General features: G+C 40.4%; 5 protein-coding genes across 7 annotated transcripts; 2 read left to right on the forward strand and 3 right to left on the reverse strand.

Moving 5' to 3' along the window:
* Nucleotides 1–44,479: 44,479 nt before the first annotated feature.
* msrb3 (methionine sulfoxide reductase B3) lies at nucleotides 44,480–65,462 on the reverse strand. 3 transcript variants are annotated; one of them, XM_049567136.1, is made up of 8 exons: nucleotides 65,273–65,291; nucleotides 61,054–61,175; nucleotides 56,046–56,196; nucleotides 51,590–51,698; nucleotides 51,124–51,201; nucleotides 50,034–50,062; nucleotides 48,377–48,474; nucleotides 44,480–45,598 (listed from the first exon to the last, which is right to left on the reverse strand). In XM_049567136.1, the coding sequence occupies exons 3-8, from the start codon at nucleotides 56,119–56,121 to the stop codon at nucleotides 45,419–45,421; spliced, it is 570 nt and encodes a 189-aa protein (XP_049423093.1). In that variant the 5' UTR covers nucleotides 56,122–56,196; nucleotides 61,054–61,175; nucleotides 65,273–65,291; the 3' UTR covers nucleotides 44,480–45,418. The 3 variants fall into 3 exon arrangements, with proteins under 3 accessions (XP_049423093.1, XP_049423094.1, XP_049423092.1); XM_049567137.1 differs by lacking the exon at nucleotides 61,054–61,175 and having other exon boundaries at nucleotides 65,273–65,462; XM_049567135.1 differs by lacking the exon at nucleotides 56,046–56,196 and having other exon boundaries at nucleotides 65,273–65,462.
* Nucleotides 65,463–67,276: 1,814 nt separating this feature from the next.
* lemd3 (LEM domain containing 3) lies at nucleotides 67,277–88,742 on the reverse strand. Its single transcript, XM_049567070.1, has 13 exons — nucleotides 84,826–88,742; nucleotides 82,699–82,739; nucleotides 81,164–81,233; nucleotides 79,895–79,968; nucleotides 78,555–78,634; nucleotides 78,313–78,458; nucleotides 77,309–77,410; nucleotides 75,521–75,623; nucleotides 74,595–74,773; nucleotides 72,436–72,517; nucleotides 72,239–72,344; nucleotides 72,062–72,140; nucleotides 67,277–69,644 (listed from the first exon to the last, which is right to left on the reverse strand). Exons 1-13 carry the CDS (start codon nucleotides 86,165–86,167, stop codon nucleotides 69,466–69,468), a joined length of 2,583 nt encoding a protein of 860 aa, XP_049423027.1. The 5' UTR covers nucleotides 86,168–88,742; the 3' UTR covers nucleotides 67,277–69,465.
* Nucleotides 88,743–91,449: 2,707 nt separating this feature from the next.
* Nucleotides 91,450–104,912, reverse strand: tmbim4 (transmembrane BAX inhibitor motif containing 4). The gene is made up of 7 exons (XM_049567126.1): nucleotides 104,712–104,912; nucleotides 103,674–103,782; nucleotides 101,697–101,802; nucleotides 100,861–100,894; nucleotides 100,655–100,772; nucleotides 100,496–100,541; nucleotides 91,450–94,491 (listed from the first exon to the last, which is right to left on the reverse strand). Exons 1-7 carry the CDS (start codon nucleotides 104,800–104,802, stop codon nucleotides 94,285–94,287), a joined length of 711 nt encoding a protein of 236 aa, XP_049423083.1. The 5' UTR covers nucleotides 104,803–104,912; the 3' UTR covers nucleotides 91,450–94,284.
* Nucleotides 104,913–108,772: 3,860 nt separating this feature from the next.
* LOC125883031 (beta-2-microglobulin-like) lies at nucleotides 108,773–112,090 on the forward strand. Its single transcript, XM_049567147.1, has 4 exons — nucleotides 108,773–108,938; nucleotides 110,487–110,759; nucleotides 111,397–111,441; nucleotides 111,583–112,090. The coding sequence occupies exons 1-3, from the start codon at nucleotides 108,869–108,871 to the stop codon at nucleotides 111,408–111,410; spliced, it is 357 nt and encodes a 118-aa protein (XP_049423104.1). The 5' UTR covers nucleotides 108,773–108,868; the 3' UTR covers nucleotides 111,411–111,441; nucleotides 111,583–112,090.
* A 2,350-nt stretch (nucleotides 112,091–114,440) lies between these two features.
* LOC125883032 (beta-2-microglobulin-like) lies at nucleotides 114,441–119,347 on the forward strand. Its single transcript, XM_049567148.1, has 4 exons — nucleotides 114,441–114,643; nucleotides 115,537–115,809; nucleotides 117,828–117,865; nucleotides 117,967–119,347. Exons 1-3 carry the CDS (start codon nucleotides 114,577–114,579, stop codon nucleotides 117,839–117,841), a joined length of 354 nt encoding a protein of 117 aa, XP_049423105.1. The 5' UTR covers nucleotides 114,441–114,576; the 3' UTR covers nucleotides 117,842–117,865; nucleotides 117,967–119,347.
* Nucleotides 119,348–121,171: the final 1,824 nt, after the last annotated feature.

Genomic DNA, 121,171 nt, shown 5'->3' on the forward strand with positions numbered 1-121,171 from the left:
CATGGGGGCCCATGGAGTTTGACTCGCTCATGGAGCCAACTCAAGTGGCCATTAGAGTTTCAGTTTCTGGCACTGACACGGCTTAATTTTTCAGCCCCTGAAGGTTGCCACTTGGAGATGCATAACCAAACTGATTAAAACATAGACACAAACTTCTTTAGTCTGATATACAGCCTAGAAGAATTAACAAGTTACTAACTAGGATAGTCTTTGAAAAGTTTGATAATATATAATGATGTATTTTTGTTACTGACATCAAATCTCATTAAAAAAAGCCTGATATATGTTCTTCTTCTGTGCCACAGAGCTCCATTGTTGTCCAAAAACTATTAAAAACACATCAATGAGCCACACTGTGTGACTGTATGATGTGTTCCTTCATTACCATGAACACACACTGTGGTTTATTGTGATTCAATCCCACATACACTATCCTGCTGTCACTCAGAGCACCAAATGTGGATTAATCCACTGCTGAAAACAGTCCCCAACAAACGTACAATTTCAGTGACATTTCCTAAAAACTACAGTGACCAGCTGTTTTATGAAATCACTGAGCCTTTTTCCAAAATGAAACAATATTTTTGTGAGCTGTTTTTAAAGATTTACGCCTTTAACAAGAACCAATAAGCTTAGAGCTGAACGTAACAGACAGAGAAGGGAATTTAGAGAGTAGTGAGAGATCGACTAACATGTTGTTGTTGGTCTTTTCATGGGATTTGCTAACCATCAGAAAAATATAGAATTATGCCAGGCATATCCTTTAATTTTAGAATAATATGTTCTAATGCAGCTTTGATTTGAGATCAGAGCAGTTTTGACAGTGTGGTGGCTTGTGCATAATGGTTGCATAAATTCAAATACAGAGTTTCTTTGTGAGAGCTAATGGTAATTGAATTCTTGGTCCTTTTTCTTTTTTTTTTGGCAAAGCAGGAGGAATTGTCCACAGCACACTAAAATATCTGAGTTTGACCACAGCGTCTTTGCCACCCAAAGTCAGTTTTAACTGTTTCCCCTCCAGATATGTTCCTCCCAGACTCCGTCAAAGCGGCAGCACATATGTGATACATTTACAGTGCTGAGAGGCCGTCTGCCAAACACTTCAGACTGTTTAAGGATTTCTATTTCTATCTACTCTCAGATTACATTCTTTTCCAACAGATTTTCAGGGCATCGCACCACAATGGTGTCCTTAAACCAATTAAATACAGCAGACACAGTTCCCTTCTCCTCGTGCTCACTCTTTCCTGGACGGCATTTAGCTCGTGCAGCCGCCTCACAGCTCAGCTCTTGTGAGAGGTTACTGTAGCTGTGTCTTTGTGCTCATCCCCACTGTTAGAGAGGAAATGAATAAATTAAATATAGAAGCTGGGAGATAAAATAAGCCATCCACATGTCAGGCTGTCTGACAACAAGTGTGTTTGTGTGTGTGTGTGTGTGTGTGTGTGTGTGTGTGTGTGTGTGTGTGTGTCAGAGGTGACCATAAGCAGACAAATGATGATCCACGCCTGATGTCGTCTTCCTTTCTCTCTAGTGGACAGTTAAAACACAAACACATACAGAGGGTGAGTACAGGGGCCTCGTGAACTCCAGGGGACTCTGGGCTATTAATAGACTTTGAGATTTTATATTGCAGTGACTCCTACTGTAAACAGACCTGTCGCATGAGCTGTGTGTGCTGCAGATGAGACTCCTCACCTCCTCAAATGAACTTTCCTTCACCTCAGATCCAGAACTAAAAGGGTCTTCCAGGTGCCACGCCATGTTATATGAGATCTTCAACACTCATGACCCAGGTGCATCTGATAGCCATTGTTTAATGTGGGCAACGGGCAAAGATAAGCTGCAGGTCAACCACCCCTCCTCCCTCTTCTGCTGCCTCTCGTACCACCCAAGAATGTAGCAACTCTGATGTAGTGGACTGGAGGAGCTGATCCTGCTGGTCCGCTCTGACCAGCTTAGCCACATGCAGACCTCTCTGTGTCTACAAACACCCAACAGAAGGTGGCCATGATCAGACTGTGTGGTCCTGCCCAGTGAGGTGGACGCTGTAACTCTGACCAGAGCAGGTAGACCAGATCTGATGTCAGCAACAAAGACAGCCATCAATCTGTCTGTCAGGAGAGCTCTCTATGTGTGTCTGTCTGTGCGTGTGTGTCTGTGTGTAAACACTTACACATGCTACACAGTGAGGACCAAAAAACGTAAAGTGAGGACATTTTGGCCAGTCCTCATTTTTTCAAAGGCCTGTTTGAGGGTTAAGACTTGGTTTTGGGTTTCAGGTTAGAATTAGGTTTAGATTAGCATTAGGGTTAGGCATTTAGTTGTGATGGTTAAGGTTAGGGTAAGGGGCTCGAGAACGTTTTTTTCCACCTCCCATACTATGTACTGGGACATACTAAATCTTTTTCTGGGATATTATATAGTATGGTAGTATGGGGATTGGAATGTACAGATTGTCTCCATAACAAGCCTCTTGCTCCACAGGAAACACTGTGTGGACACTGTGTGGAGTTTTTTTTACAGCGAGGTGCGGACAGTCCTCAATTATTTGACTCAAACGTAACATATCCATGTCATGTGTCATGTGTTATGTATGAGAACAAATATTCCTGTGACCACTACAGAAGATTGCAGATGAACATTTAATTTCTAGGAATTCACAATATAGATACAAATGATGACCTGTGTGACAAATTGGCCACAATTGCACACACTGACCATCAGTCTAGTCACTAGAAGAAGATATTGGCATTGTAGGTTCCTGCAAACCAAGAATGTGTTATTTTTGTTTGTTTCATAAATGTCCTATCAGTGTTTCCAAAGTGATGTAGTCTATGAGCTGACTTTAACATCAAAGGTTGAGGGGATGGTGGATGGCCAGACATTGTGGTTTGCAGAAACTTACAATGCCAACATTTGTTCTGATGACTGGGTTAGGACCATAAACAGTCCGAGTATATACTAGGTTTCCACCTAGTGTTGTTGTGTCTTCAGGTTTCTGTTTATGTGTAACATTAACCTGCCCATGGACTGCAGATGGAAATTAGCCTCTTTTCAAAATCTTAACATTTTCATCATTTTGATGTTTATTAATGTGTTTTGTCTGGAATACGATAAACTATTTACACACAGACATTCTTGTACTTCTGTCTTTGTGAGGACCCTCATTGAGCAGCATAGTATCGTGCTATTTTTGTGTGGAATTATAGTAATATCACACTGTGCCAAGTATCAGTTTTTTTTATAATAGAAATTATCAATATGACAAATACAAATTAAATTTTGGGTAGCCTACTAGAATAATTTACTGAATTGTTTTTTCGGTCCACAGATACAGCTTCAGCTTTTTTACAGATGCTATGGTGTTTGCTTCCAGAATTTGCTGGAATTTAACTCAATCCATTTTTCCCTCTACCTGTGAAATGTTCCCTGTGCCACTGGCTGCAACACAAGCCCAAAGCATGATCGAACCACCCCTGTGTTTAACAGTTGGACAGGTGTTCTTTTCATGCAATTCTGCACCCATTTTTCTCCGACCATACCATTGCTCATTACGTCCATAAAGTTCTATTTTAACTTCATCAGTCCACAGGACTTGTTTCCAAAAAGCATCAAGCTCATTCAGATGTTCCTTTGCAAACTTCTGACACTGAATTTTGTGGTGAGGACACAGAAAGGGTTTTCTTCTGATGACTCTTCTATGACGGTCATATTTGTACAGGTGTCACTGCACAGTAGAACAGTGCACCACCACTCAAGAATCTGATCATTTTTCTGCAGGTCTTTTGCAGTCAAAGCAGAGTTTTGATTTGCCTTTCCAACAGTCCTACGAGCAGCTCTCTCGGACAGTTTTCATGGTCTTCCAGCCCTCAACTTGACCTTCACAATTCCTGTTAATTGCCATTTCTAAATTACATTACAAAGTGAGAAAACAGCAACCTGAAAACACATTGGTATCTTCCTATAGTCTTCTCCTGCTTTGTGGGCATCAGTTATTTTCAGAGTGCTTGGCAGCTGTTTAGCGGAGCCCATGGCTGCTGATTGTTGGGACAAGGTTTCAGGAGTCAGAGTATTTATAAAGCTTTGAAATTTGCATCACCTGGCCTTTCCTAAAGATGACTGTGAACAAGCCATAGCCCCAACAAGCTAATTAAGGTCTGAGACCCTGGTAAAAGTTGTCTGAGAGCTCAAATGTCTTGGGGTGCCAAAACTTTTGCATGGTGCTCCTTTCATTTTTTTTTCCTTTAATTTGTACAAAACAAAAATAATACACTGATCTTGCTTAAAATGTTGAAAAGTATGTTTTATCTTCACCTTCATGCCTTTTGGAGATCAGTTCATCAGTTCATCAGTAGTTGTTGAATTGAAATTATACTTATTTTAACATCATTTAACATGCCTTCAGTCATGGTAGAGATAAAGCAGTCAAAAGTTATGATTTTGCGTTTGCGCGTTCTTTAAAGACTTGCCACTTTGATTACTTTTTGCAGGAACAAGTAACCTAACGCGTTAGTTTGCTGTTTGAGTAATCACATACTTAAGTACATTTTCAAACAAGACATCAGTTAGCCTACTTCCGTTACTTTTAGAACGCTGGTCCTTCAGCTCCGAAACAGCAACGGCTGTCGTTTGGTTCTAATAACGGAGATAACGTTAAACCTATGAGTCTGAAAGAAGCCACGGAGCTTGTGGCTCGCTACGTGGACTCAGAACTTGCATTATGCCTGGTACACGCTACACGCTGGTACTCACCAATTATCCCCAGTTGTCTTTCACAGCGTGTGTGATGTCATCGGGTTATTCTTGTCCTATTTTTATCACTTTTACTATTATTTGAGTCACTGTGTCTATTCATGTGCCAGTCGACATGTTGTTGTCGTCACCTAAAAGCGTCAGCAGATGGCAGGAGCTGCATTTTAAGGGCCATATGTGAACGATCAAGCTACTGTATCTTCCACAGGAAGTTCTGACAAATGTTTCAGAATAAAAGCCTATTTAGAAAATGGAGGGATTCTAGCCGAGGTTATAAGGGGCTTTTAATTTGAAACAAATTCAGGAAGTGTTGAGTTTGAAATGACGGCGCAATGTGTTAACAATCAAGACAACAGAGCGGATAAAAAGTAAATATATAAACACACAGAGGGATTAATAAATAACAGACCGTCTATAATGTAGTTTGTTTCAAATGAAGCTGGGAGCCTCTGCAGTTGTGGTGAGTAAAAGCCCCGCCGCTATTTGTTAATGTTATTACTTTATGTCTGCCCGAGAGGATGTACCATTGTTTGCTAGCTTGATGCTAATGACAGTAACGTTAACTCAGCAGGTTGACAAAGTGCCTCTGCTGTTTCACACCATCATTTCCCCCTTTTACTCTGTGTGGTAACATCCCTAGAGGAAATATTAAAAATGCTGGGGTGTTGTTGTCATACAGTTGTCTACGGCAGCAGATCGTTCTGTGTTTCTACTGGTCAAAGTGACGGCTGTGATGGGAGAATTGGATCTCAGTGAAGGGCAAGTGGTCCATAACTTTAATTTTGGAGACAAAAAATGTAGGCTTAGCGCCCTGTGGTCCATTGCCCAATAGAAAATGTAGAATACTCAAAAGCACTTTAAAAGTGCTTGAGTTGCTTTTCACAGGGAGTAACATTGGAAGTACTTTTAAAGTATGAATGTTACTTTACTCAGGGAGTAACGCAGTAAAGTAACTGGTTACTTTTTTAAAAAGTAACGCAGTAACGTGCTTTGATTACTTTTAAAGTAACCCTTACCCAACACTGATAATGACATGAGGAGAGCATGTAAACACCACAAATAAAGCTCTAGGCTGCCAACCAAATCAAGGCTCCCATCTTTATTTCTATGAGGCGACGGTGCTAACAACTGAGCCAGTGCAGCCCAAGCCTACCTCCAACTGACTAACTACTTTCTTCTCATACATGCATGTACTTGTTTTGGTTTTGTGACATTCCACATTGGGCAGAATGCATAAAGATTAAATCTAGGAGAAAAAACCTGATGAGGAAGCACAGAGGATTTAGAAGTTGTTCTGGTGTTGTTATCCTTCAACAAGCTTGATTTTAATATAAATAGTATTATTAATTTTTTTCTGACAGACCTTAAAGAGGTCTAACAGAGTAGATCTTCTAAAGGTCTATCCTTTAATAGACTTCAAAGATTTCTGTCAGGAATCTGAACTGGTGTGACCCCAGTCCCGTGGACACACAGATCCCTCTCCAGACTGAACATGCCTTTTTCTGCTATTTACATGTCGTCCTCTATTAGAATTCATTACTTGGCCTGCCTTCATTGCTTCCATGTTATTCTAATTTGGCCTCACATAACCAGGCTGCTGTCTGGTGGCACAGAGCCGACCCGACTTAATTGCACTGTGACCTTTGACCAGAACTGTTGGTGTTCTGACCTCTGTTGGGTGGTGGATGAAGAGGGTGCTTTGACTGAAGCAGTGAGCTCAGTTTGACTGAGGCTACATCCACACTAATACGATTTCATTTTAAAACGTGTAACTATTGCTTCCTTTATGTCTAGAGTCCACCCTACTCTGGCATTTTGGAAACACAAAACAGACATTGGAAAAGGCTGCTGACCTTGTTTTAGTTTGAAAACTCCATTTTAGTGTGGACAGGTCGAAACGCAGACTTTTGAAAACGACTTTCTTCACTTCCAGACTGAGTCTTATCAGTCACAACATGTTAACAGAGAACTTTGATAACTGTCGCTGCTGACCCCGTTTTAGTTTGAAAACTCCATTTTAGTGTGGACAGGTCGAAACGCAGACTTTTGAAAACGACTTTCTTCACTTCCAGACTGAGTCTTATCAGTCACAACATGTTAACAGAGAACTTTGATAACTGTCGCTGCTGACCCCGTTTTAGTTTGAAAACTCCAGGGTTGCATTTTAGTGTGGATGGCGGTAACAGAGACTTTTGAAAACAGTGACTTCCTTCACTTCCAGACTGGGTCTTGTCAGTCATGGTGTGTTAAGCCAAAACATTTTAGCAAGTACGTACATTTTGTGATTTCATCCTTCTTGCGTGGGTACTCCTTTCCCATTGCCATGACGTCCTCCGGCAATGGATGCTGCTCCAGATACCGTTCTGATATGTCATCATATTTGTTTTGCAAATGACCATGACCATCTTCTTGACTGCCTTCTACTCATGTGTTACATTCAATAACAGTTCGATCTCCTGGTCGGTCAAAGCAAAGTGTAAGATTGTTCATGTGATATGCAATTTCAGGTGTGAGAGAGAATTTCTAAAACGGTGCTAAAACGCTTGTGTGAATGGAGATCGTTTTTGTTTTAAAATGAAAATGTATTAGTGTGGATGTGACCTTAAGTGTCTCATAGGGAAAGTTGGAAGTGTACACCAACACACTTATGTTTTGAACATCACAGCAGAGATTCTCTTCCACCCAGCAGTGCAGACACAAAGTGTGTTTTCTGTCACAAAGTGGTGTGTATACTTCCTGTGGGAGGTATGGAGGAAGCTGATGGCGAAAAAAAGAAGAAGAAAAAACAGTGACCTTTAAAGCAGAGCAGTTGACTCCATTGGATTTGCAGTGGAATCCAGCCACCACACCCACAGAGGTCAGAGGTCACATTGCAACATGGAAGTCTCTCCCGAGAGCCCTTTGTAAGCACAACAAAGAGATGACTGCTAAAAGGTGCACTTTGCAAAGATCTCATCATATTTAGATGATAACCACACCTTTAAACTTTGATATTTAGTATTCTTAATGTTACTGTGATGTGCTGACATGTACAACACTCTTACTTTCTTATGAGTTGTAAGATTTCAAAAAGGCACTGACTTTTCCTTATTATTTTTCTTTTGTTTACAGTCATACCCAGGATTAGGCACTCAGTACAGCAGCGTCACTGCTGGCAGGGAGAAGGCTCCATCTGCTGGTCTCCAGACTCCCAAAGCATCTCAGAGTTACTCCACAGCATACCAAATCTCTGCAAATCATATACATACATCACATATTTATGTACTATTCCTTTTTCATACTTTGTTATTGTTGCATTTTCTTGTATTTTAATTTCTATATTCCCCCATACATGTGACTGGGCAATGTGTACACTCTAACGTAAAACACATTGTGTTGACCTCTAATGCAATATGCTATATAACAGAGGTGGGACTACTGTAGTTATTGTTTTGCAAGTCACAATAAGCCTCAAGTCTTTGCACTCAAGTCTCAAGTTGAGTCCTTTGTCAAGGCTTGTAGTCCTAAAGTCCTAAATTTTAAGTTTCCAGTCCAAAACAAGTCATGATGCACTCTTCACCAAATGTAGTGCCTTTTTAACAACAGCAAATTAATACAAATTATTAAATTTACAAAATTATCACTGCTTTTTAAATTTTATATTTATTTGTTAAAACAGGTTTGTTGGAGGTTTTTGGGTCTCCATGTGTAATTTTTGACCTGCACATTTTACATTTTACTGCAATTTGTTGTAACTAAGCTAAATTATCCTTGGTATAATTTTTTTTCAACTGGGGCTTATTGACATAATGTTCTCCTGCAGCTTGATTGGATGCTGTCAGATTGGTTTAAACAAAGTAGATCTGAGGAATTAAGTACCGACTTGTATGGAATCAGTAACGTTAATGTTGTTAACTGATTCAGGAAATGAAATGATCCGTGGAACACCTTTTAAACAACATACTTTTTAATCTTTGAGCTTGGAGGAAGGCATCAAGTATTTTCAAGTCAAAATGCTCAAGTTCAAGTGAAGTCACAAGTCACTGGTGTTTAAGTCCAAGTGAAGTTGCAAGTTTTCTTGTGTTTTTGTTTTTTTATTTTGTTGTATCTAAAGTCATCAAATTTGTGACTCAAGTCTGTCTCAAGTCCACACCTCTGTTATATAACTAAAATTGCCTTGCCCTACATACTAAAAACACTGTATATGAAACTGTTAAATTTACCATCGCCATTGCCTTTTCGGCTGACACTAATAATGTGTAAAACAATGTTAATTTAGATGATGAAAACTATGATGAAAAGTTTTCATGAATGACCTTTTTTACATGATGGAAACAAGGCGATGATGAGCTAGAAATTGATCTTGATAATAAAAACTAAGACAAAATCTGTGTTTCGTGTTCGTTGAAGAGACATGATGAAAATGTTAGTACTGGACTGTCTGATATTGAAAGCTGAGAACGGCCGTGCTTGTAATTATCTTCAAATGCTGAATGAGCGACAGGCTGGTAAACTCCAGTAAAAAGTCTGCACCAAGATGTTTTGCTAGCCAGAAAAAAAAACTCACACAAAAACAGGCTCAGCTGTTATGAGCTCAAGTTCTGAGCTGTAATTCAGCAGTATAAAAGGAGCCATGGGTGTCTGACTGTGGATGGTGGAGCTGCTGTAATGGATTTGTGGAGTTTGCTACAGTTGCAGTCGTGGCTTTTACCAGTTAGCACTACTTGTTAGACACTTAATGGCAGCGGAGCAAGCAGTCACTGGCCGACAGATGTCACAGCCAATCCCCAGTTGACTCCTCTTAGATCCGGACTGTCTCAAGAAGGTTTATGGTATGATGCTGTTTGACAGGCAGGTAGGAGGCTCAGTTATCTGTGAGTGTTGTAAGTAAAAAGTCTGAACTCAGATCAGTTTTCTGACAGCGATGAAAATGTAGTTTTGATCACCAACTCTGTGAGAGGACACGAGTTTAAACCTCCAGACTAACATGTTGCAGATTAAGAAAGAATTCTGGCTTTAATTAAATTATTTCTCTGCTTCTTAACAGTGAGTTAGATAAGTCAGAGTTTACAATGAATCTGGGTACAAATCCTAGTCATCTCAGATTAGTTATCTGTAGTTTCAAAGTTTTTGAGAGCATAAATAGAGATATTGAGCTTTTCAAATGATGATCAGTAAGCATGTGCTCGTAAATCACCCAAATGACAGTTTGTAAGTGTGTAGAAATTTAAATTTCTGATACATGAATTAGTCTGGATTAGTTTCAAGATAAAAAAAACAAAGAAAACATAATGACTAAAAGTCGATTAAAATGTCAAATAAACTAACTAACTAAAACTAGACAAAAACTATGAAGGATAAAAATGACCAAAGCATTTTTGTCTCAAGACTAAGACAAAATCTAAAATAGCTGTCAAAATGAACACTGGTGTAAATTAAAATGCTGCCTCTTCATTCATGAAAATGAGATCACTGCATTAACACAGATGGCTTGCTGACACAGTCCCTTTTACACTCCAACTTTAAGGTGGGAATTTTCTGCCATCGTTCCCCCTCACTGCTCTGTATAATAAGTATGACCACAAAATGGGGGGACAGAGTTCTCTTACCTTTTAGCTGGCAGTGGAGATAGTAACAGTGCTGAAACAACATCTGTGTAAAAGGGACAGCGGGCAGGACGGGATCATGTGCGATCCACAGCAAGAGATTTTAAAAGTAGCTGTTAGCAGTTAGCGGCTAACTCAGTGAAGAAGAACAATGGCTGAAAATGTCCACATATGGGTAAACAATGACATCTGGGAGCTCACGCACTAATTGCTCACTGAGGTTGAACTAATGCCAGTGGTTTTCAAACTTTTTGTGTCATCCCTCACACTGGCTGCCAATCAGGTTCACCATTAAGATTTTTTAAATTCAGTTCAATTACTTTACTGTACGTAACTACGTACTTTACGTAGTTCCTGGATGGAACCTGCCACTGGAAAAAGGACTGTAGCCGAGACAACCTTCCAGTTGAAACTGTAATACAAACCTTGTTTTCTTGATTGATTTTCTGAATGCCCGTTAAAAATGGAAGTTACTCTGTCTATGTTAGAGCTGCAGAGGACTGGAGACCTGTCCAGGGTGTTTGCAGCATGCTGAGATAAACTCCAGCCCACCCACTTAGACAAGTAGTGACTGGGAAGTCAAAAAGAATCAGTGAAGATGCAGGAAATAAACGTTTACATAATAAGACCCAAAGAGACATTACAGCCTATATTTGTATATGCAGTCTTTTAAGTGACTGGGTTGTATAAGCTAGATGTGTCAAACCAAACAGTTCTCCAGACTTTCTTTCTTTCTTTCTTTTTCTTTCTTTCTTTTATCCACCAGACACAACATTTATCACACTTAGAACACACACACTTAGAACAAGAACACCTGTTATTATTTCTCCTCTCTGATTTGTTAAAAGTCTACATCCACTAATTCTCAAGGAAACGTTTTGAATCTCAAACTACCCTAAGCGCCCTACCCTTCTCCTCAATGTTTTTGTTCCTAAGGGGGATGGATACCTAAAGCAGGCAGGAAATGTTGCTTACTCTACAGGGCAGACACACAGAAGTGACAGCAGCAGCTGCTGGTAGAGCTGGTCACTTCAAAGCCAACAGGCTAGGTGTCTTTCTTTTCACATGCTCCAGACGTGTCTACACCAGCGGATGTTTAAATTTTCACTAATCCACATTAAGAGTGTTCAGGTCATTGGTATCACTCTGGAACGACGTCTCCATTCCCCCGCGTGCACACACACACACACACACACACACACACACACACACACACTCTCTCTCTCACACACACACACACATATAACTATACTCATGAGATCCCTTATAAACTGCATTAATTTCTCTAACCATAACCTTAACTATCAGACCATCAGCTCCACATGCCTCACCTCAAGTCTAACCATCACCTAGCAGTGATTTGCCTCCTGGTTAGGGTTTGTCTTGGTTAAGTTTAGGTAACTGAAGATTGTAGTCCTGGTCATGTCCAAAAAAGTGGCAACCTCCACGGCTGGAAAAAATAAAGCCAGCACAAAAGTGCCAAAAAATGCAGTACCTCTAATGGCCACTTGAGGCTGGCTCGCACAGCTAGTCAGTCCATGTACACCCCCATGATAAAATGGCCAACTTTACAGCAGAAATAAACATGTTTACAGCCTGGTACAAAAAGCAGTTTTGGTCTCTATAGCTAATTTCCCCATTCATGACATTTGTACAGGTGGCAAAATTTTATAGAACTTACCCATTTATGTTTTATTAAGGCTAAAAGTTACGTATTATTAAGGGCAGCCTGCTTGAGTGACAAGCTGTCGGCGAGGCGTGGCGTGGCCATAGTTTATGAGTCAGATCAACCCCTCGTTCCTCCACAGCTCTACCATCTCAACTGAATACAGTCACCTCTGGCTCCAAAAAACCAAGATGGCCACCGCTGAAATACCGAACTTGAGTCATCAAAACAGGGGTCCACAAACCAATGGATGACTTCACAGTGGCTACGTCCATTATTTTTATCCCCATAGGACAATTCCCATAGACCCCCTATGTTAAAGTGCCTAACTTTACAGCAGAAATAAATAAATGTTTACATCCAAAAACTGTTTTGGTCTCTATCACTAATCTCAACATTCATGACATGATCTGTACAGGGCTGAATTTTCATATAACCCACCAATGTTTTGAAGTTATGTATGATTAAGAGCATGGCAGCTTTGAGTTACAGGTGTGTGCCATCCAGGGGCGATTGCTCTGAGACAACAAGGGAGGCTGAACTTCCCCTAAAATTTCATAGAAGAAATGGTCAAATATTCATTCATTCATTCATCTTCTAACTGCTTCATCCTCTTGAGGGTCGCGGGGGGGCTGGAGCCTATCCCAGCTGACATCGGGCGAGAGGCAGGGTACACCCTGGACAGGTCGCCAGACTATCGCAGGGCTGACACATAGATATTTAGAGAATTTAGACAATTTAGAGTTATCAATTAACCTAGTCCCCAATCTGCATGTCTTTGGACTGTGGGAGGAAGCCGGACTGCCCGGAGAGAACCCACGCTGACACGGGGAGAACGAAATGGTCAAATATGCACTATTGAATTTACATTTAAATAAGAATTTACATTGCATTAAACGTGCGCTAGGATGCATTTAACATCATGACTGTGATGTTCAAATGCTGTTTATCACCAGTTTTCAAACGCGACCTCCCTGTCATACATTCTCGTGTCGGCACAGTGGATGTGGAGCCTCTAAGCATTCCTATGAGAGATTCCTGTGGCGTCAGAGTCTGCGCAGTAGCGATATCTGTGGTATTGATATCCTGCCCATATGCCCATCTGACCAATTGTGAGCAGTGCCATTGATTACGAGCACACCGATGGCACAAACACTTGTCAATCAAGATGTCAAACCCCCTTTTCATGGAATTGAATAACTAATTATAACCAAATTTATGGTTTTGGTTGCCTGTTTAGTCTCATTCAGTGTGTGGTTGTACTAAAAGACCCTCTAACGAGTCTGATGGTCACATTTTCTGTTAAGTACATTATGTTTTAATGGTTTCAAGCCTGTTTTTCACAAATAAAAATTAGCATTAGCATTATATTATCATAGTTAATCATGCAAATTTCCCATTCTAACTAAACTAGCAGCTAACATTAGGGTTATCTCCACCCTCTCACACATACATGGTAACTTCTGGCTCCAAAAAAAGATTGTGATGGGGCATTGGTGGCTTAGTGGTAGAGCAGGCGCCCCATGTACAAGGCTGTTGCCGCAGCGGCCCGGGTTCGACTCCAGCCTGTGGCCCTTTGCTGCATGTCACTCCCTCTCTCTCTCTCCCCTTTCACGCTTACCTGTCCTATCAAATAAAGGCTTAAAAATGCCCCAAAAAATATATCTAAAAAAAAAAAAAAGATTGTGATGGCCAAAATGCCATATATGAAGCCTTTAAAGAGACATTCCACCAATTTCTCCCTATCAAAGTCAATTCACTGGTTATTTGAGACAGTTGTATAATGTCGTCTGTGACTCTGGTGGAGCTTTGTCAAGTCTGAGCATGACATTGTATCTCGGTTTAGGGTTGAAGACATGCCTTGAAAGCTGTTGCCAAGTGTTGCAAGCTATGCACCAAAACCAGTGACCAGTAGCCTTCTAACAACAATGGCAAGCACTATAGAGAAGATAAACGCTGCTATCCAGGCTGTTCCAAATCAACATGTCTTCTTAATATTACGCTACATTGTAGTTTGTTTCACTTTGCTCCACTCCAGTCTTAAAACCACAGAAAAACAAGAATGCTGGCATGGCTACACATCAGTGTAAACTTGAAATTACTTTAGACTCGGGCAGATACGTTGGTTTCTAGTGATTGGTTAGGGGATTTGAATCTACCCTCTCCACATAAATCAGTTAGAGTAGACACAATGTCAGACATAGAAACAGGGTGTAACGAGTAGACAGTTATGTCTAATATCAGGTAAGCTGTAGACAGCAAAGGCACGGTGTTTGAAGGATGCAGATTTACCATGTAGGGTGGCTTTAAAGGTGGAGGCAGGTTTCAGACAAACTTGTTCATACAAACTGTGTTTAACCACATCCATAGGCTAAAGTATTTACACCTGTTCTGAATGGCCGTGCTGGACGATAAATCTACAGTAATCTCTGCAGTACTGGAACAATGAATTTTACAAATGGGGATACTGACTGACCCACACTGTTGGACCGTCTTTACTCAGAGGCATACACAATTTTACACTATATTGTTCTAATCTCAACTACGTTCACACTAGAGCCCTGCGCGGGACTGTTTTCTTCATCCCGCTCCTGCCCGCTCCCACTGAATTTCTGACCATTACCGCCCGCAACCACAACGTGTGTGTTACACTCCCACCCGCACCCGCAATGTGTATGTCCACTCCCGCCCAGTTCCGCAAAACTCTGAGAATTTATGCCCGCACAATAATAGAGATGCATTGATTTTGTGTCTTCTCCCTTCCCGCAGGAGAAAACACGTCATTTTATAGGCTATTAATAAAGAGATTCATGGGGTTGTTTGTTTCGTTTCGCTGGCCTGCATGTCTTTTGACGCACTGGTCAGGAATAGCGCTCCTATTTCATTGTTTTCATTTAGTTTTTAATTAAATAAAGGCTGTTTCATATTCTATTCTCCTCCTCTGTATTTCATTTATTTTTCTACCTTTATATAATCACGCCTCACAGCAAGAGGGTTGCCGGTTCGATCCCGGGCGTGGGAGCCCTTCTGTGCGGAGTTTACATGTTCTCCCTGTGTCAGCGTGGGTTCTCTCCGGGCACTCCGGCTTCCTCCCACAGTCCAAAGAGATGCAGATTGGGGGATTGGGGACTAGGTTAATTGATAACTCTAAATTGTCCATAGGTGTGAATGTGAGCATGAATGGTTGTTTGTCTCTATGTGTCAGCCCTGCGATAGTCTGGCGACCTGTCCAGGGTGTACCCTGCCTCTCGCCCGATGTCAGGATAGGCTGAATAGGCTCCAGCCCCCCCCCGCGACCCTCAAGAGGATGAAGCGGTTGGAAGATGAATGAATGAATGAATGCCCCCTGAAGTTGGAGGAACCTCACCAACCCTGGCTTCAACATCCAAGATCCCAGCTAGAATGTTCCTAAATTGTTCAGGGAGAAACATTTTGACTGCAATGTTCACAGAACGTTCTGAAGATGTTTACTATTTCAAAGAACATTTCTGCAACATTACACTTTAACAAATGTTGAACATTCTCACCGTAGCATTCCGAGAATGTTTTTTGAAAGCTGTCAAGAGCTTAGGTTAGAGAAGGTTTTTAAATAACATTTCTTCAACATTGCAAGTCAACAAAGCTGGAACATTCTGACAGCAATATTCTGAAAATGTTTTTAAAATGTTGTCTAGGGCAGTGGTTCCCAACTGGTGGGTCAGGGTCCAAAAGTGGGTCTGAATGGACTGCAGGTGACTTGCAAACATTCCAGGTTTGTAAAAAACACACTTTATTTTAGGTATAATGAATTTCCAGCACGAAGATTTTTATTTTATTAGAGTGATTAACTAATGGACAACTACTTGACAGACAGCAAACTAGCTTGATGACATGGCCAAACACAAGAATGACGCTTAATGTATCAAACTGTGTGGACTTTGACCTAATATACAAAGGAAAGATCTGGACCCTGTGGCCGGACCAGTTGGCAGCCACTGGTCTAGGGCATAGGTTACATAATGTTTTTTAAAAGAACATTTCTGCAATGTAATATATTAACAAAAGTAGAACTTTTCACAGCAGCCTCAGGGTTATTCCTGCATAGAGAATTATGGACTTTTATTTGAAATACAATGCACAACATGTAACATTAACAGTAACTGACGTTTCCAATGTTTGTCTCTGCCTTTTTCCTTCTTGTCTGTATTATATAATACAAACACATAAATAAAAATACACTTCAAAAAAGAAAAGTGCTTGAAATCTACAAAATAATAATAATAAATACACACAATAGGAGTTATAATGTTAATGGGCATCCAGTCAGTTAGCTAGTCAGTAGCACCTTGGCTTTAATATTAACACATGCACATGACACAACAGCTAGCTTCTCTCATTCCAACAGTGACCTATGATTAAATACAGCAAAAATAAGGACTGGTAATGATAATAATGTGTTAGTATTGAGTGGTAGAAGTTAAGAAATGTGCCACATATCCTGGTTTAAGCCAGGTACTTACACCACTACTGCATATCACCCACTCTAGAAGGCAGCGCATTGCTCTGTGCAGATAGAGCGCTCAGAGCCCGGGTGTATTTTTGTTGTTAAAATATTACGTTGCAACCAAGTACTGTATGGTTTTGACACTTTTCTGGCTTGTTAAAAAGGGACATACAGTAAAAAAAATAAATAAAAAAAATCTGCCAACTTTTAGGGGTGCTGGGATTCAATTTAGGGGTGAAACGCCTATGATGGAAAACACCACTTTCTAACAAGTGTTGCACATTTTTCTCATTTGGAAGTGCAATTTCGGCATTACGCCGATGCTGTGGTGATATCATAATACGCACAGTGCACCGAATAAAGGCGCTGCCAAAACTGGCAAAGAGGAGGAAAAGAGCTGTCTGTTTAGGACAAAGGCAAAGCGGAGGCCAGACCAATGCTCCACAGTGTTTCAGCCGTTAACATCTTTGCCACCACAAAAAAAAAATCACAAAAAAAAAAAAATAAAAAATCAAACACATTCAGCTGGGGTGCCTGCTCCATGTATCAACAGTAGTGAAAGCTGTAGTGATATACTGTTTATTAACACTCCTGTCTAATTTGAGTCTCATTAACACCTGCACATAGTGCAGTTCAACTTCTATCTGTGTTGCTACAGTGTTTGTATGAGCAAAATACAGTGTAACATGTTATGAACAGATATAGATAACAATGGCTAACCTGGCTAGAAGTGGTACTGCTAACAGCATCTTGGTGTTCCAACTTGTACTAGAACACAGTCAACTCAGGCATGACACCATTTTCGGCTCACACCTCCAAGGTAAACTGAACATAGTAATAATGACTCCCCAATGACTTTATCAAGTTCCATTATGGTAGATGTAGAATCCAGTTCTTCAGTAAGCTTTTGGAGAAATAATGACTGCCAAAATTGTTGTTCTGGGACTTCAAGAAGATGCAGAAAAAAATCATTTTTTGGAAGTACATATTCTGCTTTTGCTCTTGTACAAAAACTTCGTTATGATGGAAATAAGAGTCATTTATAGGGGAAATGAAACTTATCAAGATGTTGAGGCTGTACCACTGGGATTTATTATATAGAAACACTTAATTTGACAAGAGGAGGCCAGTTTGTTATCTTACAGTTGTTGTGAGGAACCTCTCCAGTCATTTAGAAATAGCAATTCCATCTATTTCCTGTATGACTCTTTGCCAGATACATAAAGCCAGTGAATGAATTGAGGTATGGGGTGTACAAAATCGCTGCTCTTATTTTGGCAGGGTCCACAGTAGCTGCAAGAAATAAAGCACAGGCTTGTGAGCTTTTCCTCGAAGGTGAGTGTTTTTCCAAGAAGAAATATTTCCAGAAAGGCTGAGATGTTCTTCTCATGCTCACACACAAGTGTTCTCTCTCTGTCTGTGTCACACACAAGCTCTCACAGTTTATCATAAACCAACATTCTGTGTGTCAGCCTGCAGAGAAGTCTGCTCTGTTCTTCGATTTAGCCTCAGTCACTGAGCGGCACATGAAGGCTGTCCCTCCGAATTGTCCACAAGAGCCTGAAGGCTTGTTGCACATTCCTGACCACCCCAAAACCTTCAAGCCTGCCCTGTCCGCCTGACAGAGAAAAATACACCTCCACTCAAGCAGACCCTCCTGGAAAAAACACAGTTTATTTGTCCAAGGGAAAATGACGAATTTCCTATTTTCCTAGAGGCCAATTTGTTGAAGGCATTGCTTATATCGTTCACCCTGTAACACAAATTACTTCACAAATTGACGGCATCCTTCAGAGTTTTAAAAAACGATTTATTTTCCAGGTGAATGTGTCATCTGTAAATCTGTACTTGTTTTTCACACTTATTGCCAAAGTTTTCAAAGACTACTGGCTGTATTCATGGAACATCTTAGGGCTAGTATCTCCTCAGTGGCTGAGGGTGTTAGTCCTGCCGTCAGCTCTCTTAAGTGTTTGGTCGTACAGTAATTCACTAAGTATTTTCAGCCTTAAGGTCAGAAAAAGAGAACTTAGAGGCAGTCCATAGGACTCCTGTCAGCTTACAATTATTTTAACACTGCAGGTAGCGCACCTCATCGTGTCTGTGTTTTGGAAAATACAACAATATCAAAATATGTCAACTGTTTGTGAGAATTATTCCTCAAACCAAAAATGCACTCTTCATCACCCACCTAAGTATCCTAATTGTATTTTTATTCAACATATTTACATTTAATTAAATATGTTTCTGAATTTTAATAACAGCCTGCAACAGTAGGTTTTAGAAGAATACTTAAACATTCTGGGAAATATGCCTAGATTATACCTGTCACGTGTGCCTCAAAGATGACGTTACAGCCAGCAGCCAGTTCATTTAGCTTAGCACTGAGACAGGAGATGGGGAGAAACAGTTTGACTGGCTCAGTTCATAGTAAAAAAAAAAACAAACAAAAAAAAAACACCTTCATCACTGATGAACATGTTTCATCTCATTTCTTTAATCTGTTCACAAAACAAAGTATAAAAAAGCAACACAGCCATTTTTTGGCCATTCGAACCCTGGTGAGGCAGCCAGTGAAGACATCATACATTTACACAAGGTTGAGGGCTGGGCTATACTGGAAAAGAAGCAGTTTATATGTCTGTTGTCGGACATGAAGAGTGTCAAGAATGAAAAAAGGACAGCTTGAGAGCAGCCCAGTTGCCAGAGGAAAATGTTGGCATTGTACATTTCTGCAAACCACAGATACATATCACATCAACGTTTTTAAAGTGATTTAGTATATAAGTTGAATTTGTTGTCGGGGAATGGAGGGGACGGTGGATGGCGTGTCACCTAGGTGACCAATGTTGGAAACCAATAAACCAACCAATCAAAACCAGCTGTTTTTTAGCAAGTCTTTGTTGTGTTTCCAGTGGCTTTTTTAAGTGACCTGCTGCTGTGTTTCTACCGAGGGTTGTGCCATAAAAAGCAACTGGTTTTTTTACTGAGATTTCACTGTGTCACTACCAGAGTTGGGTATAACGCGTTACAAAGTAACGCGTTAGAATACTTTGATTACTTTTTGCAGTAACGAGTAACCTAACACGTTAGTTTGCTGTTTGAGTAATCAAATACTTAAGTACATTTTCAAACAAGACATCAGTTACTTCCGTTACTTTTAGAACGCTGGTCCTTCAGCTCCGAAACAGCAACGGCTGTCATTTGGTTCTAATAACGGAGATAACGTTAAACCTATCAGTCTGAAAGAAGCCACGGAGCTTGTGGCTCGCTACAATATTGCACCATTATACTGCCTTGCTGTTATGTATAAATGGTACAATCACGGAATGGGGTACAGAGTTGTCTTGCCTGTAAGGCAGCACTGGCGATAGTAAGGGCACCGAAATGATGTCTGTATAAATGGGACAGCCAGCAGGGCAGGATCATGGGCAGCACACGTGTGAAATTTTGACGACATGTTATGCGTGTGATCCACTGCGGGAGATTTAAAAAGTAGCTGGTAATCCCAGTCACGACAGCAGTGTGGGAAACAGCATATGGCATATGGATGCCAATCAGCATTTTGGAGAAAAATATGTCCCATTATAAAAAAGATTTTGGGATATGAAATACCTATTGATGTCAAGGTCCTGTATTTTGGTGCAATAAGGGAAGATGTGATAAATAAAAAAAGATGGTATTTGTGTAAAATACTGTTTATTGCCAGTAAGAAAGCGATTATGAAGAAGTAGTACAAATCCGAACCTCCAAGCCTTTAACAATGGATGGATATAACCTAGGACATCTTTATGGAAAAAAATACTTTTCTTTGAAGTCTAGAGGAGCAATATTCCTCGGAAAATGGGAGAAATGGACTGTCTTTATTTTAGAGGACATTGACACAGCTTTACTGTGAATGTTTGTGGACAATAAAAGGACATATAACATGTGGACTCATAAATACTCAACTGGTGTGCCCCGAAACAGTGTTTTCTGTGGTGTCTTTTTTATAAATATACTATTTTATTTGACAAGGACAAATGCATAAGACATTACTTCATATGTAAAATACAAAGTAGATGCAATGCATACAGGTTTCTAGCCATGGCTAATTTGCAACCCCTGTCCTTGGTTAGGCTTTTAGAATTAAACCAGTAAGAGTGAAACTATTGAGCATGGAGTAATTCCACACAATAACACATATACAGTAAAATACGGACAAAGATTAAGTAAAAGAGAAGACCACAGTAAGAACAGAGACCAAAAAATACAGAGACAAATTTGGTCTTAACATCAAAAATATTTTAAATAAAGAGATAGGGGAAAAAGTAGCTGAAAGCAGTTAGCAGCTAACTGAAAGAAAAAGAACAGCAGCCAAAAATTGTGAAAACAATGAGGTGCAGGAGCTCCTTACCCGCCGAATAGGGGACAGGGTCATATAAGAGGGACAGTAAATAGTTGTTATTACCATGCTAATGCCATTAATATAATTTATAAGGCGCTGCTGACACACATGTTATCACAGAAGAGGCCTATGCAGTTGTGTTACATGTCATGCCCATCATGACAGTCACGCCAGTCATGCCCGTTTTGATTCCACGATGCTGGTATGTTGTCTAAAATCACACACTGAAGCAGCATGATGCCACCATTGTTTGGTTCCAGGGGTGTAAAGCAGTTAAGACCAGTGCACACTATTATGACGGGCCCTAGTACACGCTATCGTGCATGTATTGTTTTGGCACAATTAGAGACTTGATACTGGACAACATTTACATACATCATACCCAGCAATCAGCATTGCATAGCTGACAAAATATTTCTACAAAATGAATCATTTAAACTATCATCATACACTATAAAAACTAATTGAATGGATTTTATAGCTAATATAGAAAAAGCATGTAAATTTGTTTGTAGATGGTTACTATATAAGAAATAAAATGTTAAACCATGGCATTAATTAGTTTTCCCTTTTTTGAGGACATATATAGCAAATTGTACCATTATAATATTGGAAACATTCTTTTCTTATCATTCCTCTTTGAACACAGGTATATATTCAAGGTGGCAATCTGAATCACTTGCAAGGGCCGGCTCTCTGTATGGGCCCCTCCACCCCATGGACCCCCAGCACCAGTTCTGTATAAAAATGCAAAGGTGACGTAAAAAAGGGGCCTTGTAGCAGCTCTGAGTCCTTTCTGTCCTCCCCACAGTTGACCAATCTCAGTGCTAAGTGGGTTTAAATGTCAGGAAAATGAATGTGACACTGACCAGTTTATGTTTTGACCATCTCTTCAATGATGTGCTAAAATGTCTTATGTTGTATTTTCACTGACTGTGCTGGAATGGCAGTAAAGTATTTCATATTGGACCTTACATTGTGATATTGAACTGGGGCACGCACTAGTCTAGCAGCTTGCCTATAGCTGCTCATCTCCTGCTTAGCGATGATGGTGGCACCCCATGTTTTCATTCTTGTCAAACGAACTGATTTATACTCACCAACCATTTAATAATGTAGCAAGCATAGATTCCATTTTTATTTTTTTGTAACAAATACTTTAACTGTACTTTTTCTTTCCTTTTTTTAATGGAGCCAACAGCGTTTTGAGTCGATGAGATGATGTGTGTGTCCAGAGCACCTCTGACTCTGAGAAATGTTTGTAGAAGTATATCTTACTTGGTGAAAGGTTGTGCGGTGGGTAGACTAGTTTCTGAGGCTCTGGATGAAGCAGGGGGGTTGAGGATGCCTGTGGGGAATGTGAGGAATGTGAGAGCAGACTTCTCAGAGTCAACAAGGTCACTGCCCAAACAGCAGCAACACTCACCGATCCAGACTGACATTATCAATACGCTGCTCAGAGTCAGACGGAGAACAGCCTGTGTTGTCAAGGCAAAGATGTGTTATCAGTGTTTTTTTTTTCTTCTGTTAGCAGTGGGAGGAAAGAGGGGGAGGAAGAGGAAGCTGTAGTCACACTCAGTAGTCATAAAAACGGTGGTAGAGATAACAACCGTAGTGTTGCATTCTTCTTGGCAGATATGTAGATCTGACTGCACAAACTGAAGAAAGGACAGAGGCATAGAAAGGCTATGTATAACCAAACACTATATACGCCATTTCCCACACGTAAACTGGTATTTACAAAAGAAGAATGTGTGGAATGCATCTCACACCACAGTGCACACAATCTAATGTGAAGTCTTCATCTATAAGTCCTCCCTGCTCTCTTAAATGTCTTTTGCTAATTGTTCCCTCACTTGAATCCTGAACCTTCACCAGGCAGAGTGATGTATGTGCAGAGTTTAAGGCTATTTTTTACATTTGTCTTCTGAAGAGAGAACAACATTTTCTTTAAATCTGAGTTTCAGGAATGTACGTACAAACATAATTTTGAAACATCACAAAAACACTGAGGCCAACTGTACACTTTCTGCAAGAGACTAGGTTCTTCTATGATGGAGAAGGAGAAAATGACATTTATATAGAGCATTAGTAAACTAATATCTGCATATTGCATCCTGAGCAGACAACAAAGTCACACTCCCTCTGTGTGTGTTATAGTCTGAGCTTCTCTGTCAACACTGTTGCAGTTGTTCAGCACTGTTAATGGAGTTAGTACCATTAGCTGCTAGCTGCCAGCTTAGCCACCTCCATGTTGAGAACCATGTCCAGACAAGTTATACGCTTGAATTTCACACAGAGCCCCTTTAATGCAACATATGTATCATCATACATTCATATGATATCTTGTGAAAATGCACATGCAACTGTTTGTAAAATATCTAATGAACTAGCATGGCGTGACCCGCCCTACCCTCCCTCTGATTGGCTAGTACTCGTCTTCATTGGTTGGGTTGCATAAGTTTAGGCAAGAGGAGTACGGCTGTGTTTACACCAGGCGCAAATAAACTATGGCATTTAAATGGTTTCAGAGTTACCTCAGCAACAGGCAGCAGTGTGTTTGTATTGGTAATATTAAATCTGAATTTGTACAAATAGCAAAAGGTGTCCGGCAAGGCTCAATCCTGGAGCCTGTTCTGTTTTCACTTTATATTGATGATATTACCTCATATGGGTGTACTATTCATCTTTATGCAGATAACACCATTTTGTACTGCACTGCGAATGATGCACATTCAGCCATAAATTCAGTCCAACACTGCTTTTCTGTCATCCACGGTGCAAAAAATATTAACCTTGACAGTCTTATCATCTCTACCAAAAATGGTATAATTATTGAAATGGTCACAGAGTGTAAGTACCTTGGCATTAGTTAAGATAATAAGTTAACTTTTAAAAATCATGTTTCCAAGCTGGTGACTTCTTTGCGAATGAGCAGTTGTTGCGCCCTGAAACTCAGGAATCCGTGTCTGCCGTGATGGCGTTGCTCTGGCGTTCCAGCATACCTGCCACATGTCTACATTAAAAACAATGAATTTGAAAGCACAAAAACACATCATGTGTGCAGCTCCTACGTTTGGTTAGGGTTAGGGTAAGAATGTCAGCGTACACCAGTTAGGGTAAAACAAAGTAGGGCCAGTAATGCCTTTGCTATCTGAGGAAAATTCTCTACAGGTTAGATTAGGTTTAGGAAAAGAATCACATTTGGGCCTCCTTACATTCTTAATATAAAGTTCTGTACTTCTATCATCATCACTAGAGGGCATAGCCACAGTTGTGGCCTTATCACATAACAATAGGAATGTCCCGATCCAGCTTTTTCACTTCCGATCTGATACCAATATTACAGCCTTGAGTTTTGGCCAATACCGATTCCGATCCAAGCGCGTATTATACATATTCACTTATTTTGTTGTCAGTCATGTTAGAAAAGGTTTGATCAAGCGATATTACTCTAACAAGAACAACTACTTAATCGGGTTAGTTAGAATGATCCACAACAGTTGGTATGAGAAACTGACCCGTTTATTGTTAACAGGGTTAAATAAGCAAACTTTAAACTTGAACATTAACATTAAATAAAAAATATAGTTGGTTTGCTTTGGCTGCTTTGGCCCCTTAATAAATAGAAAATAAATCAACACAAGAAATCTTTAAAATGTCTAACACTGAAATTAAAATAGCAGCAAGACTCCACACACTTGTGCTTTGGCCCCCTAATAAATAAAAAATAGATTAACACCACAAAACATTGTTGACATTTAACAAACAATGCAGCCTTTCCTTTTCAGTTATTTTAGTAGTGTCAGTGCCAGCCTGGTGCTGCTGTTTCCTGGGACCAACAGAGGGGACAAAAAACCACACACAATATTGTACAACTGTTTAAACAAGGCTCCAATGGCTCCAATTTCAATAATTGTAAAACAATACCGTCAGTGCTCTTTACTTAAACAGTAAAAGTGTAAACCAAATAAAAATATCACTCAAAAAAACAGAGCAGAAAACAAAGTCAGTTAATTACATTGTCCGCTACTCTTCCTACCCTCCCTGTGTGTCTGCCGTCTGCATGCTGGCCTGGTGGATTGATAGTAAGTGCTGGAGCAGATCACTGGAATGGACTGCTTGAATCGCGGACCGCTGGGTTGGCCGGATTGGAGTGCATGAAAAACTGGATCGGAGATCTTGGATCGGCATTTTTCCATGCACTCTGATCCGATGCCAATGCACGTTTTTTGCTAATATCGGCAGCCGATACCGATCCGAATATCGGATCGGGACATCCCTACATAACAAAACTATTTTGAAGGTTCGGTTAGGTCTACGCACCAAAACTTCTCGTCAGGGTGTTGATTGATTTACTTCCTTACCAAGGTTAGTGGAGCTTCTTTGTCATGGTGATGATGGCAAACACTTAGTTAGGGTTAGGGAAAAATTGAGGTCACGCTCAAAAAACCCTTTGACTCTCAGTTTGAAACAGCAAACGAACAGCAGTTTCCTGTGTTAAAGTCTTATGTTTGTTGACAAATCCATCAACCCTGACTTCCTAATTCTCTTTAATACAGTCACCTGACTTCCTTCTTTGGTCCTGCATAATTACTGTAGCAGCTCAAGGGCACTGTCACTTGAACATAAAAACATGTCGTTTTGGGATACCTGCTGAAACAACTGATTGCTGTTGTTCTTATTTCAGTCAGAGTTTAGTCAGTCTTTTTAATTCCCCTCCTCGTGTTTCCATAGACAGTGACGTTGAGTTTTTTCCAGTGCGCATATGGGCAAGTAAGTAATAGGATAAACATGAAAAATTGTAAACTCATCTTTTAGAGGAATACTTCACCCTCATAATGATCCTTGGTGTATGAATTACTCCTCCTGTGTTAAGTTAAAATTGAGAAGAAAGCCTTGTTTTTCATACTTGCCTCCACGTTGAATGAAGAATCCAAACTACGGAGAAAATTCTTGATGAATTAAAGTAATGAAGGGCCACGCTGAACACCAGCAAAACTATATCAAAGGGTTAGTTCACCTGCAAAATTATCATCTGTGTATCAATTACTCGTCATGTGTTACTTTGAATTCCTGAAGAAAACATTTTTTCTGGCATGCCTCAGGTAAACAAAGAATCCAAAAAGAGACATTTCTTGATTAACTTAAGTTACAGGGGAGAACATGTAACAACAGCAAGACTGTATCAAAACACCTAGTTACAAATTCTCAGTTGTATGCTCAATACCTCTCAAATACATGCATTTATGCAAAAACCTTACCATTTTAAACCTTTCAGTTTAATGTTCTCACGCACGTATTTGCATGTATTTGAATACTGCTCAGTGGAATGCAACAGAGTTCCAGGTGCGCTACTTGTTTTAAATAGTAAGGATTTAGCAAAAATGCATGTATTTGGGTAGTGAGCATGTGACTGAGAGTTTGTAAATAGACGTTTTGACAGTCTTGCTGTTGTTGCACATGGTCCCCAATGACGTCAGTTCACCAAGAACTTTCTCCGTTTTTGGATTCTTCGTTTATCGGAGGCATGCCTGAAAAACGTTTTCTTCATGAATTCAAGGTAACATATGGTGAGAAATTGATAAACAGGGATCATTTTGGTGGTGAAGTACTCCTTTTAGATTAAACAACTTAATTTTGTTTGATGGACTTTGAATAAATGTTGCCTTAAGTTTAAGCTTTGTTAATCACAATCAGAGGTCTATCAGCATGACCAGGGTTCTGTACAATCTGGACCTGTGACGTTACATAAAAAATATTGTACATCATGTCCACTACTGCACATCTCTCTCTCACTAGCATTTGAATTATAACACTTCCTTGGTTTCCCACAGTCCTCCTGACTGAGAGCAGAACCCACTGGTCTGAGGACTTGCTGCCATACGGCTATTTCTATAAATAACTCTTGGGTGGCCTCATATCTCCTTTCTTCCCGATGGCTGGCTCATAGCCTTGATCTAGTCTTTTCCTCCAGATGTGAGTCTGGAGGGATAGGATTTGAGCACAGATGCCCCAGTAGCCCTGGTCAGTGTTACGGCATCACCATGTCTTAATAAAGACTAACTGTCATTCAGTCCCATTTTCTCAGAAGTCAACAGTGGGTACAAAGAGGAGGCTCCAGAGCCTCCAGGTTCATAATTGATCCCAGAGCTGCTTCTTCCGCTAAGTGCCCCCCAATTCCCACCCCCAACCCCCATTTCCGCCCCTGCAAGCCTCTTAATTAATCAAGAGTAACATGAGTAGGTAACGTATTCCAAACATCCTTGGCTTTAAGAATAACTTGCCTCTCACTTCTTCCTCCCTAAATCTGTTTCCACTCTGTCCCCCATCCCCAATTGTCATCAGTACTACCATTTCCTCTGACAGACAAACCCCTCCTTTGTGTCTCCTGTTTCTACTTCCAAAGAGGAGGACCTAGAGCTGTGGGTGTTGGCCAGCCCTTGCACTATCTACAACATGCAATAACACCATATAATGCAACCCTGCCTCTCAGTTTTTTTAAATGTCCATGCTTCTATGAGAGCTGCAAAGTGCTCCAGACTCATTCAGCAGCATTGGTATTTTTCCATGTGGCTGAAATACCAATTCAGAGCCATGCTGTGAGCATCTTGTAATGCAAACTGCATGAATAGGATAGGATGTCTTCTGCTGGTTTGTGTTCCCAGTTCAGATCCACTGACCTCACAATGTACAGACACCAGACATGCATGTGATGCTGGTCTACTCAAAGTCTAACTAGATTTTATCTGCTATGCATATAGATCAAGAAAAAGCACGTTGGCAGATTCTGACAGTTCATTTTAAAGCCAATATTAGCTGACCCAGATGAAGTGTCAATATTATCATACATACCTGCTTTAAATTAAAGCTGTCATTTTAAGGAAAAGGAGAACTCACCTATTTGAATAACCACAAATCACCTAACACATGAAGAGTCCTACATTAAAACTCCAAATTTTAACAGTATCAGCATTGGTCTATGCACATCAGATTATTAATTATATTAACTGTAAAATAAGAGACCAAAATATATCAGTATGTGATTCCTTAATTCTCATATCAACATAGTTTTCAACTAACCTATATACTTCAACAGCATTTTTCAGTTTGCCACCCCAAGATTTGCAGTTGCTCCATCTGGCCAACCCTGAAAAAATTGGGTGCACCACTGCACGCAAGTTTCCTGTACCTTGGATATCAACTGCTACTTAGCCAAAACAACGTCTACATCATAGGCTGTCTTAGGAAAGTCTTTTGGCACCTCATGCTTTGCTGCAATGGCAGCAAATTGTGAAATCTGATTGGCTGATGGAAACATTTGTCAATGGCAAGGAGACTTGGATGGAGCAGATCACATGATGACTTAATCAGTGTTTCAATTCAAAGTGCATATGCACAGGATAGAGATATCCAGTGTCTAAAGACCTATATCTGATGATCATCCAGAATCTAAAGAACAGCAGTTATATTGTCATCTTGCATTATAGTTTATTGCCATATGAGTACTGATTGTTAGAACCTAGGGCACTAAAATGTGCCAGTGCTTGATTTAGTTTCATAACTTGGCCAGTCGTTGAGCTACTTTTAATCTCATGATGTTTTGTGAATGCATGAATACAGGCGTTGTGCTTGTTTCTTTGACATTAAAGACAGCTATTGATGTTTTTGGCTGAACCGCAGCAAAGCGGGGCAAGCCCTGCAAACGGAAAAATCTGTCCCTGACTGAGTGAATGAGTGTTGGAGTTTCCACATTGGTTGCTGCTCTTTCAAAACTAGTAGGTTGTCGAAGGTAACGTTTTCCCGTTTACGGTTTATTTACCTCAACTGCAAAGTATATTTGGTGATATATTAGCTACCATCTTTTCTGATCTGCTCCTGTTTGCCTTTTTTGATACAGCAGTATGCCGGCAATACAAACTCAATACTTCCTGTATCTGTTTCAAATCAAAAGCCCTGTAGCATTTCATTGGACAGAATTCCAAAATTTCCTTACAAGGCTTTTATTGTAAAACATTTGCAAGAACGGGTAATTTAGTGACTTACATGGTTCCCATACAGTACTTCAAATGTAGCTAATGCCATCTTGTGATGCTTGTATGTTACTACAGAACTCAGTCTGACTGGGGTATTTACACAAAAACACCCTCAGGGACTGAATAGATGAGTAAATCCAGAACAACAAAGGATGAATATATTACTGAATTGACACAATTAACGTGATGGAAATGTACCTCATGCTTAGTTGACATGCACATTACATGACAGCTACTATGAGTTTACCCACTTTTGTTTTAACCTGTATCTCATTGTTGGCTTTTGTTCATGTCTGTTTACCTTGATAGAGTATGGATGGAACATAGGTTTGAAAGAGGACAGGAGACCTGGGCAGAGGAAAGAGGAAATGGTCCCAGCTGAGCACCAGTGCTATTAGATGTTTTTATTTGGTTGAATTTAGGTTATGATTGGTTAACCAAAAGTCAATGTCAGGACAATGTTTAATGCCAACTTTAATTTTATATAGAATACTGATGATAGATAATGTTGATATTTTGTTGGTTTTAAGTTGTGTTAGTTTTAAGTTGGTTTTAAGTTGTGTTGTTCAGCAACCAAAATCAAATGTCTTCCAAACCTCTCATGCCAACATCAACTTCTGACAGAATGACATTTAATCATGAGGTATGGAGAACAAAAACCCTGCAAAACATTATAATGTTAACACCAACTCAATGTGAAATTCTAACATCTTTAGACATTTAAAATATTGCCAACCCGATTGTCATTTGAACCAAAATTGAACATCTCTCTGACATAAGAGTCCAGCGTCTTTCTGATGTGATATTGTTGTTGGGTGCCAGTGAGATACAGTAAGCTTCCTTAAAACACAGGAAGTCTGAATGGGACCCGAACAGGGGCAGAAATCCCGGGGGGGACGGGGGGACATGACTCTCCTTTCAGTAAAGCTGTCCCCCCCTAGAATAATTTGAGACACAGTTAATAATTTTTGAACAATGCAGTAGTACATTGCGCATAGCAGGGTAAGATGTACACTCACACAGACACAGTTTAACTTACACAAGTTACAACACATCCCATTTACTGTTACAACAAGCCCCAGGTCCAGGCTGATAATATAAACTGTCTGCAACATTTCTCTTGCATTGTTCAAAAGCCTACTCAATTACGAGTGCTGCTAAGCTAAAAGCTAATGATTAAGCTCAGAGTTTAGTGATAGAGAGGACAGGAGAGAAAGAAGAGGAAGAGGACAGGACAAGAGCAGTCAGTGGCGGAGCGGCTCGTAGCTAATGGGTACCTGTCTGTAGGCTCTCCACCTGTCAGTGAGACAAACATGAAAGAAGTGCAGTTTAACCAACGAGGAGCGGTCAATACGCGTGACTATTACGTACGGTTGTGACGGAGTGGCTCGTAGCTAATGCGTACCTGTCTGTAGGCTCTCCACCTGTCAGTGAGACAAACATGAAAGACGTGCAGTTTAACCGAGGAGCGGTCATTACGCGCGACTATTACGCACGGTGTTGGCGGAGCATAGCTAATGGGTACCTGTCTGTAGGCTCTCCACCTGTCAGTGAGACAAACATGAAAGACGTGCAGTTTAACCGAGGAGCGGTCATTACGCGCGACTATTACGCACGGTTGTGAGGTGCGCAACGGCAGATCTCACAGCACACTGTTTATAAACCAGTTTACCAGTTTAATTGCAGGAAATGTTTAGTTGTTAAGCAGTTTCTCATAAGTATAGACATTCACTATGCCTGTTGGAGAGATAGAGAGAAGATTAAAGCGTCAAATTGTGGTAAAAGATGCTGTATAAAAGACAGGCTACAGTACTATATTCCTTTCAAAGGTCATGAAAAATGACTTTTTAAACTGTGTTTTATACAAATGTCCTTGTGCCCACATAAAATTGCCCCCACAACAAACCTCTCATTCCACAGGGAACATGAAAAGTCATTTTAAGAAAAAATAATACTTGGACCACCACAAAACAAAAAAAAAGTGCAAATGGACATTTATTATCCAAGAATTCGAATTATAGACACAGCAATTGACAGTCCCTGTAACAATATGGCCACAATTTAACATACTGACTTTACACAGTCCAGCTATAGGCCTATACAGTTTCCACCTCTTCTCGTTTCTGAAGGTTTTTCTGCAAACCTCTTGCTACCCTACACAGTGCTGTACACCCTCTTCATGTGGTTTCCGTCAAATTGCATCATTTGGACCAAAGCCAGGGCAGCCTCAGTCTGACCCACAGACTCTTTCAACGCAGCCCCTCGTCTGAAAGAAAAATTCTTGGCGAAAGTTTACAGAACAAAATGAGATCAGTGCCTTTCCTCCCAGAGGAGGAGTCCTGGCCAACTCATGGTCCTGCCAAGCCAACAAGTCTGTATGTCTCTCAGGTTAACAACAGGAACGTGAATGTTGTGGTCAATAGTTTTCTTATGGGCGCAGATGGTGGGCCCCAGTAAAGATGAGACTGTGATATCCATAGAGGCTAAGTCATTTCTACAATATATGGCTTTTTGAATTTAATTCTAGTGTTGTTTTCCCTGTTTTTCTCCCAGTTTGTCCAGTTTCCTCTGCACTACAGTCCTTCGGTGTGTCTCAAATCGCATACTTCTCTACTAAACACTTATTTTGGGTGCACAAGTGCGTTAAGTGCATTCACACTGCATTTGGTGCACTCAAAACAGTTCAAAAGTTGAGTGTGGAATGATGGACACTTCTCACCCTCAACGGTCGCCATCTTTGTGACGTAGCATCCATTATGTCCCAAACTTCTCTTTTGGCATGGTGGCTGGGGACAACAAGGAGCCTGAGCTGGCTACAGTGAACACCACCATGTTATACAGATGTAAGTTATACATGTTTTTTGCACTAAGTACCAACACAGTTGTCAAATAGAAGCTGTCAGTAATGTTTGTTGGGTCTGTAATGATTTGGTACTGCGAACAACAACGTTGGTTTGAAAGCCAAAATTAGCATTCACCTAGTCTGAGTGGGTGGAAGTCCACTGCATAGATCAGCCTCTCACTGGGCAGAACGAGCCACCCACTGAAGTCCCACCCTACCACCTCCGGTTGTGTAGCAGTTTTCAACCGTTTCCAACATGTCCTTTACTAACTTTTGTTGTGTTTGATCTTGCGGGGATGTAGCCATTTTTCTGCCATGGTTTGCGTCCTGTAGGCGATATTTTTGTGGGAGTGTTACACCAAAACTTTTTTGCAAGCGCACTGTTGCTGTGGCACCACCCAGAACAATTGTGATTGGTTAAAAGAAATACAAGCAGCCAGGGCAGTTTTTTTTTCTCCACTCTCAAAGTGAGAGTCGGCCCAGCCAGACCTTTCTTTTCTTGAGAAAGGTCTGGTGAGCGAGACTAGCATTTGCCAGCTAGTTAACCTACTCCAAGCAGCGGCAGCACATTTTAATCAGCACTGACATTGTGGCGTATGTTTGTTTTATGTGTAGGCAGAGATAACGGTCAAATGTAGGCGATAATACTCCACAGTCGGTTTGTGCTTCGCCATCTGAAAAGACGATAAAGAGGAAGAGGTGGCTAAAAAAAAGGCTGTTGTCACTTACAGTAAGTGCAAAACAACAGTCTGTGATATGAGACAACATGACCCTGTTGAAATCAGTGCACCATGGAATAAGTAGGTAGTGTGTACATAGTGTGGCACACTGAAGTGCGCTAACAGAAGTATGCAATTTGTGACACATTCTTTCTCACTGCTAAATCTCCTTTTGGTCTGAAAACAGTGTAGACAGACTTGACATGAGGACATATGCTGTTGGATGTGTTCAACTCCACATTGTGCAGGTGTCATGACCAAACAATGGGAGAACCCTCACCAGCCTCCTACTGTGCTGGGGCATATGACCAGTCTGTAGGTATGGCTACAAAAATGACTAAATGACTACAGTAATGAGCAGAAGTCTGCTCTCTGTTTGCTTTCCTGTATGTTTGCTTGTCTGATGCTGCACTACCTATGTACAACAGAAACATGTGGTTCAGCATAGGAGCCAATGAATGAGACAACTCTGAGCAAATACAGCTTCAGAGGTTGAGAGGCAACCTTTTACTTATTACTATTATTCTAGTCTTACTTGTATAGTAAGTCTGTACTCTGTACTGATTATCCGGCTAAGTAAGTTCAACAATCATCCAGACTGATTAAAGACACTCACTACAGATAATTCTGAATGAATGCGTCAGAGCAGAGGTAAGGGCACACACAGATACAGAAGTCCTATTTTGGCCACTAGCCTGCTGATGGCAGTGTGGAGGAAGGTTTGGGTTTGTAGTGCTGCTTGTCGGGCTCCTTTGTTTGCCTTTGGGCTTCCTCCAACAACAATACAGAAACACATAACACCAGCTCTGGATTACCTTAAATGCCAGTCTCCAGGTTCATTGGGTCAGACACTAAATGGCCCAAAGTGTGTTGACACCAAAGTTTTAGGATAGACGTTGGATATACATTGCAGTGAGGGGAGTATGTAAGTAGTTGAGATGTCTGCCTGAAGTCACTTGCTTTTGCTTTGTCTCTTGTCAAATATCTTTTTATGTTGCAAAGTTGATTTTTGGATCCCAGCATGCCAAATATAAAGCTTGCTGTAAAGCTGTAGAGATAACAGACTGACAGGACCAGCTTTGCACTCCAGAACCTGCAGGCAAAAGCATCAGCGACCCTCACAACTAAGCAGCAACTTCCAGGGCTAAAAATGAAGCCAGCGCAGAAGTGCTAGAAACTGCAGTTCCTCTAGTGACCACTTGAGGCTGGCTCCAAGAGTGAATCAATCCCCATAGACCCTGTGTTAAAATGCCCAAGTTTACAGCAAAAATAAACATGTTCACATCCATGTACCAAAAACAGTTTTGGTCTCTATATTTAATTTGCCTATTGATGACAATTGTAGGGCAGTCAAATTTCAGTGGCGGAGTAACATGAAATCACTGCATGTCATTACAAGTGAGAAGCACATCGTAGGCTAGCTTTTTAGCTATACATATGTAACAAATAGATTCACAGAGAAATGAAAATGACTGCTTAGTTTGTTTTGTTTGTCCCTCTACAATGTTCTTGAGTACAAATACAGACTACTGATCTGTTATTTCCCTCCACACAGCTGCAGAGCATGTGTGCATGCTAGCAGTCAGCTGGTGGTCAGCTGTTGGTTTGGGTGCAATGCAGAACGTTGTATATGGCTCGCTGTGTCAGGGTCTTCATTAGTCTATATCCCCAATGTGCACAGTCAAAATAATGAGCTTGTTTCAGTGCTTTTATGCTTTTACATGTGATGCATGTAATTGTCTTGTCCCTCACATGATCAGAAAATCAGATCAGAACTGCAGAAATCTGTGTCTAAATGTGAGCCCATGCTGCAGCCTTTCTTACTCATCTCGTCTGTAAATAGATCATTTCCTCCTACCGATGCCCTCCCTGTGTTTGTGTGACCTCAGGACGGAGATGACACGTTGTAAATGTAGGCGCTTTAGATTCTCCAGCTGAACCCCCACCCCTCCACCACCACCCCATCATCTCCCAGCTTTATACTGCCTCTCTGCAGTCTAAACACACCTCACTTGTAAATATTCCTTATTGCATCTAGAACATAAACGCTCTCACTGCTGAGGCTTAGCCACCAGGTTTTCCCACACTCAGACAGAGAGTTGCTCGCTGGGCTGATGTCACACTGCTTCATGCCACCCACACACTCCATACCTCCATCCTCTCGTGACTTCCAGTGTTTAGAAAGCACCTGAAGGCTTTTGGTCTGAAATCCAATAATAACTGTAAAATGTAGGTGTGGACAATCAAACAACTCTCTAAACATCCACTGTGGGGGCACCATTAAAACTGGGATAAGCTGTGTTTTTTTTGTTTTGTTTTGTTTTTTGGCATTGTTGGGCAAAAATCCCATAAAAAGTTTTATGCATATTGTAATTCAAGTGGTTTGAGAGAAAACTAGGGGAGGACTCACCAAGGGCACCTAGTGCTAGGGCTGCCACTGGGCTGTTCTGCAAATGCAGATGCACATGCACGTCTTCAATGAAAGCCTGAGTCAAAGGTAGAGAATCCTGCAGAGAGATGTGCTATTTCAGCATTCCAGCATTAGCAACAACTGCCTACACTGCAAAGCAAGCCAAAAAAGGAAAACAGACTTAACAAAAACAGAGTCCAGTGGTGTGCACAGGGGGGGCAAAGGGGGCGGTCGCCCCCCCCCCCCGTGGCCCAGTTGTTGAAAAAACGTTCGCTAAAGTGCCCTCTTGGGAGCCAAAATGCACGTTAAAGTGCCCTCCTGGGAGCCAAAATGTGCGCTAAAGTGCCCTCTTGGGAGCCAAAATGCACGCTAAAGTGCCCTTTTTTTTCTTTTCACCCCTGACAGAGTCTATAGAAGAGTCTGACAATAAACGAGAACAAAAACGTCAATATCGATGAAGCGCTTCAGCGATTGACAGAAAATGTTGTAGCCTTCAGCTAAACTGAGCTAACAGGCTGCTAACTAGCTAACAGGCAATTTCCTTCAGTTCAGTTGCCTATGTTGATTGATAGTTTGTTTGATTAAAAATAACTAGTTTATCTAGTTTTAACACAATGTGTTATTCTGCTAAAATATGGTTATACATTATACAGTATATAGTAGCGTAACTCTCATCCTATTTCATCCTTCCTGACCGCCAGAGGCAGTGCATAAGCACTGGATGACCCATACCAACAGAGTCACAAGGAATCCCAAGTACATACCTCATTGAGTGGAAGCAGAGGAACTTGGTAGGAGTACAACGCCCAGTGGGTGAGGAGCGGCAATATTCACTCAATAAAACCTGGTGAAGGTGCTTGGCACACCAGCGAGGGCGTAGCATATACAGTACAAGCCAAAAGTTTGGACACACCTTCTCATTCAATGCGTTTTCTTTATTTTCATGACTATTTACATTGTAGATTCTCACTGAAGGCATCAAAACTATGAATGAACACATGTGGAGTTATGTACTTAACAAAAAAAGGTGAAATAACTGAAAACATGTTTTATATTCTAGTTTCTTCAAAATAGCCACCCTTTGCTCTGATTACTGCTTTGCACACTCTTGGCATTCTCTCCATGAGCTTCAAGAGGTAGTCACCTGAAATGGTTTCCACTTCACAGGTGTGCCTTATCAGGGTTAATTAGTGGAATTTCTTGCTTTATCAATGGGGTTGGGACCATCAGTTGTGTTGTGCAGAAGTCAGGTTAATACACAGCCGACAGCCCTATTGGACAACTGTTAAAATTCATATTATGGCAAGAACCAATCAGCTAACTAAAGAAAAACGAGTGGCCATCATTACTTTAAGAAATGGTCAGGCAGTCCGGAAAATTGCAAAAACTTTAAATGTGTCCCCAAGTGGAGTCGCTAAAACCATCAAGCGCTACAACGAAACTGGCACACATGAGGACCGACCCAGGAAAGGAAGACCAAGAGTCACCTCTGCTTCTGAAGATAAGTTCATCCGAGTCACCAGCCTCAGAAATCGCAAGTTAACAGCAGCTCAGATCAGAGACCAGATGAATGCCACACAGAGTTCTAGCAGCAGACCCATCTCTAGAACAACTGTTAAGAGGAGACTGCGCGACTCAGGCCTTCATGGTCAAATAGCTGCTAGGAAACCACTGCTAAGGAGAGGCAACAAGCAGAAGAGATTTGTTTGGGCCAAGAAACACAAGGAATGGACATTAGACCAGTGGAAATCTGTGCTTTGGTCTGATGAGTCCAAATTTGAGATCTTTGGTTCCAACCGCCGTGTCTTTGTGAGGCGCAGAAAAGGTGAACGGATGGATTCCACATGCCTGGTTCCCACTGTGAAGCATGGAGGAGGAGGTGTGATGGTGTGGGGGTGTTTTGCTGGTGACACTGTTGGGGATTTATTCAAAATTGAAGGCACACTGAACCAGCATGGCTACCACAGCATCCTGCAGCGGCATGCCATCCCATCCGGTTTGCGTTTAGTTGGACGATCATTTATTTTTCAACAGGACAATGACCCCAAACACACCTCCAGGCTGTGTAAGGGCTATTTGACCAAGAAGGAGAGTGATGGAGTGCTGCGGCAGATGACCTGGCCTCCACAGTCACCGGACCTGAACCCAATCGAGATGGTTTGGGGTGAGCTGGACCGCAGAGTGAAGGCAAAGGGGCCAACAAGTGCTAAACACCTCTGGGAACTCCTTCAAGACTGTTGGAAAACCATTTCAGGTGACTACCTCTTGAAGCTCATCGAGAGAATGCCAAGAGTGTGCAAAGCAGTAATCAGAGCAAAGGGTGGCTATTTTGAAGAAACTATGTTTTCAGTTATTTCACCTTTTTTTGTTAAGTACATAACTCCACATGTGTTCATTCATAGTTTTGATGCCTTCAGTGAGAATCTACAATGTAAATAGTCATGAAAATAATAATAATTTAATAATAATAATTTTAGCCTGTACTGTATGGCCTCCAGGGGCACCCCTCTCAGCTCACAAAGTGGCACCTCACCCCAGATGGCAGGCAGCAACCACCTGCCTTACATGCGTAGATGATTACGTCCACTATCCAGTGAGACAAATGCTGTTCTGAGAGAGCACAACCTTTCTTAGGACCATCATAACACACAAAAAGCTGGTCCGAATGGTGTATACTCGCAGTACCATCCACATATTCTCTCAGAGCCCGCACAGGGCATAATCACTTGGACTTGTCATCCTCTTCCCCCTCTGATGGGTCAAACTGCACCAGCTGGAAATGCCGATTGAGGTGCAAGCTCGACAAAACCTTCGGGAGAATTGCAGTATTTGGCCATAAGGTGACCCCTTAGCTGCTGGAGTTCTATCTCAGACATGAATTACTGACTGACAAGGCATGACGCTCCCCTACAGGCTTTGCTGAAATGATGGCAAGGAGGAAGGCAGTCTTTGCCGACAATCATCTCACTTCTGCCTGTGCCAATGTGCCGTGGCTTTCAGCCTCGCCTGAAAAAAGCACTTGCCGGAGCTGGCTGGGCTTGTGGCACATCAATTTGCAGACCAGCCAGGGCCATACGAACGATGGTCCCCACGGAACTATCACCTGAGCCCTCACCTGAGCTGTGGGCCAAGGAACGGGAGCCCGCCTCGGAGCCATGGGAGGCCATGTCACAAGGGACCGTATCTGCCCCATATTCCCCAAATTCAGTGTTTGAGGCTGCTGTCGAGAGGATGCCATCCTCTGGACCCGACACGGTCACAGGAGGAGTAGGCGTAAGAGCACTCCCCATACCAGTCTCAGTCTGGAGGGCTAGAAAGATGGATTTCATCTGATTAAGCTCTGCCATCAGCTGGTCCACCCTGGATGAAAGCTTAGACTCCCTGGCCTTCTTCTTGCCTTCTTGGGGCCAACCTTTGAGTTGAGGTTAGCTCTTCTGTCGGAGTAACGCCACCCAGAAGCAGCTCCACCTCAGCCAGCCTAGCAGTCCTCACTGCCCGGGGCATGAAGCTGCAGTTCACGCATGGGTCCTCCGAGAGGCCCTCTGTCAGGTGTTCGAGGCCAAGACACGAGGGGCAAAGATCATGACAGTCCTCAGGCTGCAGTGGAGCCATGCAGGCAGTACAACAATGAGTGTTCATCATAATGGCAGCCACCAATTATGACAACAACACACAATGAACAACCTCTGTTGGGAGTGGGAGCAAAAACACTGACTTCACCAACAAATGGTGCAACAAGAAACCAGAACAACCAAAGTTTTTAAGTGGTGTAAGTAAATCAGCTCATGCAGGAACGCTGCAACACAGCGTCCCAGAGGGACAGCTTGCCGCAGCCCTTGGAGGGCGAGCACCTTGCAGCTCCGACCGACAACGTGCGGTCACAAGGCTACCAGCGACAAGCTGCTAGCACACTAGGTTCAGCTACAGCGGGCTATAGTGCGTAAAGGACAATTAGCTTAAGCCGATACTATGACCGTAGTATACCTGCGACAGCGAGAAGAAAAAAGGAACAGACCCTCTGACGACACGGGAAGATATAGCCTGTCCGGGTCATTAGGGGGTCACCGGTGACTTTGTCGGTATAGCTACTCGACCTGCGCATGTGCAACATGAAGACATTCAGTGCTTATGCACTGCCTCTGGCGGTAAGGAAGGATGAAATAGATCCCAAGATGGCAACAGCAGAAATACTGAACTTGAGGTTTTAAAAACAGCAGTCCACAAACCACTGGGTGACCTCACGGTAGCTACGGCGATTATTTTTACAGTCTATGTGCCTTCCTCAGCTTTAAGCTTGAAGCAAGGCATTTAAACTCTGTTGAAGCTGCTCAAAGGTCTCAAGTTGAAGACTTTGTTGGGCAGCTTTCACATAAATTTCTCTGGATAAATGTGTGGACAGCACACTTGGATGGCTTCAAAGCAATGGCGGCTGCTGGTCTTTCAAACAGGGGAAGCTCACTTTAAGTTTACATCATAAAATCTGTCATATTGTAGTGAGGCAGTAACCTATAGAAGGAACATTTCATTGAAGCCGTTCTTCAACCACACTCATGCCATAGAACCTGATGGACTGGGGGCTCATCCTACTCTCCAATGTGCTATGTGTGAGCTCAGTCCTGCATGTTCTTTAATGAAGCAATAGGAGAAGATATTCGGTCTCAGTTAATGTAGTTTATTAAGCAGTAAAGGAATAAAATTACAGAGCTCTGGGTCTCAACTTCAAGTCCCTGACGAACAACAAAGGTGTGTCAGTTCACGAAGTCTGACCTCCTGTCCTTTCCCTGACCCAGTATATTTGAGCGTAACAGAGTGTCATTGTGCACGCAAGGCGTTGTCCTCTTCTCATTGGCAGTTCCACTTCCTCCTTCACCACACCACGCCCCTGCCTCGTGTTAATCTGACTCCTTCCCGCTGACAGTGGGGGCGTGGTTCCTGTTTTGAAAGACAAGAGAACAACACAACTCCCTACACGTGCTGTACCTTACTATCTGTACATCACTTTCTATTATTTTTACCATATATGAAACTAATTATCTAAGCATTGCGGTATGTGCTCCTCAGATTTCATGTCTCTTCCTCTCCTGTACTTCTCCGCTTCTGCAAAGCAAACACATTCAGATCAGCTGAAATCATCTTAGTATTCTCATTGTTCACACATCTAAAACTTATATAGTGAAACACAACTGATAGTAAAATGCATAAAATCATTCTATTCCCAACAAACCACAGCAAAACACACCTCAAAGATTTTCAGATGGGTTTAAACACCTGAATTGTACTGTACAAACGATGAAAATGAGCTATATCGCTCATGGAAATAAGGAACTCCGGCCAGCACTCTGTCAGAACACTCCACTCACAAATATCCGTATGGGACCGAGCTTGAAATGCGACGATGCCACTATGTATTTCAAAAGCACTGTAATAACAAAATTCTAACTATTAGAGGCAAAATTCATGACCTCCTGTCCTCAGATAGTACCTATCTAACCTCAAACACAGCTGTAAGACCTAATATATATTTTGATTGCTTCTCCCCAATTTCTCTTCAAGAATTGACCGCAGTGATTTCTTCATCTAAATCATCAACGTATCTCTTAGACCCCATCCCAACTAGGCTACTTAAGGAGGTCTTACCTTTAGTTAACACTCATATATTAGATATGATCAATATATCCTTATTAACAGGCTATGTACCACAGTCTTTTAAGGTAGCTGTAATTAAACCTCTACTAAAAAAGCCCACCCTGGATCCAGAGGTGTTAGCCAACTATAGACCAATATCTAATCTTCCCTTTCTTTCAAAGATCCTTGAGAAAGTAGTCGCAGACCAACTGTGAGATTTTCTCCATGATAATAATTTGAGGAATTTCAGTCAGGATTTAGAGTGCATCATAGCACTGAGACAGCACTAGTTAAAATTACAAATGACCTTCTGATTGCTTCAGACAAAGGACTCGTCTCTGTACTTGTTTTATTAGATCTTAGTGCGGCGTTTGACACAATTGACCATCAAATTCTGCTACAGAGAGTTTGTTCATGTTCATAATGAATCATCCTTACGTACTAAAGTTTGTTTTGGAGTACCGCAAGGTTCTGTGGTCGGACCAATCCTATTTACTCTATATATGCTTCCTTTAGGTAACATCATTAGAAATCACTCTGTAAATTTCCATTGTTATGCGGATGATACAGTTATACAGTTGTACAGTTGTATTTATCTATGAAGCCAGAAGAAAGTAACAATTAACTAAACTTCAAAATTGCCTTAAAGACATAAAAACCTGGATGAGCACCAATTTCCTGATGTTAAATTCAGACAAAACTGAAGTTATTGTTCTTGGCCCGAAACAACTCAGAGACTCTTTATCTGTTGACATAGTTTCTCTAGATGGCATTGCTCTGGCCTCTAGCACTACCGTAAGAAACCTCGGAGTAATATTTGATCAAGATTTGTCTTTTAATTCTCATTTAAAACAAACCTCACGGACTACATTTTTTCATCTGTGTAATATTGTGAAAATTAGGCCTATCCTGACCCGAAAAGATGCAGAAAAATTGGTCCACACTTTTGTTACCTCAAGGCTGGATTACTGTAACTCTCTATTATCAGGTAGCTCTAGTAAGTCCTTAAAACTCTCCAGCTAATTCAGAATGCAGCAGCACGTGTACTAACAGGAAGTAAGAAACGAGATCATATTTCTCCTGTTTTAGCTTCTCTGCACTGGCTCCCTGTAAAATCCAGAATTGAATTTAAAATCCTACTGTTAACTTATAAAGCTCTAAATGGTCAAGCTCCATCATATCTTAGAGAGCTCATAGTGCCATATTATCTCACCAGAACACTGCGCTCTGAGAACGCAGGGTTACTCGTGGTCCCTAAAGTCTCCAAAAGTAGATCAGGAGCCAGAGCTTTCAGCTATCAGGCTCCTCTCCTGTGGAATCATCTTCCTTTTGCGGTCCGGGAGGCAGACACTGTCTCCACATTTAAGACTAGACTTAAGACTTTCCTCTTTGATAAAGCTTATAGTTTGGGCTGGCTCAGGCTTGCCTTGTACCAGCCCCTAGTTAGGCTGACTTAGGCCTAGTCTGCCAGAGGACCCCCTATAATACACCGGGCACACACACTCTCACTCTCACTCTCTCTCTCACTCTCTCTCTCTCTCTCTCTCTCTCTCTCTCTAACTCGGCCATTCTGGATGTCACTAACTCAGCTTCTTCTCCAGAGCCCTTGTGCTCCACTGTCTCTCAGGTTAACTCATATTGCGGCGGTGCCTGGATAATGTGACGTGTGTGGTTGTGCTGCTGCTGTGGTCCTGCCAGATGCCTCCTGCTGCTGCTGCTGCTGTTATCATTAGTCATACTTCTGCTGTTATTATACACATATGATTATTGTCACACATGTATACTATCAGATATTAATATGTTATTATTAATTATATTATTACTTTCATTAATGTTGTTGTAAGCTACTGTCAATACCATCTATCCTGCATCTCTCTCAGTCTCTGTCTCTGTCTCTCTCTCTCTTTCTGTCTCATTGTGTCATACGGTTTACTGTTAATTTATTATGTTGATCTGTTCTGTACGACATCTATTGCACGTCTGTCCATCCTGGAAGAGGGATCCCTCCTCAGTTGCTCTTCCTGAGGTTTCTACCGGTTCTTTTTTTCCCCGTTAAAGGTTTTTTTTTGTTTTTTTTTTAGGGTTTTTCCTTATCCGCTGTGAGGGTCCAAAGGACAGAGGGATGTTGTATGCTGTAAAGCCCTGTGAGGCAAATTGTGATTTGTGATATTGGGCTTTATAAATAAAATTGATTGATTGATTGAATCACAACGGGGTTCCGCCTTTTAGACAATTCCTCCAATCATCATGCATACACCAGCATCCTCTCCCGCCTACCGCTCCATTATGTCCCAGGGAAGCTGAGCCTCCCTGGAAGTGACGATTTTGTCGCATTTATCCAATGACCGTCTTGCTTTGCTGCATGAAAAAACCTACTTAGCACTGTCTCATAGGAATGCTTAGAAGCTCCGTGTCCACCGTGCTGACACGAGAATGTATGACAGGGAGGTCGCGTTTGAAAACTGGTGATAAACAGCTGACGTTTGAACATCATTGTCATGATGTTAAATGCATCCTAGCGCACGTTTAATGCAATTTAAATTCTTATGTAAATGTAAATTCAATAGTGCATATTTGACCATTTCTTCGATGAAATTTCAGGAGAAGTTCAGCCTCCCTTGTTGTCTCAGAGCAATCGCCCCTGCTTTAAAGATATAAAACTGAAGGGGACTAAGGCTTCATCCACACAGGTATTTTTGAAAACTGGGGGTTTTTTTCTCACACAAGCACTGTTATAAAAAAAATCTCTGACCAAATGAAAAGGGAAACACAACTGAAGTGCTCTTAAGGGAATGCCAAACCAACAGACAGTGATGTGACTGTAACCCTAAAGCCATGCATTGAAGAAGATGATGTTGGCCAATCAGAAACCTGCAAAAAAGCTATTCCATTCTATAGCTATTCAGCTGAATAATCAGAATTCTGCCTGTGACCTCTGTACTACATTCTGATGCCTCTGTTCCCTAGTATAGTGGAAGAGTACTATACATTTATGGGTGTAACATGTAAGAAGTCAAGATAGCAAATTTAGAGTACTATTTTGGTCATGTCTGCCATTGTCTTCATTACTTTATCCTATTAGACATTTGTGTGAAGTATTGTCATAATAATTAGAGTATGAATTCTTAAGTTATGAGCAAAAACAAGTTTTGTCACAGTAACCTTTGACCAGCAAAATCTAATCAGTTCATCAATGAGTCCAAGGGCACATTTGTGCTAAATGTTAAGCTATTCCCTCAAAGTGGTCCTATGTTATCACGTTCACGAGAGTGAGATTGCAACATCACAGCGGCCTTGAACTTTGACCAAAACCAAAATCTGATCAGTTTGTTGATTCCAGGTGGACATTTGTGCCAAATTTGAGGAAATTCACTTTAAGTGTTCTTGAGTTATAACATTTACAAGGATGAGACAAACGCAAGGTCACAGCAACCTTTGACCACCACACTCTAATCAGTTCATCCTTAAGTCCAAGTTTGTGCCACATTTGAAGAAATTCCCACAAAGTGTTCTTTATATATTGCCTTTACAAGAATAAGATAAACAAGGTCACAGTGACCTTGACCTTTGACCACCAAAGTCAAATCAGTTCATCGCTGAATGCAAATGGACATTTGTGCTAAAGTTAAGAAAATTTCCTTGAGGCATTTTTGAGATACTGTGTTCACAAGAATGGGACGGACCCACAGACAACCTGAAAACATAATGTGGCTGTGGCATTCGCTGGCACAGAGCTATAAAAAGTACAATTACACACAAAAAAACAAAACTTTGTAACAGTAACAAGAGGAAATGTAGTTTGTTACATCCATCCCCATTACCTCTGACGTTCAGGTTCCACGCTTAGGTCAGATCCAGTTCCATCCAGCGATGAAGACCATGAGATCAAAGTTTAGTAAAGTATAGTAAGCAGACCTTGAGCTGAAATTAGTTTGTAAATGCGTGTTAACAGTTTTCAAAAATAATTCATAAAGTCACAGTGTTTCTATATATTTTATTCAGCCAGTAATCGTTTCAATGCAAGCCGTGAACACGAACTGAAAATATTTTCAACTGCAAACAAACTAAAGGAACAAATACAGAAATTGACCTAAAGGCCACAGTACCATCTGTCACAGTATGCTCTGTCATTACCTGTGTCACTGCTGACAGTAGTGCTTACGTGGGCAATTTCATCAAATCCTCAAAACCTCTCAGTATCAAATATCACTTCAAAAATGTACTCTAATAAAATACTTTTTAGTTAGAATATAAAACAATCCTCTGTATATCATATACTTATATGTTTTGTCTACTACTACACAGCAATCCAAGTTTAAATTAGCAGACCAAATGCTACTACCCAGACATGGGAAATTAAAGGGAATTAAGGGAAAATGCTGGTATTTTTCAACATGGGTGTTTTTCTCTATTACCAGAATGATAACTGGTGCTTTCAGACCCTTCCCTTGCACTGACACAGCACTGCAGATAAAAGGTCAGGCTATGCAAGACTATACCAAATGTAAACAAGAGTCTTTGATGGAACTCCCTGTAACTATATTGGTAAGCTTCAGAGCTTTCCACGTTCTGTTCCAGCAGCTCCCTTGTCCCCCAAACTTTGCAAATATAATGTTATCATGACCAATAGCATCTGAGAATAACACCCTGGTTGGAAAATACTTCAAGTTCCCTTTAAGGCAAACAGCTGATAACAGTGTGTCTTGCAGATTTGACTGTGACTGTTTTGGAAGCGTGCACTTTCCCTCGTGATAGATTATACATTACAGTATTTCTCTGCTCTGTGTCTGAGCACCTTACTTTCTTTCGCAATATATTCACCTATTTTGTCTTTATATTGTGAATCAAGAATACGGAACCCACACTCTCCGTACACAGGCACAGTCGTCAGTCTGTTGTGGTTCCTGAGTCTTTCACAGCTCTGTCTTCCCATCGCTCACTGCACTGCTGGCAGCTCCACCCACAGCCTCGGAGCTAGTGGTGGAAGAGTCGGCGTCTTTGGGCTGGAAACCCAACGAAGCCGAGTTAATGCAGTAGCGTTTCCCTGTGGGTTTTGGTCCGTCATCAAACAGGTGTCCCAGGTGAGATCCACACTGAAACAAAATGGAGAAGATTGATTTGCAGCTTTTTTGAATGTAAGTATCAAGTTGTACATGTTCCACATTATCAGCCTGTCCACTTGTGATCCTATTAGTTGTTGCAAAAATTATTCCCTTGTCTTTTCTGTGACTGGTGGCAGTGTCCCCTGCTGTTTCCCAAAGTGTCTTTGTTGAGAATAATAAGAATAACTTTATTCATCCCCAAGGGGAAATTCAATTGTCTGTCAGCTCATCTATTATATGTCAAAGAATTATAAAGCCTGATGGCTGTTGGTATATACAGTAAGATCTTCTGTATTTCTCTGTCCTGCATCGAAGAGAGAGGTTTTTTTGGTCCATCAAGGTGTTGTGGATTGGATGATCTGGGTTGTTCATGATGGCCTCGAACATCTTCAGTGTGCATCTCTCCACCACCTCCTCCAGTGTGTCCAACCTGACTCCAATCACAGAGCCAGCTCTTTTGACTAGTTTGTCCAGCTGCCTTGCATCTTTGTGTCTGATGCTTCCTCCCTGGCAGACTGCAGCATAAAACAACACACTTGCCACCACAGACTTGTGGGTTCTGTATGTAACTCTAGAAATGTTTTATTAATGACAGCATTGGCTGTTAAGTGAACTGTAGTTAGCATCCTGTCACTCACGCTCATGCTCCGTAGGTGCAAGGAAGCACCTGGGCATCACCAAAACAGTTATGTAGGGTACACAAGACTCAAAGTGATTGACCGGCAAGACCTAGAACTACTAGCATCTGGTTGATAGAAGGTTAGACATAAATTGCAATCACATTACTATCTACAATGTTCCTGTATTTGATTTGGACCATTGGCTCCATGATACTAAGTAGCTAACTGTTTGCTAATTACTGTACATTATAAACTGATGTTACAGAACAACAGACAGCAGATCCATGCAGCAAGCTTACGTCAGGCAACTAGCTGTAATATAGCTATGCTGCATGGATCTGGCGTTGGTTACTTTGTAATGTTAACTGAAAACGTACTTTGCAAACCTGCCCCTGGAGTCTGGATAGATAAAGCTCCAGCAAAAGTTCAGTCAGGAAGACTATAATTTTACATGCTAGGTCTTTAAAATATTTCTCATAAACATCTACTATTCACTCCTTGCTCCATGCTCACTCATTTCTTTGTCATTTTTGGGAGCTATTAATTGAGACATAAGCTGTTCTGTCAGCTGATCACAGTCAACCAATAGCACAGTGACATACCTTCTCCGTTAGCCCATCATCTTACTGCTTCATGTTTTATATATGGTTGTCTTTCTTTTTTTACTTCTTTCATGCTGCAGTTGTACACACCCTCTAACTCCCCATCACTGCAGAATCTTCGCAGATTCATCAGCCTCATCAGCTTAATCAGCCTTCAGTCTCAGAGTCATCAACCATCACAACCACCAGTGTCTGGACTCCATGGGGGATTTATCTTGCTGCAACTTGATTGCAAATCTCCCTCGGGAGTTCAATCGCAAAAGACTTGCTGGTAATTCATATTCATCACATCATCTGTTAATCTTTTCACTGCCAATCTGTATTAAACAACCATCTATTCATTCACCTGGTGACAGGTAAAAAAGAGGAACCTATATGCTGTTAAAGGTCAGTAGAAAATGATGATATGGGGCACTTGATTGGATAAATGTGACATGAATTAGCTTGCTAGCACAGCCTGCAGTCCTTCACCTCAGAGCGGACAGCAGTTCCAGAGACAGACCTTCAGTCTCTGGCCGTAGCAACTCCAATTCAGCCAGTACACACCCCAGCATTGCTGGTCACAGCCAGCTGGTGGCCAGCAACAGCACTGGATCTAATCTGTGTACTGACAGGAATAAAAATAGTTTGCTGATGCTCTTGGGGGTCGGGGCTTTCCGGGATCAGACCCCTGACACTGGGTCCTGGTCTGACTGAAATGGAGTTGCTAACATTACAGCCGCTAAGTGAATTTCCGTGTGCGGGCCATCACTACAAAATGTATGAAATGGTAACACAGCATGTGTTGACTGGCGAATGCCAGTCGTTTGTTGATGTTAGCAGGCTCCTTTCAAAGATAACTTTAGCAAGTGTTGTACACTGTTGGCACCGTAGGGGAGGTGAAAGAGGCACGGCACTGGGGAGCGCCGTAAACCTCATATTCTTTGAAGTTTCCCACAAAATCTGTCCTGAGTCCTCTACACAGAAATCTGTCCAAAGGCCAGGAAGGGGAAGGTCCTAGTGTTTCAGTTATGTTACAATTGGTTCACCCATGGCAATCACAAATGATTACTATGTAAAAAGTTACATACAGAACCTTTAAACATCTAGTATGTAAGATTTTGTTGCATCTGGCAGTGAAATTGCAGAACTGTCACCTCTCCCATATGTCATACGTGTAGGAGAACTACAGTGGCTGACACGCAAACCCAAAACGTGAATGGCCATATCTCGAACCAGTGTTTGTTTTGTCCACTCTGGACTACTGTAGAACAACATGGCAGACTCCATGGAAGAGGACCCGCTCCTTATCTAGATGTAAATAGCTCATAAAGGCAAAGAAAATACAATAATGCTTATTTTGAGGTGATCATAAACTAATGACAACACAGTTTTGAATATTAAATACCATTTCAACCAATAGATGCCCCTATATCCCAGACACTGGACCTTTAAAGGGAGACACTACAGGTTATATTTCTGTGAAACGCTTTGATTTTATTCTCACAGTGAGTCAGTGGTACAAAAGTAAACAAAAACAGCGGTGTAATGCAATGTTTATAGTGTACCTGGCTGCAGGTTGTCTCCACTCGGTGCATCCCATAGGAGAAATCATCTGCCACAGAGATGGCCTCCTCCTTCACAAGGTCAAAGAAGGATGGCCAACCTGAACACATGACGGAATCATGTTAGGAAGGTGTCAGCATACAATTAATGTGTGGACTGGTCGGTCCACCACTTCAGTCCAGACTAAAATATTTCAACAGCTACAGGATGGATTGCCAGGAAATTCAGTGCAGGTATCCATGGTGCCCAGAGGATGGAGCCTGTCATCTTTGGTGATCCTCTGTCTTCTCCTCTATTGCCATCATCAAGTCAAACTTTCAGTGTGCCCAATACTTCCATTTATGACCTGCAAAACTAATCACATTCCCATCACTCTAAGCTGAACTTTTTGTCCTACAAAGCAATTGTTTACAAGTTAACATGTTTAACTAAGATGGTGAGCATGGTAAACATCATACCTGCTAAACGTCACTGTGATAGTATTGTCTTTGTGAGCATGTTAGCATACTGCAGCCTCGCAGAGCTGAAAACTTACATATATGCATACTTCTCCAGCATGACTTCAAGGTATTCCCTCTTTTCCAACTAGGAGTTTGGCCTTATTTCTGTCTGCCAAAGCATCTCTGCGCATTTTGGAATGTTTCCAGTTAGAGGCTTAACTTCACTTTCTCATCTTTAGGGGAGCCCGACCTCATCACTGAGGAGTGTGGAGTTACAGGCAGGGTTGGAAATTAGCACCAGCCAACAGCAAAATGCTGGTAGAATATTAATGTGGCTGCTAGATTTGCTTCACTCACCAGCCAAAAAAAACTATGGTAATCTATTGAGTGGCTGGCAGATCTTGTAATCAATGCAGGGTGGACAAAAAGGTTAATTTCCAACCCTGGTTGCAGGCACTGTTAAAAGGAAATCAGGGAGAGAGCCTGGAAACAGGACTGCTATATTTGTGTCTAGATGAGGAGCAGTGCCCCCTGCTGACTGGCTGTATATGCAACTGGTCTGTGATCACATCACAACTGGCAACTCCGAAGGTTTGTAGCATAAATTAAAGCATGGTCCATAACATTCACAACAAACTGGCCACAAGATCTAAATAACTTTCTGTTCTCTGCAAATCAAGCAAGGTAAATGTTCCCCTTCCTTATAGAAGTGCACTCTAATTTACACTGCAGGCCACCAGGGCCCAGATCTGATGGAGCTGTCATAACACAGAAAAGAAAATCACAGCAGATTAAATAATTTTGCAGCCATGAGTGTGATGGCTTTTACGTGCATTAGTAATCCAAATGAAACATGGCCACATATAATGGAAACACAGAAACGCCACTGGCTGTAAGAGGGGTTGCAATTCCAAATGACACAGCCACTGAAGCCTGCTGCCCATCACTGATCCATACATGCTGTAACTGCTGCATGCTGCAGACATCTGTTCACACTGACTGGTTATTGTGTCAGTGGACCAGCTACTCATTGACTCAATTTAACTGATGGAGAGTTTAACCCCAAACAAGAAAAAACAGTTTGTACATAAAGACAATGATTGTAGGTTAATGATTAGCAAATACCAGCATTTAGTACATTCACAAAAGAATGTCAGGCTTTAGAGATGCTTGTGCCTAGCCTACAGAGCTGCAGGTGAGAAACTGTGGTTCAACTTACCCGATCCTGAGTCGAATTTAGTTTTCGAGCTATAAAAGGAAACAAAAATGTCAATTAGAAAAAGTTTGTTAATTTCATTTACAGTTGAAAATGTTTAATTCCAAATGATTGCTTATTACAATTTACAGCTTATTCTCTACATGGGTGCTATCCGGCAACATTTCTTTCTGTAAACTTATGTCAGGCTTTCACACCCAAACATACACACTTTATAGTGACTTTATAGTGAGCTCATCTGCAACATGAAAAACACTTTCGGACACCACTTACGTCATCTTCTGTGCACCGTTAATGATGTCATTGCTGTGGCACAGTGAAAACATGCCATTTCAACAGTGACTGGTGGTAAATTCATAACAAATACCAGCATGCAAAATGTGATAAACACATGTTTTATGGAGTGTATTTCCCCTAATCTAATAACATTACGAAGTACTCTGTGGTTATTTGTTTTGGAATGCGCTGCTCTGCTCCCATTAAACACACTATCAATATTATACTGTCAGATGGACAGAAGAACAGAGGGCGATTGCAACTTGTCCTAAAAATGTAATTAGTTTTCAGTTTATCATTTGATGAGCTGACGTTTGTCTTTTACGATTAGTAAAGTGATAACTTGGGAATTTAAAGTGTAACATTAAACATTACACCATTACAGCACAAGTCACAGCTAGTAGTGACCCAGCTCGCTAGTGTTAGCTAGTGTTACAACTCTATTCTCTGTAATGTTAGTCGATTTATTTTGATATCTTCGGGGACCGACAACTACACATTAAATTCACCATCAACAGTTAAAAATGTAAACAAGCTGTAGTCAAGCTGCTCTCTCTCCTGTCGTCTGTCACTGCATGCAGTCTGTTAGTTACTTCAGTGTGATGCACGATGGGATATAGTGCTTGGTTACTGACCGCCAGTTGTACACTACTTTTTACAGTGCATTGTGGGATACTTTGAGTCCATTATATAAGTTACAATAATTCCCACTAAACATTCAGACAGCTCTACAAAATGGCAAAGTCGCTTTATAGTGGACTATATAGTGAGTGGTGAGTGATTTCGGACATAGCCATATAAACAACTCAGCTCCTACCTGAACAGCTGGGCCCCGCAGACAACACAAGTGTAGGTCCCCTCATCTTTATGATCTGTGAACTGTCCAGTGAAGGCACTGTGGAAAAAGGACTGTATTAGTGAATGGTTTATCAATATGATGAACAAATGAGTACGTGTTGTTTTTACACACCATGATCCTGTCAGCACACTTTTTGCCTTAAAACCCGAGAACACTGAATGAAACTAAATGAAACCTGACAAAACTAAATGAATCTTGACAACACTGCAATGACACTTCAGACAATGGAAGCAACCTTAAGAATGTTGATTGAAAGAATAAGGAATGAAACATGAGAAGTTTCCCGGGATATGTATGATAATCATGTCCCTGGTAATAACCTTGGTTTGAGGATTGCTATGATTTTTGCAATAAAGAGTGCATCAGGTTGCTATATGACTTGCAAATCTATGACAAAAAAAGTGGTTCCAGCAGTGTGTCCTACCTCTCAGTTCCTCTCTCCTGGGTGACATGGTACTGCATTGGTGTGAGGCGTTCCCTCAGCTCCTCCTGAGTAAAGCTCACTGGCCATGTCTTCTTAGTCCTACGTGCTCCTGGTAGGGGGAAGCAGGGAGGACAAAAACATATTAATTATGCAGGTCGTCTGATGGCACCATTACACTATCCCTTAGGTCTAGCTAACAACAAAACTGTATAACCTTCCTCCGTCTCGGTACAAATATAAAAAAAAAGCAGGTGGGCCATAAGAATGAGCTTACTGCAACGGCAATAAAAAATAAAGTCATTTCATCAGACTTCCAGCTGCAGCACACAAGCAGTTATTTTTGTCTGAAAAGATTTGACAGTTGAAAATATGTATGACCATGTGTTTACTCCACTATGTTTGACATCAACTCTAAAATTGCTGTCACATCCACAGAAGAGCTCCGTATGTAAGAATGAACTGTACGAGAGATGTGAGCTTTTAGTGCAGAAAATGTTTCCCCGAGGTGACGTTCAGTGTAGCAGTATGTGCGTGTATGTGTGTGTGTCACTGCCAGCTGTTCAGGATAAACTGCATAGAGGTAAGTTGTTCAGGGTTTTTTTTTTTTTACATGTGGTTCCAGGTCATTTTTCTGACATGATAAGTAGATCTTGAATAGATCTCAATTGCACAGCTCCAACATGGATGTGTGAACACCCTGCTCCGACACTTCTCCTCAGGCATCAGAGAATCATCACTGCTTCATCATGCAGACACAACTTGTGCAAGGATAAATGATGATTAGTGTGCTAAGCTAAAAATATATCTTATTTTCATCCAAAAACAAAACACAAAAAGAACCTATGTGCAATACAACCTTTCAAAAATAAGTGTTAAGTTAAACAAAACCACAACAATCAGTGCATGCAAGCTGCAAGAAAGCAAAGCGTGAATCATTTGATTATTCTGTTAGCACTTCAGCTGTGTGACAGTAGCATGTGAGTAGAGCTAAAAACTCAACAGATGCTGAACTCAGAGGAGATATGAACCATTCTAAAAGGTCTCCATTGGATTTTTTGACCACCCATGACTCTAATGTTTGTGTCTTAGACCGGGATGTTAAGGGTGTGTGGGTGATGATCCAGAAGAGCCCACCCTGACACAGCAAAGCAGTTTCAGGCCTTCAAAATTAATTAAGATTAATTCCACTGTGTACCTGGAGTCTCTTTAGATGTTGAATATCTGGAGCCTCTAACCTCTTACAAGGTGAGGTGTTTTTTTGTTTTTTATCTCTGTGAAATGACATCTGATAATACGCATACAGGCATGAATGTCAGCTGTGATTACAAGAAAAGCCCCAGTCATTTTTGTGCCCAAATGCGTCAAGACCCAGGTTTACTGAGTCATTTGGATAAGTTTGCTGAGTACCCAGAACAAGTCTTTTTACTGATTCCATGTTTCAGAACTCAGGGATTATTTGACACAAGTGGCCACAAAATGTGACTGCAAACGAATGCTAATGTTGCTCTATTAAAGATAAAAAAAAAAATTGTTTCCGTTTGTTTCTGTACAGTATGGAAATTAGTCAGCACAGTTATAAACTTTCACGCTGAATATCAAGTCTGCAATGTTTGTCTAAAATATGTTGTTGCTGTGTGATAATGTAGTTAGAATGCAGTTTGCCTTAAAAAACATTGCATATTAGTATGACTAGTTTATACAGACTTGATATTCACTGTGTTGGATTACATAACAACTACTTGGTTACTTGCTTACTCATACTCTAAAGAAGACAATAGAATTCAATGGACTCCTGGAGCAGTCAACAAAATATCCAAGTTTGTAAAACACAATAGCAGGGTTTAAAAAATGTGAGTCATTTGTAGTAAATGTGCTACAACACGCAAAACCACTGATATACTATGTCCCTTCAAAAAATACAGGCATATAACTATAAAAGATTAAAAACGCCTAGGTAAGAATAAATCAAACAGAAATTTAGTGAGATACAATACACTTTGTCCAATGTATTTGCTTTTTATATATTGCATTTATTGTGTCATATTTAAATGACAAACTCATGTTCATAAGTCTAATATTTAGGCTCTTGTCTTTAATAGCTGCATGAATTGTTTTTCATAGTGGCATGCCACATTAAAATGAAATCACAGAAAACAAAGAGGTGTATTACACGTACACGTTGTCCAGCAGAGAGCAGCATAGACCTGCCAATACTAATACCCCTTTTCAACAGTCGTGCTGACTTGGCTTGGCTTGGTTTGGTTTGGACTGTCAGCCCAGCACAGCAGGTATTTGCATTTCCATGACAACAGGGCTACCCACTTGAAGGTGTGTCTTAAACTGATGATGGCTTGTCTTGAGTGAGTTGAGTGAGTGGGCTGATCCACGGCTAAAGTTCCCTGTTATTTTTGCTGCATTTGCTTAAGCATTACAGGTAAGAGAAGTTTACCTGTTGGAGGTGAGCTGTTTGCAGAGGTGTAGTAAGACAGTAAGTGTCTGCAACTCTTCATTTTACATCTCACTGTGGCTGTTTCTGCTTATACTTTCCTCCCTGCCGCATTATTAGACTCTCCTTCATTGAAGAAAAGCCACTAACAAAGTTTCGCTAATTCAGTGATAAACACATTTTACTTCCTATAGATTCTTCACAAGAAAAGTCCTCTGTCCTTTTGTTATGTAAAAGCTTTCATTTGGAAGCAGCAAAATAAGGAAAGTTGAGTTTTCAAACAGCAACTTCACACAACTTCTAATACTGCTGATAGCAGACATGAAACGGTAAAATAAAACAGATATCTAAAGAAAAAACAGGATGCAGGAGAGAAACTAAACTCCAAACCACTGAGATTCAGTTAGAAGCTACAGAGGTACTGAGAGCTGAACACAGAAACTTATGAAAATGCCTTTCTCACTGGTATCCTGCAGACAGAGGGGAGTTAAGTCTCTCACACACTTGTTTAAGACGAAGAAGGGGTGTCAGCGGGGGTCAGCTGTGGTTAGCAAGACGTCACCTCAGCAGTATTGTCCTGTTATTTGATTATGTACATAATTTCAGTTCGTGTACTCCAATCAACCCGTTCTCATTCCCAGGTTGTCAAATACTGAAGTTTTATCATGCCTCTCAGCGTCTGATTGCGATGCACAGGGCATCCTTTAGTGTATCTACCCCGAAAACTTCAATTAATAGCCCGGGCCATTATTTGCTGAAATTACTGACCTCAACAGACTCATATTTGGGACAGACATCTTTATGGGACAGGCCTTTAATTCCTTTCACAAAAATTTGTTGCTCAGCATAGATGGGAAATTACAATTAAATTACTTATTTAAACCAGTATGAATAACACTTGTATAAGAATTAGGCTTCGAATAGCATATCAATTATGAATCATTCACTTGATCTAGTTCCGAGAGACAGTGCATCAAAGAGAGAGACTGATGGCACTCGAGGATTGTGGCACCTGGCATACCGACACACAACACTTTATCCTGGTAAAACAATACTCACAACTTGGATTAATTCTCTACCCACTTGAGGGCGGGTGGCCCAGCTTTTGGACCTACTCCAGAGAAGGCATGGCTTGACTCTGTGCAGCCCAAAAGTGACAGTGGAAAAGGCCGATAAATACTACACTGTCATTGGTTTTCATGAGCAAGTGTAGGGGAGCATTTTCTTTTTTGTCACTGCTACTGGCACATCAGTGACGATCAGCACAAGGCGTATGTGATATAAAAAAAAAAAAACACTTCAATATCTATTTTGATTATTTTTCATTTTGGCATGAGCAATGCCTTTCCATCTCAAGAAACAAACAGTTCTCCTGTACCTCCTCATGTAAACTAATGACAGTGCTTTGTGTTTGTTGTTGGCAGGTGTATGCTGCTCTCCGCTGAACACTGAAGTGTAATACACTTTTTTGTTTTCTGGGTTGTGATTTCATTTTAAAATGTGGCATGGAAAATGTATGTCACAATGAAAAACAATTAATTCCAAGGCAAAATAGTTGCCTTTTGAGACCTATTTTTCATTTAATTTCAACACTACATGAACACAAAATCTGACTTTAAAATCAGGCAATATCTGATCAAAGAACGAGAAAACAAGTCGACGAGTCAGACCAAGCATTCACTGCTATAAATTGCAGTACCTGGACGTTTTTGATACTCATTGCTACAATAACAAATACATATCACTTGTTAGTTAAAAAGTACTGAGGTCCAATAACCAGGCCTGTTCAGATTAGTACCAATTTGGGAGCTCTCAAGCATCGTTCACTGCAAAAAATTTGATCGATCTTCCCTGGGACGACCGATCAAATGTGAGAAAATAACTAAAAGCAGCTCACATCATTCTGAACACACGTAGACTGGGACAGTAAAGACATGCTGACACACCAGCCAGGTGTTAAGGCTTTAGAGAGGCAGAGCACAGCAGGCACACAGCACCCAGTCAGTGGACCTGAGGGAAGACTGCAGGACCTCAGAGCTACAGGCTGGCTCTTGGTTATTAGATGCAGCAGATTGAAGCCCGACATGGCTGCTGGAGAGAGGGTACTCCACCCACCAGTAGAACCAAACACCTCTCAGCAGGGCTACAACCAAGGACTAGGCTGGATGAAGGGGAGCAGACAAAGGGAGAGACAAAACAGGTCAAGATACTGAACAGTATTAAAGACAAGACATGAAATAAAAGCGCTGGTCATCAGGATCTGTTTGGGATTCCCACTGTTAATACAGAGTTTGAAGGACATTGGTTAACAGACATGAGGAACATGGAAACGCACCTAGAAAAACTAAAAACATTAATACCTTATCCTGCATGGAAGTCTAATCCTGAATAGCTTTCAGCTGCTGATGGCTAAAATTATCAGATTTTAAATGAAAGACAACTTGTGTTCTGAAAGTAAAATCCATATCCCTGACCAGATTACACACAGAAAAACTCAACCAAACAAACAATACCAAATTGTGCAAATAAGAACTGAAAATGCAAAGTCATTGTGGCTTTAAAATGCAACAACAAAAGACTCTTATCACAGCTCTGAGACAACAGATCCACTTGTTCATGATACTGGTGGTAATAAAGATGATTAATTACAACAGAAAGATTTTACAATTGAACATAACACCACATATATGCTCTGACCAGAGAACTTTATAATGAACTTTATACTGCAGTACTATGCAGTATACTATGCACTATGCAGTACTACAGCACATGCACACACACTCACACCTCCTTTAGATCATACACTGACCAAGGGTCTCTGGATGTCATTTAGATTCAAGATTGAGTCATACGAGGCAGCAGTATTGTCCTATTATTTGATGATGTACATGATTTCAGATTATGTAATTTAATCAAACTGTTCTCATTCCCAGGTTGTCAAACACTGATGTTTCATCATGCCCCTCAGCGTCTGATAGCGATGCACAGGGCATCCTTTGGTGTATACACCCTGTAAAACTTAATAGCCCAGGCTATTAGTAGCTTAAATCACTGACCTCAGCTGACTTATATTTGGGACCGACATCTGTATGAGACAGGCCTTTAGTTCCTTTCACACAAATTTTCTGTCTGTCTGTCTGTCTGTTTGTCCGTCCGTCCGTCCGTCCGTCCGTCGATGTGGGGGCGTGAACCATCAAATGCACAGCATTGGGCAATGTCCCTTACTTACACTATGTCAATTGCTCTCAGTGTCAAGCAGTGCCACTAATGGGTTTAAAAATCGAGTTAGCTAAAAGCTCTGTGTATCTTACAAAGACCCTAAAGGGTGCCTTTGCCATTGATATCAGGAGTGTGACAAAGCAGCCATATATATATATATATATATATATATATATATATATATACACATATATATATAAATAAAGCCTATATCCAGCCTGTCCACATTCTTATACACACATTTATACACTGCTCAAAAAAATGAAGGGAACACTTAAATCACACTTCCCAGATCTCGATGAATGAGATATCCCAGATGAAAATCTTTATTGACTACATAGTGTAATTCTTTGAGAACAAAATAATGTAAGAACAATCCATGGAAACCAAAATCATTAACTCATTTAGGACTGGATTCAGAATCATACCCAAAATCCCAAAAAAGTGGATTCAAAGTGAATTTCCTCAGGACAACTCATAATGTGGCTCAGTAGTGTATATGGCCTCCACGTGCCTGTATACATTCCCTACAACGTCTGGGCATGCTCCTGATGAGACGACGGATGGTCTCCTGGGGGATCTCCTGCTGGACAGCCTGTGGTGCGATGTGACGCAGGGGATAATACGATACATGATGTCCCAAAGGTGCTCGATTGGATTCAGGTGTGGGGAACAGACGGGCCAGTCGATAGCATCAGTGCTTTCGTCATCCAGGAACTGCTGACACACTCCAGCCACATAAGGCCAGGCAGTGTCATGCTTAAGAAGGAACCCAGGGCCCACTGCACCAGCATATGGTCTGATAATGGGTCTGAGGATCTCATCCTGGTACCTAACAGCAGTCAGGGTACCTCTGGCTAGCACATGGAGGTCCGTGTGGCCCACCATGGATATGCCTGACCCACCACCAAACCAGTCTTGCTGGAGGATGTTGCAGGCAGCAGAACATTCTCTATGGTGTCTCCAGACTCACGTCTGTCACATGTGCTCAGGGTGAACCTGCTCTCATCTGGGAAGAGAACAGGCAAACGTCAGTCGGGCTGCATGGTGCCGGGATGTGAGCACAGGCCCCACTTGTGGACCTCGGGCCCTCATGCCACCCTCATGGAGTCTGTTTCTGACAGTTTGGGCAGAAACATGCACACAAGTGGCCTGTTGGAGGTCATTTTGGAGGGCTCTGGCAGTGCTCCTCCTGTTCGTCTTTCCACAAAGAAGCAGATAGCGGTCCTGCTGCTGGGTTGTTGCCCTCCTACGGCCCCCTCCACCTCTCCTGGTGTACTGGCCTGTCTCCTAGTATCTCCTCCATGCTCTTGACATTGTGCTGGGAGACACAGCAAACCTTCTGGCCACTGTGCGTATGGATGTGCCATCCTGGAGTACTTGCACTACCTGAGTAACTTCTGTGGGCTGCAGATACTGCCTCATGATACTACTAGTGGTGAGGGCACTGGAAAAATGCAAAACTAGCCAAAAATCAACCAGAAAGGAAGCAGAGAGGGAAGTGGTCTGTGGCCACCACCTGCAAAGCCATTCCTAAATAGGGGTTGTCTTGGTAATTGCCTCTCCTTTCCGACTGTTGTCTGTCCAATGTGCACAACAGCAGGGGTCCGTCCCAAATCTCTTAAATTACTGCTAGTTATCTTACCTAGCCAACTTTGCTAGCTGTTTAGCCCCTCCCACCTAGGAAAAAATGCGAGGAGCCAGCGCTAGGAGCGATGAGCGAGCATTGTCGGTTTAAGAGACATGAGACGTCCATTCCACTGAAGCGTCACGTGAAGTGACGTCCATTCCTGATGATGGCGGCACCGCTGGATCTGCTCTGTCAAGCAGCCAGCGTCTGGCATTACTATGGGTACATCCCAAGCCTCATTATATTCACTGACCAAAACAGTAGCCCCCACCCCCCGCCGTCATGACTCTGGTCACACACTTTTGCATGTATTACCATTGTTAATGAGTCATTTGTCGAAGTTTGTGCAATTAAAGAATGGTCTGTAGCCCTGCCACTGTGATGAGCATCATTATCATTATTATTATTATCATCATCATTATTATCTCTATTATTAAATCCACTCGCCATCATTCAACAAGTCAGCTGCTGAGTGAATAAGACATCAGACCTGTCAGTCTGCCTCAATCAATCAGTTTTATTTATAAAGCCCAATATCACAAATGATAATTTGCCTCACAGGGCTTTACAGCACACGACATCCCTCTGTCCTTATGACCCTCACAGCGGATAAGGAAAAACTCCCCAAAAAAACCTTTAACAGGGAAAAAATGGTAGACACCTCAGGAAGAGCAACTGAGGAGGGATCCCTCTTCCAGGACGGACAGACGTGCAATAGATGTCGTACAGAACAGACCAACATGATAAATTAACAGTAATCCGTATGACACAATGAGACAGAGAGAGAGAGAGAGAGAGAGAGAGAGCGAGAGAGAGAGAGATGCAGGATAGACGGTAATAACAGTAGCTTACAACATTAATGAAAGTAATAATATTAATTAATATTAATATTAATAATTAATATTACCTACAGGCTATTAAACATTATTCTACTCACATGACATGCAGGACAATTAATGATGGGCAAATGTGTTTGTGTATTTGTGTGTGTGTGTGTGTGTGTGTGTGTGCGTGGTGTTATATCAACACGTGTGGTTCTGGACATGAGCAGTTGCACATTTAACAGCCACACATCACCGACAGTCCACTGAACAACGCAACGGGTTGTGAATGAAATAAACTTAACTACAACATGACAGTCTTGCACGAAATATCATTAACGTTACTCTTTGTAGTCATGTAGGCATGTGAATTACAGCGTTTCATTGCAAAGAATGCATGTAACGGGTACACTTGCACTGTTTCTCCGCCATCTCGTTCAAATGAGCCAGATGTAGAGGGCGGGTATTTATACGTCATGGCGTTCAGCTGAAAAACTTTTCCGGATAGGAAGCTCTCGACCATCCTAGCTCGTAGCTGCTTAAAGCTTGCTGCTAGCTCCTAGCGCTAGCTCCTTGCTGCACAAATAAGAGACACGGGACGGCCCAGAAGATGGCGGACCTCGAACGACTTCCGGTTCAAGCGAGGAGCTAGCAGTAGCACTATAAAAATATGAGACTTGGGATGGACCCCTGGTGAAATTGATTCACAATCAGTATTGCTTCCTAACTGGACAGGTTGATATCCCAGGAGTTTGACTGACTTTGAGTTACACTGCGATGATTATGTGTTCCTTTTATTTTTTTTTCAAGCAGTGTACATATATACATATAGATATTATAGCTATAGATATAATTGCATATCTTTAAATGTGGATTTTTAACGAGTGAGGAACATGTCTGGATATTGGCTGATAAGATCTGACTCAGTCTGCATTCCAGTTCATCCCAAAGGTGTTAGATGAAGTTGAGGTCAGGGCTCTGTTGGCTCTGTTGAGCTCCATTTTTTTTATGTTTTTTTTTTTGTTCTTTTGTCCTTATTAACTAAACAGCTGCACTAAGGTTTTGTGCAGATAGAATGAAAGAAAGGCCACACCACTGAAAACTGCATGTTTGGTCTTATGAAATATGTATATTTTTTCATCTATTAAGAGAATCTGACATATCACTGTGGACTAACCACTGCAGCACACAAAACCGAAACTGAAAATTAGACTTCTGAGACAAGCAAGTGTAAAAATCTGCAGCACTGTTGTAGCGGACACAGAGGGAGAGACTGATGACCACAGAGAGAAAAAGATGCAACAGTCACACCAGGACACTTTAACACCAAAGACAACAGTTACTCTACCTAGAAGAGGAGCAGGCAGTGCACGGTGGCAGACTGAGCTGCTGCTGACTTGCCCAAGGGCACGATGCACGGCAACAACAAGCCCACGTCTGAGGAGGACAGCCATGAGACACACAATCACACTGAAGAAAGAGAGACAGAGAGAGAGAGAGACCATAGAGAGAGAGAGAGAGAGAGAGAGAGAGAAGCTATTTACTGACTCTTAATTTGGCTGTTATTTATGAATTAATACATACATTAATACATCTGCCCAATACTGTAAATATATAGTTCTATTTTCATACAGCAGCAAATGATTCATAAAAACGATGACCAACAAACAAACCTATTTATGCTAATTAAATGAATGTTTTCAGTCCTTGCGAACAGCCTGATCATTGCATCATTAAGGTTGGACTACATTAAATCTCTGTGGAACCAATTCTTTGTGGCAGCATGAGAAAAAATAAAGTGGCACATATTCAAAGCCATACAGCCAAACTCTAAGAGGAAAATCTCACTCAGTTTGCGAGAGCTGCTTCTTGATAAACAGCTCTACCAAGATGGCCTTATATAGCAGTGTTTTCAGCGGTGTGTGACTAATGTTGACCTGCAGGAAAACAGGATTCTACCACAGGATGTATCAGCCGTACACAGCTCATACTAGAAAGGCTCTGACACACCAACCCAACCTCTAAAAATTCAGGCCAGCAAAGCCGCACTGATCAAATGCTTTGTATTATCTTAAATTACCACAATTTGTTTTGTTAAAGTCCTTCCATCCTAAAGCAACTAGAATTACCGCCCCACAGTTGTATGCCTCCACCCATCAGTCAAGTTTCACTTACAGTTTTATATATTTCTATTTGACTTCATAGTTTATATCACCTGGTCTGTTTGTTTTGGAGAGGAAAAGCTCTTGGTTAAAACCTCTTCAACTACCAGGAGATGTTTCATCTGGTCATAATCTGCAGTCCTCATCACTAGTTACCACTACATCCCTCTAAATCTTAAACGTTGGACCTCTCAACAATACAACTACTTAAATAAATGTAACCTGTTATGCATGTTGCAAGCAAATAAACTGCGCTTACTGGTAGACAAAGAACAGTGCCACCTCCACAGTGCTATAAATCCCCTGTCAGCTCTGTACACTAAGGAGAGGAAGCTCACCAGTATTTGGATGTTTTTGCTTTCTCCATTCAGCACTCATTGCACTGCCATGCCACTCTGCTGTCCAGAGCTCGGCTGCAGAATGAGGCCAGCCAAACAGCCTCATACCAAACAATGACAAAATATGCTGGTGCTGGCAGGAGCACAGCAACAAAAGCCAGGAGAGAAAATCCACAGCGCTTTGGTATTTTATCGCTGAACAGTTACAACGAACACTTTAACACTGTAATATTGTTTAGCTCATGTGAGATGCCACATACCAAACTGAAAGTCTCACAGGTAAAGGATGGATTTTCAATGTTTGCTCCTCTGCAGGGACAGAAATTATTGAACCCGGTTAGAGGCAACAGGCCCTTGGGGCAAGCAGCCCCCAGGTGCTCAGTAATGCTGCTCAGCCTTGCAACCAATTTGCCCCAGTGGCCACTGCAGCAGAAAATCCCCTGTGGCCCAAAAAGCATTTTCCCCATAGGCCACTACTGTAAAAGAAACCGTTGGCAGGACACCTCCAACTGCAAACAAGGTCAATTATAACTCTTTCTATTATGAATTTTTTATCCATGAAGGTTTTATGTTTGGAAAACTTTTCTCAAGCCAAGAAAAGCAATTTAAAAATCTGTGACTTTGGGGCGTCAGTGGCTTAGTGGATAGAGCAGGCGCCCCATGTACAAGGCTGTTGCCACAGTGGTCCAGGTTCAACTCCAGCCTGTGGCCCTTTGCTGCATGTGATTACCCCTCTCTCTGTCCCCTCCTCACATTTAACTGTCCTATCTATAAAGGCAAAAATGCCCAAAAAATATCTTTAAAAATCTGTGACTTCATCACATCATAAAGACCATGCCCAGATCAGGAAGTCATGGGCAGGGCCAGCAGGGGGAAATACTACTGCGCATATTCAGTAGGCTGCATGCCAGGGACATAAACTCGGAAGTTAAACTTTTTCAACTTATGTGCCAGGCGAGAAACTCCAGCAGATAGAATAGGAGCCATCTTGCCATCCCGTATCTAGATATTAATATAAACCTATGGTGGCCCCCCCAAGACCCACTTGCTGGCTGCAGAAGAAAGTGTGGTTATAGCAGTACTGACTTGGAAACTTATATAATTCTGCATTAATTCATAACATAAAAACCTTGGTTGCTGCTATTATTTATCATTATTCTACAATTTAAGGTCAGTGGCTGTTTAGTCTTAAAATGTTAAAATTGCCCCTAGTCTGAGAGGCCAACATGGGGATAGCCCCACACTGGCAATGTCAAGCTCCCTAAGCAAGGACGTAGGTTCAGTTTAAACACTGAGAAAGAAACATATGAAACAAGGGTTTGTGGGTCTTTCACCAGAACATTTTGAGCATAAAAGATTTAAGTTCCTGCATTCTGGTGAATCTTTATTCACCAATTAGTGCCTTTTCTGCACCCATTTATAGTGTAAATGTATTTCATTTTGTCAAAAATAAAAGTCCTCTGCTACTTCCATGTTTTTATTGACACAGAACTTAAATTGACCATGAAACCATGAAAACAGCCTAATTTTATGATCTCCAGAGGCGCGCAGCTGCTTGATTAAATAATGAGGATGGCAAAGGCCCTCTGATTGGCTTGTTGCCGGTTGCATTGGTGAGATTTAGGGACTGTTCTTTAGTTATCAGAGGAGGGGGTGGCCAGGGTGTGGCTGTTTATTTTTTTTGTGATCTTCCCCAAAGCTACAAATATTCTTCCTTGAGACTCCCTGAGTGACTTGGGGAAAGTGCATGACCCTCTCTCCACTATAAATTACGTGATTTTTAAAAACTCACCCATTAATGCTTGAGCTGAAAAAGCCACAGTTGCTGTGCATGCTAGTTAGCTGTGCAAACAGTTTATTTTTGGCAAAATGTTTAATGTAGAATAAAGTGATTTTGATGAAACGTCACTGTTTTAATGAAGGAAACATTCATCCAACTTAATGCATTCCGTCGTAAATTTGAAAATCCAATGATAATTTCTGTTTTTACAGTTTCTGGCTACGATAAATGTTGTAATTTTGGCGATTCTTAAAGAATACATTCTTTCTTAACCCAAAATTGTAAAAACAAAACAAAAAAAACCTCACTCACCAATCACTTAAAAAAAAATTTAATGGTGTCATAATGGCAATTAAAATGTAAATTAAAGAATAAAGTGATTTTGATTAAATATCACTATCTTAATCTCAGATTTAGTTGTGTTTGTATTTTCTGATGGAAGCGCTCATCCCATTTCAGTGTCCCGTTGGGAAATTGAAAATCTAACAAAAAGTTCTGTTTTTACATTTGAAGGGCATGTTGTCTTTAAAAATCTATTATTAAAGCCTATAACAAAATCAAAAAAGAAATATTTCTAATAATTGGTAATAAAATAAATAATCAATACAGCCATTCAAATTTGTATGCCAAAATCAATTTGTATGAAAAATGAAAACAAAAAAACTACTTGACATGCCTTCCCCATTTGCACTACACCCCCCCCTCCCCCAAGTAATGAACAGTCCCTTATAAAAGGGGCGTGAGATTGGCTAGGTTTAGGATAAGAATGTCACTATTAGCCAATCAGAGGCAGAGTAGGGCGGGTCCTTGCCTTCACATTCGAGAAAAAATTAATTTCGCATCCCAGACAGAAAACTCCGGTCTGTCCCGTGTCGAATCTACCCAGCTGATATTACCTTATAAAATGTCAGCGTTATAGTAACGTTACATAGTACGACATTGCGTCATATAGTGTTGCAGCACACTGCCGCCTGTTTGTAATTTGTGCTTGCCAACATGACAGCCTAAAAATAACAACGTTTACTGAGTAGGTAATTATCTTCGTGTTTTGTCTCCATTTGTGACAGGTTGCCAGTCTTTTCTGAACGCCGACTGTTAACAGTTACTCCAAATGCGTTTAATTCAATGTTTAGAGTTGCTTTATTCCTCAACATCCAGAAAACTCCAAAAATAGGTCTCTCCTTCAGCATTAAAATTCGCCCCGTCACGGTTTATGCTAACTGTGACTGCTGTAGTTACCCTTCGTAACCCGAAGTTAGTCCACCAAATGAAAAGACAGTGGCATACCTGAGGAAAGCAGCAGCAGTAGCAGGAAGGTGACGCTGGCAGTGAAGCGTTGTGTCGCCAGGGTTAATCTGTCGGAGTCAGGTCGGCACAGAAAATAGACCTGGAGGAGCCACAGGCTAAGAGGCTAACACCCTCCGTCCCTTCCACCGACAGGCTGCGTGTGTGTGTGTACGAGTACGGGTGGAATAACACAGTGCCTCCCTGCACATCACCAATTATGGCCAGGACCCCATCTTCGTCACAGCATGATGTAACCCGACTACAGACCAAACAGACAGCTCATTCTCATTTCATTCAGCCAGTTCAAAGTCCTCTACAACACAAACACAGCGACTAACACAACTTCAGACTGAACAGAATACTTCACTGACTGATGTAACTTAGCTTATGCATTTTGGCATCTTATTTACCCATAATACCATTTTCCCTGATAAATTACAAATTGTGATTTCAAAAATATTATTAATATTATTAAATATTAGTGGTTGTTAATAATTAGTATTGAGTAGAAATGTTTCTTCACGAATAGAATTTTAATGCACTAATGTGTGCCATCACTTTATGGTTTAAAGTCTTTCATTTTGTCAAAACAAAAGTCCTGTGCTACTTTAATGTTTTTATTAGTGGGGGGACAAAAATTGTAAAATAAAATATTCAGCTCAAGTGTAATTTCAAGTTTGGGTGGGAGAAGGGCCCTTTTGAAATAAAAACTGCTTAAAACTAAAATATGACTGACATGAAAGTTATTTCAGGCATCAACCAAAAACCCTGAAAATACCCACTTACTTCAAGACAAAGGAACCGGGTGTGCAGAAATGCTGACTCATTCCCATGTTTTAGAACTCATTCCCGGAGCACTCTATTGCAGCAGGGTAATGACTGTAACAGCACTGTAGCAACAGTTTCTACTTTTATATTGTATAGTTGTGACATCACAACTTCACAGGAGTCCTGACAGCTCGTTTTGAAGGCACAGTTTCTGAATATGAACTGTGTGCATTTCTCAGTCTACTGAGCATAAAACTAGAATTACCGCCACAAGGTTGTATGCCTCTGCACACCAGTCAAGTTGCAGTTATCGTTTACATCCATGTCTGTGAAAACATGAATGCTTCACGCACATCTTCCCCCTAACAGCACAGAAGATCTCTAGCAAAGTTTTAAGATGGGCACCCAAGATTAGTGTGGCCATTCAGTATCTGACCGAATGTCTCCTATTCTGTGCCTGAGCTATGATGTTATAGCCAGAAAAGTGGTTTTGCAAAGCATTATGATGTCACAGTGAAGTCAACCTTTGACCCTTTAGATATATAATGTCATTACTTCATCATTTTATATTAGACATTTGTGTCAAGTTTTGTCATAATTAGCTTATGAAATTAGATGAGTTACAGCCAAAAATATGGTTTTCGTGAGGTCACACTGACCTTGACCTTCGACCACCAAAATTTAGTCAGTTCAACGCTTAGCCCAAAGTGTTTGTGCCAAATTTTTAGAAATACCCTCAAGGTGTTCTTGTAATATCATGTTCACAAGAAAGAGTCGGACACAAGGTCACAGTCACACTGACCTTTGACCACTAAAGTCTAATTGGTTCACCCTTGATTGAATTGAAATTGAATATTTGTGCCAAAGTTGAAGAATTTCCCTTGAGGTGTTGTTAAAATACTGCATTCACAAGAATGAGATTGATGTAAGGTCACAGTGACCTTTGACCACCAAATATCTAATCAATTCATTGTTGAGTCCAAGTGGACATTTGTGCCAAATTTAAAGATAGTCCCTCAAGGCAGAAATCTGACTTTTTACAATATGGGACCTTTAACATCCATTACCTGGAACATGTTACTATACTTAACAATGAATTTGAAATAAAAACCTAAATTGACCTCAACATAGCTGAATAAAAGCTAAAAACCCAGACAACTGTGGAATGCTGTTTCTAAAATGTTTCTGCCCCATATGTGCATGACACAACAGCACAACAAGCACAGTTTAAAAACTCCTAATAAACCTTTAATTTGAGCTGTTTGTACAATTGACAAATTACATTAAAACGTTTGTATCTTCTTAAATGTCTGTAGTATTGTACACCTCCCCCCTCTGGCTAGCAGGTCAGGGATACTGGTAACTCCAAACAAACAACGCAATGGAAATAAAGCTGCATATAATAGTACATATTACAGTTATATCAATGTACAGTGTTTACATAAAATACATCAGAGGAAAAGAACACATCCGTGAGGATGCATTTAAAGGTGAAGCACGAGGCTGGAGAAGTGCCATCACATCAAACCAACATTTACATTCAGCCTTGTTACAGTCAGTGTGGGCTGAGACGCTGCGGGTGCACCATTCTGCTGGAGACGTACAAAAATAGATTACAGTGATGCACTATCGGCTGGCTTATTTCGGAAAGTGTTCACTTTATTTTTGTCATTTTTACACATCCTCACAACTGTTTGGAAGCGGATGTAAGGTCGATCCTCAATGGAAAAAAAAAGTTATGACACATATGTAACAGGTCTAGTGACATTAAAATAGTACATCAACACTGCGGATTTAAAAAATAATAATAAATAGAGAGAAGCATTTGGTTTAATATCAAAGGAAACTGCTACAAAATACCAAATCTGAAGATGTCAAACTCTACCAAAACTACATCTATGGCAGGCCTTACTCACCCTTGAAACATTTCTGAAATCCAGTACATTCTCCAGTAATGCAGTGCCAGTCTTAAAAAAGCACAAATTTAAGGCACAGGTGGGTTGCCTGCCGCAAAAACGTAGCTGCAGGTTTTGAACATTTTGAAATGTGCATCATTTGTACAATTTCACACCGCAAATACTGAATCCAACTTTCAATTCACTGCATTAAAAAAAATGAAATTATGTCTGGCAACTCCTGGATTTGTTTTTTTAGTGTTTTCTGAATACACAGGTGCTGTAAAAGTACACAAGCAACCAGGAATCCGTAAATTCAGTACAGTCTCCTTGCAGGGGTTGGAATATTTGGGATTGTGTATTAAAATCTGTCACCATTCTCACAGTACTCCTTATGACAAAAAGAGGGGTAGCATTATTACAAGAGGCTATGATCAAAGACCAGTAGCAACAACATCAGGTCATATCATGAGAAGAAATATCTGCGTCACCAGAGACATACGGAAAGTCTGTGAGCTCCTCTGGTCTGTTGGTCATGTACACAGAGAGAGGACAACACACCACTTGTTCAGAACAGGTTTGGAAATACAATGAGGGGACGCGCCAACAGTGAAAATGACCCGACTTGAAAGAGGTAAATAATAAACATAATAAAACATAAAAATCATTTGGGAATATATTGGATTATATCTGGAGAAGAAAGCTTCAGGTGACTGTTAAAGGTCCCTGATTCAAAAGTTTGGGAGCACTGCTGGATGCTAGAACAAAATTAAAAGACAAAGGGAAAGAAAAGGCCATACATGGAATACATGGAGCAAACAACAAACGCAGAGGCTGCTCACCCTGTTCTACCAGCTGAACTGCTGTGTGTGTGTATCGGTGCTGTTGCGGGCAGCCTCTGGATACAGACGCACTCTGCTGTGGCAGCGAGAAAAATGTGAGCTTATGGTTTGCTTTGAATACGGAGGATGTAATAAAGCTTGTGCCACCGTTCACATGTATTTACAGCACACTCTCTACAAGTCTGTTCATGCCCTTCCTCACTTGACTAAATAATAATAATCTGAATAATAAACGGGGAGTACATCGAACACCTTCGGGGAAATCAACACCCACACTGTGTTGTACTGATAGCTTACATAGAGGCATACTCTGATAACATGCAGCCGTTTCCACACAGTGCCCACATGAATTCCACTGTGGCATCAGTTAGACTGTGGAAGAGAGGGAGGGAGGGTTGGAGTCTCTGCACACATCTTAAATATTCCACAAGAACTTTGCTTCCTTGTTAAATCCATGACATTTTAATACAAAGATTATTGAAAACAAACACTGCACCGCTTGAACAACTTCTCTTGCGATCCTGTGTTGGAAAAACAAAACAAACAAAACAAACAAAAAATAAAAGCTCTCCCGAGAAGCAGACTGAAGTCTTCTCCGTTATAAAGCAGTGAAGGAGCAGCAGCAGACTCGTGCTGTCATGCTGGGAGGGCCCAGAGGACAATGCTAAATCTAACGCTTATGCTGATCTCATGAGAAGCCTGAGGAGTTGGCGGAGCCGCGGTGCTGCAGGCGGGGCGAGGTGTTCATGGTGCTCGTGGTGTTGGCGTGGAGGCTGGAGGCCTTTAGAGGCGTGGTGCAGCCCTGGGCCTGTGGGAAGCGCTGGTGGTACCGGTCCAAACGCAGATACTTCACGGTCACCAGCTTACCTGTCAGACCACAAGTAGGAGCATGTTACTGACCAATCAATACAGCACTCTTTAATACATGAAGCTGACATCACATTAGAGTTTACAGCTTCCCTAGTTGGGGCACCACAGGAACACTCATCCAAGATCCAACATCTCAACCAGCCAGTGGGTACTGCAGGTAGGATGCCCTTTGTTTAGGAACATAACATCACCTTCTAATCAGGCCTGTCGTGATAACTACTTTTATTGGATGATAAATTATCCCAGAAATAACGGCAATATATGATATTATTGTCATTTTGAGACAATTTTTTGTCACTGATTTGATGCTAATATAGTAGCATAATGATGGTTTCTTTTGGAAAGACTTGCTTTTTGTTTTGTCTGTATATGTATGCCACACCACAAGAGGGCAGTTAGCATGTTAATGATGGGTCACATCATAAAATCAAGTAAGAAATATACAAACATCCCTTTTGCACTGCCAGTTCAGGGTGGAAGTATCGCCCTATTATGTCGCTTTATCATTTTGTATTAAAGGTATAATCGTGGAATGGGGGAACAGAGTTGTTTTCCCTCTTTCACCATGATGCCTTGATTGTTTGGTTCTGTGTAAAAATCCAAAGGAGGCATGAAGAAGGGACTTCGTAGTGGCCCTTCAGCTCCATCTCTGTGTAGAAAGGGCTACAGTTGTATGGACTCATTGTTTTTGACTGTGGGAGATATAATGCTTCCTACTGCAAATTGGTACACTTTAGTCTAACACAGTTAAGTGAGACAAAACAATAAGATTCTTAATATTGCACAAGTATGAACACTGCTCAGGACAGTCTGCAATCTACAGCCATGGCAAGACGGACAAAGCAAACAAAGGATTAACTAAAGATCAGGGCATAAAGAACACAAATGTCTCTGTTGCATCTCTTCTATTGATAATGCTGTGAAAATGTTTGTTTTAACATCATAGTCTGTGCCAGAGAGCTGCCTATTGTTGTAATAAGCCTTAGTTCAGCACTTAAAATAACACTGTGAGCTGTGTAGGTGTGGGTATAATGTAGCTACAGGCCACAAGATGAGATATAATCCAGACAGTCCAGTTTGCCCGCTACATCCATGATTCTGAAGACTTTACCACAAAATTCCTGACACCAGAACAGTAGTCACTGATGTCAGAATGAACATGGCCTTAAAGCACTGTTGCTCAAAATGCAGCCAGCGGGTCAATGACAGCTCTTAGAAACATAACATGGCCCTGTACATTAAATGAAATGTGTGGATTATATTTTAACTATCTGCGGTCAGGAGACTACATCAAACTGCAATCCCAAACAAGTGTCTGTCAGTTTGGGAATGACAGTTTGTAGAAAGTTACTGTTTGCATGGCAGCTAGCGGCACCTCACTAGCGTCACAGGAGTTAGGCTTCATCATAAATCAGAACTTTGAGAGTCCCTGCCTTAGAGCCTCAGTCTGCTTCAAATGAAGAGTTTATCTAACTGTTCTCGAAAGTTTCAGGATGCAGCACCCCTATTTTGATGGATGTCATAATTACAGCTACTTCATGCAGTGACTGTACAGGTGTGTAAAGGTGTAAAACTAGGTAGGTATGTTTGGTCATTCAGAATAGATATAAACACGTTTGCCTTTAAAGATGGTGGGAATCATACCACGGTTTTTATGCTCCCTTTAGAAAGCTGTGTTTGCCTCGCAGAAGGGCTTAAACGCAGGGTTATCGAGTGGCTCAACCATACAATGCACCATCATCTGGCAACACACTTCAAATGTCTGCAAGCGTTGCATCTTGTAATAAAACCACAGAATCACACCGGGCAGACAGGTCTTCAAGGGCAGGCCCGCAAAAATAAAAGTGACTGGACTGCTGGGGCTATAAGCTTTTTCAGTGTATCATAAAGATAAAGGAACTGGAAGGTGCTGTATTTGTGCCTTCTAGTGAGTTACTACTGTAGGAGGCACACTGGGTCTCTGTGTGCTGTGAGTTGTGCCAACTTTGGATCATAATAGTAACAATAATAATAATAACAATAATGATCATGATGCTACAGGTGCAGCAGCCCCTATAAAAAAAAAATAACAATTTGTTAATTCATGTCTGAATTCTGCACTACACTGTCCTTGAAGTGTTGTTTTATGAATAACAAATGCTTTTAGCCTCAATTCAGGGGGGAAAATGCAGGGTGGGGTTGTCTCTCCTGAGTTATAAAATTCTGTCTCAGTGTTTCAAACTGCTGCTCACTGTTTTATGATTGGTCAGCCTTCAAAATTCATGGATGAAATATTCTAACTGGACTGCCTGGATGGTGTATAACCTTCTCACCTGTCTGTGTAGTAACACTCTCACAGATACACAGTCAGCTTACTTTATTTTTTTTACTGCTGATGTTCTCTGAATGTAAGTGTTATTAGGTGTGTGATTTACCATCAAACCAGGAGCCATGAAGTGCCTTGAAGGCTCTCCCTGAGTGCTCTGCAGAGAGACACTTAACGTAGACACAGCCCTGAGGAGAGAGCAGGAAGCATAGTGTGACATCACTGCAGCCAGCAGCATGGAGGTGTGACATCAATGTGAGCTCATCACTCATAAGACAAAGCCTACCTCTCGTGAGTTCTTGTCGACAGCGATGTGGACGATACCATCGTTGTCACTGCACTTCTCCAGGATGGCCTCGTGGATGGCTAAATCCCAGTTCTCCCCAACTTCCCTGAACACACAAATACAAACAAGTTACAGACAAAAAGTCAACTGAGGGAAACATTTAGTCGCTGCTGACAGCACGTCAAACAGGTACTCACATGACTGGGTCAAACATGTTTCTGATCTTCAGACATGGAGTCAGGCTATTGGGAGGAGAATTCCTCCGGTCCAGAGGGAAAGCTGAGGAGGAAAGACAAAATCTCAATCAACACACAGCTGGTTCAGTGCAGTCTGGTGTTAGCTAAGGCAGAATCACAGTAATGCTATGTTCTCTTGGATCTGAACAACACTAACAATTTCATCTGGCTTTGCTTAAGTTTCACAAGGTCACAAAAAATGGGCTATATGTGGACGTCCGCTTAAGAGTCCATGTAGAACCATGTCGAAACGGGTGAATGATGACGTACAAGAACCGTAGCAGACCCTATGAACTGGCCCTAAGCCGGCTGCATGCTCCTTGCAACGGGCTCCACAAACTTGTTAGTACTCATGCTGCCAGCACACAGACAGAGCGCATGCCTGTGTTCCACCTCCTTCAAAATCACACCAATAATCAGATAACCAACATATTTATGAAAACCAGCAGAACATAACAGCACATGTGCTGTACAACAGCACCACGCAGCCACTATGAATGTTTGGTTTTTCCTGCTTTGTTCGTCTACAGCAGCCTTCCTGTGTACTGCGGTCCACAGCACACACCCACTACAGTGCTAGAGATTAATGTCAGCTCTAGGGGTGTAAATCACTAGTTTCAGTACAATACCATATTCTAGCAATACTGATATCACAAAGTCTGCCACGATACGGTTTCAATTCGATTCACTTGAGAGGTTTGCGATTGATATGAGACAATATCGTATGTTCATTTAACACATCTGTTACAGCAGAAGCTGTCAACTCTTTTCTTTTTTGCATTTGGCCATAAAAGATAAAAACAACACATAAATAATGTAAATAATTGTGACTGGTTAAGTGCAATTAGCTACACTAACACACATAAAACAGCTCATGGGATAAGTTAACCTTCAGGGCTTTCTGACAGGAATCCTTTCTGGAAAATATCCGTTCATTTTAACCCAAACCATGAATTTTTTCCCCCTGTAACTAGAGGGCCACTGAGGCAAACTTCTCCCAACACACATAAAACATGAATTAACAGCGTCATCATCAATATTAACTGTCAATCTTCTTGTTTTTTGTCACCCATCATAAGCTTAAGCATTCTTGCTTTGAAGGGGTGGGAATCACCAGAGGATCCACGATGCGATAATATCATGATACTTAAGTCACAAGACAATATTATTGCGATTTTAAATATGTTCCGCTATGCTAAGTGTTGCGATAAAATATATTTTAATACTCAGCATATCGCAACATATTTAAAATAGTAAATAATATTTTATTACTTATAAAAAGTATTGTGATAATATTGTGTCATGGATCCTCTGATGATTCCTGCCCCTACTCGGCACTGTATGACGATACAATAATGCCACACAAAAGTACCACGATACTATGCTGTATCTATTCCCCCCCCCCACCCCATCACATTACATAAATTAGCCTAGCAGCTAACAGGGTTTTCCTCTATTCATAGCTTAACAAATTACATGCATGCATATTATTTGCTTTTTCTTATTCACTGTTGGCCTAAGTCGTAGCATCTTCCAACAGACCAGCATGGCTGAATTTCAGACTGCAAGCTTATTGTTGTTCAAACAGAGCAATTTTGCTGCAAGACGTTAGCTGAGTGAGATGCCTAGCCAGGCACCTATGTCGTGTCTCCTGAGTATTTCATCTCATAGCAGCATTGTTTCTGTATGGCATATACTTTGTCTATTGATCTGTATTTTTCCCAACATCGAAATATTTCCACACTGCCGAATAACGTTATCCTCATCATCACTGGCTGCTTGCCATCTGCCTGGCGCTGCTTAAAGATGACTCAGAATTTCAAAATAAAAGTGTATCCTAAAGACGATAAAATGAAAATTGTTTTCACTTTGTATTGATTATAATGAATTTTTGATCACTGAATTGATATATCAATCCCGATCAAAGGATTGTTAAATCTCTAGTCAACCCCCGCACGGACATGAGCTCTGCATATATGGGTATATCCATATAAACTGTTGTGGACTGTGCATGCACACACACTCAGAGGGAGACTGCGCAAATGTTTCTGAAGGAGTTATTGCTATAACTTGAGTGAAATGCTCTTTTGAGCAACTAGAAAATATTTAGTGTGTGTTACCTTTTCCCTGCCAGACTTTAGAGGGCATCAACGAGGTCTTGTCACAACTGAGAGAGGGCTGGATCCACCTCCAGACCAGGAAGTCTGCTCCACCAATCCTCTGAGTCTCTTTTCGAATCCTGGACTCATTGGCTGAGAGGAAGATCACAGCCCGTTCCCAAATCTTCTTCATTTTCTTCCTGTAAAATATTACTATCTGTTAAATACTGACACATCTTCCTCACCTGATAGATCAATATTTACAATTTTACAGGACAGCTTCCAGGTTGAATAAGCTCCTCAGTCATTTCTCCATCAAAGTCACAACAGCATTCTGACCAAGTAACATTTCTGCAGTAACTGCACATGAATACAGACACATTAACAGCACTGAAATAAATTTTGCATTAAATGCAAATTTCTTAAGCACGAGGAAATAACATCAGTGTAATAAATGGTGAAATGCTGTATGAACATTTAATAGGCTCACCTCCCCTTCAACTGAAAACTGGCTCCAGTTTTAGGTTGAAGGGGAGGTGAGCCTATTAAATGTGTTTTCAGTAAGGAATCTTCTCCTCTTGGTGCAGAGCAAGAGAAAAAAACCTTAATCATCAAACATGGCAAAATCTACATCCAGAGCCGTGAATTTTGGATGGACGAAATGTGCAGAGCTGTGAAGTTGTCCACCACAGTACCAGTTTGCCGCTAAGCTAACCGAAGGTAACTTGTTTGGTCTGTGACATAATAGGTCAAGTGGAAAAACTAATCTTTCAACTCCAATACTAACAAGATGAAAGGGCACTACTTTGATCATTAATGATCACTTTCATGCATTCAAATTGCATTTGCTATATGGCAGATGTTCATGTAAGGCCCTGATATACTTTTTAACCTTGTGAAAAGTTCTATCTGGATTCAGATACAGATGAGGTTGTGTTAGTACTGACCTGTCCTGAGGCTGGACCAGAGAGTCTCTGACATGGGGGATGGGCAGGTAAGGCTGCAGGTCCTGGTTCTCTTGACAAGCTTCACTGTGGCTCCTCAACACATCTGAACAACAACAGCATCAGAAAAATGAAAGGTTAAAGGATGAGGCTCGAATACAGCACTTGAAGAGAAACCTGCAAGTCACTGATTTCAACTGACAAATCATCAGGGGTCACATTTATAACCATTAAATAGGCACAAAAAAGGCTTAAAATGTGCGTACACCACTTTCAAAACATACATTTATTAAGAACAAGGAAATGTGTGTACATTTAGGGAAACTCGGACCCATGCGAAAGCACATTTTGGAGATGGGAAACTGGTGACACGGATGGTGAGGTGGGGAACTGAAGCCAGATTGTGGAAATTAGATGTGAGAGGAATCATTATACATATAGGATCTCTCACCACATATCACACGTTTCTCATAGATCCACTTTATAAACATTCACATGCAGCAGTGTTGCTTGTGTTTGTGCCAGTGAGCCAAAACTTTTCCATCAGTACCTTTTGACTGCAAAAGATATGTCACCTAAAATCTCAAATCAAATCCTGCTCAATATTTCATTAGTGCCGTCTCATCCTCTACTCAATTCTACTACAACTTCACTCAAATTTATTTATAAAGCAACAAACGTTGACAAAGTGCTGTACAAAAGGGATCAAATGCTAATAAATGCATACATATGGGTGACATAATTGTCAGGTCCACAGCTCACACATCTAGAGACACAACACACGCAGGCATGCATCAGGGAGAACCACATCAGCGGCATTCTGAACCAGCTGGAGACGGGACATGGAGGACTGACTAATACCAGTGTACGGAGAGTTACAGTAGTCTAAACGAGAGGAGTTTTTGTGTGCATAACGGCTGCTGGGAACATGAGTGTGCTGTCAGGAGTACAGAGAGCAGTGGAGCACTCTGCTTCTCACCCAGCACATCTTCACCACCTGCACAGAAGGACTGTGTCATTAAGCAGAGATGGCAGGATGTAATTTTTTTGGCATCCACCTTTAGATCTGACCTTTTTTGGAAAAAAAAAAAAAAAGTCAGGTAGTGTCCTGTTCGATGAACTCACTGCATTAAAAGCAGCAGCAACAGGTTCCCTCCTACTTTTCTGCCCACCAAACAACAGACTCTGTGCTTTTTAAGCTCCAGCTCACCCACAAGCACCTCGATTTCTGTGTCAGGAATATTCGCTGTCTTGGTTTTCCTCTCAGTCGTTGCCGTGATTTACTGTAAAGAAACACCTATCAATCGGCTCATGTCTATGCATCAGCATTAATAAGGTGCTTTGCATTGACCATTCATGGTTGAATGTGGGCGTGTAGAGGGCGCAATATGAGGCTGGTCAATGTGCAGACAATTCCAGGTTGATTTGGGATTTAAAAGGCAGGCATACACACAGTTTGCACACAAACATTTAGTGTGCATTTTATAATGAGGCTCCTGGACATTTGCAAGAACGACACTGACATATACATAACTGTATACTTTAAATAAATATACTGAGTATGACTACTTTTTGCTTCCTTGCTTCCAACACAGCTAACAGTTTCCATGGTTTGCTTCCAGTCTTTGTGATGAAACAAATGTTGGTGCTACACATACACAATCACAGATCAAAGTGAGAAGTATTCCCAACCTTTGTGCAAACTGCAGTGTTTCTAAAGACGTGGCACCATTTCTGTGAGCAAACACATTCACATGCTGGACAGTCAGGTAAATGGTCAATGTTCCTTACCGATGATCCTCTCCACCATGTCATACATCTGCCTGGTCTCCTCCTCCTCTCTCCTCCAGCGATACTTCATGTAGCAGACCACGCTCCACACAAGTCCGACCACTGCACACAAAGACACAGGATACACAGGGTCAAACACACCTACTGAAAACAGCTTCTTCTGCTGCACGGAGCCAAACTATATTCTAATGCTCCTACTATTACTGCTGATGATAAAAGGTGAAAAGGATGTTAATTTTAAGTGATCCCAGTGTTAATGATTAATGTTTAATTGTCTTTATATCTATCACACACACTGAGCAAACACCTGTTGTTTTCTTTACAGTCCCCCTCAAATGTATCTTGGCATTTTTATGTTATTTCATTCTCTAAAATGCTAAAATGTTTCCTAACCCGGCAGTGACTGTGCAAAATATTAACATCATCCCGGCATCGAGCCCAACAAGTGGAAGAGATGTCTCCTTTGCAGGATTTGCTGCATTTGATGTGAGTGACAGTTGCCTGTGTGTGCAGGTCGGGTTGCGGGACTTTTATTAACAGGTACGACTTTGACTTAAAACATAATGAAGAATAAGGGGTCGGTTCTGGTACTGGGCTTTATGGGAGGGTGCGGGGTTTTTCAAAATAGACCTGTGCAGCACTCTGGTCTGAATAAGCTAAGTAAGCTTGCGCAAAGTAGCAAACTTGGGTGGGTTCAGCACAGCCCACTCATACCATCATATACTATAACCCGAGTAAAATTTCAGGACTGCATGAAAGTATGAAAAATTGGGTACTGCCCAAGCCTACTATATTGGTCATTGTTGCTGTGGTTGTCCTCTTCATTTCATTCTTTAAACAATCTCCTGGTGTCAGTTATATTCAGTCATCATTAATGACACTGGAACTACAACTAACAGGTCTAGGTGCAGTAATCAATCACTACACTTTGGGAGCAGACTCTTAGCTGTGAACCTCCGCATGTTCCAGGCATGCTGCTGTTTATGTGACGTGACGAATCTTACCAACTGCAATGACGAAGACTCTGCTGATGACGGTGAGGAAGGCTCGTCGGAAGCGGCATGTGAAGGGCATCTTCGGATGTGTGGACTCCAGCCGAGAGATCTCAGACACATCGATCAACGGATCTTCAGCTACCTGCCCAGTCAGCCTGCACACACAGACACACACATACATGCAGAGTGAGTAGAGATGTCACATGCAACGCATGTGACCAGGATGAATACGTCTGTGGTGTATTCATTACCTTATTCCAACATCCTGGCCTGTCCGGATGATCCACTCCAGAGACGTAAGAATGAAGTTTTCAAACTCCTGATTCTGAGCCTGAACAAAGACACATGATACTGATGAGAGGAACAATACTAATCACCAGCTTCCATCAGTTCCACTCTGAAGGGTCCTGCTATAGTAATACTACCTTCCAATAATCTTTCACATTCTCAGTTTTCTTTTTAGCTCACTGAGAGAGAACACACTCCAGTTGGCTCTATAGTAAATACAGTGAATAGCGTAAATAGCAGTAAATAGCGCTGTCCTTCACTGCACACCTGGAAGCTGGATGCAAGTTACAGAAACACACAAGCAAAGACAAAAAGATGCTGACAGACTCCAGATAGTGGTGACCTACAGTTACATTCACTCTGTGCACCGCGCTCACGTGTACACGCTTGTGCAAGACCATGAGACATGGGCACCGTGTTCATGTGTGTTCACATGCTTTTGCTGGTCTCGCGCGGGGGCGTGTACACGTGAGCGCGGTGCACAGAGAGGCAGTTAGAGCTACAGGCTACAGGCTTTTTATGTCGGGGCTTCAGGACACTTGGATCACTACGGACGAGCAGCATGGAGATATTTTGTGTATTTCACTTGCACATCTCACACAACAGATACTCTCATTTTAACATACGCAGCCATCTGCACCGGCTCCGTGCAGGCTTGCATCTCACATGCATCTCACAGCTGTAACTTCAACAGTGAACTTTTATTTACGCCCAAGTCAATTTTTTCACGGTACGCGTCTAAATGCAAAGTTGATGCCCAGTAAAAAGGCACCGAATAAATATATTTATATTTATCATGTAGCAGCCTAGGTGGAGCCAAGCCGCAGTGATAGGTTGCTTTTTCATCATGGTAGGAAATACTGTTCAGCCCTAACTTTGTGTGTTGTGTATAGCAGTGTGTTGCTGTGTGGATATAAGTCTATGTATCATCTATCTTGGAACAAGAGAAAACTGATGCAACAACTTTAAAAAGCTACTCCTCTTATGCTTATAATCTATAATCCTTCAGATTGGACCCAAAACATCTTCACCAGGAAACAGGTTGGATATACACTGTTATATGATTGAAAAGCAACCCGTCTGAAAAATTCAAAAGCTTCACTAAAAAAGTCTCAATCTCCCAGGTAACCCTGTCTGATATGCAAATTCCAAAATTTCCATGGCCATTGTAAAGCACAGACCTGGTCATGTTATGTGAAATACCTGCTTGTTAGAAAGTTACAGTGATCAGCATCACTACTGTACACTACAGCCTCTGTTTCAGGTTTTGTTGTGTGGCAGGGATGTTAATGTGTGGACGTACCCGTAAATATGCAGAGGCCTCATCCATGGACAGACTCCTGTTTGGATGCTGCTGGTCTCCACAGTCATGCTGGCCTGCAATCACAATATCAACCATCACTGAAGAAAAAATTCTTGATGACCACTTCTATCAGCACAACATGTCTTTGCAGCATGTTCATCTACTGATTAGGACTCATGTTTACATGACAGGCACAAAGTGACTGCGCAGTGACACATATACTTTGTATCTCAGCAAATTTAAAATATTGGACCTTTACTGTATGTATGGAATTATTAGATCATGTCAATAGGATGTCATGCCAGAATGTTTCTACTCAACATCAAAAGCTGCAGTCAGCAGCTCTGTCTGACTGAGGACCTTCTTGCCTATTTGACCATGTATCATATCTCCTTGATTCATGTGTACAGCCTATAAAGTGCAAATGTGTTACTCTTTTAATGTCAGAATCATTCTGTATGTTTACATGCACAGCTAAGTCCAGCTATGGTTATAACTCAACTAGGCCATTTAATTGGATTACTGTCTTTTTCTCAATATACAAGCACGGGAGGGGAATCAATTTATTGACCTAAGTATGTGCGATTCTGCTACGATAGGTGGCGATATGCCTCCTTTCATCTAGTTAGTACTGGACCTTTTTCCAGTTGACCTTTTGTGTTACAGACCAAACAGTCAAAAAACAAGTTAGCTACGGTTAGCGAGCAGCAAACTGATACCATGGTGGACAACTTTACAGCCCTGTACATTTCGTCCTTACAAAAATGCACAGCTCTGGATGTAGATTTCCCAATGTTGTCAGCAGCTTCTTGTTCTGTTATGTTTACAACTTCTGGGTCAGAGCACAAGGTGGAAATTGTGGAGCATGCACAGAGCGCCTAGGCCAGTTTGGGTCACATTGACTGTATACATGCAGGAGTAATTCAACTCCCAATCACATTATCTGGGTGATAGTTCAACTTTGAGAAATTCAATTTAGTACAATTTCAGTCAGGTGAACATGTTAACATGTAGTTAAAAAGTCTGGTTTTAGTAAGACTACTGCAATAAATACATTTTCTCTAATGTTGTGTAAACGTACTGCGTGTCAGAGACTGGCAATGTAATGTTGGGTTAGGTTTTCGTACATTTTCAACCCATATTAGCTACATTTCAGATGATTGTAAAACCCATACTTGCTACACAGCCTAATAATGTGTTGTTCTTTACACAGTTCTATAGTCATTTAGTCAGTGGACACAGAGTGGAGTGCATAGAGTTATTAGCTACCAGCGACATGGGCCAGGTGGTCATGTAGCTTGAGCAGCAGCTTCAGGATCAGGTCCTTCTCCGTCTTGTTCTGCAGAGAAAAAATTCTTAGTGGACATAATTTACCAACACAACAGCATATATCTATTTATTAGTTCATTTGAAGACCTTTTTGATGGAACTTTGAAAGGTGAAAAAATGGTTGTAGAATTAGAGATGTCTGATTATGTTTTTGGCGCTGATCCTGATCTGCCAATACCAAGTCTAATCCAATACATATATCTGTTTAAATACTGATTACCAAAAATACGTATCAGAAACACTGAAATAATAGTTGTAGATACCAATCTGACACAACTTATTTTCTTCAAAGAATACATCATCTGCAAAATGGCAATTATTTTATCAATTACTCACTGTGTATCACGTTGAATTCATGAACATTTACGAACTCATACACAACTTCTTCAGTACATTCCAAGTCTCTAATCCAAACTGATGCTCTGTACTTCCAAAACGCATTTTCACTAAAATGCTAAAGTATGAAACATTTCCCCCTGCGCATGCCTGCGCTACACTCCGCTAGAGCAGAGTTGGGGGCGTGCCCAGGCACACTACTTGGACGTGCACAAGACTATACTGACGTATTTTTAATCATACTATCTCAGTTTACTTCAATTCAGGATGAATGTTCACCTTTTTTGGATTCTTCGTTCACCATGGAGGCATGTATTGTTTAGTCGTCGTCCCCCCCAAAAAGCACTTCAACCACACAGCAGACTTTCTTATGGCCTTTAATTAAGCTGCTCCAAAATTTACATTAATCAGTTTATATGACCTGCCAGCAACATTTCGCCATTTTAACTGGTAAAAGTGACCATCATTGATGGCTACAAATGACAAGCTGCTACCTGAATGCTTTACACTGGTCTTTGATAATGATAATTAGCATCAGAGGTTAGCAAACGCATGCATTTTGCAAACCTCCTCATCTCAAGAGTCACTCACTGGTGCGTCTAAATAATTTTTCACATTTGCACACTCTAATTTTCACTCGCATGTGTAGCAGAATGTTACACTGTAAAGGCCAACTTTGGTGTCGGAGTGTGGCGCTACAGCACCAGCAGGCCGGGGTGGACAAAACACAGAAAAGTAAAGAGAGGATCAGATTTTGATTTGCTTGATTTCAGCCATTAAAACATGCCCGGATCTGCTTGGGACACCTCTGCAATCTAGACTCCAAGATTGAGTGAACTTATGAAATAAATTTAAAACCCAGTGTGTCTTATTAACAGTAGTCAGTATCAGTTAAGGTAAGATGTTTCACAGTTTGAGTAAGAAGCATGAAGCCTCTTCTAGGACAGTTCACCACAGCATGGGCAGGAGAGCAAGTTTAGTTCATTAACACTGCAGCACTTCAGCTATGTTCACTGTTTACATCCATTACACTTCCAATCTAATTCCAGGACAAAGTACACATCTAACATCCTGTGCTCAACAAAAACTTTGCAACACAACAGACCTAAAAAGGGGGAAAGGGGAAAATATGTACTTACATAAGTAGAGTCAAAGTCGCTGCCAAACGGGTGGCTCTTAACTGTAACGAAGGAGAAAGAGAGATACATTCAAGGAGACAGTAACAACAGCACGGTCACACTGTAAACTGAACACAGCACACATGTAAAGGCACTAGCTGGATCAGTAGAAGGAAAAACTGGGTCTTTAACAATAAGACAGCGTGTTTGGAGACTGTGGAATGTGAGTGTAGTTCAGACATCACTTAACACGTGAGTCAGTGTCTGCACATGAAACTCAAGCCTTGAAACCTCACCACATCAGCGAGGCACTTGGAGCACTGCCATCTCACTACAATAACCATAATCACAGTCACTAAATGAATTCATGACTGAATCATACTGTGTGGACTGAGGACATAACTCTTTTTTTAGAACTAAAAGCTTAAATCATGATGCTATCTGTTTACACTGAAATGGGAAATGTGCTTCACACTTTCCCTCCGCACTCCATTTACCTGCACACATGATGCACACATAATACTTAAGAAAACTTGACATCTGACTGTCGATTCATTGTGCAAGTCGATCCAAAGGATTAATCAATTAAAGGTGCCCTGTGGAATTTTCTTGTAAACAAAGAGTTTGTGTTTACATTCAGTGTTTCTCGATAAACTGTAAGTGTGTGTCATTGAGTCTAACAAACAAGAATACATTTCCTTCCATTTGAAATACATCTGAAAAGCTATTTTATGTCAAATGATTTACATCCATGTATACTGTTTGAGTTTTTTCTTGCTTTTGCCAGCAAACAACTTGTATGTTCCCTCCACTTGTGGATCAGTGGAACCTGCATGATTGTGCAGGTGTGTACTTCAGTGCATGCACATTTTTCGGTATCTGTGAAATTATTCAGAATTGTAAAAGATCCTAATGTCCATTTTCCACCTCAATCTTTATTTAAATTATGTGAACATTATTTTTATTGACTAACGCTATTATTTCTTTCTTCTTCTTGGTCAGTATTGGCTTGCATTATGGGTAATCTTCCACACAAAGTCTGCAAACAAAGCAGACTCTCTGGAAGTCTGCAGAAAGAGAAAGTCCCTGTGTACTTAGTGAATTGTGGATTTGGACAACCCTTGGCACTGGCAGACTTCCTGGGAAGTCACACTTTAAATGTGCAAGTACAGGAAGTCTGGACGTTGTTTTCATCCATACATCAGGGAGGACGGGTGAAAGTTTGGGCAGCAATAAGCCACTGCCTAGAAACTGCTAAAAGTAATTTGCTTGGTCACAAACACATCAGGACCAACACCGTCTATTTGGGGCCAGGACCGGACCGGCATGTATGCCGACAATTCTTACATAGAGATTGATTATGTTTCTGTCAAATAGCCGGCTCTGGCTATTACAAAGCAAATGTAGTGATTGCACCTGCGGGGGGGAGATTGAAACCAGGACTGTGCACACTGATATGTGTTCAGGGTTTGCATTTGCTGACAAGATATTGTCACTGGTTGCAAGAGGTGAAACCATGGGAATTGAGTGAGCATTAGGTTCAGTCTGTCCCTACCATGTAGTCAGGTAGCTAGCACTAGCTAGCTACCTGCCTGGAATATAATCAGGCTGATATCTTGTAAAGAAACAAACAGTGGGAGAAGATGAGTTAGTTTGCAGATTTTCAAAGTAGTCTTTTGATATTTTTGTGTAAAGATTTTCTTGCAGGAAAATTGATTATTGTTGTGAATCCCACTAAGCTTAAAAAAAAAGTTAAAATTAGTTTTCTGCATAATGGGCAGCATAGTTGAGGCTCCACAGCAGATGTGTTCAGTGGCTGTTTACATGGAGCACATCCAGGGTAGGAAATTAACTTTTTTGTCCACCTGCCACTGTGGCTGGTGAATCCAAAACTCTACCAGCCACACAATACAATCCAAATAGTACATTCCTTTTTTGGAATGAATGAAGCAAATCTCGCAGCCACTTGCATATTTTACTGGCATTTGTCTGGTGCTAACTTCCAACCCTGAGCAGCACATCAATCTTTCAATTATTGTCAATCACTGTAGAGGGAATGGAAAATTGTTGTAAGATTAGAAGACATACTTTGCAGTGTGGGGATAAACGATGGAAAAGCTTAAATTGAACATGATGTCAGATACTTACTGACTCCATCCACCTCCGAGGATCCAGAGCCCCTCATCCTGAGGTACATGAGGCCCAGCAGCAGAAAGAAGAGGCAGGCTGCAGTGAGCAGGAACATGGACAGGTAGTGAGCGCTGAAGCTACCAGAGGAGGCCACCTCCTCCCTTTTAAACTGCTGGAGCAGCTCATCCTCAGGGACAGACAGCTTCTGCTTCAGCACCGCCTGGCTGTATGAGTGGTTGGGGGCGGTGTGGTTAGAGTGGTTGCCCCTGTAGTTCTGGGACAGGCTGCTGTAGTTGGAGAAGCGCGGTCTCAACCCGATGGCGAACCTACTAGTGCTGCTTCTGGATGCTCCGTCCTCGCCGTCGACGTGGTTGTTTTTGCCGGCCTCTCCTCCGTGGTTGTCGGTGAGGGACACGTAGATAGACTTCCTGGGAAAGTTGTGGCTCCGCAAGCCTCCCGGCGGGTCCGAGTCCCTTCTCTTTGAATTGTCTTCCTCCCCCTCCTCCCTCCGGCTCCCCACCATATTTAGACTCTCAGACGGGTTAACCTGTCTGGCTGCCCCTCCTGTCTGGGACCCTCGGCCCACTCCGTGGGAAGGAAACTCCGCTTTCGGGTGGCTCCGTCTTGGCTCCAACCTATCCCGCTGCTTGTCTCCGACACGAAGGCCCCCAACCTCCTCCTCGTCCGAATCTGAGTAATCCCCAGCTAGCTTGCTAGTGTTTAAGTGAGACGCCCCACAACCGTTTAAAGAGCGAGAGTTCTTTTCCAGTTCCCCCTCATAATCGTCCTCGTCCCCCGATTCGTCGTAATCCCTCCCTTCCGCCTCAGGGCTGGATCTGGCACGAACTCCCCAGCCCAGCGAGACACTTCTCTGTCCGCCCGGACCCGAGGAAGAATTGTTGCTATTTAGCGTACTCGTAGCGCCATACTGACTCTTGGTAACCACACTCGGCGTCGTAACGGGCCTTATCTTCGGTTGCTGTGGAAAACCGGAGCTTCGGTCTGCCCTGCTGCTGTGGTTGAGGCCTTTTCTTTTCAGTGGAGTTTCAGCGTCAGACTCGTCGGAGCTGAAGCCGAGGACGGTGGACTTCCTGCCCGGTCTCCTGCTAGAGCTCAGGTGCGTGACGTCATGGCTGGCTGGCCTGGATCCCGCCGTGTTGCCTCCGCCAGTGGTGCTGTTGATGGCCCCGCTGCTACGGGTTTTGCCCGGTCTGGAGCCCCGCTGCTGCTGCTCTTCGCGAAGCTTCTTCAATTTCTTCAAATACACCGGGCGAGTGTTTTCGGTAACCGGGCCTGGAGTGAAACCAAAGCGCTTTAATTCGGAGAAAAGCTCCTCATCCGTTAACTGCGTTGACGCCATCTTGGACAAAACTCTCGGAGAAGGTTGTATAACGGAAATGACGTAGGGGTGAAGTGGTAGTAGACCAACTGAGGTGCGTTCAAAACCAACGACAAGCTGTTGATAAATGATAATGCCAACATTCTTAGTTATGAGGATTTTTTTTTTTTTTTTTTTTTTTACATATAAAGCCTTTCCTATTACATATAAAGAATAACAAAATTGGGATTTTGATGACGCAAAGGTGCAAAAATCAGAATTTACCTTCTTTGTAAGTGAAGTAGATATTATAAGTCATTAATATACCAATAAACATGTAAGGAATTACATGTTGGGACCAAGTCATTGTTTTGCAAGTCACAAGTAAGTCTCACGTCTTTGCACACATGTCTCAAATAAGACAGACATGTCTCGAGTCCCAGGTTAAGACAGGCAAGTCCTGAGTCAAGTCCCAAGGAAGACAGTCAAGTCAAGAAGGGCAAGTCCTGAGTCAAGTCCCACGTCAAGACAGTTAAGTCTTGAGTCATGACCCAAGTCAAGACAGGCAAGTCTCAAGTTCCAAGTTTAGACGGGAAAGTCTCCAGGCAAGTCCCAAGTCAAGACAGGCAAGTCCCAAGTCAAGTTCCAAGTCCGAAACTTTGAGTTTAATGTCCAAAACATGTCATAATGTACTCCACAAAAAATGTAATAAAATTATTTTTGGTATCATTTTTCTCCAACTGTAACATTAGTACTTCATGGGTCTGTCCTGCATCTTGGGAGAATGCTGTCGGACTGGTTCAAAAGAAGCTGATGTGGAGAATCAAGTGCTGACTTGCTGGAAATTAATAGCATTAACATTTGTTGACTGAGAAATGAATTAATTGATTTGTGAAACACTTATTAAATAACATTTTAATCTTTGGGCTTGGGGAAGAGTTTTAATTATGTTGAAGTCAAAAGGCTCAAATCCAAGTGAAGTCACGAGTCATTGGTGTTAAAATCCAAGTCAAGTTGCAAGTTTCTTTTTATTTTGTCCAATCAAGTCTTAAGTTATGAAATTTGTGACTGAAATCTGGCTCAAATCCATGTCATTTGACTCAAGTCCACACCTCTGATTATTTCTACAGCAGAACTAAATCTAGGCTACTTCATATGGAAAGTGTGTGTAGAACGCAGTTTCAGGGCTTCTTCCATACAAATATGGTATTCCTAACAAATTAAGAGAAATACACTACAAAACTGTGCATTATATATTCCACTAACTCTTACATCAATTTGAATATGATGTGATTTTTGTAAAGACGAAGAACTGGACGCTAATATATTTTATGAATGTTTACATATAGCAGTGTTCTGGAGAAAACTGAAGGACTGTTTTTCAAACAAACAATTAAGTTGGAAGCCAAGGATATTATTTTATATTATGAAAACAAGAAGCAGCAAATTGAACTAACTATTATCATATTAATCCTATTAGGTGCATCTAATATCCATAAGTCCAAATTTTCTAAATCTCTCCCATTGTTCATCATTGAATTTGGAAATTACATTGTCTGTTAAACATATTAATAATCAGAAATGTGTGTATGCAGTTAGTGTGCTGTTCTTCTGCACCATATGTTTCAATCATTTGTTTCATACTTATTTATTTATCTGTTTATTATTATATTATCACTATGTATATCATTACTAGTAATATTATTCATCCCATCTTTTTTCTTTTTTTGTACCCCCTGCTGCAAAGCGTCACTTGGGAGAGGGACATCTGGGGTGCTTTGCTTGGCTTGCTGCCCCCACGACCCGGCCCCGGATAAGTGAATGAATATGGATGGATGGAAAAGCAACCATACACCAGCAAGCAAAATAATCACTAGTAAATTTAATCATAATAATAGATTCATATAACAAGTTGCCATTCTTATTATTACTACTCGTTCTACCGTGTACTGCAGTTCAGTGTGCCATTTGTGCAAGTGGTGTAAGGTACAATCAATTTCAAACACCGTCTCTATTTCATTACTTTAAATTGTGTTAAAAATTGGAAAACTAGAAAGTCATATCAGTGTTATGTAGGCTTCATCACTGTCGACTGTTACTATGTCACAAAACATTTCATTTAAAAAGGTCATTAAAAGTCATATTATGTTATAAAAATGGCATTAAAATGTTCCTTCCCTGACTGTCTCTGTGTGATACTGGGTTGTTATGTTTTGTATAATCATAGCAAAAAAGGTTATTCTGCATGAATGGAAGTTAGTGTTCCCTCCTTGCTTTACAAAATACCTAAAATGACATGTTTTCTTGTCTATATCTTGAAGAAACACGGTGCACTCTGTCTAACTCCCTTATCAAGTTTTTCTAAAATCTGGGGACCCTTTATTGAACATATCAAAAGTGTAGAGAGTCTGCCTAACCACACTGGATCCTTCCTTGCATTGGACTGTACACTGTTTATCGATCCATCTGGACACCAGTTCTCCATTGGACCTTTCCTGACCACCCACGCCTCAACCTTTTTGTGGACAACCTCCTCATAGTACAACCTGGCATATACCATAATTGTACTTTCTTTCCTTTAACTGACAGTGTGTTACCCTTTATCTTATCATTATTATTGCTACTATTATTACCATTGTTTATTTTTTTATTAATCAGTTTTCATCTTTTTTTTGTTTTGCTTTCTGTCTTGTATTTCTCATGTCTGTGTTTTTATCTTGATGAAATGTAAAATAAATCTCAGAAATAAAATCTATTAAAAAAGTAATTAAAATGTCATTTAAAAAAGTAATAGTATCGTATGTCATAATTTGCACTTTTACTGTGCAGCCCTCAATCAGCTAACATATTGATAATATCAGTGCATCATCTGTATCAGCCACCAGGGTTGGAATTGGGGGGTTAGATCACCATATGATTCCCGAGCGCGGCACCACTGCTGCTCACCGCTCCCTCAGGGGATGGGTCAAATGCGGAGAACAAATTTCACACACTCAGGTGTGTGACAATCAGTGGAACTTTAAACTTTTAATCTTTAGTGCTTTGTCTTATTTTCCACAGTGAATGAATAGTACATACATTGAAAAGCATTGTATTTCATGTCTCCATCTGCCCATGGAACATCATGATAAGAGTATACATGCATAGTTAGCCTTGGACCAAGACGTCTTGAAAACGAACCCCGTTTTTCGTTTGGGGGTTCCCGGTCTAGACCAATTCACATCTCCATAAACGTTCAAATCAAACATGTAATGTACTCACCTCATAGGCACAGATGTTAGGAAGTTGTACGGGGGTTGCCGTGTGTTTGTATATCCGTTATTGTTCAATAAACATGCATTTTATCTCGGGTGTCTTGAAATTTACTTACTACCAATGTGCAATACACCTCCCAACCCCCGTACAACTTCCTAACATCTGTGCCTATGAGGTGAGTACATTACATGTTTGATTTGAACGTTTATGGAGACGTGAATCGGTCTAGACCGGGAACCCCCAAACGAAAAACGGGGTTCGTTTTCAAGAAGTTCATGCAATGAACTGGAAGGCTACATGCATAGTATGATGTTAATTACACTACAGAAGAGAATCAGTGATCAGTTAGGTAGGGAAAAAATGGATATATCAATATTGGTATTTGTTATTGATCAAATGAGTTATATATTGGCGTATAGGATATTGGCAAAAAAAAAATCCAGTATTGTGCAGGTGAATGTGAATCGTTGTGTAAAAAGCACTCTGACCCCTATGGCCAATTTAGAGTCACCAATTGATAGGGTTGCCACCTTGGATTTGTGAAAAAAAGGGACACTCGATGTTTGAGGCGGAGGGCTCGGCCATTATTACAAGTTCAGACTGACCAATGAACATGAAATTCGGACATAGGAGACCAGATTTGCCATCATTTCATGTCCTTCTATGTCCCTGTATTTTATATTAATTTTTATATCAATGAAAAAAACAAATCTGTATTACTAAATTCTTACATTTTTACATGTATCTCACCATAGCAAGTTGGAAGTTGACATATTCTGCCATACAGGAAGAGGGGAGACTCTGAATCTGGCAATATAAGAACCATGATGCTGGGACATTCTGTCACTTCACAGCTGTCCAAAACATGTGGTTTGTGCCAGGCGGACATGATTGCCAGTATTTTTTCATTATTGCAAGAAATTCCATTGACTCATTCACAAGTCAAAAATGTGTTTTATCTGAAAGAAACATGCAATATTTACATCTAAAATCATAGAAAAATAGTCAACCAAGTGCAATGATGTCCTCCAAGATAATATTTGCCACTTTGATTGCAGTAAAAAAAAAAATTGGGCATTAGGGGGGCACGTGTCCCCCTCAATGTATATGGTGACTACGGCCCTGTCATGCATGCATAATTAGGCTGCAGTTGTCTGGGTGCGCAAAGGTGAAGTGCGCTTGTCTTGTCATACAAAGTTTGATGGAGTGTCAACTGGACAATATGGAGATATTTGCATCTTAAAAGCCGGACTACAAATGTGGATAGACAGGGAGAAACACACGCAAGCCTAAGACGTGGCAAGATACAATATTCCTCACTATATGAAGTGACTGATAACAAGATCTATATAATAGATTGTAAAGAAATTCGTCAGGATTTTATTTGGTAGACAATTAATCTGGATTTATAGCGTGATGGGATGACAGCACAATGTGTGTGGTATCACTGTTCCTGCACTTTCATGTGATATGCGTGGCATGTCTGTGCGATGCTGCATTCGCGAGTAATCCATCCAAGAGTAATGTGTGTGCAGAGCTGTATGAAAGCTCTGTTATAGATCATTTTAGTGTAACTTTATCATTTTTTTCGCTGTGAAAACATTCGGAAAAATACGATTCCGCTGTTTCACGTGATATTCGTGGCTTCTTGCTATGACGCACGGTCGCGGAGAAAAACCATAGAGAAGAACAGGTGTGAATTTGGACGCACTATGCGTCGTTCTGGATGGACTCTTTGGCCTGCTGCTGCTGCATTTTCCCCCAAAAACGGGACAAATTGTGTCCCGGGAGATGAAAAAAGAGAACAATTCTGGGGAAAACGGGACGGGTGGCAACTCTACCAATTGACCTATCCTGCATGTCTTTGGACTGGGAGAGGAAACTGGAGTACCCGGAGAAAACTCATGCTGACATGGGAAGTACATGCAAACTCCGCACAGAAGGGCTCCCCCACCCCGGGTTGAGACCAGGAACCCTCTTACTGTGAGGCAACAATAACCACTGTACCACAGTGTCAGGTTGGGGAAAATTGAGACAGAAGATGTAATTTTGACAATTTAGTCATTTAGTTTTTGATGCTGTGCAACAGTGGGACAAAATGTGTATGTATAGCTGAAAGATCTTCCTACAGGTAATACACGTACACAAAAACAGGTCAAAAAGTGGGGGAAAAAAACAATCTTTGTATCAGGAAGTTTTCACTTTCCCTCATACTTTTTCCATTTGGAAAATATAGCAATCTTTATTTTCACGACTGTGACCACTCTATAAAGAATTTTTGACAACAGAGTTTACAGCAGTTAAAGGGCAAACAAATATCAGCATAATTCTAATTAACAAAACAAACAATAAGAGAAAGACAAATCTGCTGTAAATGTAATACAAAACCAAGAGTCAATTACAAGTCATTTTAGACAAACACTTCTGTAGTTTGGAAATAAAACACAATGCATGTAGTCTTTTAATTAAATCCCTTATTAAGAACAAATAAAACATTTATCCATGCCCCAAAGCTTGAGATTGCATGAATAGAATTACATAGTACTATATATAGTCTTTAGATTTTACTCTTCACTAACTTCAATATTAAACTGTACACTGTTACATTTACACCATTAAATTATGTACAATCACAGATATCAATAAACCCGGGGGCATGCACTTACTTCGAAATAATCATCTTCTTGCTGTTGTACATCACTAGCAGATGTGAACTATGAAAGGGGTGCAGTGATACCAATAGAATATTAACTACCTCTTTTTGACAACACTGAAAACATTCAACAATAAATTTAATTTGAGAATAAATTAATGGAATGATAGATATGAAACCAACCAGAGAGACACTGTTAAAAACATATACTCTGAGAAATGCACTTTAAATTTGTTACAGCATCTACTAGTGCCTCATATGACAAAATGCTCCAATGTACTTAGATGCCACATACAGTGGCATAAAATATAGATAAATCCCAAAAAATGCACTGTTTCCTCTTGCTTGAGCAATGTTCACTGAAGCGATTGCCAACCAAAATAAAAACATTATCACTGTGGAAAAAGAGGCACTCCAAGAGAAAACAAACAGGCTGACTGCAGCTCTCTTGATCACTGAGCCTGCTTAGACCTGGGTTCTCATTTATAAAACAGTAAGTAGGATCCATACTAAAAATGTACATACGGACATAAGCCAAAAATGCTGTGCGCCAAAAAAAAAAAAAAAAGATAATTTCTACAATCAGACTTCCACCTCACAATCTGCGTCGCCAATTTCCTGTCTCCAAAATGTCAAAGTTTCTCCCGTCAAGTCTGTTTTTATAGATCGCAACTTTTCCTTAGGAAGTGGCGTATGCCTCTTTTAGGCCTCATTTTGTGCATACGCAATGTTTATTAGTGAGACCCCTGGTATTAACATGCATTTCGGTGATCTGAATACAAGTAGACAGTCACATTGCTGTTCACACTTGCGCCTATAATGCATCTCCAGCTGACCACTTATGTTCAGCTTTCGTAACTGCCCCGCACAGTTATTACTTCCACACTTTTGCTAGCTGCTCCATACCATGCTTGCTAGTTACATTAGCGGCTGTGTCAGTAAAGCTGGAGATAACGCTGTCAGCAGCACTCAACATGTCTCCTTCCCTAGGGTAGAACAATTGACAGTCCCATATCACTTCATCCAACTTGGCATAAAATGTGCAAGTTATAGAGCTTCTAGCACACTGTCACCAAAACAGCTGTGTCCTTGTTATGACAGCTTTATTGATAGTTTAATGAATGTCTTGTAGATGTGGGTGTGATTTAGACAAGTGGTAGGAGGCAGGGTCAACACTGACATCACACCTAGCCCCCGTCGCACGTGGGCTAGGTGGCTGGGAAGGCCTTGGAGCTGAACGGGCACACCATTTGAAAGATGACGAAGGCAAGACATTCTGAAGACAAAGAGACTGAGAAAGCATTTGACACACCACCACGAATTATCCATGTAAATACACCTTTCGCATCTATCTTTCAGGGGTTTTTTTCTTGACTGTGTATCGTACATCAATCTGTGTCCCTTCTCTAAATTCTGAGGTTTCTGCGGGTCTGTGAACACACCGCAGGCAGAGCTCTTCTGTTTTTTCCCTAAGCAGCTGTCGTGGATTTTTCAGTGGCAAGATGAATAATTGATCAGTCAATCCAATCAAAGCTGATCAGATTGATGGATGAGAGGAGCAGCTGCTGTGAGTGAACGCAAACTTTTTAGACTCAGGGTATTAACCTTCACTCACTCTGTGCTGCAAGAGTGTGTGGATGCAATGAATAATAGAACTGTATATATAAATAAACGGCCCAGGAAGATGTTGCATCTACCAGCAGCCAGCAACCTTAAGTTTAATTATCCAGTGGGAATCTGTCTAGGACATCAGCTGAGTAGGCAGTCCTTCATAAACACTGCTGAAAGAATGTGGCCATATGACACCCAGACCACCTCTAAATGTAGTCAGAGTGATCAGATCTTAAGACACATCAAGGACGCATTTTGTTCATTCACACGTGTACTTAGAGCTGTCCACTTGAGATCAGATCACCTAGGTTGCATGGTAATACCAAGTGTGCACAGGGCCAAAAACACAAGGTGAGTTGCAAAAGGGGCAGTTGGGGTGCTAGTGGGCTCTATGGAAAATCAGGTAGTGTACCTTTAAGTCACTGAGCTTTTTATAACATGACCAGCATTTTTGGGTTTCAGATGAAGCAAGTGCAGATGCACAGACAGGTTTTTTTATTCATGAAGAGTCCTCTCTAAAATCCAAGTTTGGCTAAACCCCAGGACAGAAACTCACATGAACACAAGGTACACACAGCACAGGCATATCTGTGGGTTTCCATTGAGCTGAGTGAAGCAGTATGAAGTGCTCCATCAGCTCTCAGTGCTTCTTCATGGAATCCAGGAGACGAAGGATGTGCAGGAAGAGGTTGACAATGTCCAGGTAGAGGTTGATGGAGGCCAAGATGTGCTCCTCGGGAGAGAGCTGCTTCATCAGCAGGTGGGTGTCGTAGATGATGAAGCCGCAGAAGACCAGGGCCCCGGCTCCGGCCATGACCAGCTCTGTGCTGTCACTGTTGAAGAAAAACTGCAGAGAGAACAGAGTCAGCATGAATACTGGGCTCCTGTGTGATGTGACGTGGAACTTTGCCTACAACATGGAGTGGTTATTCTAAGAGTTGGAATATCAGTGTTCTTTACGAAATGGCCATAAGTATGTGGACAACTCTGTTCCACAGCCTCCTCTATAGGGTTGGGCAATTACTCTAAAAGTTATTTAATTATGAGTCTCTAACCGACCGAATTTCAGTCACATCCTTATGTTACAACATACCCAACAGTTCTCAGTGACATAGTTAACGATGCATGTGCAAGTGTGTGATGGAGAGGCGGTGCAGACTGAATTACACTGCCTATCAGTAGTGAAAGTGCATGTGTGTTAAGTAGAGTTACAGTTTGTCAGAGAACAAGTGCTACAGCGCTTTGAAAACCAGTTTGTTTGATTAGCAGCAGCTGATGTTGGATATCTCAGTAGTGATTCACCTGCTGCCCCCTTTAGCTCTGTCCCTGTCCTTTCCCTGAACAGGCCACTGTCCAGCAGCAGTGGCTGGTGATTATTTAGCTGGGTGGGGCTAACGGCACTGAGGGCTCCTGCTTACACACTAACAATCAGTACGTTTACATGACATCAGAGAAAATCAAGTTATTGTGTTTGTCCAACTAAAACCGTACTTTTAAAAATTTAAATCATACTAAATCAAATTTCTCAAAGTCCGACTAAAAAAAAATTATGCAGCTGGGAGTCCAATTACTCCGGCACGTATACAGTCGATCAGACCCAAAATGAACTCTGCGCATGCTCCACAGTTTCCACCCCGGGCTTTGACCAAAAGGTCAAATAGCAATAACTGTGTAACAGAAGAAGGAGTCAGTAACATAATGGCCAAATCTACATCCAGCGTGCATCTCATCTATACAAAAAGTAAAGCCTACAGCACGTACAAAATGTACAGAGCTGTAAAGTTGTCAACCATGGTACCAGTTCGCCGCTAGCTAACGTAGCAAACTTGTTTGTCCATTGTTTGGTCTGTGACATAATAGGTAGACTGGAAGAAGGTCTAATACTAACAAGCTGAAAGGGGGCATATGGCCATGTATCATAGCGGAGTCGCACATACTTCCATCAACAAATCAATTCCCCTCCCGTGCTTGTATACTGGGACAAGGACAGTAGTCCAATTAAATGGCCTAGTTGAGCTATAACCGTAGCTCCACTTAACTGTGCATGTAAACGCACTGAATGTTGTCATCCAGCTTGGTGCACTAATCTTTGACTCCAGCTATACTCAATTGTTACAATTACTAACAGATAAATTGAATCATACACTTTCGGAGCCAAAATTCTGCAAATTGTTTTGACGGAGGAAAAACCCCTAAAAATAGGCAATGGGCTCCTTTCCCATTGCCAATAGTCATAGACCAGAGCCATGTACAGGTCTGTACAGTGGACGAGCATGCCATTCTGTTTTTTTTTGTTGTTTGTTTGGTTTTTTTGTATTGGTGTGTCACATACGGACTGGAAAAAAAGTTAGTAAATAGTTGAAAGCAGCACATGCTCTATACTGTCAATAATTCAGTCAGGATTCCGCAAATTAGAATTGTTACTGCTGTCATGAAGGTCATAAACAACATAACCGAAGCACTAGATAACAAGCAATGCTGCCCTTGTCTTTCTATAGACCTCTCTAAGGCCTTTGATACTACTGACCACAATATTCCAATCATGTGCGAACAGAAATTGTTTTTTCTGAGCATGCAGTTGGGTCGTTTACAAACTATCTAACTGACAGAACGCAAGCTATTAAGTTAAAGGGTGCCACCTCGGAGGTACTGCAAATCTTCATGGTGGTATCACAGGGGTCGGTTCTGAGCCCTGTATTATTTACAATATACATTAAATGCATTGGGCAGAATTGCTATACACCCACCTTTCCTAAGGCTTTCGAGTCTCTTAAGTATGTATGTGACAGAGTACAAGAGCAGCTTTGTCAAATGTCAAACCAAAGTTGCTGACTGTAAAAACAGTTAAAAGATAAAGCCCCCCCTGCGCATCACATATGAAATGTTCAGGTGTCTACATACTTTTGGTAATGTAGTACATACCATAACAGCACAACACTTGCCTTGAGCATAGCCATGCTCTTCATTCACAGCCATGTGAGTGTTGTTACAGTGTTGAACACAGACAACAAATGAGTTTTCCAATAGACAATACAAACAATCCCTATAACTGCCCATACTGACAGTGTGTGTGGTGTGTCTGTTGTTGTGTGTAAGGCTCCTTCCTGTCGCCACACAGTCATGAAGAGGCGTCATCCAATTTAGGATACGCGTAAAAGTGAAACATGTTTGAACTTGAGTGGATGTGTCTTTACCTAACTTTGCAGTGCCTACAGCCGATCTGTTTGCTTCCTTTCACACTTTCGACTGACTCAGTATGCATTAGTGTGTGTGTGTGTGTGTGTGTGTGTGTGTGTGTGTGTGTGTGTGTGTGTGTGTGGCCTTGCTGTTGATGCCATAGATGTCACAACACAGAGGAATCAAGCAAAAAAAACATGGAGTCTTGTGGCAAACTAGAATTACTGCCTTAAGGTTTTATGCCTCTGCGAACTAGTCAAGGTGCTTTCAATGTTGCTACAAAAGAAGCTGCATACTGTAAATGTAGATAATTCACGCATTTTAGAATATGCATTCGTTCAAATTTAAATTAATTAGTGTCACCAATTCAGTGTCTAACCAATTGTCTCCCCTTCTGTTCCTGAGTTATGGAGTTAAATAATAGCCAGAAAAGTGTTTGTGCAGAACATTATAATGTCACAGTGAAGTTGACCTTTGACCTTTTGGATATAAATTGTCATCATTTCATCATTTTCTCCTATTGGACATTTGTGTAAAATTTTGTCATATTCAATGTATGAATTCTTGCATTATGGCCAAAAACATGTTTTTGTGAGGTCATGGTGACTTTGACCTAGTCAGTTCGTCCTTGCACTCAAGTGGACATTTGTGCCAAATTTGAGGAAATTCCTTTCAGGCCTTCTTGAGATACTGCTCTCACGAGAATGAGACAGACTCAACTGACCTTGACTTTTGACCACCAAAATCTCATCAGTTCATGTTTGAGTCCAAGTGGACATTTGAGCCAAATTTGAAGAAATTTCCTCATGCCGTTCTTGAGATATTGTTTTCTCGAGAATGACACAGATGCAAGATCACAGTGATCTATAAACACCAAAATCTTAGCAGTTCATCATTGAGTCCAAGTGGATGATTTTGCCAAATTTAAGACGATTCCCTCAAGGCTATTGTACTCATGAGAATGAGAGGAACCAAGATCACAGACACCTTGCCCTTCAACCGCCAATTTATTGTCAGTTCTTCCTTGCATCTAAGTTGACTTTTTTGCCAAATTTGAGGGAATTCCCTTTAGACCTTCCCGAGATATTGCGTTCACGAGAGTATGACGGACACAGGGTCACAGTGACCTTTGACCACCAAATCTAATCAGTTCATTGTTTAGTCTAAGTGGATAATTTTGCCAAACTTGAGGAAGTTCCCTCAAGGTGTTCTTGTGATATTGCATTCACAAGAATGGGACGGATCTGTGTATATACAGACGGACTGACAACATGAAAACTAGGGAGTTAGATTTGTCTCATTAATACCTGTAAATGCACAGAGGGTGATCTACAAATATTTCTTGATCTGCACGTTTCATAATTATGTGTGTGAACAGATCGACAATCTGTGTGTAAATGTGTAATCTGTAAATATAAAACACATTCCACAAATACAAAAAATATCTGTGAACACATTAAATTAATTTGCAAATAAATGAAAAACATTTGTGAATATCTTCCTAACATTTACAACTTTCTAACGGGCATTTGTGAACTCAGTTTTTATTTGTGAATCGAAAAAACATTTGTGGATCTCAGTTCTACGCGTGTGGATTTGCTTTTTACACACACGGATTTTTGAGACAAACTTTCCGCCGGTTCGAATGAAAATGCACTCGTTGCGGGCTCGGGGGACGAAAGCAGGGTGCAGCATTTTATACATTGTTAATAGACCAGAAGTCAGTACCATCCAACCTGTAAAAGATAACTTGTGTCATGTTTCACTTACCATTGCATTTATTGTAATCATGCACCCCATTTGTTGTTTTTAGCATAATTGGTATTTTCTATATGGCAGTTGTCTTTGTTTGGCCAGCAGACCTGCTACTGCCATCTACTGGTCAAAGTGATTTTGTGTCATCATGACTTATGGCTCTATTGAAACTAGAAAACTCAGCAGTTAGAACACAGACTGCATGGGTTAGATCAGATGTAGGTACACTTATATTTTGTATTTTTATTCATTCTTATGAATACAAATATATTTTATGAATAGCTGTGTTTAATTTCTATTATTGTTTAACGATAAAATGGTCTTTTAAATGCTGTGCTGAAAATGTCTAAATCGTAAACCCCATAATTTACTACTGATTACACTAGCACTGAAAGGTTCTGGATGTCATTCACCAGCATCTTCTACCGTGGCCCTCTTTACAGGTTGGATGGTACTGACCTCTGGTCTATTTACAATGTAAAAAATGCTGCACCCTGCTTTTGTCCCCCCAGCCCGCAACATAAATGTTTACTGTTGCCATGGCAGCAGATGCTGTTTCAGTAGCTAACGTTAGCTTAGCGCAATCTACATATTAACAATGAACAATACAACTACAATATGACATTTCCAAACAAAAAGAGCTACCAACACCAACAGCTGTTCTATCAAAGACCTTAACCAGGGTGTTGCCACTTGTTATATCTTACAACAGTTAACGTAACCTCACTGAAACAATGTAACCTAACTAAACACAGTGCGGTCAGCACAGACATTACAACTACATTAGTAAGAGTACACTAATAATAAGATGTGAAGTGCTTTGTGACTTTAATCCTACTCGAAATGAAAAATATAAAGTATGAGTTGGCTGATAACTGCCAACTGAAGAAGCAGCCAAGCCACCGTGCCTTTCATACTCAAACAGAAATATATACAAAAGTGTGTGCCAGATATATAGAACAAATAAACACACACTAATACTCACTGTATGATATTAACATAAAACAATGAATGCACGTTACTTATCGCTGATTATCATAAAAAAACAACAACAAAAAACAGCTCATAGAAAGACTGCGTGCTCTTACTTTTACATGTGGAAATGACATCATCAGCTGGGTGATCACGTGCTATCCAAAGATGGCCGAGCGATACGAGTGCATTTTCGTTCAGACTGGCGGAAAGTTTGTCTCAAAAATCCATGTGCGTAAAAAGCAAATCCACACGTGTAGAACTGAGATCCACAAATGTTTTTTCGATTCACAAATAAAAACTGAGTTCACAAATGCCTGTTCGAAAGCTGTAAATGTTAGGAAGATATTCACAAATGATTTTCATTTATTTGCAAATTAATTTAATGTATTCACAGATATTTTTTGTATTTGTGGAATGTGTTTTATATTTACAGATTACACATTTACACACAGATTGTCGATCTGTAGATCACCCTCTGTGCATTTACAGGTATTAATGAGACAAATCTAACTCCATAGAAAACATAATGGCTCCAGCCACGGCTAGTGCCGGTGCGGAGGAATAAGAAAATGGAACCTGGCTTAATGCAGCAACATCTGACAAGGTGTTTTACTGGCCAAACAGATACATGAAAGTGACTATTCCTGGTAAATTAAATTCTAATAGATACAAAAAGTGGAAAATAGAATTTCCCTGTGATAATTATACAGAGTTGTACAATCCTTTCTCGTAGTATTCTAAACCACTGTGCAGTGTTTTGGTGTCTAATAAGCCTTTAGACTCAGCGATCTGTTACTCACAGCACACCTGTTGGGTCATGTTTCACGTGTAGCAACACGTCCAAAGCTTCACAACCTCTTTTCTGCCTGACTGCAGCTTTCTTCTTTGTCTTTTTCTCATTTTTCATTTCTTTCATATGAAACAGACACATTAATATCACTTACCCTCATGAAGCTTGCAATGAGGAGGATCCACAGGCAGGCAAACAGTCTGTAAAGACAGAACAGATCAGATGCTGTGACAGTGGCTCCCTCTAGCGGAGGGACACAGCAGCTTTGTTAAAAGAAAAGAAAAACACTGAGCAGTAGCCAGAACACACTCACCCTGCTCCTAATTTGCTGAAGTCTCTCTTGGACTGAAACGTGTAGATTGTCAATCCAGCAAACACAGCACAGGTTAGGAACAAGGCTTGCAGCACGGTGGAGTATTCATAGAAGGTCACTGTGGAGAGGAAAACTCTGCAGTCAGCTCAGTCTGCAAATGGGCTCACAGAATGGAAACTGACCCACTCCTTATGAAAAATACTCACATGCTGTGGCCACAGAAACTGCTTCCAGCAGAGTCTGAAAACAAGACACAATTAGTGACGGTTACACGCTAACAAGCTAGGAGCTAATATCACAAGCTACTGTAAAGATCATAGTCACTGAGCGGCTAGTCTAGCATCATAAGAGACAGGATATGGAAATAAATGGAAGGAATACTGTAAATACACACAGTAGGATTTACTGTCGTGCATTCACCAACCAGCTGGTCTCAATTTTACAAAGATAAAACAATTAACTACTCCCCGAGTGTATTTTAGCACTTCTTAAGCAGTTCTTAGGATTGTCATTTCCTGACAAAACTAGGCTTACAAAAAAAGGCTGTTGCTAAAACGGGAAGATGACTTTGCCAGTGACAAAAAAATGAGCAGACTTTTCCTGGCAGATGCACAGAGACCTCCAGGTGGTATCATATGGCTAACTTATTTACCAAAAATAATTATAAATTGACAGGAAATATTAATTTAAGGGTAATTTCACACCTAACCTGTTTGGTTCAGTCAAAACAAACTTAGGTCCGTTTGCATGGTTACTACGGTTCGTTTGGGCTGGTGTGAAAGCTGTCAGTCGAACCCTGGTGCAGATCACACAATCCAACCAAGACCGCTTGAAAAGGTGGGTCACAGTCCACTTCCAAATGGACTCTGGCGCAGTTCATTTGTGGTGTGAGAGAAGCGACACATACACTAGAACAGCAATCTAGTGACTGTGGATTATGTCCGACTATTAACCACATTCATATTCTCTGTTTGAGAAAGATCACCAACGGAGAAACACTGGCTGGAGTGGGGCTTTAACAGGAAAAAAAAAATTAGCTTACAAATACGAGCAGCAGGTAGAGGTTGACTGGATGTTGGTGTCTGTACATGGCCAGAGCCAGCAGAAGAACCAGAGAGCCCAGAGCCGAGACCAAAACCACTGCAGGACTGAGGAGGAAACAACATCACAGTCAGACAACACAGCCAACACTAGCTCCATGGACATAATTCATAAAAAATGTTTATGACCAACAATTCTAACAGTGGTTTTTAAGAAAGAACAGATGATTGTATATACAGGATGTGCATTGGGGTGGGTGAAAAAAAACAATACAGCATAGTATCACGATATTTTGTGTGTTATATCAATAATCACAGACACAGATATCAATCTTTTGTTAAATTCATTATTAGTTTTTGCAAATACACATTTAAATGCAACTTTTGGTACTAGAATAATAAAATAATTCAGTCCACAAGATGATGCTGATGTTTTCATTCCTGGTGGGGACAGCAGAGGTCTCAGTCAACAGCATTTCGCAGGAAAATCAGAAATGCGCATCAGCGTTTAAATCAAACATCTGAACTTATTTTGGATTTTATCACACAGTTCAGTTTGTCAGGTGTATGCAGTAGGTTTTATGATGGTGTTGGTCAGTCTGTCAGCTTTGCATCACATTTGATTGAAAATGGTTGAAGTCAGATGAACAGACTGAAAACTTTATCTTATGAGATAAAACTGATGTTGACAAAGTTTTCCTTTGGGGAAATAATTTGCAGTTGGAAAAAAAGATAATAAATTGCAATATATTGCAAAATATTTTATCCCAATACTCAGCATATCGCAATACATTTAATATTAGAATAATATAGAGTGTGCCAGTAAACCCGGAACTCAGTTAGCGCTTTTAGCACTTCCGGTTCTCTCGTCTAAAAGTCAATACGTTTTTTGAATAGGATTTTGGTAAAATGCCTCAAATAAGGTCTGTGGTTAACAAAAGTTTAAGCGAGTTTCAGGTTTTGTTCTACGACATAAAACACGTCAGTAAATACCCTACTTGTGAATTTTGAAGCTTTTACATGTCGTAAAAAAGGCGGTTGCTAACAAGTTGCTCAATACGACTACAAACCCTGTCGGGGACATTAAACGTCATCACCCCCGAAGAGGCGAGAGTGCTGGCAGTCCGCCATTACAGCTTCTTATTTAGCTTAAACAGTCCGATTTCCCCATTAGGCCTATACAATGTTTTTAAGATAAAGCGGCCAAAATCAGTTTAAAGCTTGGTGGCGGTGACGTCAAGAGTCATGCGACCGTGGAGTAGTCATGTAGTCCATTAAAGCCTAACGTTAGCTTTTTACTGCTGGCGATCGCATTTAAGCTTCAGATGCGGTATGAAAGGTGTTCATATGTGAAGATTATCTTGCTGAGCAAAACCTGTAAGTATCATAAACTTGTGTTAGCCACAGAGCTTATTTTCTGACATAATCCAAAACGCAATGCAAAAATCAAATTCACTTTCTCTTCCGGGAACCAGCGCGATGCTGAACTTCCGGGTTTTGACGTCAGCCCTGGCACACTCTATTGCATCATGACCAAAATATTGTGATAATACCGTATCGTGGGTCCTCTGGTGATTCCCACCCCTAATGTGTATCACGTTTTCCATAATAGCCAAAACAGGACTATCTCACAGTACAAAAAAATCTGCACTGTCTGGTAGTCTTGATTTTTTTTGTGACTTGGGTAAAATGACCCTTTAACATGTATGGGTTTGCATTTGAATATTATTGTTTATGTTCAGCAACTAATGTGTATTGATGTTAGTTCTCACAGTCACTACCACAAGACCACTGAGCAAATAGAGTGGATTCCTGAAGAGCTTATCTGAGTTATAACACACAAATAAATATATTCATATTCAGGGGGGCATTATAGATACAGAGGGAAAAGTCCATGGTTCACTAAGCTTTCAATATTAATTTCACTGAGTCAAGAAGCTATCATTTCTCATCTTGATGTCTCATCAGACCAGCCTCACCTGGTGTGGACAAACTCCTTGATGGTTTGAGAGAACATGAAGAGGGCAGAGGTGGCTGTGGTCAGAATGATCTGCAGGCTCAGAAGGGTGTACACCTTCCTGAGGAAGTCTGATCGACAAAGACAGAAACAGAGACACAGCAGAAGTAAAACTCAGCTAGATTGCACACTTATTTGTGAACCACAGATAACACCCTTTGAATGAGACAATATCACCAGCTTGTTTTAAAGGAACAGTTCACCCCCAAATCAAAAACACACATTTTTTCTCTTACCTGTAGTGCTATTATCAGTCTAGATATTTTTGGTCTGAGCTGATGATGGAGATATCGGTTATATCGAGATTATCTTGTGTAGCCGGGTCGTGCTTTCTGGAAACAGACATTGCTGTTTTGCTCCTTTTTTTTGGCACTTTCAGAACCACAAGCTTAGTGCTATCTAATTCCATTATTATACTGGAGAGAAGGCAGACATCTCTACAGCCAATATCTCCAACACTCTGCAACTCGCACCAAAATTATCTAGACTGATAAACAGCACTAAAGGTAAGAGGAAAAATATGTATTTGAGATAAGGGGGTGAACTGTCCCTTTAACCTAACAGCAGGCTTACGTATATGTCAACCAGTATTAACAGCTGTGTTTTTATGCTGACTTTGGACCAGCACAAGCAGCTCCGTTCACTTAACAGTGGTGATACGGGCAATGCTCAAGGCAACAACGTCAGGGAAGCTATTCTGTCAGTGTTATCCATATTTATCCCATATATCAATGCTATCAACGTTATGACTGCAATGCTATGCTAACGTTAACTATTAGCTGCCCTAATGTTTTAACCAGCGCAATCGAGCTAATGACGTTACTGTGCTGACTTTTTGGGACACAAAGGTAATAAATGGTTAACGATAGCTCAAATAACAACAATAACCTGACAGTGGCAGTAATGTATAATTCCACAGTAAGTAAATGCTACCCATCGTTAGCTGACGTGGCTAGACTAGGTGCTGTCAACACCACGACCCAAACATTTCTTTACGTACCCATCCGTATCTGAATACTGGCTGTAGCGACATTCGTGCCATAGTTAAAGTCGTCTTCAATAGAAGACCGGGGGTATTTTTCACTACTCATGGTGGTACTGTAATGTTTTTTCAGCTAGGTAAAGAAAAGTAGCTACTGAATGGTGGATTCAGGAAAATACGGAAAAACTGGTGCGTGATCAACGCAACGCCAGGACGCTCAGGCGTGACGTCAGCGAGCTGGGTTTTTTTTTTTTAAAAAAACAAATAAAGCGCTTTTTTTTTTTACAATCTTTATTGAATATGTACAGTGAACAATGCTGTGAACGAAATAATCTTTTATAAGACAGACATTTCTTTTTTATTTCTTTTATTTTATTTTGCAAGGATAAATGTGTGTGTACGTGTGTAAACTTAACATGATGTAGGAAAGAAACAACCTTCTGTCGTGATAAACAATGTCATGCTCTTTTGTTTTAAGGATTGCAGATCAACAGGATCTACAGCTCAGCAGGGTGACTCAGTGACACATGACTTAAGAGACACGCACAGGGAATCAGTATAAGTATCAACATTGTTTCAAATGCACTAACCCTGAGGAGAAAATGGTGCCTTCTTTGTGGAATTCTGATTTTATATTGTAAACAAAAAAGTATTTCTGCTGCTGAAGGGAAAGCAGTGAAATCCAGGCCTGGTTCCAATGTCAGCTACAGACTTCCTGACCTTGACTAGTTCATGCTGGTTCAGGGTTAACCTCCGTAAAATTGTCATGTGCTCTGGTGGCCTTTCTGAGACTTTTCTGTCCATTTTTTGTAAAGACAGGCTACCTGCAAAACACAGGCTGAGCAACTGGTTTATGCTCGTGTAGAGAGTCCACTCCATAACCAGCATGCTGATATCAGTGAGGCACTGTTGATCCAGTATTTTAACAGTACATGAACAAATCTGTTGTTGAAAATGTTATGTTTTCATCTTTATTTAGTAACCACAGAGAAACACAGAGCAAGTAAAGCTCAATTTCACTTTCTGTTTTGTCATCGACTGTCATTAAAGTATTGTTGCTGCATAACGTGCTGGCAGGGGAAATCCAAAATCATAAAAACGCATGACACATTGAGAAAGCTTGTGAGACGACCAACACACCTAATACACATATAAAACACAGCTTAATAGTGACAGCATTGCCAGATGTACCATAACTAGGCCTATCATATTTTTACAATAATTTTGCCTCTGTATGATCAATAATGCCAGAAGTGCCATAATGTATGATAATTTGACAATTTTGTGATGTTTCGAAGGCCTAGCTGGTGTTAGTCTGTGCTGTCTCATTTCCTGACATAGTGAGAATAGCAAAATTTGGATCCTATGTCTGTGTTGACATACATGCCTATTTGTTGTCATAGTCATGACTAATGTGTGATAATTTTCCTCAAAAGATGATGACTGTAAGCCTCTGGTATGATCGTTTAACATTTCTCATTTAGCATTCCTGAAAAGTGTAATGGAAGATTAGGGCCAGGTTAAAAAAAAGTTTGATTTTGAGAATAACGTAGTAAATCTGCGAGAATATAGTTGGAAATCTCCAAAAACAAAGTCGTAATATTACAAGAATAAATTTGTAAATCTAGGAAAACGGAAATCTTCAAAAGTAAAGTTGTAATATTACGAGAATAAAGTATTAAATCTACAAGAATAAAGTCTTATTATTACAAGAATTAAGTCATAAATCTACGTAAATAAAGTTGTAAATCAACTTAAGTCACATACATGTGCCAACCAAAATTAAACAAAATTACAAAATTTGGGTAACTCATAAGGTTCCTCTTTTGCTTGACATGTATTCCCCACAACATGCTATTATTATTAGCAATAGCCTATGACACTTCCCATTGCATAAATTAGCCTAGTGGCTAGTGAACTTTTCCTCTTCTCATTTGAAGCCAGGAACAACAGCAACGATAAGCCTAACAAAGGTAACATCACAAAATTCAGCTCTATTATAACTCACAAGGTTCATCGACAAACAAATGTCCAATACTAGACATGTTTTACCAACATATACAACATACTAACATTATTAGCAATAGCCTATGACATTTCCTATTACCTAAATTGGCCTAGTGGCTAGCAGACTTTTCCCCTTCTCATTTGAAGCTGGGAGCAACAGCAATATTTAGCCTAACAAAGGTAACATTACAAAATTCAGCTCCATTATAACTAACAAGATTCACTGACAAAACAAATGTCCAACACTAGACACATTTTCATAACATATACAACATGCTAACCTTATTAGCATATGTCTATGACATTTCCCATTGAATTAATTGGCCTAGCGGCTAGCAGCCTTTTTCTTCCACCCTTATGAAGTGAAGATAAATTACACATGGTTCTCAACCAGGTGTCCGACAACCCCAGCATTATTCGAGGGAGTTCTGGAGGGTGCCCAGAAATTAGGGAAATAGTTTATTTTTTAGCTATTTAATTCACTATCGACATGCGCTATACAAAGTAAGAGTCATAAGGGTGACTATTTTGATCATAGGTTTAACGTCCTCTTCTCAACTGTAGTTGACAACGTAGAATTCCGGTCTTTATCATATGCAGTGATGTAGTTGAGGAGGTGGGTACCATTAGGTAGATAATTAGGTTACCAAGGAGAAAGTGGGTATACTCTCCTATATATTCCAATAGGTTCTTGGCTGAATACTGTAAATGACCAGAAAAAGAGGTGGGTATACTCTGTATACCTGCGTATACCCTCCACTACCACTGATCATATCTAATCACCAAAATCTTTTCAGATGGAGGTCCCTTAAGCAAAATCTTATCAAATGGGGGCTAATGACCTAAAAAGTATCAAATTAGGGGTCCATGACACGCAAAAGGTTGAAAACAGGTGCATCAAAGACTTCAAATGCTATTTTGTGGGGGCTTTACTGTCTTTGCACTTCTTTGTCCTCCTTCCCTCATACATAATTTTTTCATCATTATTAGTCAGTGAGGGTCTGCTGAGTAGATGACTGTAGATCTGTTCCTCAGAGCAGGTTACTCATGCTGCATTCAGAGTGCAGGCCAGAGACGTTGCTCTTGAATTTCTGCTAGATTGTTGTTTGCTGCATAATTCTACAGTATTATTATTATTATTTTTGGCTCGTAATGTGATAAACAACATTCATTTACGATGACAACAGGCTAAAAGAACTACATAGAATATTTTAATAGAAACTTTAAACCAGAAATTTTATTTAATCAAGAATACTTCTACTTAAAATGGAAGTTTCAATATGGAGCAAAGAGAACAAAAATAAATGTGCCAATCTATTAACAATCTATTAACAGTAAATCTTATTTTTGACCTTGCTTCTCACTACACCACTAACTTTTATTGTAATGATAACTGAATACAACACACGATTGTCACACACATGCACAAGGAGGTGGGGGAGACAGTGACAACATTCTGAGTTTTACGAGCAGCACCTGTATTCTTAAAATCTGTTCTGTGGGTGCAGAATCCATATGGGCCTGGATATCAGTGATGATCAATCAGTTTTATGACAACATGATTATTATTTCAGTCATTTAATTTTAGAAAACAAACAAGAAGATAGGAGTTACACACACTCAAAAAGATTAAAGAGAAAAAAACAAAACACATACAGAATAATACAGAAAAATGATATGTAAACATGTCTCAATATTTGTCTAACTGTGTCAAGTACACTACTACTTTGCAACAAACACACAAGAAACATTAGGGGCATGTTACTGCTTATGATCACAAAAAGCATAGTTAATATTGAACGATATCTATCCTTCTGTGAACTGTAGGGTTGAAATACACTCTTCCTGTCAGGAAGGCCCGGAGGTCATACTGACTTGTTCTTAGCAGCAGTTTTTCTGTTGACATTATGTGAGGTGGTTATTCGGGGAGTTTCCACAAACCTTCCCTGTCCATGATGTCCCAAACCTGTTTGGCCATGTTTTACCTAGTAACAGTGTGATATGAATTAATGATTGGTTGATGGCATCTAGTGGGCAGTCTTAGAGCACCCTATTACTCAGCTCTGCTCCACACTTTCACTTTAGTAGAGCCCTCTGAAGAAAGAGCACGGTCGTACCTCTGTGTTACTCCTGCTTTTGACAAACAACAAAAGAAGAACTGATCAGACATGGACAAGATCCTTGTTATGTGTCTAGCTGCTCTGGTAGCTCTCACCTGTGCAGAGGAGTCCAAACACAGTAAGTATTATCATTATCATTATTATTATTATTTTAATGCTGAAATGAAGAAAACCAGAAACTATATTTTAAGTAAAATGGCCTCCGACATTGACATCACAGATTAGTCAGACTGTATGTTTTCAATAGCCTGTATGCAAAATACGAACAGAAGATATGGTTTCTATCTTTAGTAAGCTGCTTGTGATCTGTTAGAAAGTAATGGAAGAGCTGATATGAGGGATGTCGTATGCTGTAAAGCCCTGTGAGGCAAATTGTGAGTTGTGATATTGGGCTTTATAGATAAAATTGATCGATTGATTGATTGATTGATAGATATAAGAGTCAAATGTAAAAGAGAAACATTATACAACATGTCTGTCATGTTTTTAACTCGGTGGAATTCCCCGAAACAGTCAGGCTTTAGTTTCGATTTCCTGTAATAGGCCTACCAGCTCTGTTGAGACAGCACCCTCCACTGGCCTCAGCAGGGTACACTCAGATCCTGTTGAGTGAGGATCCCTGCTGCAAACCAAACTCCAGAAATTGAACTTCAGAATTCTCAGTAAAAGCTTGAATGGAAAAAAGCACTGGTAAAAACGTATGTGTTTGGAGAGAGAGAAGTTAAAACTGTGGAGCATGTCCTCCATTGCTCCATTGTTCAGTCAGTTAATTTAAAATCAACAAGACCCTCACCTTTGTTGTAGTTAGTTTCATTTTGATTGTACCATTTTGTTGAGGAGGGTGCACTTAGGGACTGTTTGTTACTCATGAGGGGGAGGGTGTGATGCAAAAAAGGGGGTCAAATAATTTTTTAAGCGCTAGGGAGGGACTTGTGATTTTGGTTTTGGTTTAGGGAAGGGACACGCAACTTAAAATGGTTGTATTTTGTATTCCTCTTCAAACCATTGTGTTCTTTAAAGATTTCCAAAATAACCCCTTTTATCATAGCTACAAACTGTGAAAACAGAAATTATCGTTGGATTTTCAAATATCTGACGATTCTTAAACACATTATATGTGACAAGCACTTCCGTCAGAAAAAAGACATAACCAACTCTGAGCTTAAAATAGTGGTAAGTTATCAAAATCACTTTATTCTACACCTCATTTAAAAATATAAAAAAAGAATTCCCACCTTAGCCACTCCTCCTCTGGTAACTAAGAACAATCCCTTAGTTTGTATTTGCTCATATGGCTGAAGACAAACGTGTGTTGAAAGAAGTCGTTCCATCGTGAGACTCCAGAACAGCTTTGTCGTTAACAACTTTCAAAAGCTGTTTCCTCATCTGGTGTTTTGATTGTGCTGGTGGACAGCGCTGTCTAACAATATCTCCTATAGGTGTTTGGTTGAGATTGAGACCTGCTGGCTGTGAATTTTAAACATTTTCAGGCAATATATGCGTCATAGGAGTAAAGCAATTCATAACAAGTTACACTGAATTCAAAGTCATTTTCTTCTTTCGTTTACATCCCACCAGCAGATTAAATTGTTTACAGGGGAATTCTTTTCAGTTTAATTGTGGTCGGACCAGTTTAGCATAATTTCCCTCTCTGTGTTGCCACTAGGTCCGCCCAAGGTTCAGGTGTACAGCTATCAGCCAGGACAGTATGGCAAAGACAACATCCTGATCTGCCATGTGAGCAACTTCCACCCCCCTGACATCACCATCCAGCTCATGAAGAACGGACAGGAAATCCCCAAGGCCGAGCAGACTGACCTGGCCTTCGAGAAGGATTGGCACTTCCATCTGACCAAGAACGTTGCCTTCACACCCATGGACGGAGAGAAGTACAGCTGCAAGGTCACTCATGGGAAGACAGTGAAAGACTTTGCCTGGGGTGAGTTAGAACCAGCCAAAATGTTTGTGGAATGTCCTCGTAATCAATTGAAAATGGTCTAATAATAGTAATAAACTAAGTGCATACCTATGTAAAGGTCCAAAAGTTCTCTAAAGAAAAAGAGAATATCAATGTTATTTTATTAATAGAGAGTTAAAAAAAAAAAGTATCAGACGCAGGTCTGCCGCAAAATACAAAGTGCTAGACAATTATCAGTCATTTGCACTTGATAAACTAAATATCCATTAATACAAGGGAGGACACATCCCCTGGTAAACCCCAGTTAATTATATAATAATATAATTAACATTTGGAGTAAATTATACAGCTCTGATTGTGTTATACATTGTGAATAATCATCGAAATTTTTATTATGGGTCCTTGAAAAAAAGTTTTTAAATTTTATCCATGACATTGTGTGGGAACAATGTGGGACAGAAGTAGCTTTCAGTAATTGCATATTTGTATAGTATACTATATATCTGAACTAGTTTAAAAATACATGAGCCAAAGTGAAATTAAATGCACTGTAAAGCCTGTTAAAGTATATGGAGAAAAGATTTAGTGTAAATGTTGCTTCACCAGTTTTATGAGATATATACAAATGTCTCTTTGTTTGTTTTTGTTTTTTTTATAGAGTCAAACATGTAACGTGTCAGCAGAGGCCCTGATTGGTGGATTGGTGAGTACATGTCTTCATTGCATAGCATTCAGTGAAGCTACTTCACTCCTCTACACCAGGAGTGTCATACATGCGTGTAATGGCAGATGTTGATTTGTTATCTGCTATTTAATGTTGTGATTTTAATTTCTCTGCCCACAGACATGACAAATGCTTCGGCCCTGTTTGCAGCAGCTTTTCTTCTTCACCATCTACAATCAACATGATCAGTTTCTCCAGTGCTTCTCAAATTTATTTTCACAAAACATACGGGCAAACACATAACATATCAATTCTATTTAGGTGAATTTTCTCTTACCTTATGTGAGAGAATGCACGGGCTGCAGGGCATTTAGTCATTTGTAATTTTGCACTGTGTTGCTTAGAAAACTTGCAACTAATTTTCCATATTTTGATACTGAAATGTGTGTTTATGTATTAAATTGAAGTTTGTCCAGCTTAAAACGTGTTTCTGTACACAAACTGTTCAGCTTTTTTGACTCTGTCCTTTACCTAAATGAGGCGATGTAATTGTAATTGGTCAGATTAATTACCGGTATGTTTAAACTGGTGTTCTTTCTCGACCAGATAGAAATGTGTTCTACAATTTTGATTTGTTATTTAAGGTATTTGTAAATGCCCTGACAAAATAAAAGCCTCTTAAAAAGCCTGTGATGTCTTCATTTTGTAAACACAAACCTCTACAGTGTTTATAAGAGGGATACTGATCTATAAAATCTATGATCTGTTATCCTTATGGCTTTATGAAGAAGAAAACGGTCACACACCAGGGATCCATTAGGTGAATAAAGAAGTCTGTAAGTGTAAATCAATACACCATGATTTTTTATTTTTCAGTTAAGGGCTCCACTTAGACACATTTGACCTTCATTGCTATACAGTGGGCAGTCTGCTGCTGATTCTGCACATGAAATGACAGATTCTTTAAGGTCAATATTAAAACTTATTTTCTACCTAAGGAACGCTGTCCCTAAATGTATAGGCTCTCACTGTACATAATACTATTTTAGAAATATTGCTCTAGAGATTAAAAAGTTGCCTAAATGCGACCTCTCTGTATTGCAATACCGTCATTGTACATAGGTTTGAATTATCTTCTAGAGTGTCTTGTCATTTAGGTTATACAGCTTAGTTTTATTTTTTACTTATATTATTACAATTTAGCTTTCTTTTAGCTTTTAAACTGTCAAGCATTAACACGACGTGAGAGGGAAAGCATTTTGATTCTTTTGTATGTCCTGCACATATAGTGAATTGACAATAAAAAACTTTTGAACTCGAACTTTAACGATCTATAATAATATGAGATATTTTTACAATCATATGATTAATATTTGGATGCTGGTTTTGTAATTACTTCAGGTTAATTATCACACTATAGCTGTAAACAAGCTATCTAAAATAGGTTTGTTGGCTTCACAGTTTGTTTGGCACACAGCTATTTTCTAGTCCTTGAAAGGTTACAGAAATAAATATGTAACATCAAGATGTTTGCCTTCTTGACCTGCACTCACCTACTATTTAAAACATCTAAGTAATTTTTTTTTGGTGACTGCAAAATTCCAGTTTGATAGTTTAAAAAGTAAAAAAGAGGTGCGTGGACTAAATGTTTTGTAAAACTGTTGGATGGAGATATTGGAAATGTGTTACTGAAGCTACTTCAGCTTTCAGCTACATTTTCATATAAGATGCGAAGTTCTGTGATGAGTGATGGTTGCTGGCTTCTCCACAAACAAGGGTCAAATGTGAGGGGGGTTGTTTGGTACACTGTTTTTGGGGTACCAGCCAATAGTTACAGTTACAGGTGTAACTGATGGTGTATCAGGTATAATCTGAATCATTTGCCAACGCCTCCCAACCCCACAGGCCCCAGTGGAACCGCACTGCCCTGCACTGTCTATATTTATGCCCCTAGACTCACTGCATCATCTTCAATATTTCTAAGCATCAAAAATACTGAGAAATGTCATGTAATTTGACAGGGTGACACACAATAGCAAAATAATGTTTTGGCACCTAGTAGCCTAAAAGCTGCTGGTTTGACTTCAGAAAAATGTCTAATTTTAGCTTAATTTTTTGTTCTACTTTACCTGAATTCATGAAGTACTCACTCAAACCCCTTTCCCATAACAAGTAAAGTGTAACATGGAAAATATTTTGATTATCAGACAAACAGTTAATAAAATGCAACATCCTAAAACCTCTATTGTTTTAACTGCAGTACTTTTATCACCCAAAAATAACAAATCAACATGCCACTTGCCACTTTTCACTCTTTGCTCTGCCCATCCTGGTCATTTCAGACCAATAAAAAATATTGTTTCATGTTAAGCATATTTGTGGTAAGAAATCAGTTACATGTTTGCTGACTGGCTGCTAAAACCTTATTTGTTCCATTTTACCTGATGTCCCAAATTATCTGACTTCGCTCCTATTGTTTTGGCAAAAATGAATTAGTCCTGTTGATGAATTGCTTAAAATGTTGGTTCGTTTTTAAAATGGGCACATTTTTTATTAAATGTTAATATTTTCTTATTCATATTTGAGTTAAACATTTTGAATAGTTTCTTAATTTTTTAGTAACTATAGCATTTTAAAATGTGCCAACCAATAAAACGTGTGCCAACCAACCTTGTGATTGGGCTGGTTTGCACAAATGTACATGACATAATCACAAATCACCTAATTTTATAAAGTATTATTGTACATCAAAACATATAGCTGAGACCTTAACCTTTCATTTCCTCCTGGTTAGTATTTGAATTTATGTTAGAATATATAAAGTGTGTCATTAGTGCGTGAGGAATGACAGCACTAAAACACCACATAACATATGAACTAGCAACTTGCAGACAAATCAAACAAACATGGAGTGAGTCTGATGAAACTGCGCCACAGAAAGACAGCAACATGTCGGGGTAAGTTCTACCTAGTAACAAAACCTCTCGATTATTCCATTGGTTAGAATTCTGCCAAGGAAGAGGCCGAAACCTCCGGTGGGCGGGGTTAGCAGCGTTCCCTGGCTGGCCTCGCAGTTACACTGAAAAAGTCACTTTACTTTCGTTTTTGACAGCGAAGCAGCTAGTTATACAAAAATATTACATTATCTTATAGAGACCAACTAAAGGCGAAATCATGAAGGCAGTTGTCTCCGCGGTTCTCGTCGGTCTGCTGTATCTTCTCCCGTCAATGGCTAAAGATGGTAAGTAATCTACTGTATTTGTATCAGCACCAAGATATTATCAAATGGCGCAGTGTTATTACACGGAGGGCCCTAAAATGGCTGGTAAGACCAGGCTGCTGGGTTTTTACAATAGGTAGCCTGTATGGTTAAGTGTCTACCTTTACACTAAATGTGAAGAAAAGAAAGAAATAAAGGAAAATTTTTGAGCGGTGTGTCAGAATAGTGCTAAACTATCACTTGAATTTAAAGGTCATGTTAATGTCTTCGAGGCGCTCTGACGTCGTAAATGTGAAAACAATAGAGCTGCGACGGTGTGTATGGCGCGCCGATTGTTGACTGAAATTAACATCAACACTTCACCACATTTAGTTCCCAACAATGATTACAAAAGTGCTTTGGTTTCTTAAAAATGGTTTTTAACTAGATTTACAGTAGTATTGTGAACTTTGTCAAATTTACGCTATTATACGCACACACACACACACACACACACACACATATCAAATGTAATGCCAAAGTTAAATCTCAATGCTAATTTAAATGTCAAATCTAAATATAAATATTAAATGTAAATGTTAAATATAAATATTAAATCTTAATGTTAAATTGTTAATCTATGTGCTTGGTTAAACTAAATGTTTAGCTAATAGGTAATTTAACACTGCTAGATATAGATTTAGAATTTATGTATGTATTTAGATTCAATGTTTAGATTTAAATTAAACACTTTGATTTAGTATTGGAATTATATGTAACCTTTTATTTTTACAAGAAAAGTAAATATGTCAAAGTTCACATTTTGCTGTCAGTCTGGTAAAAAAGTGACATCACTTTTTGAAACGTTGTGGTGAAATCTTATTTTCAACAAATCCTCTCTGTACATGTGTGAACATTTTTCTGTTTCTTGGTAGCTTCACCCATAGTTCAGGTGTACAGTCGAGAACCAGGAGAGTTTGGCAAACCCAACACCCTGATCTGTCATGTGAGCGGCTTCCACCCACCAGAAATCACCATCGAGCTTCTCAAGGATGGAAAGGAGATTCCCGGAGGAAAGCAGACTGACCTGGCCTTCGAAGAGAACTGGCACTACCACCTAACCAAACATGTGCGCTTTACCCCAATCAAAGGAGAGCAGTTTTCCTGCAAAGTGACTCATATGGGAAAGATCAGAAATTTCGAGTGGGGTATGTATCTGTCTCTGATGGTTTTTCTTTGTCTACAGTCTGCCATGAGTGTTAGGTTTACCATGTAAGTATGTTATTTTAGAATGAGAAGACGTAGCCAATAGATGATTCACAGACTGCTACATTTTATACAGTAACATGCTTTACATTACGCTATGCCACGACATTACTATATTATACAATATACATATGAGATATGACATACTGTATATATCATATACAGCTATATCTGCTTCATAATAATATTGACAGAAATATAGATTATATAGATACCACTATATCATGTATAAGATAAAATAAATAACCTTTTTCTTGTTCTCTCACCCAATAGCTCCATGCTATGACTGTTTGTTACTAGGGCCTGACCGATATGGATTTTTTGGGGCCGATGCCGATTCCGATATCATGGAATAAAAAAAATCCAATAACAGATATGTTGGCTGATTAAATGTTTATGTTTTTCAATTTAAAAAAACCCAAAATACCTGCTTTTGATGGATTAAATATAGTTCAAACACTCGTTACAAAGATATAAATTGAAGGAAGAACATTTTACTCTTTTCAAATACTTTTTTTATCATAAATTGTGTGGAACAAGCAGCATATGAACAGTTTGAACACACAATAAATCAAAAATATGATGTGCATAAAGGCAGTAAACCTCTGGGAAGTAAAATAATCATGCAAAGTCTATATGAATTAAGACATTCACATGTATGTTCACAGTACCAGAGTTCTTCTTATTATTGCCAATTTAACAGAGGTAGGACATCATTTCTAAGTAAAACACCATAATCCCTGCCCCTTTATTAAAGGGTGAAATATGATGAAAATATGTGTCAACATTAGCATCAATTGGCCAACTTTTGGCCGATTGCCGATTATTCTCCAATGGCTATAATCGGCCAATTAAATTGGTCGGGCCCTATTTGTTACTACTTTTAATTAACTTTTTAAGACTTTAGAAAAAAATAAAACGAACTGAAACAATATTGTGTGCTTACAAAATTAACTAAAATACAATAAAAATATACAGTAAATATTTAGTTTTAGGTTTGGAAAACCTATTCTGAACTAAATAAATTTTGCCCCTTACAGATATCCCCCATATTATATAAAAAAAAAAATTAAAACTGAATATTTTATGCCTCCGCACCTGTCAAAGCTGTGGCCAGCGGCACTACGTTTTCGGGTTGTTTGTCCATCCATTCGTCCATCCCATCCTTGTGAACGTGATATCTCAATAACGCCTCATGGGAAATTCTTCAAATTTGGCACAAATGTCCACTTGGACTTAGCAATGTACTTAAAAGTTTTGGTGATCATAGGTCAAAGTCAGTGTGACCTTGTCTGTCTCATTTTCATTTACATGATATAACAAGAACACCCTCAGAATTAAAAAAAAAATGAATTTGACACAAATGCACCTGGACTTAAGAATAAACTGATTAGAAGTTTGTGGTCGAAGGATGTGTGTATATATATATATATATATATATATATATATATCCATTCATACAATATACTTTACATTGTTTTAACATCTGGGAAAAAAAAGTCATTTTGAAGGCGTGGCGGCTTTTATTTTGCCGTGGCAGTGCGCCACGATCAATTACATGTAGAGGAAACCCTGTCCTCTTTGTTGTCGGGGGGACAATGTGTGTCGAGCATCCATGATTTCACTGTCACGGAAAGCAAACCCATTCTGGAAACTGAAACTAAACCGGACTGAAAACAAGAATTAGAAATCAAAAATCAAGTTTCTATTCTGTGTTGTTACACGGTTACCAACCAAGTTCTAAGATACTTAACTCTATTAGATTAAATTAGACTACTGAAAAAATATGAACTGTTTTATCAGTTACCCTGATGATATGTCACAAGTACAGCATGTGTTTCAGGCTGTAATTTCAGTTGTTGTGGAAAAAACACTACTGTGCACTTGCAGCATCTACACTGTCCTTAAGTGAGGTGCTAGAAAGAACAGGTTCTCAACATGTTTCTCTTTATTTCCACAGAATCAGATATGTAAGCTCTTTGCTCCGGCTTACTACAGGTGTGTACCATTTTCATTCTCATTATTCAATTCAGTAAACAAGTCATTTGTGCAGTTTTTGTGTGAGTGATCCTGATTTATCCTTTTCTCTATAACCACAGGGCTTTCGCACGGTCTCAGGAAGACGAAGACGATAGGAATAATTGGCCTTCAGACCTTTTCAGTCTTGACAACATGAACTTTCTAAATGGGTCTCTTGTGTTTGTTAATGCAGTAGCTGACAAGGAAACTATAATTTTTTATAGTTTCCTTGATAGCTAACAGGAAGCAAACAGGGACCAAAGTTGTTGCCCTAGCAACAGTACAGCAATGAAAAGGTTGATAATCTTGGGTTTTACTGGGAATGTTTGAGCATCAGCAAATCGGAGAAAAGATTGCGCTTCAAAATCCGCTGTGTTTTTGTATGAGAAATAATAAATGGCAGTAAAGCTTCATTAAGTAGTTGTTGACCACTGGATGTGTCTTTTAGTGTGCAACCAGCCTGAAACTGATCCTGTTAATCATAACTAAGGTATAGGGTATGTGATGTATGAATGGCCAGTCTGTTCTCCAAAATAATGTGCTTGAACAAAAATATTGCCAAGTCTTAGGGCTGCTGTGAAACTGCACCTACTTAATGCAATAAAAATAATTGTCTTGTGTGTATCGACGCAATAGACAAACAAGAATGGACGGCAGAGGAGATGCTTGCACACCAATGTAACAGGGCTAGAAAGCCACAGAAGGTCCACAGGCTGAAATCAATACAATATAGTTCCAGTCCTTTCAGTCCTTGACTATGATAGTCAAGGACTGAAATGTTTGCTGCTGTTTTTACTCACTCCTTTTTTGCACTTTGAGCACATTTTTTTGTGCACAGATGTCTTACATAAATAGATTTTTATTTTGCATTGATCTCAGCCTGTCGACCTTTTTGTGGCTTTTGCCCAGTAATATTGGTGTGTGGGTATCTCCTCCGTTTCATGCACACAATTATGAAATCAGCTTTGAGTTCCCTTCATCAGTGGAATCTGGCATGTGCTGTCAGACATGAGGGCTGATGGCTCACTGTTTGATCCTTGACAGGAAGTGTCCAGTCAACAGTGAGCGCACAAAAACAAACTAAAACTTTATCACTAAGGGGAGTTATCATTTGATTTAAAATATTGCTTCATGGAGCTTTACAGAAACCTTTTAAAATTATAGCAGATGCACATCTGCATTCCTGTGTGTTTAATGCTTAATCTGCAAAGGCTTTCATCTTTACTTTACTCACTAATGTCAATGTAAATTAAATTGTTCTTTAATTATCTATTACACATTTTGCCTTGTAAAGTGCTAAGAGAAGATAAAGCATATTCTTTTCCAGTTTATTATAAAGGATGTCTGCCATACCTGTGCACTCTTGTGTTGTTTCTGAAGAATATACAGATTTACTCTGTTAATGTATTTTATATAATTTGATTGGGTAATAAAAGTGTTCTTGACATCAAATTGAACAAATGTGTCATGTGTATTTCAAAGTTCATTTGGATCAATTCCAAGATGTCATGCCTGTTCATTTTATTGAGTTCACATTGTTCATTTCACAGCACAGTTCCGGAGGAAAAGGGGCCGTCAAAGTGGAATGACAGTAGCTGTGCTTTAGAGTCCAAAGGATAGGTTAATATTATTTTGTATTTAAAGACAATACTCAGGTGTCCATATAATCACTGAAACAGGCTGTGATCATTCCTCCTGTTACTACTGGCAGTTAGGAAATCCCTTCCTGTAACACATTTCCAAGTTATTGAGTTAAGGAGAACAAAGTCCACAGTGTTCTGTGGAAAAATATACTCCAAAGTTCAACTCAAATTATTGTGAGACAGACAAATCAAATGGGTATCTTCCGCAATTACTCTCTTAGTAGTAGTCTATTAGTGTAACTATCCCTTCATTGCAACTCACCTGTTCCTTCGGAAGGTGTCCACTGTATTAAATCTGCTGAAACCTCACACTGGGTTCAGTTTAAGTCCTTTCTTTATTGCATTGCAACTGTATAATAGGAACTTCTAGGTATAATAATTCTTTGTGATATTGGCCCAGCTGTCCTTCAGTATCCTTATTTATTCTGACCAACACCACTCTTGAATGTATATCTATCCTTTTTGTAACTTTTTTATTTAGGAAACAGAACATGAGGGCATCATGGGTGTTACAAAGTCAAATCACCGTACATTTTTTTCTCTTACATCTCGGCATACAGTGTCACACTTGTCTCTGGTGTTTATACACAATCCATTTCTCCCAATATTTTGTATGTTTTTCTAGCTCAAGCCTTAAAATCAAAGTCATTCCACACAGCATATTTTGTTTATAAGCCCCAGCCATTAGGCCAGTGTTAGAGGATCAGCTTGCAACCTCTTGCAAGTTATGGCTTTCCTGCTACTTGCCAAAAGTATCTTTAATAAATATTTATTGTTGTGTGGGACAGTTTCAGGTATTTTTTCTAGGTATAATGTAGCAAATGAGTAGACTAACTCCATTCCAATTATCTAACACATTTTAGCATGCTTTAAGACATACTTTATACTTGTTATTTCAACTTATATAATTCTTTAGGCTTTAAAACAGAGCGACTTTTATTTCCTCCCAGGGATCAATAAAGTATTTCTGATTCTGATTCTGATTCAGATACATTTTGGAGTATATTCCACATAACAAGAATGTGCATTTAGTTCTTCAAGCAGATGTGGAAAGAATGAGGTGTTGTCAGATGCATTGCTTTATTTATTTATGTATTTATTTGCAAAGGCTTGTTTGTATTAAGAGATTTATCAAATTACAATGCAGGAGCAGCTCCAAAAATGTCTCCGGTTTCCATTGCTATGTGCTATGTGCTATGGAAAATATGATTTTAAAAAGAAAAAGTAAAAGTACAAAGATACTTATCAAAAAACAAAAGAGGCAAAGAACAAAAACTAAACCAAACCAAAACAAAAAAATAAATATAAGGATACTATTGGTTATATACAGTCTATGGTTATATACAGAGGGGATGTACTAAACTACACCTAAGGGACATTTTGATGTACAAACATGTTAACACATGAATGGATCAGGGGCGGCACGGTGGTGTTGGTGGTTAGCACTCTCGCCTCACAGTAAGAGGGTTGCTGGTTTGATCCCGGGCGTGGGAGCCCTTCTGTGTGGAGTTTGCATGTTCTCCCCGTGTCAGCGTGGGTTCTCTCCGGGCACTCCGGCTTCCTCCCACAGTCCAAAGACATGCAGATTGGGGACTAGGTTAATTGATAACTCTAAATTGTCCGTAGGTGTGAATGTGAGCGT

This window comes from Epinephelus fuscoguttatus, linkage group LG22 (assembly GCF_011397635.1).
Source record: "Epinephelus fuscoguttatus linkage group LG22, E.fuscoguttatus.final_Chr_v1".
Taxonomy (NCBI): domain Eukaryota; kingdom Metazoa; phylum Chordata; class Actinopteri; order Perciformes; family Serranidae; genus Epinephelus; species Epinephelus fuscoguttatus.

Excerpts from the sequence above, each read along its gene's own strand:
- msrb3 (XM_049567135.1), bottom strand. The coding sequence starts at position 61,159 with ATGGCTGTCCTCCTCAGACGTGGGCTTGTTGTTGCCGTGCATCGTGCC. Across the intron at positions 51,202-51,589 it reads CAGGAGAGAGGAACTGAGAG|TGCCTTCACTGGACAGTTCA; the intron begins GTAGGACACACT and ends CTTTTTCCACAG. Across the intron at positions 50,063-51,123 it reads TGCGGGGCCCAGCTGTTCAG|CTCGAAAACTAAATTCGACT; the intron begins GTAGGAGCTGAG and ends TTCCTTTTATAG.
- lemd3 (XM_049567070.1), bottom strand. The coding sequence starts at position 86,167 with ATGGCGTCAACGCAGTTAACGGATGAGGAGCTTTTCTCCGAATTAAAG. Across the intron at positions 82,740-84,825 it reads CTCGGAGGTGGATGGAGTCA|TTAAGAGCCACCCGTTTGGC; the intron begins GTAAGTATCTGA and ends CCTTCGTTACAG. Across the intron at positions 72,141-72,238 it reads TCGACAAGAACTCACGAGAG|GGCTGTGTCTACGTTAAGTG; the intron begins GTAGGCTTTGTC and ends CTCTCTCCTCAG.
- tmbim4 (XM_049567126.1), bottom strand. The coding sequence starts at position 104,802 with ATGAGTAGTGAAAAATACCCCCGGTCTTCTATTGAAGACGACTTTAAC. Across the intron at positions 100,895-101,696 it reads TCTACCTGCTGCTCGTATTT|ACTCTGCTGGAAGCAGTTTC; the intron begins GTAAGCTAATTT and ends TCTTGTTTTCAG. Across the intron at positions 100,542-100,654 it reads TTCAGCAAATTAGGAGCAGG|ACTGTTTGCCTGCCTGTGGA; the intron begins GTGAGTGTGTTC and ends CTGTCTTTACAG.
- LOC125883031 (XM_049567147.1), top strand. The coding sequence starts at position 108,869 with ATGGACAAGATCCTTGTTATGTGTCTAGCTGCTCTGGTAGCTCTCACC. Across the intron at positions 108,939-110,486 it reads TGCAGAGGAGTCCAAACACA|GTCCGCCCAAGGTTCAGGTG; the intron begins GTAAGTATTATC and ends TGTTGCCACTAG.
- LOC125883032 (XM_049567148.1), top strand. The coding sequence starts at position 114,577 with ATGAAGGCAGTTGTCTCCGCGGTTCTCGTCGGTCTGCTGTATCTTCTC. Across the intron at positions 114,644-115,536 it reads CCCGTCAATGGCTAAAGATG|CTTCACCCATAGTTCAGGTG; the intron begins GTAAGTAATCTA and ends GTTTCTTGGTAG.